The following is a 144179-nucleotide window of genomic DNA, read 5'->3' on the forward strand; positions in this document are numbered from 1 at the left end:
GACTATACTGAAGAATGGAATTGCCAGGTAACATGGTTACTCTGATTTATCATTCAAAGGCATTACCGATTGTTGATCAATGTGGTTTGCACTATTATATCCCTACCAGCAGTTTATAAATGTTCTGATTTCTTCACAACCTCACCAACACTTGCTGTTATCTGACTTTTTGATGTAGAATTATAATGGGTGTGAAGTGGTTTCTCATTGTGACTTTAGCTTCATTTGCATTTCCCTGATGGTTAATGAAATTAACATCTTTTCTTATGATTTTGACCGTTTGTATGCCTTAGTTGAAGAAATGTCTACTCAGCTTCTTTGCTCATAAGGTAATTTTATTAAAGTATTGTTGGATTGCACCAATTTGTGTTCTCAACAATACTCTGTCACTAACTCATATGCCATGAAGTAAATCTCTTAAGCTGTCTTTGTCATTACTTTTGTCATCTTTAATGTGTCAATGAGGACTTTTGCTCATTTCAAACAATTGTGAAGACTAGGTGAGAGAATATATTTGAAAGTAATTAATAAATATTAAAGAGATGAGAAATCCAGGTTATTAAAGAACTAATAAGGTAACAGATGTGTGTTATTTTATAGTTTTTCAGAAAAAAATGGAAACCTCTTTTTAAATATAATAAATTATAAAAATGAAGCATACTGAGCCTCCCTGGTGGCACAGGCAGTTGAGCGCAGCTCTGTGAAGCTGTCCACAGCCTCTGCAGTGCAGTTCAATCCTGGCAGGCTGCAGAGATACCCACATGGCACATGGCAGATCTACCCACATGGTGGGCAGAACTCTCCTGTCTGCCCTCTGCTCCCCTCAGCAGTGTATTTCAGTCAATTCTGACTGTTCTGTTCCCCACTCTGTCTCTGGTGAATCCTTTCACCCTCCCACACATCTGGCCTGTACCCCAGTTCTTGTATAAATAAATAAATCTTAAAAAAATAAAAATGAAGCATTCTATTTAAATAATAAAGTCATAGATATGGCTATAGCCTATCATTATTAGGAAGTTTGAAACATTTTTATTGTGAGGATGTTCAGACGTATAGAAGAGTGGCAAAGGTAACAGAGAGGTCCTTATCACCTTCATTAGTTACTTCTAATGTCAACAGCTGGCATAATCATAGTACAATGATCAAAACCAGGATATCTAACACTGGTACAATGCAACTAATGAAACTCCAGACTTTTTCACTAGTGTCCTTTTCTGTTCCAGGCTTTCATCCAGAATCCCATAATTGCATTTAGTCATCATGATTTCCAGTGATATCCTATAATCTATGATGGATTCTCAGTCTTTTTTTCCCTTTCATGACTCACCTTTTTTTTTAAAGATTTATTTATTTATGCATACAAGAACTAGGGTACAGACCAAAGGTGTGGGGGGTGAGAGGATCCACCAGAGAAAGAATGGGGAACAGAACAGGCAGAATGACTGAAACACACTGCTGAGGGGAGCAGCAGGCAAGCCAGGAGAGGTCTGCTGCACCATGTCGGTAACTCCCTGGTGGGGGATCGAACTTGTGCTGCAGTGGCTCAGGATAGCTTCATAGGTTGCATCTTAACCCCTTGTGCCACTAGGGAGGCCCATGACACATTTTTGAGATACTGGCCAGGCACTTTGCAGAATTTCCCTCAATTTGTGTTTATCTGATGTTTTCACATGATAAACCTAGGGTTATAAATTTTAGGCCAAATATCACGAAGGTGAAATGCTCTTCTCATCCTATCATAGCAGGGAATGCAGGACATCTATATACCTTATTACTGGTAACACTAATTCTGGTTACAGGGTGACGAGGGCGAGAAGTTTAAATGTTTAAAAATATTTATCCCACACTGTCTTATCAAGAATGTTTTATATATTATATAGTCAATAAAAATTGACAGAAATGATTTATTGTCAATTATTTTGCCCTTAGGAACTACTTATTCATCTTTTTAAACCATAGACCAAGTAAAAGAAAACAGTGTAAAATTTAATCAGGAGAAACAAACATCTATCCACATATATTTCTATTTTGTGTCCTTAACAATATAAGGTCCTAAAACACAAATCCCTATTAACTTTGTTTTATATCTACAGTGTAGTTAGGAATACAGAGTCTTCTGATATTCTTTTGTAAGTGATGGTTGAGGCATTTCTGCCCAACGTTTAAAAACACACAATAAAACTAGCAAGCTTAGCTCAGAGCCTGGCAGATTTTCTGACTAAAAGAAGATCAAAGTATTTGGATCTAAATACATTTCAGAATGGATGTTTGCCACAGTTACCAGAAATAATTTTATAAGTGAGAGGAAGGTACAAAGAACGTCCAGGAAAGTACTACCTGTCTTCTTGGATGGTGTCTAGAGGTGTTCAGAATGGTTCACACCATTTTGACATGTGGTTGTAGGCTATCCTACAACACAGCGTCTGACCAAACTAAGCTGTCCCACCTCCTGTGAAAAGAACCATGTAACTTTATACCAAGCAGGTTGGGAAGGCACCAAAATCTGTGTCCAATGTGTGTCCAAGCTGAATTTGAGGAGTTCACGCTGTGAGACCTGAATTTCTTATAAGACTGTGACTGTCGGGCCTCCCAGTGGCGCAGCGGTTGAGTGCTGGGTTGCGAAGCTGCCTGCAGCCTCTGCAGCACTGGTTCGATTCCCGGCTGCTCCCCGGCCACCGGAGGAGGATCCCACATGGCGCGCAGACCTCCCCTGCCGCCCGCTGCTCCCCTCAGCATTGTACTTCGGCCCTTCTGCCTGCTCTGCTCCCCACTCTGGCTCTGGTGAATTCTCTCACCCTCCCGCACTTCTGACTGTACCCAGTGCATGTATAAACAAAACAAACAAACAAATAAAATAAATAAATAAAACATGCCTCTATTTAAAAGAAAAAAAAAAGTTTAAAAAAAAAAAAAGACTGTGACTGTCAAAGATGAGAAAGTACAGCTGCCAGACCTATGGTAGTTCCATGTGTGCTAAAGTGTCTGTGACAGGATTGAGTGTGCTTTTCTTCTTCAGAAGCAGAAAATTGTGGTAAAAGTGTAGAAGGCACAAGGAGTCAGAAAGCTAATTAAAAATGGAAACTTATGGGGTAAAAGAGATATTGAAGAGAAAAGTACCACCTGACCTCTTTCCAGACCTGAAGCCTCAAACCACTCCAAATTCACAACCCAGATGTACAACAAATATTTATCATGTAGCAATCATTTTAGAAATTGTCCTTGTATCACGCCACTTGGAATGTTCATACTCTTAATTATTTGCCTGGCCTTCCAAGTCATACCCTCTTCCTTCAACCCAAATATAGAGAACAGGGAACCTCACAAACTATGCAAATAAAAAAGTGTTACTTAACATCAACGTGAACAATGATCATAAGAAAAAAAGTTTTTGCTACAGTCTCTGTTATTTTGAATAAATATTTTTTAAAGTGAATAAAAAAAGATTATGTCCCAAACCTTTCTTCATAAATTCACTAATAATGACTGCAGTAGTGTAGCTACTATCCTGCTACACAAAATTTAAAGAAAGATAAAATGGAAGGAGGTAGTGGGAGAAGTGGAGGGCAGGGAGCCGCAACTGGCATCTGAGCTCCCAGGAGATCCCGCCCGATTAGTGTCCTAGCCGTTGGGCCCAAGGGGGTATATAACTTGAATGAAAGGGAAGTCACACACATCAGGCGTGGCCTGGAGCAAGCTGCTCTTCTAAGATAAGGGTGGAACAGGGGGGCTCCCAGAAAGCATGACAGGTCTTTATTTTTTTTCCCTTCCAGACCTGATCGCTTTCCTCACCACGTTTATCTTTGCTCTTATCAACATGCCTCAGCTTGTTCAGCTTTAGTCACTGAAGTGTGCTTAGAGTAAGTGTTTAGTGGCATTTTTAATATTCACCAGCATCTGATAACCTCAGGCTCTTTATGCATGCTAATTATAATGCTTAACAAGAGTCCAGCAAGGTAGGCTCATTTCTTATTGTCATCCTACAAATGGGAAATCCAAGAAACCAAATGACTTCCAAACTCTAATAGTATTTGAAAAATTCCAGGACCCAAATTAAAATGCAAGTCTGCTTAACTTGGAAACTATTCTTTTTCTTTGGTTAATCGATTTCAGTGCTCTTGTATCAAATCTTTCAGGTATTACATGACATCCCATGTTAATCTTTAAAAAAAGGCAAACAACTTTATATGTATACACACATATGTATGTATATTTCTACATGTATATATATGTTTGCACATGTATAGATATAGATGTATTATACATGTATAGATATATAGCTATATACTTTTAAAAATTATGAAACAATTTTTTGTTTGCTCTTTTTAAATGAACAGCTTTGTTCTTTTTAAATAATGCATACCATATAGAACTTATAATAAAGTAAAAGTGAGCATCTATTCATTCATTCCCAATGTAACATTATTGAGGTGAGAATATTAAGTTTAGTATTTAACATTTTGGTCTCCCTGCATATTCTTGATTTGCCTTATTACTGGTGAAGTTAACCCTGGTTAACTATATCGAAAAATAAAAATACAGGCCTCCCCGGTGGCGCAGCGGTTGAGCGCTGGGTTGCGAAGCTGCCCGTAGCCTCTGCAGCACCAGTTCGAACCCCGGCTGCTCCCCGGTCACCAGAGGAGGGTCCCACATGGCGCGCAGACCTCTCCTGCTGCCCGCTGCTCCCCTCAGCAGTGTACTTCGGTCTTTCTGCCTGCTCTGCTCCCCGCTCTGGCTCTGGCGAATTATCTCAACCTCCCGCGCTTCTGACTGTACCCAGTGCTTGTATAAATAAATAAATATTAAAAAAAAAAGAAAAAGAAGTTTTTTTAAAAAAAAGAAAAAGAAAAACACTATAATAAACATAAATATGCTTTAATATGTTTCATTAATATCAATAATAGTGTAATATTCTTACTCTATTTAGATAAATAGAATGAATGTTTTTGGGTTATTATGATATTGAAATTTTGAAGTGGAGTGGATTATTACTTTTGAAAGCCAGATATTTTTAGTATAATTACCCTATAATGCATTTAACTTCATTAATGCTATATCCAAGGGACTAAGGATAAAAATAGTAAATATGATGGAGGTGACATCCTGATAATTATTCAGCAGTGTGGGAAACAAAGACAATGAACACAACCTTCAAACATAATTCTAGCAGTAATAGTAACAGAAGTAGGTATTGGACAAGAGAGTGAAAGATGTATTTGTGTGTGTGTGTGTGTGTGCACGCGCACACGCTCGTACCCATATGTTTGAGAGAGTGTGGGAAAGAGACAGAGAGAGACAGAATTAGATCAGGGTAAGTTTTAAAATGTTATCAACATTTGAGTGGGGTTCTGTACGCAATTCCATGGGGAAGGGGAGGGGTGTTTCTCACACCTACAATCAATTCTTGGGACACCAGGTGGGTGTCCTACAATTCAACTCAATTCTGGCACCATCTATGTGGAGATAACATCAGATCTTACAAGATTTTCCTCCACTTTATATACTAGTCAATACCTCCTTCACTTTGAAAAAGATTTAGTGTTTTTTTCTCAGCCATTAGGTTGGTGTACTGAGGCCTCTTTTCCACCTAGGGCCTCTGCACCTGTGTGCACATGGCCTCTCTATGAACCTGTGTGTGTGTGAAAGAATTGGATAAGGCACTCCTTCATGACTTCCTTGAGACAAGGGCCCACATCACGAGGTGGCTGGGGATGCCTAGGTAACTGTTGACTGAGTGTGTGTTCAGGGTCCAAGACATTACACATGGGAAGTACTCCCTGTATACATGGCTGACATGTCCTTCCTTACTAAATAAATAGCAAGAGAGCTGTTTAGTGAGCAACAGAGTCTTGCTTGCAGACTTGCTCCAGACTTGTCCCTCAAATATGTCCTTGGGAGTGTGCTGGTGTGTTCCTGACCTTGGCGCCTGAACAAGGACTTGAGCAGCCCAGAACAGATGCTTGAATCAAAAATCAACATCAGGGACACATTCACTGTTCCTCAAAGCCCGGGGAAGGGAATAGGACATCTGAATCAGCTACACAGTAGCCCCACAGACCTTTGAGTCTGGGAAAAATGGTAAGTGAAGTGTTCTCTCTCTTTCACTAGTCGTGTCTTTCTCTTTTCTTGTCTTTCTCTCTCTTTCCTATCCCAATTCTTAACTTCCTTTTCTATCAGTTCCATTCACTCTGCCACAAAATTAATGGTGGGCATGGGTCAACCATTTAAAGAGCCAAAAGGGCTGGTTGCTACCTTCTAGAAGACTCCCGTGACAGGATAAACTGTTACCAGGACCAATTAGGAGACTAGCCCCACCCGCTAGTCTCAAGATAAAGTCCCGTCATCTAATGAGGGACCTTGGTCTCCAAAGACAACAGCCACATACACCATCCAGAAACCCATCCAGGGGTTGCATCTATAGGCTTGACCTCCTAGCAACCTGGGCTCTATTCTCTGCACTAGGGAGGAGAATTCAATACCAAGTCACAAGTCTAAGAGTGCCAGGCCCCAGCATGACAGCTGGGGAAGTGGCTCCCCCCCTCTAAGCATTACACTAAGACTAGATACAACCAGCCCATACCACGCGGCTTGCCCTTGTTAGATTTTTATTTACGGCCTGATTTTTTATGTTCCTATTCCTATTTTTTATTCTTCTTTTCAGTAAGATAAGCTAATAATGAGTAACAATCTCCTGCTCAACTTCAACATCGTGAACAACTTAAGGCTCTCCTATCTATAGAATGTAAAATTTCTGATAAAAAGCTCACTCAATTCCTACAATTGGTTAAATCTCACTGGAACTTGTACTGCTTAGCCATCAGGGCTTTGGACATAAAATGTGCAAAACAGGCTTGGGCTGGTGATCTAGAGCCCCTACCTCTTCCACCACTCTTAGTATCCCCTAAAATTCACTGTGGCTGACTGCTGGAGGATTGCCTCTGGTCTCAGTATGCAGCTGCTTGGACCTTTTCTCCAGTACTGGGACCACTGGCATGTCTCTATTGCCTTTCCTAGTGTAGAAAAACTGGACATTCCTTTTATTCACCTTAACAAACTGTTCTGGTCCATTCTATAGGTAAAAAAAAAAAACAAAACAAAAAACAAACAAACACATTTCCCTGTGTTTTCCTAATCTTTAAATCTAGACTGTTTAAGTTAAAAAAACTGCTTGACTTTAAAATTGTGATAATCTTGAACTCTAGGCCTTTGGTAATGGTTAATATTTAACACTGTCATTGTCTATTACCTCCGGAGAGTTAATTATAAATGGCGCCTATATAATTTCTAATTAAAAAACTGAAATTTTGAGATCATGATCTACAATTCTGGTAAACAATAACTAGCTCAAAATTTAATGGTTTAATCTAAGGCATATATGCCTTAAAGTTATAATGTTAGGTATAAATACTTTTATTCTTTGTTTAAATGTGTTTACTTAAAAATTTTTTAAAAAGCTCATGATATTCAATTTCATGTCATCTCACCTTCGAAACAATTAATTCATGTGTTTATATATAAGTCATCTAAAGGGATGATCGTAAAACAGCTATTACAATGTCTTACAAGCTAAAGATTAAATAATAAGATAACAACTCTAAATACAAATTAAATATGTGTTTAAAAAATATTGTACTTTAACAACTTGCTACAAAAAATATAATATGAGGGCCTCCCCTGGTGGCGCAGCGGTTGAGCACTGGGCTGCGAAGCTGCCCGCAGCTTCTGCAGCACCGGTTCAATCCCCGGCCGCCAGTGAGGGTCCCACATGGCGTGACAGACCTCCCCTGTCACCTGCTGCTCCCCTCAGCTGTGTATTTAGTCAGTCTGCCTGCTCTGTTCCCCGCTCTGGCCCTGGTGAATTCTCTCACCCTCCCGCACTTCTGACTGTACCCAGTGCTTGTATAAATAAATAAATAAATCTTTAAAAAATATATAATAGGAATGATATAATAATAAAAATGTTTTAAAATACTTAAGACTTCTTAAAACTTAATATATTCTGATAGACAATCCTAGCACTGACCACAGTAAAACTACCAACTCCAAGCCCCTGATCCTAAAAACTGACCATATGATTACTTGCCTCCTTCAAAGACACATAAAGTAATGGTTAAGGCAGTTAACCATAAAAAACTAAGTAATGTTACTCAAAAGCCAAAGAATTCCATTATCACTTCAGGCTACATTTGCTTAGGCTATTAAAAAAAATTACACTAATCTAAACCCAAAAACTGTAAAATGACAAGTCATTCTCTCCTACTATCTTAAAATTTTAAGTATGTGACTGCCATCCCTTATAATCTGCCCCCATAAAAACACATATACCAAGCTCTATTTCTTACATTGCAAATTCCTCCAGACTAACAGCTGGCCTCACAGCGATAGAACATTTTATCCCAGCAAAATCAAGCCCTAAGTCCTTGGTCTTGTACCAACACGCTTTATAAGTACCAACCTGGCTGGGACCTGTAGAACTTGTAACCTGCGGGAGGGGTTGTATTTCTGTTTTGTCACCTACAGGACCACTCTGAGCTCCAGCAAAAACAATAAGATTGATTAGCCTTTTCGAGAATGGTGATGGCTCACCATGCCAGCAAAAACACTCACCTGGGGGCACATCAAAGTCCTAACCACTAATGCGGAAAATCTACTCTCCAAACAGGGAGAAACCTGCACCTCTGAAAATCTATTTTTGGTGCTCTTCTCTTGCATTTTAAGTTGATCCTCGGTGGGGAGTCTTCTGCTCCTCCTTTTTATTCCTACTGTCGAAGCTCAAATAAAATGGGTGCATGTTATTAACCCCTCTGTCTTTCATGTTGTTGGATGGGGGGACCCAGAACTCCCTATTAGATCTAATGACTCCCTTCACATAGGTTAGCCAGAGATTCCAGGCTCTTTAACTGCATATCCTACTCATACTCTTCCTTCCCCTTGGACAATTTCTAGTCCAGGACACACTTTATGCTTGACTTTATCCTTTAATACTTACTGTGTGTCCTTGCAATGGTACATAGTTTAGTTCAAGCTCCACCTGATGAATGTTGAATTGTTGCTATCCCTCAGCAGCGTTTTCTATGCATGGTGGGAATAGGAAAGTTCAACCCTAAATTTAATTATGACTCCATCCTAGCCCCTTTGATTCATAATTGCCATCAGCCATGGACACAGATGAAGCACGTAGACAATGAATTCCATTGGGAAGTTTGCATATCTACCTTCAGCTCAGAAACTTTTTTTTTTTAAAGATTTATTTATTTATTATACAAGCACCGGGTACAGCAGAAGCATGGGAGGGTGAGAGAATTCACCAGAGACAGAGCGGGGAGCAGAACAGGCAAACTGATGAAATACACTGCTGAGGGGAATAGCGGGCAGCAGGAGAGGTCTGTCGTGCCTTGTGGGACCGTCACCGGCTGTCGGGGATCGAACTGGCGCTGCAGAAGCAGCGAGCAGCCCAGCGCTCAACCACTGCGCTACCACAGGAGGCCCTCAGAAACTTCTTTATTTAATAAAACTTGCTCCCTACAAAATTGGGGCCGACAAGGCCTCCTGGTTATGGATAAAAACAACATGGCAGGGCAAAACCTGGAATTGGACTTTTCCCTATTTTTACCAGCACTCCCATCCTTTATGGAATCCAGACTGCTGCAACAACCATTCCATGTGCTCTCCCCTTAAGACAAAAATTTGGAGAGCCACGACTTGGTACTTGCCCTATGTCCTAGCCAAGGCCCGGCTCAGTTCACTCAGGGCAAATTTCTACGGGATTATACAGATACTTTCAGTAACACCCCAGTCTGTACCTCCTGTCTCTTTCTTGTTAACCCCTTCTCTACCACCCTTCTCTGGTGATAGTATTACTTTTCCAGCTGCCACACTTATCAACCCCTGTGTTGACAGTCAGTATCTTCACAATCATTCCATCTTCCTTATTAAACAACAGATATAAGCTTGGATTTCTGTTGTTTTTTTAAAGATTTATCTATGCATACAAGAACTGGGGTACAGGCCAGAGGTGCAGGGGGTGAGAGGATTCACCAGAGACAGAGCGGGGAACAGAACAGGCAGACTGACTGAAATACACTGCGGAGGGGAGCAGCGGGAGAGACAGGAGAGGTCTGCTGCGCCATATGTGTAGCTCCCTGGCTGGCCAGGGATTGAACTCCCCTTGCACCACCAGGGAGGCCTGCTTGGATTCCTGTTAACATCACACATCCTTAGGAAGGTAGTTCCCCTTTAGCTCAACTGGTTCATGCTCTAGACCACTGTAATAGAGTCTGTCATTTTTTAGCCTCTTTGACTACTGGAATTATTTTTCTTGTTTCTCTGGCTGCTATTTATTGCAGCCCTAACCCATCTGCTTTGGATAAATCTCTTCAAAGAGCTAGTGAAGTTCACCAATATATGACCAATACCACTGAAGATTTGTTGGCACAGGCCAATATAGATTCTTGCCTGGCTTGATGCCCTAGAGTCTCCTGTACTATGGCTTGGTGAGCATCAGCTGGCTTTGTGGACACAATCCCTCCTCCAATGTGGCACTGGTTATGATTGGTTTTGTGTGACTAATCTTACTGCTGATAATTTCACTTCTTTCTCTTGGATGTCTCAAAAACAAAACCTGCTTCAGTCATTTATTTCTCCTTTACATACTTCTGTCCAAGAACTACAAACTAAACTTCTCCAACTTCATGAGATCCAACAAAAAACATCACAATACACTATTGATGGTCTCCTGAACTCCTCTTCCTTGGCGGATCTCCGCACCTGGTAGTCTGGCCTTACTATTCATACTCTTATTCAGATTATTTTATGTCTGTTATTTTCCTTGTCTTTATAATAGGACGCAGGTGCCACCGCCATGCTTGTTTCTGCAGACAGCAATGACAGTCAATGATGATTTACCAGCTGACCCTTCATCGTCCTTCACCCCCATCCTCCCATTCTTTTTTTTTTTTTTAAGATTTATTTTATTTATCCATGCATACAAGAGCTGGGGTGTAGGCCAGAGGTGCAGGCTTGGGGCAGTGAGAAGATTCACCAGAGACAGAGTGGGGAGCAGAACAGGCAGATTGACGAGAAACAATGCTGAGGGGAGCAGCTAATGAGAGAGGAGAGGTCTGCTGCGCCATGTGGGCCAGCTCCCTGGTCAGGGATCAAACTCATGCTGCAGAGGCTGCCAACAGCTTCCCAGTGTGAGATCCAATCCCCTGCTCCACTAGGGAGGCCCACCCATCCTCCCCTTCTGCCCTATAAAACAAAAAGGGGGGATATGTGGCCTCTTTTCCACCTAGGGCCTCTGCACCTGTGTGCCCATGCCCTCTATATGCGCCTATGTGTGAGTGAAAGAATTGGATAAGGCACTCCTGCATGACTGCCTTGAGACAATGGCCCACATCATGAGGTGGCTGGGGATGCCTAGGTAACTGTTGACTGAGTGCGTGTTCAGGGTCCAAGACAGTCTGGGAGCATCTCAGAAATTACACCGGATACCTGCATGGGAAGTGCTTCCTGTATACGTGGCTGACATGTCCTTCCCTGTTCCCCATAAAATTGATTACCCTTTGATCTCTTTGAAATCCTCTTCTCAATATAATGAATACCCTTTGTTTCCCCTGGACACTGCTTCTCCTGCCATTGCCACATAATCAGTCATGCTTGTTCATTATTACTAAATAAATAGCAAGAGAGCTGTTTACTGAGAAGCATGACTCGTCCCTCAAACGTGTCTCCGGGAGCATGAGGCGTGCTCCTGACCAGCAGAATCTGCTTCAAACTGCTGTTATCAATCTTAAATGAGAATATAAACAAAGATTTATCAGTGGTAGAATATTTATTTTTGCTCTTACTTTTTTGTCCTTGATGGTATTATTTGTGTGTGTTGTAAAATAATGCCCTCTTTTTTAAATCTGCAGCCAAACTAATGAGGAGGAGATCAAAATGTCAAAAAGCTAAAAGTAACTAAGAGTTGAACTGATTCATTTTTTGTTAAAATTTAATGTTATAGGTAAATATTTTGGAAACTTTGTTACGTATGATCGTTTATCTCTTTGGAGTTAATTACACTACAAATTATCACACAAGAATTGTATACATACATGTGAGTCTTAAAATAAGTTGTTTATTCTAAAAGCTAAGTACTTTTGTTTAAAAAGGAGGCCATACAACAAAAAGAGATGTCAGTCTTTCAGTTTTTTCTTTATACAGGTGAAAAATGGTGTAGTTGAAGTGACAATGGTGTTCTCCTTTTTTGGCATGTTGCTTCAGGAATCATGTAATTCTTCATTTTCATCAAAATTTTTATGACCTAAGTCTCATGGTTGTATAAATTTCAAAATCCTCAACTTTATCCAATTCATTAAGCTTAAAGTACCAAATTTATATCAAAGCCTAAAGTTGTCATCTCATCATATGCCCTGCTGTTGTCATAAATCCTTGTATGAAAGAGATCCCGTAAGGATCCAAGAGAAAAAGATGCATTCCTTTTTTGTAATCGAATTTGTAACTAAAATGTCTACAATTTCCCCTTTGGCATTTAGCATTTCAATGATGCAGCCTTTCTCTGCCTAGTTCTGTTCAATGGACATAGGCATTTCAGTAAATTTTGTTTTCACAGAGACAAGTGGCCTTGCACTTTTCCTTGAGCAAGTCATGTTCACAACCAGCTGTTGTCTTCAAGGAATTACAGTTACTAAGGAGATCTTCATACTCACAATTATTGGCTGTTAATAAAAACACAATAGTTATGTCATTATCATTTTCTTAGTACAAAACAATCTATACATTCAAAGTGTATGAGGGGCTAGGACTGGACAAATAAGTCAGTATCATTTACACTGACATTTGCTTCTTGAGGGGAATACAAGATGTCTTAGTTGAGTTCACTGATAAATCCATCCTTTTTTGGTGATATGTTTTTAAATAAATTGACCTACTTTTCTCCTTTAGCAAAGACTAAATCACTATAAATAAATCCAAACATGCAGATTCTAAAATAGGAATCACTAGTCACATGTAGTCATTTAAATTATTCTAACTTAGATAATCTCAAAATTTCCTTACTCTTACTAGTAAGAGTACTTACTAGTAAGAATTCCCTTACTCTTACTAGTCATACTTCAAATGGTCAAAGGTCACATGTGGCTAATGGCTAGTTACAAGACACCTGCTGATAGAGAACATGTCCATCATGGACAGCAATAAATTAGTCTACAATGCTTTCTTTTTGGAGAAAATGTTATCTGTGGGCAGATAATGATGTAAACAAAGATAACATGTCTCTTCTCCTTTTGATATTTCTTCTTGTATGCTCTCCATGGGCCCCAAACTCAACAGATAAATCTAAACTCATCAGATTACCCACAAGCCTGACAATGAGTAATTATTCCATCCCTCCCAAATCTTAGTAAAAGAGTGCTCTGACTACTCAATATTTTAGGTCAGGTAGTGAATCATTCTTAACAGCTTTTCTACTTCTGACCAGCACAGGTAACAAATCCTGCCTATTCTATTGTCTTTTTACCCTGTCCATTTCTCTTCATTCATTTTGCTATAATATATTAAAAACATCCATTTTTTTAAAATCCACATTTTCAACAGTTTTCTAGTAGATTTTCATGCAACCGGTCCCTCAGGTTATTACTAGAGACTTTTCTATAAAATATGATTCTGACCTTATCACTCTTTGGTTTAAAATTTTTCAATTAACACTTTATTACCAATAAATTCCAAACTCTCTTGCAAACAGCATTCAGTAGAAGTATACTCATTCAATTTTTTTTCTTCCTTGATTTATATCCTTTTATATCATCAATATTCTGAACTATACAACTCAGTAGAAAGAATGCTAATTTATGGTGAATGCATTGAAAAGGTAAAACTCTCAATGAATGGGTCAACACTTATTACTCAATAATTTTAATAAAAGTATCATAACTATAAAAAGGCAACAAGTATTTTTACTTCTATTCCACACATCTTTAGGAATTATGTTCATGACATTTTATTTTCTCTTTTTTCAATATATAGGTTCTCTGAGTTAATATTGCATAAAGATTGGATTTTGTCCTTGAAACTGTACACAAAACAATCAAATTATAGTGCAAGTGATTATGAAGTTAAATATGATTTCAATTATACTATTGAAAAAAGTTAGACAATCAACATGATGAGCTCTCTAGATATGTTTGCCTAACTAGATTAAGCAATAATGTAGTCTCACATCCTTAGATTTATACATTTTGTTTCTTTCAAAGAACCAGTTTTGTTATAAATCTAGCCTTGGTGAAATGAGCTGTTTATCAGAAACATGTATATTTGATATTAACAGGTTCTGCATAGTCACAAAAACACTGATAGTAGGGGTTCCATTATGCTATATAGGATCCCATTCTTTCCATGACAAAGAAAGTGTAGGTTACTGGAGAATGTGAAATGTTTACTGATACATTTTTACTTACCCTCTTTGGTGTGTGAGATTACTGTCTTTCTGTCTTTTGCATAAAGACATTAGGTAAATTGGTTATTTCAGGCTATTTCTAATTTCATAAAAAGAAAAGAAATAAACTATTCTAAAAGGAAGAAAATCACTAACTTACTGCATAGTCCATCGTCACAGTTATCAGGGCAACTGGAACAAGGTGCTCCTTCTTGGTAAGGTGTATTCTTTTTGCTCAGAATATTACCACTGGAATTTAAAATATACAATGTTAAATATTTTTTACCTTATTGTTTAAAATATATACTAAGAGCAAGTTAGTCACCAAATATAGTTATAAAATTAGTTAACAAAATTGAAAAATTATAGTTCTTAATGAGTGATTCAGATAATATCCAAATTAAAAACTTCACACATTGACCAGTCTCCTTGACTATAATTCTGCAAGCTGAGAAATCAACACTTGAAATCAGACCATAGATTAGAGGCATCCAGGAGGGGAGGGCAAGAGAAAGGGAGAAGAGGAAGCGTGAAAATGAGGTGTGGTGGGCGGGGGAGCACAAAAGACTACGGTGACCACACCAAAGGGGAGAAATCCTATACTGCCAAAAAATGAACAAGGATGTAAAATAATGGTACTTCATTACATACAATACATAAATACATAAAAATATATAAAAATCAATAAATCAATAAATAAACCACATAAATAAATAAATGTTAGGACAGTTCCAGTCTCTTAATTTTCCAATGGACTAGGTCAAATTGGTGAATTGGTAAATGTGCTGACTAAGGGTATGTTTTACAGATTCCCCTAGAGAGACAGGAGAGATGTAGGTGAAGTTTGCAGTATGGAAAATAACACTGAATGTTACAATGTTGACTCATATTTGAAAGATGCTAGAAAACCATAAATGTTCTTATATGAACTAGAGAAAGCAAAGCCCCAATGTTTATATTTTTTGACATTGAGATGGTGGTAGTGATATTTTTGTAATTAATGTTGTTTTGTTTGTGGTAAGAGAGCTGGAAAATATAAGTTTCTAGAGGTGGTATGTGAGAGATTTTCAAATTTATCCAAAAAGGATTGCTATTGGAAAAAAGATGATAAATAACAATATTCAGGATATAGTCACCTCACAGTGTCTAACTTGTAACTCATGGAAGATCATTATCCTATTAGTCACTAAATTTATTTGAAAATACATGGGAGTGCAAATTTTAATTGTGTCACGAGGCCTGAGACAATGCATTTGAATCTCAATCTTGCACATAGGATATAAGTGTTTGTGTGTGAATTCTTGGAAAAATTGTGAAATACTTTCAGAAGTGTTCTATATTCCTACTTTCCCTGCTTATATATTTACTTTTATTCTTACTTTAGATGCTTGGTTCCAGATGACTCACCTTTCATAGCTAGGCAAGATAAATTGTGGATGTCTAGGATCCCTTAATTCTTTCTACTAGACCCTAATAGTTGCTTTTGGGGAAATAACTTTGGAGGTAAACCTTTTCAAACTGGAGATTCATTTACTTGGATATCTCAAAATAAATCCTGCAGGAAGGTTGGTTATAGATGACCCCTGCCTCCAATGGCAAGGAATTAAACATTAAAAGCAATTAGGACTAACATGTATTACTATTAGCTCTTTAACCTTACCATATGATTTATTGTGGATAACTTCAAACACATTTCTTGATGAAATAGCACATTTCATGCTATAAATAAAGGTCATAAGGGATGCTTCATTATGTATTTTTGGTGTGAAAAATTCTAACAAACAAAGGTTTGTTACCTGTTTCTGTACTCTGAAGTATATTAAAAAATGTTTAAAAAACTTTGAGACTCAAAAGTGAACCATTTCTAATGGTAATGAGATCAGTGGTTTTTCATATAAGCAGGAACAGGAATATCTTAACAGGAAGAGCCGAAATCAAAATATGCTATATCCCATTTGCCACTCCACTACCACTTCCTTGTTAAAAAGTTAGCAGCTGCCTGCAATATTAAATTAATGAGAAGTGATGATACCAATTCTAGAGAAACTCACATGGAATATCCTAGAGCTCTAGGTGCTGAGAAAAAAACCATTTGTTTATAAATGGTGAGGGGGATTTCAGATTTCGTATCTGGAACTGAGAACTTCTGCTCTTCTCTGAAGACATCTCATCTTAAATAAGCTTTTTATTCTGGTTTGCTTAATAAATGAGAATCCTAAAATATTAAATTGCAGATGGACTTATTGGCATTAAATTGTCAAGTGAACACTTACGCTGGACAATACTGGCAAACATAGAAGTATTTTAGATCCGCTTGATTGGGACAATAGGCAACTCCACATCCAACACGGTAAGATGAGTACCAAACAAGCTACAAGGGAATGTATGAGAGCACATAAAAGAGCAGGGAAAATAATTTTAAATGTAGCAAATGGAAAAGTGAAAAAACACTACCATTATATTTTCAGTCATATATCTTACAGAAATGTTCAGTTAATTCATTGAAATTCACAAACTTTTAAAATACTACCATTTCATGTACATCTACTACTTTATCCACTTTATAAAGTTAGAGAAGTACAGAGTGTACTTCCCTATCAAGAGTTCTGTAAGTCTTAGGAATAAATGACAGCTTTAGATTAAGTACAGAGGCCTAAGGCAATGCACTCGAGTCTTGGGCAAATGCCAGAACTATATTATACCTAATCAGGCTATTTCTCAAAATTAAACATTGGAGCTGATCATAATTTGGAGAAGCTTTTTATAGTTAGAGCATCAGTGGCAGAAGTATTTTTCTTTGTTTCCTTTGTTTCCTTACCTGAGTATAATGTCCAACAACTGCATCGGAACTCTTTGGTCCTTTACCATATATGAAATTGTTACTCTCATCATACCAGCTTTGGATTGCATCTGACCAGGGAGCAGGGTCACTTGACATATAGAGATTCTCACCACATTTTGTATCTAGGAAGGAACAGATTATTCATGACAAAAGTAATAAAGCTTGCAAAACAAAAGAAATCAATTATATGAACACAAAGATGTTGCTGTTTCCATGCCTGCCCATGCTTGATTAAAATGTAAAAATTATTAAAAAGATGCTTCTATTCCTCATCAGCTATAGAATGGAATAGAAGACAGATCTGCTTAGCACATCGAGAGTAGACACAACAGGCAAAATTTTGAGTAGGTTGAGAACTTATTCATTAAAAATTATCCTTCTATTCATTTGTCTAAGATGCATACTATTTCTTACTAAAGTCTTCCTGACTATAATGCCTCATTGCTCTTGGTTTTATATGGTAAGTTTGCAAAAGACAGTGAGCAACTTTTCTCTCTCTCCTCCTCTTTCCCATCCTTCCAGAGATACATATAGCCCTATGACTAAATGCATGTAATTTTGATTTTGCGAGAACTTTGGTTAAAAAAGTTTTATAGGCAGTCTTTAAGGAACTCCTATCAAGAGGCAACTCTGACTTCAAGAAGGATGGAAGTTTTTAAAACTTTTGGGTCTTTTCAGAGTTGATATAAACATGGTACAATAAATATCACAAGAATATAAAATATCAAATAATAAATATCACAAGAATATCACAATAAATATTAAAAGAATATCACAAGGCCTAATCCTCTTTAGAGAATTAGGCAAGAATGTTCTTGCAGAAGGTGACACCATTAAGATATTAAGTAGGAAGTCCTGGACTTCCCTTTCCCCAACATATATACTGATTCATCAACAAATCATGAACAAATTATTCTTATGTGAGAAACCAAATACATAATTGAATTAATTGTACCCCAAATAAATATGAAACCATATTCTCTGAAGCTTGCGTGAAATTGGGAGACCCTCCTATCAGAATCCCTACCCTTGGCATAGAGCCATATGATCAGGACAAAAGCTGCTGGCTCCCACGGGATATGGGTCATGTGCCCAGCAACTCAACTTTTCTAAGGGGACTCTCCAGAGGATTGATTTCTGTCTTGTTAGTCTTGGAACTTATGTTCAGGTGCAGGGTGAGAATCGAGATGGTGGCTTAGGCTAGTAGATGCCATAACTCCTACTCCTGGCTCAACACAGGAAGTAAGTGGAAGATACTGGCTTTCATCAGAGAGTTGATCATTGTGTCCAAAGCTCTAATATCTTCAGAGCTACTCAAAGAACTAGCATCTCTTGCCAGTCTGGGAGCTTTGTTAGTTTTGGCATAGTCTAGTTAGCTTGGAGAGAAGTTAGCTTGGCTTGGAGAGGAGAGAGATAGCAGTTTATACTGGCAAATACCATAGCTCCTTTCCTAAGCTCAACATAGTACAAATAAAGAGAAAAATTCCTGTTTTAAGATTTCTCCCAGGGAGGTGAGTATAATGTCCCACATCACCAGGAATGTCCCAAGAACTGGAATTTTTCTTGCCTATTTTGGAGGTTGGCTGGGTGTGGTGGAGTCTAGGCTTATAGAGGACAATAGAGATGGTAGTCTGGATTGGTAGATACCATTAACTCCTCTATCTGGTATATAATTAATATAAAACACCTGACTATAATCAAAAATTAAAAAGTAGAGATTGAAGGCAGAGCCAAGATAGCATCAGAGAAGGTTCCCCTGGAGGATGATACAGGTAACCAGTAGAGTACTGCACCCAGAGAGTCCCATGGCTTGGGGTAAAACCTCTTGGACATCAGGGAGTAAGCAGAAGGGGCATGGAGATTGATGCTTCAGTGAATAACTGGTGGGTGAAGAGAGAGGCTTGAAGGTTGTGGTTGGGAGCAGGAGACTTCCATACAAACTCCATGGAATTGCCACTTGGCCAATCACTCTGGGGAGGGGAGAGGTGGACAGTGGACGCACACAGTCTTGAATGAGAGGGGAAATATGTGCAGAGGATCTTGGATGCTCCCAGAAAGCCAGATTCCCAGTGAAAGGAACAAGGATACGATGCTGGACTTTGCTCCCTCCCCCACCCTTTGGGACATGTATTGATCTTGTAGGACTCAAGTCTGGAACTCTACAGAGGAGTGCTATCAGCAGTGTTAGAAACACGAGCCACTCCCAAGCCCCCCATTCCCAAGCATCAAACACATACTGGAAAGGTAGACATTCATATCTCTATGATCTAAAAGATGGGCAGACAAAATACACAGTAGCATGAAACCTCAAGGGAATACAACACTCAAGAAAAGAACTATACTTCAGTATCCAGCCGCAAAGATATGGAAGATTTTATCTTCTTGATAATTGGAGAATTCAAAATTGCCATGATAAAGTAGTTCAAACAGAAGAAAATGCAGATAAATAAGTCAGTGATACAAGAGAACACTGAAAAGCTAATAAAAGCAATACCACAAAATTCAGAAAAGCAAACATATTATACGATGATTAGCAAACAGAAAAATATAAATTGAAGATTTAAACAAGAAAATGAGGGAATTGTAGGATACAAAAACATCAACAGAGAAGATAAGACATTCTGAGTGTGATTGTAGAGTTAAGACAATCAGAGGTGTAAGGAGAAACAGAGCAGGGAGGAGGCGGTCCCAAGGGACCATGGCAGAGGACTGTTGTTGCGTTGGTATTGGGTGTGCTATGGTAATAAATATCTGAAGAGGTGAATCCTATGCCTGTGAACCATATACGGTATTATAAATGTAATCTCCATTTTAAAAAAAGAAATATTCCTCCTTAAAATAGATTAAATATTTTTGTAACAAAATTCAGGAACAAGTCAACATACTCAGTACATGTAATAAATACAAAATATTTCAAAACACCAAACAGCTATACAATAACACAAAAAGACAGTGAGTTAGAAATTGGACTGTTTGGTTAATTTTATAAATATACACTATTCCTTCAGATTGTGTTGTTGGGTAAGTCATTTCTCCCATGTCCTAGTTTTCAGATCTTTAAAAGTGGAAAAATGATACATTACCTTTTTACTCATAAGGGAGCTGAGAACAATTAAAACCCTACTTGAGAAAACACTTGCATGTAAATAAGAAACAAGCATGGAATTGACACCAGATTACCTCTATATACAGATACCTTGGTTTCATAAAGAAAGCAGTATAGATAATATTTATTCATAAGTCTTCTTAATACAGCATACTAGAATTGTGCTTTATATTTTATTCATTCAATATTATTTTGCCAGCAAATATTTATTAATTTACATACTGGTTTTTCGTTCCTCTGGATTACTGTGCTGTAGAGTGCACTTGTTTGCCCACTTTTGAGCATTTTTTGCTGCTTCTTTGTTCCATTCCTAAAAGTCACAAGGAAAAAAACCCACATATGAAGATTCAACTTCCATGAAGCACATGCTTTATAATCTGATTGATAGATTGATTTTAACTATTTTAAAATTTCTCCAAATGAATTTAAATGTCATTGGCATTAAAATATCTTTTTTTTTAGTGTGTATTTATTTGCCCTAGTACCAGTTTTCCCATGAAGAGAAGTCAATAGATTATCTAACAAAAGAAATACCTAATACAATATTTACTTAGGATGTCAGAGCAGGTACACCTAGGATATTTAACAATAGTGCTACTCTAAATTCTGATCCACTTGTAAAATATCCTAGTATTTACAGTAATAAGCTGGCTTACATAATTGACATTTCTATTTGCAGTCCCTGGGGCCCATACGGAAGATACCTAACTTTCTGAATTAACTTGTATGAACTGTTTTTTTTCTTAAAGATTTATTTTATGTATACAAGAACTGGGGTGTAGGCCAGAGGTGGAGGTGGGGGTGAGAGGATTCACCAGAGACAGAGTGGGGAAGAGAACAGGCAGATTGACTGAAATACACTGCTGAGGGCAGCAGTGGGTGAGTCAGGAGAGGTCTGCTGCGCCATGTGGGTCACCTCCCTGGCCGGGGATTGAACTCGTGCTGCAGTGGCTGTGGGTGGCTTCATAGTGCTGCGTCTTAACCCCTTGTGCCTCCAGGGAGGTCCTGAACTCTGGAAAGTATGCTATTGTTTGCCTGAAATGGCACTGATCCATAGGTTAAGGGGTGTTTCTTTTAGACTAAGAGTGAACTAAATGAAATAGGTTCATATTTAACTTCTGAAAATTTGATTTCTAATTCTGCCTTCTCATCTTAACAGGCCTGGAAGCCCAGCAAGTCATTAAACCATTATAAAGAAAAGAATTTCTGCCTCTCATGGTACAGCTTAAATGAAATAGTAAAATAAGGAAAGAAGTTTGTAAGCCACAAAGTTCCTAAGAGAAGCAAGTACCAGCTGCCTCTCTTAACACCGCTTGTTTACACCACTTGCCTCATATTATTGCCTCTTACCATCTTTAGCATGTTGCTGGCAGGTGGAGCTACTGATTTCCTTAGTTCATTGTGTTTATTTACAATTTCTTTTTGGATTTTCTTTTGAGAGGTTAATATATTAGTCAAATCCGGATCCTAAAGAGAAATAAAATTAGTTTTTTTTAAACATTTCTGAAAATTGGCATACGAGTAAGTTAATCAAATGAAACAAAGACTACTTCTAAAAACATTCAGTTCAAGCTAATATTAGTTGTTGGGCACTGACAATCTAAGCCAAAGCTCTGATAAATAGGAAAGAAGTGGTTGGAAGTTTTGAGATTGGGATGTAATTACTGGCATAACATATAAAAATATTTCTGATCACAAATGTCAATATTTGGTTTCAAGGGGACACAAAATGCAATTTTTCTAGACAAGAAGAATGATTTTATTCTATAACTACAAAGGTACAGAAGAGGAACAGCAGGACATATTCATTCATATTTAGTCATGCTGCAACAGGAGGAATAACGATGCTGCTGATTCCTCCTAGACTTGAAGGGGAACATTTACCTGATATGGTGTCTGTATTTAGAGAAACTTTAGTCCTAGTTAAGTGCATTCTTAGTGGACAATTTTACTTATTATGGGTAGATTTTTTACAGAGTTTCTAAGAAGATATAAAATTATTTTCCAAAATTAAAAGAATCTCTGGCAGTTTAGGGAGCAAAATCATCAAATTACTGTACTATTACTGACTTTGTTTCATTTAGTAACAGAAATGTAACTGATAAGGCTAATATTTTTGGATGATCTTTGTGTGTGTGTGTGTGTGTGTGCGCGCGCACATTATGCATGGGGATGGTCAAAACAGGTGGATTGGGTGTGTAAATTATTTGCAAAAATTTAAACAATTTGATGACCTAAATTTGCACAAGAGTATGACATTATATGACCAAGATTTTGGAGTAGAAATATAACAAGTATGGTCCTTTGTTGATTTTCCTGACACCTTGGGACGTTATTGTATCCTCCCCACAATATTGAGTTCCCTTGAAACTCTCCAAATCCTGACCACATTTTATCTCCACTCTATATTTATGCTTCTATTTCTCCCCAACTCGTATATTCCTAAGGAGAGGGACCAACAGTGAGTGAATGCCATTGTACTGCAGACTCCACACAGCTCCTGAGTCCTAGATCAGAAAGGATCTACATGTCAAATAGTAATAGCATTATATCAGAGCATAGAACAGCATCTCTGGGTATTTCCTATTGTCCCTCAAAAACTTGTTTAAAATTATTTCATTTCAAAGCATGTCAAAATTTTGTCCTTTATAAAGAAGTAAATACATTCTGACCAAAATATCATTGCATTATCTATTCAATATAAAAGTGTTTTTTTCTTTATGTGTGCACTAAACCTTTGAAATATTTTGTGTATTTTGTATCTACAGTATATTTTGCTTTGCACACTCCAAATCAAGTGTTAACTAATAACATCTGACTAGTGGCTATTGTATTGGACAGTACAGCATTAGACTTTCATTTAGATAATTGTGATATTCTCAAAGCAATTCGTACTTTATGGTGTACTAGACACTCTTCCTCTTTCCACTCTCAAAATGCCTTGCTATTATCCCATAAAGTTGCCTGTATGGTAACAAAACTTTGCAATTTAATCTTACCCCTCCTTCTGCAGGTAAAGGTGGAAGCAGCATAGCAATGAGAATCACCAGCACTGGAAGTAAAGCCATTTCTGGGAAGTGAATCAAAGAGAACAAAGATGTTCATGGAAACATATAGTATGTGAACCTCTAACCAAGAGGGAGAAACCGATGTTTCTCAAAGGAATTGTGATTCCCTAGTTGTAACATGAGAAGATTGTCATTATAGTGCCAATAGAATCATAGTGGCATCAACCTTGTTTTTGATAGGAACAATAAAAAGATAAGCTGAAGTACCTAAGTGAAATCTGGGGAGCCAGGGAACATACAACCTTCTTTCTGTCTAGTTCTATTGCTCCTAAGCCCATCAAAATGCAAATGTGTAAAAAACAGATTTCTTCATAGTTCAACAGTGTTACTGGCGTTGATTTTTCATCTCAGTTTTTTAAAGTTCATTTTTAATGTGCTATCTATTGGTTTGCTATTCTTTATGAAAAGTATTTCATTATCATTTATGAAAATTAGAGCTATATCATTTTATTTACACTTGACTCTAATCAAATATCCAGAGTTGTGATAACACAGAAATAAATGTACAAACACTTAATTAGTGACTATTTCTCCAATTGAATTAGAAATTAGTCTTACTTTATTCCTCATTCTTGTCTATATTTGAAAGTTTTCTGGTGTAGAAAAAACAAACATGGCTAATGAGTATCTAAACTGTTCAAAATTGAATTTACAATTTGGTACAAAGTTTGTTTAACATCTTCTTTACTGTATAAGAAGACGCTCAAACATTGTGTTGCCCATGTTGTCCTTTGTTATTGTGTCAAAAGAAAATCCTTTATCCTTTTTTTTTTTTAAAGATTTATTTATTTATACAAGAACCGGGGTGCAGGCCAGATGCGTGGGAGGGTGAGAGAATTCACCAGAGACAGAGTGGGGAACAGAGCAGGCAGACTGACAAAATACACTGCTGGGGGAAGCAGAGGGCCCGGCCGGGATCGAACCAGCGCTGCAGGGGCTGCCGACAGCTTCACAGCGCAGTGCTCAACCGCCTGCACCACCAGGGGAGGCCCCCCTTATCCTTTAGATGAAGAAATAAAGACCATATTTAGGAAGGACTCATTTACCCACCACTACTCATATAAATTGTTCACTATGAAAATTAAAGGAATACTATATTTCCTGTGTGTGAGATTGATGCTCCCAAATTTTTAGAGGGAAGGAATTGCTACATAATTTATTTGTGGTACTTCTTAGACCTCCCTGATGTGTAAATAGTGGACAATTGATACCTGTTCCATGCATTCCCTGTGTGCCCTCAATAGTGTGCTCATAAAAGGAATAGAATGAATATTTATTACCATGCATAGTAAATTATGATGTCCGATTTCACTCACTATCTTGTGGGTATGAAAATATTTTACAGATGAAGAAATTGAAACCTAAAATGATAATTAACCTGTGACATTGGTAAGTTACTGTCAGTAATTAGCTTTGATACAAATTTGATTTCAAAGTTAATGATGCATATTGAAAAGAGTATTTTTAAACTGGAAATGTTTTTAACTTGAAAGAAAGAATTCTAGCCTGTTTTGAACAGGATAGATATTCATTAGCCATCATTGTTTTTTTCTGTACTAGAAAATTTTCAACTATAGACAAGAATAAGGAATAAAATTAACTTGATATCATTCTCAATAAAATTTTATCTATAAAGTTTTGAATCACAAATTAAAATTATTTGGGCCTCCCTGTTGGTGCAGGTGGTGCAGCACAGTGCTGCAAAGCTGTCCGCAGCCTCTGCAACGCCGGTTCGATCCCCAAGGAACCCACATGGCCAGCAGACCTCTCCTGTCTCGCCCGCTGCTCCCCTCAGCAGTGTATTTCGTCAGTCTGCCTGTTCTGTTTCCCACTCTGTCTCTGGTGAAGCCTCTCACCCTCCCACGCATCTGGCCTGTACCCCAGCTCTTGTATAAATAATAATAAAAAAATTAAAATTATTTTATTACTAGCAAAATAAAAATTATTGACAAAATGTTCACACTAAAATGAACATTATTACTTACTATTGGTTCTCAAAGCAGGATGAGGTATCTGCTTTATCTGTAGGAAGAAATATGGAGAGAAAAATTTGCAAAGTATATATTAGACAATTTATAATAGACCACAATGTCACATTCCTTACTCACTCCTCTTCTATCCTTATCTATCCAACTAACAATCATCTTTGTTACATGTTATATGTGAGCATTTTGGCAAATACCGATTTTTATTACATGTTAATAAAAATGTTTTGAATAAAAAAAAGTTTCTCACGGTAAAACATTTTTTAAAAAGCAATGACATTTTGGTGATAGTATATTTTATGAAAAACTGATCATATTTTATTCTTTTCAACAAACATTTAAACAAATTCAGTTGAACGTTTGGTGCCATTTTTCTTTTCTGTGCTACTTACTAATGGAAAAGTGCTGCGCTTTCTTGCAGGTTGTCTTAAAACCAGGATGACATGGTTCTTTCCTAGGGTGACTATGGGAGCAGCATGATATAGGGTTTCATAGTCCTAGAAGAGGGGAAAAAGAGAATATTTAAAATAAAAACATGAATAGACAGGTAGTATCAATAATCTGCATCACAACCTTAAAACTTGATTCACTGTTTAGTATTGTTCTCCAACACTTTACTGTTTGATCTCACCATAAAGACCATAAACTTTTTTTTTTTAATTATTTTTTTTTAAAGAGGCATGTATTTATTTGTTTTGTTTATACATGCACTGGGTACAGCCAGAAGCGCGGGAGGGTGAGAGAATTCACCAGAGCCAGAGCGGGGAGCAGAGCAGGCAGAAGGAACGAAGTACACTGCTGAGGGGAGCAGTGGGCGGCAGGAGAGGTCTGCGCGCCATGTGGGACCCTCCGGTGGCCGGGGAGCAGCCGGGGATCGAACCAGCGCAGCAGAGGCCGTGGGCAGCTTTGCAACCCAGCGCTCAACCGCTGCGCCACCGGGGAGGACCAAGACCATAAACTTTTGAGATCAGTCTGTTTTCTGTAACAGGGGACTAAAGCCAAAGAATGTTACAGGTGGTACCCCCTGGGGGGGGTGCTGATGAGGATTGATAGCCCCAGCCATGGGAAAATACAAAGTATCAGTGTGGGTGGAGACTCAGATAAGAAATGTAAGGGAGGGGAGAAGCAGCCCCCAGGATTCAGCATTCAAGATATCAGCATTTTCCAATCTTCGGCCATTTCTGCTCCCACCAAGGTCATGTAAAAGCTGTTGCAGGCCTCTGAAGGACACGGAGAAGCTTCCAGCCGCCAACCTCAGAGGAAGAGTTCGGAGGCTTTGCAGGTAAGCGAGTAACTGAAATGGTTCCCAGTTTAGCTGCTGTTACAGCCTGGTAGGGATGGCGAAGACCCAGAGCTGAGCGCCTCGCTGAACCCGGTGAGTGTGACTGTTGTTTATTGGGTCGTCCGGCTGCTGCAGTTGCTGTTTTGAGCGTTGCTTGTCTGGTGCTGTGCTGGTGCATTTCGGCAGCTCTGGTGAGGATCTCCTATTGTCTTCTGGTATCTTTGTGAGTTGAAATCGGCCTATAGTCTAGGTGCTGGTGCTCCAGGTCCGTGGAAAGAGGCCATTTTGAGAGTGTGGCCTTTAGTTCAGGGGAGGAGTTCTGTGTCCTCAGGGGTAGGAAGACACTATCTTGGGAGCGTTTGTGTTTAGACTTGAAAACACTGGACACTGCTTCCAGTGAGGTAAACGGCCATTTTTGGCCTCAGGAACTCTTTGTTTTCCCTGGTTTGTTAAGTAAATTCAATTATATTTATTCTCTGAACCTGAATAGTCTTGAAATTGTGCGCGTGCTTGAGGAACTCAGTGGCCAGTAAAATATTTGGGCAGTAGCCTTGACTGGTCTTAGTGCCCCTTGCTGCCCTGTATCATTTCCATGATCTGGCATTTCCTTCAAAAACTAACAAAGAAGCAAGCTTCTTAAAGACGGTTAATAACTATTAGTTGGCTAACTCTTGGGATATTGCAGCACATGTTACATTTCTAAGACTTTACTCTCCTTATCTAGGTCTCCACAAATTTTACGCTTTTTAGAACAGGTAATTTTTTTTTAAGGAGACAAATTATTTTCACTTAAGCATTTGATCATGGCTAATTTTGTTGACATTAAATCTAAAGGTATGGTAAATTTAAGTGGAAAGAAACCAAAAAACCAGAAAGTAAATTTGGTAAAAATGGGAATAGTAGTTTTTGTGTAATTTCAAATTAAAAGGTAGAAATCAATTTAGAGAAACATAGACAAACTGCATGTCTGCAATGATTGTGCCATAGATTTGAACTCCAGATCTTGAGATTTGACAGGGTTTCTTGGGGAAAAAAAAAAAAATCACATTACCTTGTACAAATAATCAGACTGTCATGTACCATGTGGACAGTATATAACACATGCTAAATGTGTTCATATGTTATGAAATATAAAATACAGTATAAGCTGTGATTTTAATCTGATGTTTTGCACTTGTATGTTACTACAAGGCAAATTTTTGTTTTTTGTTCCAATTTCCAAGAATCTAGGAATTTTGGAAAACTTTCACATATGTACTGAAACTTAAGTTTGAACTTCTAGGAGAATGTTTACATTTGCTGCCACCAATTCTCTAACTTGGTGGTAATTTTTAGTTGTGTCTAAGAGGCTTTGGAAGAACACTAGGAGAAGGTGGGTGACTGATCTTTGCCCAGCATAATTTTATTTAGGTCTTCATCAGTTAGAAATGCTGATTTCTTTAAATGCATATTTGTACTGTTCTCATTATTTTTAAATTGTTTTCCCCCCTCTGCTTCTGAATTATGTCAAACAAAATGGAATACACACCAAAGTTATTTTCATTTCTTTTTGTAGAGCTGCTCTTGATTAATAGTAAGTTCTATTTTCCTTCCTTCCTTTTTCCTCCTTTCTCCTTCCCTTCCCTTCTTCCTTTTCTTTCCGCTTTTAAGCTTCACTTATTTTTTTTTTTTTTTTTAAGATTTATTTATTTATTTATTTATTTATTTATTTATTTATTTATTTATACAAGCACTGTGTACAGTCAGAAGCGCGGGAGGGTGAGAGAATTCACCAGAGCCAGAGCAGGGAGCAGAGCAGGCAGAAGGACCGAAGCACACTGCTGAGGGGAGCAGCGGGCGGCAGGAGAGGTCTGGGCGCCATGTGGGACCCTCCTCCGGTGGCCGAGGAGCAGCTGGGGATTGAACCGGCGCTGCAGAGGCTGCGGGCAGCTTCGCAACCCAGCGCTCAACCACTGCGCCACCAGGGAGGCCCTAAGCTTCACTTATTAATCATTTGCTTTCTTTTAACACATAATAACATAAGAATAGACAAAAATAATAAAAAAACTAAATTTTTAGTGTTTACTTAAGTTTAGTATTTGCTTTTCCATCTTTGGTTGTTCAACTATATAACATGAACAAAACAGACATCAGGAATGACGAATTTCTGTAATTTTCCCATCTCGCTGATTTAAAAGCTGTCTTCTGTAGGGGGCTGGGGAGACCTTACTTCCTCAGTTGAGTTCAGGTTGCTGGACTGATAGAGAGGATATTCTTCACTTTACTCTGGCCTGTGGCTGGGTTTAGCCAGTCCTCCAGGGTTGGTGATGCTGCTGGTACCTGTGGAAGTGACTGGGCAGCTGCCCTCTTTAGGGCTGCTTGTGGGATGAAGGTCCTGCCCCTGCACCTCTCACACCCCTGCTGGGCTGCAATTTAGCAGAGATGCTGGAGCTGGAGTCTGATGGGTCAGAAAGGGACCTTCTTCCTCTAGGAAGGAGGAGAGTCAGGGTAAGTGACCATAGGTCTGGCATCTGGGGTAAAGGCAGGGTACCCCAGATCGCCATAGGAAGGCCCCAAAGTATTCCAGGGAGGAAAAGCCCAAGGGCGTAAGGCTGCTGCCTAGGATGAGGGGTGCCAGCTATGGAATGGAAAGGAAAGTCTTAGGCAAGGAGAAAGTGGCTCTGCAGGAAAAGAGGGAGAAAGTCAAGCCAGAGATCACAGGGCAGCAGGTTGTGCCTGGACCAGGCTCCAGCATCCGGAAGAGAGCCTCTAACTAAACACCCCCATAACAACTATTGACCACATAGAATTGTGTCTTTTTCTCGAAATCGGTTAAATGGCATGAGTCCAGAAAAGTCAACAGCCATATTTCAGAGAGTTAACACACACTAATAACAAAACATTTGTAAAAGGAATGGAAATTATTAATTTGACCTCACAAAAGGCAAGATTTAGAAATGACTTCAGGCTTCTGCTATGACTCAAAGTGTAAACAGAATTGCCCTTCAAGATAGGCAGAGGTTCCAACAGGATAAACAGAAAGGCACGTTGAAAGTCTTTGGGGGAATCAATGCTAAGTGACCAAACTGAATACTGTCCTTCTGCACGATACCAGCCATGTGCCAGACAGAAGAAGCACAGAGGAGCAGAAGATCCCCCACCTCATCCCACCTCCTTGGCGTCCCAAATGCTTACCCTGGATCCGGAGCCCTGATGTTAATGCTGGGCAGGCTGCGGAGCTGGAGCGCAGCCGCGGTCCACCTTCCCACAGCCGCTGTGAAACCCCCAGCCAACCAGACCTGCGCGTGCCGGCCACGTCACAGAGCTTTATGCCCTCATCAGGCGAGGCTAAGTGAGGTCTTCCTTCACTTGCCCGTTTCCCTCCAACTTGCCCATCTCCTTCTAAAGCTTCACTGAGAAAATATGGCGCATTTTCCTCTGCTCTGTTTTACTCTCATTACCATGGCTTGAATAAGGCAAATAAATGTCTAATGGGTATATACAGCTGAAGAACAATGAGGTGGAGATGATATTAGAATTCAAAATGCTCTGGGGTTGACTGAAAAGGGGCAAATGATCTCGTGACTCAACGCAGGTTAGAATTTAAAGAGCACAATGGAGAAGTCCGTAGCTACTACATAATGCAGCCCCTGCCCTGTGGTACCAGTAGTGCCTGGAGGGATACATGGATGGCCTTGCCATGTTTCACCTTCACGCATAAGCTTTTCATGTTTTTTGCCCCTCTTCTTTCTTTCCACAACAGTTTTGTGGTCAGGAAATTCAAGAAGAGTAACAGGGTCAAGTCTTAGGAATATGCCCAGAAATCCTGACCCAAAGTGGCTGGTTTCAAGTACAGCAGGTATATTAGACTTTGGATGAAGACATGTTGCTTCTCTATACACAGAGCAGATGAGTAAGCTTGGTGTTTTCAAAATTTAAGGAAATGTATGAACTCATTACCTACAGGCTCAATTGGGACAAAAGATGTCAAACCAAGGACTAGCTTCCATCATACTGTAACTCTCCATGCTCTGTGCAGAGGTTGGAAATCTCTCATTACTTTATTTACAGTTATTTATGAATATCTTCATTTATGGGTAGCTCATTCTTTCCATGTTTCATGGTGCTGAGTGCCATTTTCCCTTGCCAGTATTAAATTTTTAAGGGAGAAGTCCTTAGACATTAGTTTAGTTCTTTATTCCTTATTTCAGTATAAGTACCAGTGAATTAAAAAATTTGAAATTTATAACTCATTCTGGACTACTTTATGGTTACTTTCAATCAACGTTAAATTTATGACAGTTTGTCTTTCTGAATATTTATGAAATCTGTGTACAGATTTGTTTCTCATTGCTACACTTGTGTTTTCCCAGTACCGTATATTATTAATTTAACATTTCAAAAATTTAAATTCACTAAATTGTTACCCATCTGTTTATAAGGAGAATTGCTTAGTCATTTGTTCTTTTACTAGTGTAAAACAGTTCATTGATATCCTATAACACCCTATAATTTACTGTGAATATCCTGTGTTTCATTCTTAAAGATTCCATATCTATTATTATCCATATCTACACCATTCTTAGAGACACTTATAATTATTACCTGTTCCCATGGATGACATAAGAATGAGACAACTTGAGTGTTGTAGTGATAGATAATGTCAGTCTGTGAACATCGGCTTTGTCTCTTCTGATTATTGTTTCATCTCCAATGCCTAGCACAATGCTAGTTACATAGGTAGCAGTAAATATTTGTTGAGAAAATTAATATTCACCTGATGTAGAGCCTTAGGGGGAACAGAAAAAAGGGCATATAATCTCTTTCTTCCAAAAATCACAATACTATGGCAAAGATACAAATATATATGAATATTGAAAGGTAGTCTAGTTCAGTACTCACTAGTAGGAACAGAAAATAAATACATCAGTTGGAAGTTCCGGGAGTAGATAATTCTGGACAGATTCTAGATGACAGCATGACATTTGAACGGCTTTGAAAAAATGTACATGATGAACAGAAAAAGAATTTGGTGTATCTGAAAGAGAAGAAACAGACAAATCAGTGTATCACAAGGCATATCTAAGTCAAGAGTGATGAGCTTTGAAAATCTGGGACAAACTTTGTATAGAAGTCTAAGAATATATGCTTCTTTATGTCAGAAAGTAATTTCATTAACATTTAGAGAGTTGGAAAATTATATGATCAAACATTTTATGGAAGTTACCTGATAGCATTGAGTGTGCATGGTGATTTGCAGAGATGTGAAATTGGTGATGGGAAAAATGTGTCATGACAATTCCCCATATTAATTATAAAGCAGCAAAAGGCAAAAGGGAGGAATGTGAATAGATAAGACAAAACAGTGTTGATAATTATTTGGTATGAATGGAGGGCAAATAAAAATAGAAGAAAGTGTGTAGATATTGATTATAAATATGTCGGTAAGCACATGAAAAGTATCTATACACCTTAATTATTGAAAGGAACAGTATAGTCTTAACTACTCATGTAAAATCAGTAGTTGGCTATTTGCTGAGCTGAGAGGCGCAGTGCTGAAGATGCTTGAGAATTAGGACAATTTCTCATTTTCTAATGAGAAATCCGTGTAATTATTATCCTGTTCCTCTACATAAGGCACTCACTCCTCTACCCCTTAACCTTCCTTGCTTATTGGATTTTGTAACATTTTTATAGATTCCTTTGTATTTTCTACAAAAGGATCCTATTAATCTGCAAATAAAGTCAGCTTCTGCCTTTCCAATCTATCTGCCTTTAATATCTATTTTTATTATTTTTAAAAAGATTTATTTATGCATACAAGAGCTAGGTGTAGGTTAGAAGTGGGGTGTGTGTGAGAGGATTCACTAGAGACAGAATGGGGAACAGAGCAGGCAGATTGACTGAAATACACTACTGAGCAGATCAGTGGGTGTGACAGGAGAGGTCCGCTGCACCTTGTGGGTTATCTCCCTGGCCAGGATCGAACTCATGTTGCAGTGGCTGGTGGCAGCTTGACAGCTCTGTGTCTTTAACCTCTGCACCACCAGGGAGGCCCCTACCTTTAATTTAAAAAATATTTATATTGACTATTAACTTAAAATATGAAATGAAGTTGTACAAACAAGCATCCTTTCCTTTCTCCTGATGTGGATTCCAAACTGAAAATGAGCACGATGGTGTTTTCACATGTAAGCTGAGGAGAAAACATTGCCATTCACTATTAAGCATAGGTTAGCTTGAGGACCTTGTAAAATGTTCCTTTTTAGGATAAGGAAGCTATTTTCTAGTCTAGTTTTCTGAAAATTGTTTTTGTTATATTACAGGTGTTGAATATTGTCAAGTGCATTTTTTTGCATCTTTCATAATGAAGATATCTTTATTATATTAATAAGTACATCATATTAATAGGTTCTGGATGTTGAAACAGCCTTTCATTCTTGGAATGATCTCACTTTGTTATATAATCTTTTTATATGTTACATCTATGGTCATGGGGAATAATAGCCTATAGTTTTCTTGTGATGTCTTTGCTGGACTTTGGCATTACAGTAATCCTAACTTGAACTGGGATAGAGTTCTCTTATTTTCTGATATTGTAAAATATGCATGGTAGACATACCACACACATACAAGCATCTATCTGTCTATCTACCTATAAAATATACAGCTATTCTCTAGTGTGATTTAATTTAATCTTTCTTTTAGTCAATAGTCTGTTAGTTGATTTCTTGCTCCTGTTCTTGTCTTTTTACAATATATGTGCCATCATACTACATTCCTGCTCAATTTACTCTAGTGACATTGCTATCTTAGTTATAATATTTCAATTCTTTACCTACCCTAGAGAGTACCATGTAACTAAATTTCTGCCTAAATCTCTGATCCCTTTTGAAAACAACATTCAACTTGCTGATTCTGCTGCAACCATTCTAGGCTTCTTACCTTCCTCAAATATGCCACATTTATTCCTACTTCAACAAGTAATACTCACTATTCTCTTTGAAAGTTTTCTCCATCAAGTTATCAGATTGGTTTTCTCACTTCTGTTGTGTTACTGATAAGTCATTACCTTAGAGAGGATTTACCTGACTATTCTATTTAAATTAACAGTTACTGGGGCCTCCCCTGTGGCAGCGGTTGAGCGCTGGGCTGCGAAGCTGCCCGCAGACGCTGCAGTGCCGGTTCGATCCCCGGCCCCCGAGGAGAACCCCACATGGCGCACAGACCTCTCCTGCCGCGCTCGCAGCTCCCTTTCAGCAGTGTATTTCGGTCCTTCTGCCTGTTCTGCTCCCCGCTCTGGCTCTGGTGAATTCTCTCACCCTCCCGCGCTTCTGACTGTACCCAGTGCTTGTATAAATAAATAAAAAATAAATAAACAAACAAACAAATAAATAAATAAATATTAAAAAAAATTAACAGTTACTTTCTTAGTCTGTTCCGTGTTTTTCCCTATTGACTATTTTAGTTTACAGCACTTATCATTTCTGAATTATAACAAGTATTTATTTGCAAAATAGTGTTCTTTCCTTTCAGAGAATTCCATGACTTGGTCTGTTTTGTTAATCACTCTATTTAAAAGTACCTAATTAAGTACCTGCAACATAATTGTTTTCAATATATATTTGCTGAATGCAGGAATGAAGTATTATACATTGTGATGATTACTGTAAAAAGAAGTATAGGGAGCTATGAAAATGAGGGAAATTCTTTAGGTTATTCACTCAGGTAGAGTTAACAGCATTTGCGAATGCTGAGGTAAATAAAATCTTGATGAACTTGGGAGAATTTAAGAACATTTTATTTGGGGTATAAGAAGTAAGAGAGTTGAAGTAAAATTAGAAAGTATAGAAAGATCAGCTTCTTGCAGATCAGTTTAAGAGAATATTTTCTAAGTACTTGAGAAGCCAATGGGAATGTTTTGAAAGTAAACTAATTAGGAAGTCTATTATTATTTTTTCTTTATTGAGGTTACATTGGTTTATAATATTGTATCTGACTTAGGGGAGAAGTCCAAAATACCTCCACTATCCAAGCACTCATATTTCTTTCCTTTTTTTAAATTATCAATGTTTTTTAAGATTTATTTATTTTTTATTTTTGCATAAAAGAATTGGGGTGTAGGTGCTGGTGGGGTGGGGGTGTGACAGGAGTCACACAGACAGAGCCAAGTACTCATAGTTCTTTACCCTAGGCCACTGGGCCTCCTTACCCCTTTGTCTTTGTTCCCACTCACCCATACCCTCCCAATCTAGTAGCCTCAATTCTGAAGTCATATTTCTAGGGTTTGTCAATTCATTTATTTCTTCTTTTCCCCTCTATATTCCACATGTTAGTGAAATAATCTGGTATAGTACTTTCTCCTTTTGGAAAATCTATTACTTTAGCTATTAAGAAATATTCTACAAAAACATCCTCTAGAAGCTGCATTGGTGATTTTGGACCTCTTCCTGTCCTTTCCCTTTGCCTCAAGACCACTCATACCTTCTCTCTCTTTTTTTAAAAAAGATTTATTTATGCTTACAGGAACTGGGGTACAGGCCAGCTGTGGGGGGAGGGGTGAGAGGATTCAACACAGACAGAGTGGGGAACAGAACAGGCAGATTGACTGACATACACTGCTGAGGGGAGCAGTGGGCGAGTCAGGAGAGGTCTGCTGCACCATGTATGTTAGCTCCCTGGTTGGGGGAGTGAACTCATGTTGCAGCGGCTGCGGATTGCTTCATAGTGCTGAGCTTTAACCCCTTGCACCACCAGAGAGGCTGTACTTCTAATTTTGATATTATTAGTGAACTTTGATACTGGGTAAGTTATGAGTCTGATTTGACAATCCAACTATTGGTGTTATCTGACAAGTAAAGAGACTAAAAATCAAAAGAGACCAAAAATCAAACATTTAACAATGGAATACAGAAGCTCAAACTTGCTTGGGGGGAGATATTATGAACAAAAAGTATGGTTAGTTATGGCGCCAAGAAAAAAAATGAGATTTTCTTATTTTTGTTTTTTTGAATGAACTTTCATTTTGGAGTGATTTTAGACTTACAGAAAGTTTAAGATAGTACAGAGAATTCCCATATACTACTCTTCACCCAGAATAAGTTTCCCTTAATGTTACCATTTCATGGTAATATTAAATCTGGTATGTTTGTCAAGATTAAGAAATCAACATTTAAAACATTTCATCCTATTCAGATTTCACCAGTTTTTCCATTAATTATCTTTTCTGGTGTAGGAGCCTACCCAGGACACCATATTGCATTTAGTTCTCATGTTTCCCTCATCTCTTCTGGTTTGTAACAATTTCACAAAATTTCCTCACAGGTCATAATTTTTGATGGATTTGACTAGTACTGGTTGGATATTTTACAGACTGTCCCTCAATATGTGTTTGTCTCATGTGTTATCTCTTGATGAGATTGGGACTACAAGTTTTTACAAATAATTCCATAAGGTGAAATTCCCTTGCAATCATATAAAAGGGGGTATGACATCATTGGTAATATAACTTTGGTAACTTGGTTTCAATGGCATTTCCCAGACTTTTCCTCTGTAAGGTTACTTTGTTCTCTTTCCATACTTTTTGGAAATGAGTCCTTAAGTTCAGACCAGACTCAAAAGTGAAGCAACTAATTTTTGCTTCTTCCTGGAGGGGGTAGTGTTTGACATATATTATTTTGAATTTTTCTTTTAAGAAAGAGTTGTCCGAGAGAATTTATACAGATGAAGAATCAAAAGTTTTCACCGATTTTGGCAAAATGAAGGTTGGGGCTACCTTAGGAAGAGTGATTTCAATTTAATTATAAAGGTGAAATCCAATGAGTGGAAAAAAGCATGAATGGGAGAGAAGGCGTTAAAGACAGCATATGGGAACAATTCTTTGAAGTGAACCTCTGAAAAGGACTATAGTCCAGAATACAAGGGACAATGATAGCACATTCTGTTCTTTTTGTTTGTTTTGTTCTGAGCACATTATTCTCAATTTCATTTCACAGTTCTTGTGACCTTAGTTGTAAGAGAATACAACTTTCAGAATCCCCAATTTAATTATGCTTATTAAAGTTTAAATCAAATCTATATTAACATCCAAATTTGTTATCACAATTTCTTTTTAACCCTTTTTATTGAAAGATTTCTGTAAAATAAAAAACAGATCCAGGAGAAAAAGATTCATTACCATACAGAATTTTATTTTTAGGTAACATATTTATGATTTCTTAGCTAGTAAATGTTAAATCTAAGTAGATGATTGGCACTGCTCAGCTTGCATTACATATTCAGTAAATGTTGTTTTGGCACTGGCACGTAGCTTTGCAAGAGTATTTGGTTATTTGGTGGTTACAGCCCACCATAGCCACCAAATCATTACAGTTAGAATAGTCATCTTGATATTTGCAACTGTTGGCTGGAATAAAAACAAACAAAAAGTAGTTACTACACAGACAATAAATTCAACTTGAATGGGGGGAGGGAATTGAACACACAAATTGACATCTTTCCATTATGATGGCTGTATCTTGTTTGCAGAAACACATCAGTTTCCTTAGTTTTAAGATCACTTCTTTTTAAATTTGAGGGTTTTTTCTGGAGGTGTTTCCACAATAATTTGACTTACTTTCTTTATTCAGAAATTAGAGTAAAATGAATTTAAATGAATCTCTCTAGACCTGCACTGCTAAAGAATTTTAAGCAACCACATGATGGCCACTGGCCAAGTGTTTATTAAAATTTGAATTTGAGTCAATTAAAATTAAATCAAATTATGTTTGCAGATTTTCAGTGATACTGGTTAATTCCAAGTGCTCAATAGCCAGAATATCTAGGGTTGATTTTGCTGTCAGTCCTTTACAGGACAGGACATAATGAATATTTTTATTATGAGGAAAAGTTACACTGGATAATGTGGCTCTGGACTCTAATGTTACTATTGCTTCAGGAGGAAGAAATTATAAGAAAATGTGGATGTAAAAATTTGAAAGAGGTGTGACTTTCACTATGACTGTTGAATATTTCTGTTTGGCTATCTTTCAATGGACACAAATGCAACAGACCTGAAATTAATTTCATCATTCTACCTCCTCTTGATTCTTCCCAACTCTTGGCTCAGAATCAGAGAAGCCAGGATGTAGGGCTCAAACTTAACTTGTTCACCTTTACTTTTCATTAGCACTTAAAAACCACAGGTAACAAATACTAGCTATTTTTTTTTCTTCTTATTATAACTGTACATCTCTTTTTAATCATTTTGTTCTAATGCAGAAAATATCTCCACTTGGTTTTGAACCTATGTTTTTCAACATTCTCCAAGATGGCTTCACTCAGCATTTAGTTGGTTCTTTATACTACTATCAGGAGCTCTTTATGAAACAAAATTCTGATATCTTCACTCTTCTGTTTGAAATCTTTTGATTGGCTATTCATTACTAATAGGATAAGTGCCAAACTCTTTAATAGTATTTAGCAGAGATGTAAGTATTCAGAATTTTTCTTCTTAGTTGATTTATGACTTTGATACCATCAATATTCTGAATTATGGCTATATTACTCATTCAGAATGAATGCTATAATACAGCCAGGTGAATGCATTTGAAAGGTAAAAGTATTAGCTTTTTAGGTAATAAGTTGGCTTAATAACATATCCCAACTAAACAAAAATACCAAATCTGTTTCTCTATTCATGACAAACACAGAATTGAGATATCACCTAACACCAATTTTACTATTTTTATGCTAAAATAGTTTAGAGGCTTCTGTGAGCTAACATTATTATGCAAACTGATTGACATTTCAAAAGTATGTAGAGGTTACTAGTAAATCGAAGTACAAGTGGTTATTAAATCAAATGATGATTCTAATGACACTATGGGGAAAATGAGGAATTCAGTATGATAATATATAATTTAGTATGATTATGTTAGAAACAACAACATTTATTATCCACAATGAGCCATACTATGTTGTTTTGTACTTTTATACCTGTACATATTTTCTATTTCTAAAGTGTGATTTTTGCTGTAGACATTAAATATGCTAAAGGAAAAATTCATACTTCACTATAATGGATTTTTTCCACAGAAACTTTTTCATATGTACCAATATGTAAGAGGTTCAGCATAGTCAGAAATGTACACTGGAAGTTAATGTTTCTATCCATAACATTATGGTATCAGGTTTTCATTGCAATAATACACTGATACTGAACTGTGTAAAATTGTTTTCTGACACACACTCTACTGAGTGATTTTATTTTTGTCTTTTCAGGAAGGCATTTCTTAAGTTCATTACATTCAGAGGATTTCCTAATCTTAAAAGGAAAGTCAGATCATTTTTTATCTTAGCAGGGTGATGACTAAACTTACTGCACAGTCCATTGTCACAGTCATTAGGGCAGCTGGCACAAGGTTTCCCTTGTTTGTAAGGGGTTTTTATTTTGCTCTTGAGATTTCCACTGAAAATTGAAATATAAAATGTTTAAACATTGTTTTCATAAAATTGCTTTTAATAAATCCAAATGGGTTTAGTTTATGCCAAAACATAACAACTGACAATACCAAATCTAGATAACTACACTAAATACACCATGAGGTAACTGAATCTTGGGAAAGACAATTGTGAGAAAAGATAAATTGTTTTCTGTACCATAAAATAAAGGTTCATAATATTATATGTAGAATTGGGAAGTTCGTCTTTTTTCTGAGAAGCTAGTTGTGTTTCAACTTTATTTCTTTTTTTTTCTAAAGACTTTTTTTAAAAAGATTTATTTATTTATACCTACAAGAACTGGGGTACAGGCTAGAGGTTCAGGGGATGAGAGGATTCACCAGAGACAGAGTGGGGAACAGAACAGGCAGACTGACGGAAAAACACTGCTGAGGGGAGTAAAAGACGAGATAGGAGAGGTCTGCTTTGCCATGTGGGCAGCTCCTTGGCAGCCCTGACATCTAACTCGTGCTTCAGAGGCTGTGGATAGCTTCATAGTGCTGTGCTTCACCCCTTGTGCCACCAGAGAGGCCTTGTGTTTCAACCTTAGAAAGTCTTTCTAAGGGTTTATTATGTACCTTTAATGACATATGGGTTTTTTAAGCTTGGTGTTTCTATTACATGATAATTTAAAAATACTAAATTTTTGATAGCATATCTGACAGCAAACACAAAAGTGTATACTCACCTAGGACAATACTGGCAAACATAGAAGTATTTCAAACTCTTTTGATTGGGACAATAGGCCATTCCACATCCAACAAGGTAAGATGAGAACCAAACAACCTATATACCCATAAGAGAATATATGAGAATATATCAGAACAGAAGGAAATATCAAAAAAAGTAGGAAATACAAGGCACAAGTAAACTTCAAGATTATATTTATATTATTGAATCAAAATAAAGAACCTTTAAAATACTACCTTTCCAGTGCTTTCACTACACTTTCCATTTACACTGTTAGAAAAACAGATTGAGTTCCCCTCGCAAAGAACCCTCAGATTTTTGACAAATGATAGCTCATAGCTCAATCTGCTAAAATACCCCCCAAATTCAAAACTCTTATTTACCCACATTGCGTCGATCTTTCCCCAAATTTAACACCGGAATCAATCAAAATTTGGAAAAGCTTTCTATGTAGGATATTTATAGTGGTTTTTCATTATTCTTACCTGGGTATAATGTCCAACAACTTCATCTGGGGATTTTGGCCCTTGACCATAAATAAAATCATGGTGCTCATCATACCAACTTTGAATTGCTTGTGACCATGGGGCAGGGTAGCTTGCCATAAAGAGATTCTCACCACAGTGGCTTGTAGCTAAAAAAAAAGATTATTCAAGGAAAAGCATACAACAGGTGATGCATCTATCTCTCTATATCAGAGTCCTTCTTCAAACATGGTACTCATGCCCATAGTTGTTAACTTAACAATTTTATGGAATTTACATTGCATTATATGTAAATTTTAGGTATGCATTATTATGAATCAGTGTCTACGTATGCTACATTAAGTTCATCACTAAAAGCCCATAAGGGTGTTCCTTATCAGCTATAATAAGCTGAATAGAAGTCAAATGTTCCTAACAAATGGAGCCTGGAATCAACATGCAAAATTTTGAGTTAAGGCCTCTGGACGCCCCTCTAGAATCATTCATTTACACATTGAATTCTTCACGAATGCATGTCTTAGGTGTGCTCAGTTTTATAAGCTTGCTGAAGTAGAGACCAACTCTTACTCTCACCAACACTCATGGATTGCTCATATATCAGAAACTGAATAAATGTTTAGGATTGTTATTTTGTGTGGACTTTGAAAAAAATATTACACTCAGTCTTTAAAAAGCCCAGGAATGAAGTAAATGACAATATTTTCAAAGTTTATGGGTTTCCTCTTAGTGAGTGAATGAAAACATCACAGGCCAAAGTGTTTTTAAGTAATTAGGAAAGAAGTAGCTTGCAGGCCAGAAATATTTCAGTATATTTTTCAAGACTTGAAATTAATATTTATATATGAGAATGCAATGACTACAATCTATGTAAAGATAAAGTAGACTTCTTCTGGGTAACCCTGTAAAGAGGGAGAGAACTAAGATTTTAACAACAGATTGGAATCTTACAGTCATTTGTCTTTATCTTCTACTGAATACAGTCATCCATATTCATTATTTCATTAAATTATCATACTAAAAATACTAATAACATGGGTAGACTTACCTTTAAAACAGATAAGCTGTTCACTCATTTAAAGTAGATTTGCCTATATCTATGTCATTTTTAAAAATTTAAGTATTTTATCTAATAGTTTATACATATGATATTTTGTCTCATTGTTTTAATGTTCTTTGATGTGGTGATCATGTCTTAGAGGTTATTTTTGAGTATAATATAGTATTGCATGCATTGTAGGCACTCAGAACATATGAATGATTTACTTTCATCAAAAATTACAGACAAAATAGTCAAAGTAATATTAGAACAAAATATTTTTGAGTATAACTTAGGAACTGTTTGACAAAATTCAATATTTTACAAATACGAAAATGAATTATTTTCAAAACAGTCTACATGAAATGAATGTAGAACTGGCTTAGAAGTTAGAAATTCTAGTGTAAAATTTCCCATATGTGACGTCAAGTGCCAATCATTTTGTTTGCATCAGAAGCAACATTTATTTACAGAGCTTCTTAATTTAGTCTCAAAAATGACCCCTTACTAGTTTATTTGCATTTATTAAACACATAGCATTAGTTTACATACAGATTTCTCTATCCATTATCACACTATGTGAAAGCGTGCACTTGTTTGCCCAATTTTGGGCATTCATTGCTGCCTCGCTGCTCCAATCCTAAAGCAAGCAGGAAAAAAAAAAAAAAAGTCACTTAATGATTCAAAGCATAAGCTGCAAAGTATGATTGGTAGCTACTTTTGTATCATTATAAAATTTTTGGACATGCATCTTATGATTAGCAACATAAACAAAGTATTATTTTTTATATGCCCTTTTAGCTTTATAAGAAACATAGTATATCTCCCCTAAGTATTTGAAAAATCTAAAATAATTAATGGTTTATTCATGATAGGAAAGTGGGTGTAAAGGTTTATTTTTTTCGTAATGGTCCCACTCTAAATATTGAAAATCAAACTGAGGTATTGAGATTATTTTTCCTAATGCTGAGCTGGCATACTTCATTCCCAATTCCTTTTCTTTTTTCCATTGAATATTTTAAACATGTTATCTTTAATACTGTGTCCAGAGAAATAGACTGTTCTTAACCTAAATGGTACTTATCCTAAAGGGAAAAGGCCATTTTGATCATAATTAGGAGATGAGCAGAAAAATATAAGGGTCTCTACTAGGATATCCAAAAATTTAGTTTTAATACTGCCTCCACAACTTACATAGTACTATAACCTGGGCAAGTTATTTAACCACTATAAGAAAAAGTTAAGTATTCTGCTCTGTCCTAGTGAAGCTTATAGGTTTTGAACCCTTCACTTGGGTATGTCCTTCCAAGGTCATAGTTGGGAATCAGAATATGTTTGCACATTTTTTCAATAAAATTTCAATAGTAAGTCATTTTTTTGTTGTCTTTTCTTTACAGAAAATTCTTTTAAGCTTTGAGTCAATAAAACTTGGATTTCTTCTAATAACAACATATCTTCTAAGAAAGACTGGGTGCCCAGAGCAAGTAGACACTAATCATTAGGCTAAGATAAGCATGACTGTCCAGAGAAAGACCAGAAAGAAGAAATACACATAAACCCAGGAAATATATGGAATTTTTTTGGGATCAAAATCAACAGAAAGACCCTGAAAAATATCTAAAAATCAATTTATTAAGGTTAGAAGGCACACGCTAACCTCTTGGGCAGGATCTTAACCAGGTTTTATGGGGGAATTTCCAGGGGCTCCTTGGAGTCCCCTGTATTGTATACTAATGGTATTTCTATAATTTTTTTTCTTTTAGGAAGAAAAATTCTTTTTTTTATTTTAAAATATAATTTTTTTTACATTGTTCATTTTGTACAATGTTTGATTTCTCCCCTCAGATTAATCCTCGTAATATTCCCACCACCACATCAACCGTGAACCATCACCATAATCTCTTCTGTTCTGCTGTCAAGTTTTGGTCCCCCTTTATCCCCCCTCCCCTGATGTATGTCTTGGATAGTTTGCCTGCTAGTTTTGTCTTTTTTTTTTTGGATCCCTAGTTTGTTTTCCCTATATTACTCCTCTATTGAAACCATCAATATTTTTCTTTTTAGGAAGAGAAATTCTATCACAAAGATTAGAAATTTAAAAATGGACATGATAGTGAATGAATTCTGATATATACTTTTCTAGAGATTAAACTATAACAATGGTGGGTGAAAACAATATATAAGCAAAAATAGTATGTGGAATAATAATAAATAATAATTATAATGATAATAATAATAAATGTTTGCTCTATTCATAACACAGATCCAATGAAATAACAACATAGAGAAAAAACTTCCTAATCCTCAAAATTCTTAAAGAGATGTTATTTACAACTGACTCAAGTCACTTTCCTTACTTCTCCCCTTACCATCTTCAGCATGTTGCTGGCAGGTGGAGAAACTGTTCTCCTTTTTTCATTGTGTTGGTCTACAATTTCTCTTTGGACATGTGTTTTGGAGGTTGACAAGTCATAAAATTCTGCATCCTAAAGGAAAGTTAAATTACAATTACTTTTAAGTTTTGAAAATTGCATATAAAGAATAAATAAGTTAATCTAAGAAAACAAAGGTTATTTTTAGAAGTGTTCAATTCAAGCCACAGTTAGTTAAGCATTGTCAATGAATCTGAGCCAAAGGTATAACTTTTAAGCAGTAACAAAAGTGTTAAATGTTGACAGTGGGGATTTAATTCATGGGTGACTATTCAGGCACCTTTGAGGCTACTGATAACAATTTGTAGTATTAAGAGACAATGTGATTTTTCTAAATATATGAGTGATAACATATCAACAATGGTACAAAATAGGAATCATTTATAATCTGCAGCAAGATTGGTAAATGTAGAGGCAGGTGATTCATTCTGAACTTGAAGGGGAACTTTGACTTAACATGTAGTATGTATTTAGGGAAATAATGTGTAGGCCCATTCTAGTAAAATGATTTTACCTACCAGCAGTAGATTTTAGAGCCTCTCTCAAAAGACAGTTTTACAACATTAAACAAATCTCCAAGGTCATTGGGAGGGAGCAACGTATCCAATTAATAGACCATTGTTGACCTGACTTTTTTAGTAACAGAAATATGACTAATAAGATACTATTATTAATATTGTTGATATTTTTGGTTTATCTCTGTGTGTGCCTATGTTGGAGGGGAAGGTTAAGAAGGTGGATTCGTGTGTATGAATTGTTCACACAAGGTCTAAGTAATTTGATAACTTAAATTTATACCAAGAGTATGATGTTAGATGAGCAAGATTTTGGAGTAGAAGTCTAAAGAGATGGGGCTCTTTGTTGATTTTTTTTCCCTGGCAATTTGGACTAAGTTATTTTCTCAACCCCACAATACTGAGTTCCCTTAAACTTCTCTCAATACTGTATAGTTAGGTCTGACTACATTTTGTCCCTACTCTCTACTTTTGCTTGTATTTCTCATGTTTGCTTTATGTTCCTAAGAACAGGGACCAAGAGTGAATGCTGTGGTGCCCACAGATTCCACACATCCCGAGCTCCTAAATCCTAAGTTAGAAAGGAGGCACATGTGAAATAATAAGAGCAGCATTACAAAAAATGATAGAGCAACATCTCTATTTTTTTCCTGTTGTCCCTCAAAAACCTGCTTAGTTTCATTTCAAAGCATGTCCAAATTTGGCCCCTAAAGAAGAAGCAATTATATCCTGCTTCTTACCCAGTCTTGCTTTGTAGTTAAATATTCTGCTGAAGAAGACATGCCTATTTTTTCGAAAATGATTTTCAATATAATTTTTGTTAGGTGACAGGAAATATGAAAAATATTGAAAATAAAATGAATCCAATGTGTAATATGTCTATATTCAGTTTATATTACATAGGCAATATGATGTAAATCATTGCAATGTGACACGAGAATTGAAATAAGTATGTTCTACCAGATTTAAAGGAAGGAAGGATCAGTTCTGCTTGATTGAGGTCAAGGAAGTTTTCACCAGTGATAATCTGGACTGGAATTGAAGGATAAATTGTGTTTTCTACTTAGATCTTCCACCTTATTGAGGAGGTATAGAAAGACATTCTTGGGCAGAGGTTATGAAGAGTACCACATTTGTGGTGCAACACAAATGATACCTCCTTTAGGAAAGAAACCGGAAAGACAGCAAGGGACTTGAATGCAAGGTTAGGTGATGAGTAAATGATGAAATCTTGAGTATATTGAAACATTGCTCATATTTCTGAATGCCAAATGAGGTTTGACCCAGAGTCAGAGCTCTCTGTACTGAGGGAGCAATTGTTGTGTCCCCAAGGCTAAAACTGGTGTGGGAACAAAGGGCAGTAACAAGAGTTTCTCACAGTGATTTTCTGATCAGGGGAGATACCTGAAGTGAATACCTGCACACAAATCAATGAAGTGGATGTTTGGTGATGTTCTTGGGATTATTAAAGTGAGACAGAATATTAGAAATAGCTAGAGTATCTTATTTTGCACTTACTAATGAGGCTTGAAAAAAATTCCAAATACTCAATATCTTCAGTTAATTTTCTGATTTTTAATTGAAAAATAGGTATTGTTATTCTCACACAGTACCTGTGAAAATTAATTGTGCTGATGTACAGGAAAAATTTGGTTATCTAAGATTTTATGAATATGTTGCTAAATTTCTGTTGGGATCACTTTGAAATGCATTAAATAAAAAGGAAATTGGAAAAGATCTTATGAAAGAATGAGTTTCATTAGCTTGTAAAAGTAGTTATAGCTCATAACTGTTGACAGAAATATAATTCAAGGGTCATAGGTAATTTTAATTTTTTGGTAGACACTTGAAGAACGCAAATGAGTAGTTTGGTATTTACAATATATTTAATTTAGCTACTATAGTTAAAATATTGTTTTTAATATACAATCAATATTAAAATTAAAATACTAATGAAATAATTTACTGCTTTTTATTTTTCACTAAGTTTTGAAGTATGCTATTATATTTTGCTATCTTAATTCAGACTATCCAGATTTCCAGTGGTCCCTACCCTCATGTGTCTAGGGGCTACCATATTGATTACCACAGTCATATAGTTATAGTTAATTGCATTAAGAACCATGAGCAACTGTTGAGTATTTGTGATGTACCAAACTTTCATTGTACTTTAGAAAATTGATCTAGTATCTCCCCAGCTTTCAAGATTGCTGGAATTGTTCTGACAAGATTTTCAAACTTTACCATACCTGTCCATTTGCAGGAATGAATTGAAGCAACACTATCGTCAATAACAGCAACACCTGGAATAATGCCATTGCTGAAAAAATGAAAGAAAGGGAGAAAGACTGGGTTTGAATTTCAATGTACAAACTTCTGAGGATCATAGGAAAACAAAACAAAACAATGCAATAATCTTGGCTATTCCAAATTGATTAGTAACATAACAAAATTTATACCCAAAACATTTCCAGTAAATATTATCATTCTGCAGGATTCCAAGATAATATTTACTGGAAATGTTTTGGGTATAAATTTTTCATCACATTTAATATTTATAAAGATAAAAATATTGTGACTAATTAAATGTTTATTAACAGGGAGATAAAATGTCTAAATAAATTAAAAAACACCAATTGGTAGAGAATATTAGACATGAAAATTGTGTTTATGGTGGCTTAATAACAAGGAAAATGCTTATGGTTCAAAGTTAAGTTTAAAAAAGCAGAACATCAAAGAGCATATGAAAGAGCCATAATCTATTATTATGGATGAATATTTGTGCCCTCTAAAAATTGATATATTAAAGCCCTTTCTTCTCAGTATGTCTGTATTTGTAATTGAATCACTAAGTAAATAAAGCGACATATCTTTGAATGGATCAAGATGTGGTATATATGCACAATGGAAAACTATTTAGCTATAAGATGTAACATTCTTTATCTATCTCTTATTGAATCTTTATAGGCATATGCCTACAGTCAAACTAAGGAGTTTTATTCTATATTTAAAAGACAAAAGAAAAAAACTGATTTAATAGACAATTTTTGTTCATTATTTTCTAAATTTCTCAAGCTCCTTCAGAAACCTACAGGCTCTGCACTCATTGCATAATGATTCATAGAAATGAATGACTATTTTTGTCAAAGAATAAAATGCTTTCACTCTTAGCTGGAGCTCCACACCCCAAAAATGTTTAGTGCAGTTTCATTGGAATTGATGTCTATTGACTCTAAAAAATTTTTGGATTCTGTCCCAGCTAAACTCTAACTAACAATGAAATTAACAAGAGGTTATTTATTACCTGCATGCTTCCTTCCTCTTGAGGGAATTATGTGAAGCAAAACAAGTCAGAAGGAGAAAGATAAATATTGGAAGATATTGAGTATATTTGCAATATAAGGAAACACAGTAGATGAATGGAAATAAACAAAAGAAAAATAAGGTAGTGGACAACAACAATGAAATTGAGGTTACCAGAAGGAAAGAGAGTGGGAATAGGTGCAAAAGTGGAGGGGGTCTAATGAATGGTGACACATGAAAAAAATTTAAAAATATAATATAAACATGCATTGCATAATAAAAAATAAAAATCAGACAAAGAACAAATGAGAATAGAAATTACAAGAGGATGACTTTATACTTTATGTGGCTAGACATTCTTTTTGCCTTTTCTATAAGTTTATATTATTGTAACTACAGTAATTAATAAAAGGACAGAACTTTAATACAAAGAGATTATTCAATCTTGGAAAAGTGTCTCTGATTTTGTTCCACCTTTATGTTGTAGCAACTTTGTGCAGCTAATAGTTTAGGCATTCTTTTTTTAAAAAAGATTTATTTATTTATGCATACAAGAACTGGGGTACAGGCCAGAGGTGCAGGGATTCTGATATCTGTGTAAAAGAGGAAAGAAGGCATGCAGGTGATAAATAACCTTGCTAATCTCATTGCTAGTTAGAGTTTAGCTGGGACAGAATCCAAAGTTTCTTTTAGAGTCAATATACGTCAATTCCCATGAAATTGTGTAAGTTTTTGGGGCGTGGGGCTCTAGCTAAAAATGTAAGCATTTTATTCTTTGACAAAAATAGCCATGCATTTCTACAAATCAGTACGCAATGGCTACAGAGTTTGTAGGTTTCTGAAAGAGTTTGAGAAAATTAGGAGAAAATTAACACAATTATCTATTCAATCTATTGATTTTTTTCTGTTGCCTTTCAAATATAGAATATAACTCCTAAGATTTGCAGTTCTCAAATAATATATTCTTTTTTAAAAAGATTTATTTATTTATGCATACAAGAACTGGGGGACAGGCCAGAGGTGTGGGGGGTGAGAGGATTTACCAGAGACAGAGTAGGGAACAGAACAGGCAGATTGACTGAAATACACTGCTGAGGGGAGCAGCGGGTGAGACAGGAGAGGTCTGTGGCGCCATATGGGTATCTCCGTGGCCAAGGATTGAACTTGTGCTGCAGTGGCTGCGAATAGTTTCATAGGTTGCTTCTTAACCCCTTGCATCACCAGGGAGGCCCACAAATAATATGTTCTTAAAATATCCTTCTTGAGAATAGGAAAACTCTTATTTATGTAACTTTGTTGAAATAACAGAGAACTTTGTTGGCATTTCCATGTAGCACTTTTGTCCATTTAAAAACTAATTGGGAAGGGAGGGAATTGAAATGGAAATTAAAAAATTGAAGGCATATGCCTATAAGGATTCTATAAAGGATTAAAAAGTATAAAAGAGCTGCTGCAATGCTTTTGAAATCTAAGCTTTTCTACTCTATTAAAATCTTACTCATAGCATTAGGGGATATTTGGTTTTGTTTATGTTACCTATTTAGGTGGAACAGAGGATGAGAAAATTATAAAAATTTAAAGACAGATAAGGAAAATATGAAAAGAATAATGAAATTATTTCTGTATAAAAACAAACACATAAATGTAATGTCAGTAAAAGACATTTTTAATTCTCAGGGATTTCCTGGCCTTATACTCAGCAACCTAAGCTTTAGTACCTAGTGCTATAATAAAAGAAGTATGTTTTTTATTGTTGTTGATGATGTTTTACCCAACTCTTTTTTAACTAGCTATATGAGATTGAAAATCTTCCTTTGTCATATTACAATGTGTGACATAATGTTGCCTCATAAGGTTCTTATGAGGTTTGAGGATATAATTAATGCTAAAGCAATTTGAAGACCACCACCAACAAAAAATCAGCATGTACATATAAGTCCTAGCATTAACATCACTATTTTGAATCATCATTTGGGATGGTCTCTCCCTCAGCTGATAGGGTTGCCTGATGAAATTTCCCAAAACCTTCAGGGATTTTCTGTTCTTAAGACAGCCATGTGGCCCAAGATTATGTTCCCTTCCCAGGTCAGCCACATCTTATCTGTCAGATGTGGGTTATAGAGGCCTGACCTCTTCTTAGCTTCAACTCTAAAATATTATCCCAGCTTAGAACTACTCAGAAGTAGCTGATTGGCTAAAGTCTAGAATGAGACTACATCACTGTTTGATTTCTACTTTTGACTAATCTTGTTTCCTGCACCTCTCTTCTTAAATAATTGATCCCAAATGTGTTTCTTAATAAACTGCCTTAGTCTCATATTTTATTACCATTACCTGAGAGAGTAGTAACTTCTAAACAAAGAGAGAAAATCCAAATCCAGGGATTTCAAGGATTTACATTGGCTTATTTCTATATAATTATAAGAAAGCAGAGCAAATTGAGTCTAAAGCACATGTAGATGACACACTTAAATTATAATATATTGTTCTTTGTTTTGGGCACAGAGCTCCTAATATATTGTTCTAATCAAATATAAAAGTTAATTGTTAAGTGCCAAGTATGTGTGTTGAATTCTATAATGTGAATAATATTATCTTAAATTTATGTTTAAGCGATTAGTTCTAGGGCCTCCCCTTGTGGTGCAGCGGTTGATCGCTGGGTTGCGAGGCTGCCCACAGCCTCTGCAGCGCTGGTTTGATCCCTGGCTGCTGGTGAGGGTCCCACATGGTGCACAGACCTCTCCTGCCGCCTGCTGCTCCCCTCAGCAGTGTACTTCGTCAGTCTGCCTGTTCTGTTCCCCGCTCTGGCTCTGGCGAATACTCTCACCCTCTCGTGCTTCTGACTGTACCCAGTGTTGTGCCCAAGATCAACAGACTTGGCAAGCATAGCCTCCAGGAACCCAAAAACAGCCGATGCAGACACAAAAGGGAGTTTATTACAGACTCGAGTCTGGGCTCAGGGCACCTACTGATGCAGCAGCAGATATTGAGAGCCCCGAACAAAGGAAGCAGGGGTTTTTTATAGGGTTAAATCATGCTGGCAGTTACTCATTGGCTACAAGGATGCGTTCTCCAACTTTGCCCAGCTATAATTCTAAGCTGACTGGCCTGGCCGAGATGCAGCTCCAGCCTGCAGCTCCAATTACGTTAAGATCGCCCTCATTGGTGACTGGAGGGCGAGGGTGGAGTGAGGGTTGAAACTGTCGAAATGATCTCTGGAATGAAATCGTCATTCCTGGGACAGCAAAACCTAAAATTCTACAATGGCAGTTACACACAAAATGACAAAGCAATGGCTAAGAATACTTATGCTTGGTTCCACACCCAGTGCTTATATAAATAAATACATAAATAAATAAATCTTAAAAAAAAAGAAACCATTACAAAAAAAGTGATTAGTTCTAAAAAGAATGTAAAATTCAAAGTACCTCAGCTAAGTAGTAGCTCAGAATTATCTGGCTTAAAATTCAGAGTTCCTTCAACCACAATGAAATGCATTTCACCATTCCAAGTTATTATTTGAATTTGCTTTTCCTGAAGATTTAGTAGGATGAAATTTTTGTTGCTGTTAGAAGAGTGATGCTTTATGAGGTAGAAATTAGCCAAGAGCACCAAGATTATTCACACTTGATGAGTGAAGGGGAAAATTCAAGTTATATCTGCTGTCCACTTCCCATTTTCAAAAATTGAGCAACCAGTCTCAAAGGAATCTCTCAAGGGAGAAGACTTAAGCCATAAAAGCATTTCAAAGCTAATTAGAAGCTACAGAAATCGGAAATTTCAGTGTATTGTATTTAAAGCAAAGAATGAATTGGCTATGTTTGCGTCTCAACCTAACTGTATTATCCAACCTAGCATTACTCATCCCTTTGTTAAATTGTCTGTTTCACTAGTATGGCCTTTATTTCACTTATGAAGTCATTTAAGAGGAAGAGAAAGAGTAATCCCTGCATTGTGGTAGCCTGGAGGGGAGCACTCATCACCACCTCAGGAAGTAGTATTATTAGTGGGTGGAGTCCACAAAGCCTGTATGGAATTAGCTTAGGACATCCTTTTCCCCCTAAGCTAATTCCATACAGGCTTTGTGGACTCCACCCCCCTAACAGTATCATCTCTACCCCTCCCTCCCATCTGCATTCCAGGGACATCTCAGTTGCATAGCATTGCAACTTCTGGCATACCAATCAGACTTCCTGAATGGGGCTGCTGGGAAAGAGGAAGTAGGTTGAATGTGGAGAAGAAATGAAGTCAGTGTTGAATGTGGAGAAGAAATGAAGTGATAAGGTGCCAGACTTGTGCACAACATAACACTGCTTAGTGGCCTAGGCCCCGCGAGGGATACAGTACACGGGCGCCTCCCCTTTTATTTTTTTTTAAGTAAAAGATACATATTTTATTTTGAGAAATAAGAGTTCTCAAGCAATCCAGAATAGAAGCCAGGAGTTTACTTGAAGCAACCAGCCACACTTGCTGCAGAAGTTCAGGTGCTGCAGAATCACTTTGGCCAGTGCTTCCTTAGATGCTCTTTCAGCTGAGGAATGGAGGGGAGCAGCTGCTGGCACTCATGACAGCGGAGGGCAACTTCAAGAGCTCGGATGTCCCATCTCGGACAGTCACTCTGCCAGTCTCTTGGACCATCTCGATAACAGCTTGTGATTCTAGGAAGTATTCTGTATTGAAAGAATTCCAGTGTTTTTTGTTTTTAAGACAAGGAGAATCAAAATCTTGGCTGATTACATGAAGGTGTACATGGCTCATGCTGGGAATGGCATGGTATCCCAGTCGGAAGCGGAATTTGCTGGACGCTGCAGAATCTGCAATCACCTTTTCCCCAACGCTGTGCATATGTTTGAGCAGTTCAAGATGTTCCCTGGTCACGGCCTTCAGACTAGAAATGGAGGCCCATGGTAAGACTAGCCAGTGGTGACGAGCCTTGGGGTAGTTATCCTTGATCACCACCACTTGCTCATCTTTGTAAACCTGCATTTTGGTGTCCTGCATGGAAATCTTCAAGCCCTGACTCCAGTGGCCCAATGATTCCTTTTTGGTAGATGTATCATCTCTGCTCTTCTTTGGGGGCACAGAGCATGGGCTAGGGTTGCTCCCGGGTTCCAGCCCCTCCCTGGGCTTGGCTTCCTGAGCAGCATCACTTTCCATAGAATCACTATTGCTTGACCTCTTTCTCTTCAGGTTTGTTCCCAGGTCAGGGCTCTTGGCCTCTTCCTCAAACTCTGCTTTACCTTGACATATCCCTTGTCACACTCTGCTTTCAAATGTACTTCGCCATGGGTCTCTCACCCACATCTGTTTCAACCAGTGCAGGACCAAAAGGCAAGCGCAGTTTCTTCACATGTCTCTCTGCTCTACCTATCTCCTCCAGGTCTCCTTCTTGCTCTCCATCCTGCTTCCTCCCTTCCTTAGTCTCTTCACCAGCTTCTTCTCTCTGCTCAGATACACCCACCTTTGGGTGGGGCATGGAACCTGGAATTTCCCCTTTTCCTGGGGACTACCCTGAGCAGCAGTACTTTTCCTTAATTCTTCACTGCAAATTGCAGGTAGACCCTTGGCATTGGAGTTTCCCTGGGTTGTGTGGTAGCGGTGAGCCGCGGCGCCCGCGCGGCCCCCTCGGGAGGGGGGTGTCTTCGGGGCCCGCGGGCCACGGGCGGAGGCGGTTGGCCCGCGTGGGCGGGAGGCTGTGGGTTCCGGCTTCCAGGGGCCCCTCGGCGTGCGCTGTGGTGCCGCGGCCACGGTCTCTGGCGCCCCTGAGGGAGTCCGAGGGCGTTGGCCCCCTCCACGCCGCAGCCGGTCTGTGGTCCCCGGGGACCGGCGCCCTCTTCTCCGCCCCCGCCTACGCCTCCCCTTTTAAAGACCTGTAGGTGACTTCACAAAAATCAAGACTTGCAGAGGCTACAAATAGTCACTTGTTCTGATCTGCACCTACTCCAGGTGTTACTCCATGGATTAACCACTCCTGAGTTAAGCCAGCCTGTCCAAAGACACCAAAGAAGTGGACAGCCTGCCCAGACCCTACATACTAACTCAGGCTTACCTTGCAGAGACCCTGACAAGACACCTGACCTTTCTACAGCCCTGCTCCAACCACAACCCAAAGCTGGTTGGTCAACCCCTGGCAGAAGCTTGAGGAACATCAGATGGATGTTCATAAACTGTTGGAGTGACCCCCAGTGTTTGTTGTTTTTCCTATTTCCTTTTGGTTTGGCCGTTCTTGTTGTATTAGCTTATTGCTTGCACTGTCCCAAAATCTGGGGGCAAGCCTCCTGTGTTTTGGGCTCCGGCAAACACCCTAACATCTCTATCTTGCACACACATTTCCAAGTCTTTTGTTCTCTGTGTGCTGCAAATGGAACTTTTTTTGTTTGCTTTACTGGCATCTTTAGATGTCTAATTCTACCTGATGTGAGTCTTTGTGTCCTTACCTTACTCATCCCTGACTTCAAACTTCTGTCAGGTGAGCAAGCTACCCAACTCTCATATACCAGCCCTGGGCATCATTCAAAATGCCTCCCTTTAGTCATCCCACTGTGTGTGGCCCTTGGTGTTTCTTAAGGGATGGGCTTGGGGGCAGCAGGCTTTGGGGTAGCACAAAGCAAGTTCACAGTCCTCTTCCTACAAGTTGACTGAGACCTAAGTAATGTGGCCCAGTCTTTAAGTGACCTCCAGGATCAAATGGACTCTTTACCAGCTGTTGTTCTCCAGAACCGGGAGGGTCCCTACCCTCTTCCTGAGTTCACTAGTCTCCATTATTTTGCTGCTTGCCCTCGGAACTTGTGTTCTTAATTTGACCTTAATTTTCTTAATTTGACCACCCGGTTTATCCAGTCCCATTTAGGAGCTATAAGCTTCAATTATTGGTTGGGCAATATGAGCCCTTAAACTCCTTTTCCTAACACCTCCTATGGGTCCTCGTATTGATACTCCCTAGCTTTTTGCACAGTTATCAGAAGGAAGGAAATGAAGCAGGAAGTTGCTAAAATCTGCTGCTTGGATTCTGTTGCTTGCTGGAGTGGAAAGTTCCTGCAGAGTGCTTGCCCATAGTAGTAGTTATGGCTACCTTGACCCCTTCCCCAAACAATAAAGCAAGTCTGTGATAGATGGGGTAACACGTTTCCACATACAGACTGTATAAAACCTTACCATCCCTGCAATTTGGGGCTCAGACTTTTGGGAGCTATCCCACTGGGCCTGACGGTGTGAGGAATAAATCTCTCTCCACCTCTCTGAGTGCTGCCTAATTTCTCTGGGAAATTGCCATAACATTATTCCTTCCAGCTTCCCAGTGTACCCTGCTCTCTACTTAACTGACCCCAGACGTTATCTTGTGTGCCAGTGGCTTCAGTTGTGGCATAAGGCTGGGAGTGGGGTTAGCCTGGGCCCCTGGGTGACAGGCAGCCAGAGCAAGAGGGGGACTTGGTGACTCAGCCCTGGACCTTGACCTGATCTCTATAGCACTCATCTCTCACCAATTAGAGATCCTACCCCCTACTTTTCTTAAACGTGTCTTTAATTCTTATTTATTTATTTAAAGATTTATTTTATTTATTTATACAAGCACTGGGTACAGTCAGAAGTGCAGAAGGACGAGAGAATTCACCAGAGCCAGAGCAGGGAGCAGAGCAGGCAGAAGAACTGAAGTGCACTGCTGAGGGGAGCAGCGGGCAGCAGGAGAGATCTGCGCGCCATGTGGGACCCTCCTCCTGTAGCCGGGGAGCAACCGGGGATCGAACCGGCGCCGCAGAGGCCGTGGGCAGCTTCGCAACCCAGCGCTCGACCGCTGCGCCCAACGTGTCTTTAATTCTTAAAACAAAATAAGCAATAAAAGAAAATTCTATCACAAAAAATATTCTTTAATTCAGTCCCTAGTTACAGCTGTTTGGGAAAAAACACAAATTTGTGAGAATCTGGTAATAGCAATATACTAAATTTTTATAGCATATGTTATAGCTATTTAAGAAACTATGTGCATAGTATTTAACATTGGGAACAATAAAAGAATAAGTAATGGCATGGCTATTGTTCAGTATCAGAGAGGAAGAAGTAATATTGTTATGATTTTCAATGATATGCTCACCTCTTCAGAGAATACACAATAATCAGTAAATTTGCAGGGTGCAATATCAACCTACATAAAATAGCATTGTCATGTATCAGCAATACTCAACTAGAAAATAAGATTGAAAAAAGAGCTACTGCTCATAATAGTAACAAAACCATATAGTATCTCTAAAATAATCAAGAATAAAAAAAATCTTTTAGAGAAAACTTTGAAACTCTAATAAAGATCATAAAGGAAGATTTGCATAAATTGAGAGATTTTTGTGCTCTTAAATGGTATGCAACAATATAATAAATATATTAATCTTAAACTGATATGAATATTCTTTATAACACAATAAGAAATCTGCCCCATGAATAGGTAAATAAATATTTTATAAGAATAATTAATTTGGGTATCTTTTCATGTTAGTTATTTTAAGACTTCAAAATAACATTGACAAAAATTTGATATTATTGTAAGAACAGGCAAGTGGACTAATTAATGGAGGCGAGTAGAAAAGAAACAGGTCAAATAAGACTGTATGAAAAAGTATCAGAGGAAGAACAGATTATCCAAAAGTGGTATTGGGAAAATTAGCTCACTATATGGGGGAAAAAAATAAAACCAGACCTTTTAAAAGTTTTACTTATAAAGTTAAATGTAAGGGGATTAAATTTATAAATAGATAAAAGGTAACTTTTATGGGCTGTACCTCTTTTCCTTAAGTGAACCACAAATAATAATGCCAATATATGGTGTTTTTGTGTTTTGTGTGAAACATTGTATCACTCTTTATGAGATCACTTAAAACTAATAAGAATCTGGACAATAAATGGTGTTACTCAATACCCCAGTTTACAGATGGGCAGTATCAGGATCAGAGATTTAATAATAAAATACCATAAATATGCAAACAGAAGGAACAGGTGGATAAGCCCAGACAGTGTGGCTTCCAAGCCCTTTCTCCTGTAAGGTCTTAGAATTGTTTAAAGTGATATTACAGACCAGAAAAGTTGGCATTAAAAGCATCAACACACAAGTGTATAATGTGTGCATTACTGATATAGACACATTTAGATCATAATCACAACAAAGAAAATTTCTGATGCAATATTTTCAAATTTTAAATATAATGTTGACACTTTGATTATTTCATCTTACCTCTTGTCTGTTAGACAGAAAGCAGCCCATAATACTGGAGCCTATGATGCTATAAAAGTTTAGAGATTTTCTAGCCTTCATTATATAGGAAATATATAAAGACATCTGAATAATAATAGTCACCCTCACACTTCCCAAAAAGCAATCTTTTTTCCTTTCTAAGTGTGAATTACTTCCCATTTCTTTAAATTTCTAAACTATATCACTAGAATTTTTAGCAGTGTCTGATTTAAACATTACTTCATAGTTCTGACACTCTTCCTTACAATATATCTCTTCCTTTTACAAATCTGAACTCATCTCAGTGGCCTCAATTGACCTTACAAAGTACAATTGACCTTACAGTAGCTCCTGAACTTGAAGTTTGTCATCAGTATAATTACCTTAGACTGTTCCAGAGCATTAATCATACAGGTAAACATTCTAGTTTTGGTGTTTAGCTAGCTGAAGAGGTGTAACACTAGATCGTTTCTGACAATAGTATAAATCCTCTCCAAGTTTCCTGGATGACATTTAGCTGTAGAGGAAAAAAGTGATAATAAAATAAGATCTTCCCTTTATGAGGTAATTCCTTTTACACTGTTGTTATTTAGGTACTTCTGTTGTCAGTCCAGGATCACTTCATATTTGTCAAGGAATATAGAGTTCTATGTGGAAATTATTTCCTTATATAAAATATATGCAAATGATATTATATACATATATAAATTACTTACATAGATGAGTAGAATGACTTCTGATTGGACAACTCTAAAGGTCTTTTGTTGATTTCAGTGAATGGGGCTGCTTATTATGTATCTTATGTTGATAATCTTTAATGGAGTATTTTTTTATCGCAAGGTGTGCTAATTTTGTTAGGATGAACTTAAAACAATTAGCAAGAGCTTCCTATATTTGAAAATTATCTTCATTATCATGTCTAAATATGTTAATATTAATAGTTATTAAAATGAAAGTGTATACAGATATAAAACATGTTCTTTAATTTTTAATATTAAAAGAAATCCTAGCATAATTACTTATAAATGTCATAGACAAGGGAATTCATTTTATTACTTATTTTACAGTGAAACTTACATCATTTAAATATTAAATTGGATTGAAGGTGTTTTGGGAATAATAGTTAATACGTTATTTTCTTGGTTTAAAAAATAGTATAATAATGGGAACATTACTGTCAATAAGAGCTATTAACAGACATTTAAAAATCATATATTCATTTCCTATATATCATTTTATCATAAATATATTGGCATAATAAAATAGTATACCTTTAAAAAAGGAGTATCACTTACCATTGGTTCTAAGAGTAGAATGAAGTTTCTGCTTTATCTGTAGGAAGAAGGAAGGTAGAGAGAGACAAGTAAGAGAGGTATATATGCAGTACATCCGTTTCCTGTTATGGCAAATCCTGGTTGTGCAAGTAAATTTAAGCCAATCAGGTCTGAAACAGGATTTGTCATACCAATAGTGTCAAATTTCATTGCTGGTTGTCTAACTGCACTTTTGACATTCTCTAGCAATTCTTCACTTGGCTTTTAAAAATAAATGGCTCTTCAAATTAAGCAATTGTACATTTATTCTTTGGCACTCATATTCTGTTAAAATTTATCCACACTTGCTAATCAATACTTTGACAATTCCTAATGAAATTATTCTTTTTACATTAGTGTTTTCCAGATTACTTCTGTAAGAGTAAAGCAAAGCTATTGCTTTTGTGAACGCTAAAGAATGCAATGTTCTCTCACAGGGATCTAACTAGTCTGTTGGGTCTCTTTGTTTTGGAAAATAATTTAGTATTTACGTTTGTAAGTAGAAGGTGATGGTGCTTTTGAGTACATAATGACAAAAGACCCCATATCTCACTGATATTTCTAAGCTCTCATTTCTCCTGATATTAATATTTATTTTCTGGTTTCATGATATTCAATGTAACATTGATCTGCTTTACATAAATATCATTTTGTTTGATCACATTGCTGTTTTTTGTGGAAGTCTTTATTTAATCATTCCAGACTTGTTTCTGTATCTCAAAAGTGAAGGGGATTGAACTGAAAATCTCAGGTTTCCTCTGCCTCAAAAATGCAATGATTTAAAATACTGAATTTTTATAAAATACAATCATTTCAAATATGAAGTTTTTAAAATTAATAAATCAAAAATAGCAGCTACATAGCAACAAGCATATCTGTGTTCTCTTCTTAGCATAGTGATTGAAAAATGTGATGCATGACAGTAATTTCTGTTCCTTTTTATGTTTGTACTATTGAGTTATGTGAAGAAAATGTACTCAAACAATGCCTGCTCAATAGATAATGATAGTCAACCAATAAGTTAAATACTTAGATATCATTCTTTATGCTCTTTATAAGAGAGTTTAGAACTCAGGTTGCATTTTACCATTAAAAAAAGTCCTTGCCACTTGGCTGCCTTGTTTCCAGGTCACCAGTTAACCCCTACAATGTATTTTATGCCATGTGTATGTGAGCTAGAAACCCTCAATGAGCTGAATCAGCCACCTGGATAAAATCACCTTGGGATTACTATCAATGAATTTTTTTTTTTAATGCAAACCTACTTTTGTGGAAGTATGCATTTCTTGGTCATAAACAGATGCAGAAACATCCAGAGTCCATCCCCCTCACTACTTAATGGTTATTGTTAATGACTCGGGATTCATGGTTTGACACACATATGTGGGTTAAATTTCTGTGGCTATATGTATTGGAAAATTATTGTTGACCCTTTAATTTTCACAGCTACAAATTATAATAGATTATTTTATTTAATTGTGTTAAAATGCAATAATATAATTAAGTTGCCTGACAAGTGGTAAGAATTTCTAAAGTGTTTGTTCCTTCCCTCTTTATGTGCTTCTTTTCCTCTCTGTGTCAGGACAGACCTGCCCTGAAATTTACATGCTATGGGGATTGCACTTGAATCTTAAGAGTGTTGGTTTGACTCACTAAGGTATAGGTAGTTCTGTGAGAAATCACTTTAAGAAGTAGATAAAAAGTGTTATAAAAGGGAACTATATTTTTGGCTCATTATTAACAATATATTTCATTTAACTTTATATTTATAGTTATGACTAAAATTGTTATTTACACCATGAGACATGTTTTGCTTGCCAAATATTAGCAACTATTTTTATAGCATAGGTTTGCTTTCATGAGTGAAAAGCGTATTTCACATATAACTCTACAAACAAGTCCTAACATATGAAACTCAGTAAATGGAATTAGTAATGTTATTCTCTTCTTCAAAGTTAGGTATTTGTTGAGTATATAAAATATTTCCACAGTGCATTTTGTTTGATTAAATCGCTAATATTGGAATATTTATGACTTTTTCTCCTTTTAAATGTCATGGGAAAGAACATTTAATCAGTTTAAATGTTCAAGGCCCAGTATTATTGGAGACCATCAGGCTGAGCTTAGTAAAATTAGTGGTCATCTCTGATCCTCTATATTTGTGCCAAGAAACTTATGGTAATAAGCTTAGGGGCATTTTAGAATTAACTTTAACATAAATAATATGTTTATAAATGAGTTGTTTTGAAGAATTATTCTTTGATATAATTTAATGACATTAATGTGCAGGAAAAAGAGTTTGTGTACCAATTGATTTATATATTTTTTTTCATTTCCTTAGCCCCTGTAGTTCATTCCCCAATGCATTCGCCCTGTAGGAATATTTCCTATTTATTATAAGTTATAGCCTTAAATAACATGTGTCATACCTCCCTCCCTCCCACACATATTTCTTGGTAGCTACCATTTTACTCTTTGATTTTATGACTTTGGCTTTTATAGTTCCCATATATAAGTGATGTCATACAGAGCTTGTGTTTCTCTGTCTGACTTATCTCATTTAGCATGACCTCAAGACCAATCCATGGTTGAATGACATACCACGAGATATATGTGTGTATACATACATAATATACCATCATATATGACAAATATATAGGATACCACCACGTTCATATCTTTTCCAATTCCTTATCACTATACACCAAACAATATGAACAAAAATCTTAATTATAATTTATGTGTTATTTCCTTCAGTGTATGACTCATTTGCCAGTATCATACATATGTACATCTATATGTCTTAGGCCAGGCTCTTTAGAAATAAAACATGAAACACATTATATTGTCTAAGATTTAATTTTTAATTAAAAAATTTAAATTTAGAACTTTTTTTTTTTACATCTTCATAAATTTTTGGAAAATAAATGATTTCTCCCCTCAGTTGACCTTTGTTCTTCCACCACCAAAGCACCCATAGTCCATCACCATAGTCCCTCATGTCCTCTCACCTCTTCTTACCCCTTCTCCCTTGCCTCCCTGATGCCTCATATCTATGGTCAGTTTTCAAGGTTAGTCTTTGACCCTTTGTTTTATTTTTCTACATTTCACCTATAATCGAACCATCCAATATTTATCTTTTTCCTTCTGACTTGTTTTGCTTAACATCAATCCTTCCAGCTCCACCCTTGTTGCTGCAAATGATTGCCTTAGATTTAAATGAGGAGGCTCCCTTCAGGAAAAAAATCTGTAAGGAAAGGTGTGAAGCAGACTGGGAAAGGCAAGGACATATGGAAAAATGTGTCCTCAGGAAAAGTCTAACCCTTCCTGACACACAGGGCCAGAGCTCCAGACAGCATTTTATAATGTATGACTCAGTTAATCATTGTCGGTGGTAAATGTTGTTACCTTATTGGCAAGATGGCTCCATAGGGGAAAGACAATGCTCTTAAGAAGAGGGACAGATATGGCACTTAGTTGTTCCTAGCCACCATAGCAGGGGGGACAGGGATATTGCCTCCAGGAGAGAGTGACTGTGTGATGACTAAATATCTACCACTTTGTGGGAGATTATTTAAATTACTTTATTATTTCCATGACTCAGCAATATCATCTGAAAAATGAAGGGAGAGAGAAAATAATTTAAAAGCTCTTACTCCTAAAATTCAGTGACTCTCTTTTAGGAAAAAAAAGAAAACAAGGTTCTGTCCTGTTTCATTCATTATATTGATGTACTTACCTGCTAAATTATGGGATTTTTGCTAGTCTTGACTTTAATCCAGTTTTCTGTATTCTTATCTATAAATAATAAGTGTGGTGTAATGTGAATGGGGATAGGAAATTATTTTTAACAGTCAACCTTGATTACAAGAGCTGATATATTTCTTTGAGAACAATTGTGAAAGGCTAAATTGTTTCCTTGGATGAGAGGAAGATACATTTTAGCCAAATGAACTTTTCAAAGTTCATTTAATTCCTTTCAGTTCTTTGACTCCATGAATTCTTTCTATTCTTAAACCACAAACCACACTCCACCCCCTAGTTTCTCAGATATATTTCTTTTACTTCATCTTCCTACAGCTTTCATCTTGAACTTTGGTTGGGAAGAATATGAGGATATTTTAATGCTGAAAGAGAACACTGATATTATCTATATATGAATGCACATACATATATGTTACCGGAACTTTTGCTTTTGAAAATAATATAATTTTGTTCTGTTAGTAGTTATGGTCATAATACTGTTATCAAGGCAGACCTCAGAAGAGAAAAAGTGACATATCATTGCTATTGTCTAGTCTTCAAGCTACTAAAATTTCTAAAAACATGATATAGTTAGGGAAATCCTATTACTATCTAATGAATAAGCACAGATTGTAAATAGAAAACAATAATATCTATTTCAAATATAATGCCTAGAAGATGCTGAGAAAGACAGATTCCCAAACCGAATACCAAGAGAGGTTTTATTTGTGTGCAGAAGGAGGAAGAGAGTGAGAAGAGGAGAAGAAAATAGTTTGTTCATACTCTATTCTCTTCACTCGCATGGGCTGACTATCACTAATTGCATACTTCTCATCACAAAAATTCATGGGTCATAATAATCACTTCATCAAGATTTTCACAATTGTACATTCCTATTTCCATAGAAAACTGCTTATATGATGAGATTTCAGGAGTACTCAGAAGCTAAGGGGATCTCTAGAGTACCTCATACATTAACTTACAGTTGCTTGAAATTTCTTATGTTTGAAATTCCCTGAATAGAGAGCAAAGCTGTTTATTATCCTATTGGGAATAGATTGATGTAACATAGGAGGCAAAGATGAATTGAGGGGTGGGTCTGTCAATTTTTGGATTTAAGTATCTGAGTTAAGTAGCTTATCTATACATATTGTTGTATTACTAACTTCACAAGTTATTGTTAGACTAGAGAAAAAAACTGTTCAAAAGGTGCTTCAAAAATACAATTTCACACAGAAACATCAATTCCAAAGAGCACCTGCACCCTTATGTTTATAACAACACTGTTTATAATAGCTAAGCTTTGGAAACAACCCAAATGCCCAAAAATAGATGACTGGATCAAGAAGATGTGGTTCATATACACCATGGAATATTACTCAGCATTCAAAAAAAGATAAACACATGCAATTTGCAGCAACATGGATGGCGTTGGAAGGGATCATGCTCAGTAAAATAAGCCAGAAAGAAATAGAAAAATACCGGATGGTCTCACTCATAGCAGAAATCTAGAAAACGTAAATAAGGGACCAGGAAAAAGAATAACTATAAGAAAGTAAAAATCAAAATCAACAGACAACTATGAACCAGAGACATTCTATGGGGGGTGCGGGGTGGGGAGGGGAGGGATTGGGGTCAAAATAAGGGGGTTGCAATTGTATGGGGAATATAAAAATAAATTTTATAATAAAAATATATAATTTCAATTCAGAATATACAGACACCCTTAAGAAATGTAATGCAACAAAAATCTTTTCTGCCAGAATAAAAATAACAGATAATATTTTTCTAAAAAGAGGGAAGCATCAAAGGTAAACTCTGTCGAGAGTAATATTCTGCTAGAGGTGTTCTTTTTATTTATAATAAGATAAAGTGGAATCTTGACATGAGAGTGTTTACTTTGACTTCTGCCTAGATGATCCCACATATTCCCATGTTACTCTTCCAGAAGCAGTTAAATCCCAGACATTCTAATTGGAATCCTATGTTAGAAGAGAGAGTTTTGGACAACAGTAAGTGAGAGTTTCCAAAAGCCTGTCTATTGTTATTTACAACTCAGACTGCTTTAGCAATTCCAGAACCTCCTCATGATTTCAGGCAAGAATACTGGATGTTCCTTTAGGCCCTTTCATTCTGATGTTTATCACTTGATTATCTTGCCTGGGAAAGTGTTGTCCCCAGTCATGTTCAGAATGTACTTTTAGGTAAATGCCATGCTGTGTGTTCTTAATGGTCCCAGTCCATTTAGTCATAGAATGTAGCAACTATTCATGCAGAGCAATGGACAGCCACATTCACTGTGGTTTTTATAACAGTAATTAAAAGGTTGGGCGAGGTAAAGAAAAGGAGAGCCAGGCTAAATATCTCAAAGGAAGGGAAAATTTATTGCGCCCCGGGTGGACCTCATGGACCCAAGGTGTGGGTCCGTGAAGCCACGCCCTGTTGTGCCCAAGATCAGCAGACTCGGAGAGCATAGCCTCCAAGAACCCAAAGACAGCCGAAGCAAACAGAAAAGGGAGTTTATTACAGACTCGATTCTGGGCTCAGGGGACCTACCAACTCAGCGGCAGATATCAAGAGACTCGAACAAAGGAAGCAGGGGTCTTTTATAGGGTTAAATCATGCTGGCAGTTACTCATTGGCTACAAGGATGCGTTCTTTAACTTTGCCTGGCTATATTTCTAGCTGACTGGCCTGGCCGAGATGCAGCTCCAATTACAGCAAGTTTGCCCTCATCGGTGACCAGAGGGCGAGCATGGAGTGAGGGTCGAAACTGTCCAAACTATCTCTGGAATGCAGTCGTCATTCCTGGGACAGCAAAACCTAAAATTCTAAAATGGCAGTTACACACAAAATGACAAAGCAATGGCTAAGAATACTTATGCCTTGTTCCACATGCCCGTTGTGAGGAGAGATGTCCCTTTTATAGGGTGAGGAGAGGTCGGGGGTGGGGGGGGGCATCTTGTCTTTTTCTATGTGGGAATCCTCCTTCCTGGCCCCTGCATGACCTTTCAGTAATTACATGACAATTGTTTCCTATAATTTCCCAAGGAAAACTTTTCTAGTCAATTTCTCTAAGTTAACTAAAAAAGGATATGCATGTGAAATTGCCCACAATTCACACATTGTCTATTAAGTGTCTTCATTTCCTAGCATTTTCTCCATTTTGTCTTGTTTCAATTATCTGATTTATCTTCCCAATCTGTAAGAATGCGAAGGACTGCAGTGACCTTGAGCTTTCTGTGTGGGATTATAGCATTTGGTTAACTTTAAGTTATTTTGCTCAGTACACACACACATACACACAACAACAGTCATATATGATTTAGTGAGCACTAATATGTGTAATTTCTGTGGCTATAAGGAAAAGCAATGGTATATAATTTACTTGGACACATTTTTAAAAATCTCTCTAATGATATAGTAAAACTCAGCAAGAGTATTAGATTATTTTAAAGCATACAGAATTTTGTATTTATTGTTTTTTTTTTCATTCTAAATAGACTGAATCAAAATAGAAGTAGAACTTGGATGTTGAAGTAGAACTTGGATGTTGGAATTTTCAATACGCTTTCCAACTCTTTTCAGAACCATACATGTGTGCAGTCTTTTGAAAAGCTTTCAAAGGTTGATTAGAATGACCATATTATTTGTTCTAATTTGAAAGTGAAAGAAGACAATATTAAAAATTGTTATTCAGGATAGCATATGTGTATTGGGAAATTCCTAGACAAACTAAGAAGTACTGTTATTTTAGTAGAAGCTGAATACTGAGATATACTTTGAATAAGAAGTCCAGGACAGACAAAGTTTGGGGATATATCCTAGAATGTAGCTTCCACATTATCCCTTCTTATATATAGTTAGAACTACAGATTATCCTTCCAAGTTACTGCTAACACCAGTTCTTGTTTTTATTTTTCCAGCATTACTGTCATATATAAACTGCTCATTACTTATCTTCTAGATTATAGTGTTTACCTTATAACTGCTTTATCTCCATTTTTGTCTTTCTTCCTTCTTCCCAACTGATGCCAGAATATTGATGCATAAATTGTCATTTTGTTATGATGCCCGAATTTTATTAATGTTTCTACATATTCAAACTATAATAATGAATCAAATAAACAATAGAATAAGAAAATATATATAACTCACCCTTGAACATCATGGGGACTAGGGATGCTCACCTCAGAACAGTCAAAAATCTGTGTATAATTTCAACTCCCCCAAAATTTAATAACTGATACCCTGTTGTGACCAAAAGCATTACTGATAATGAACAGATTAAAACATATTTTATGTGTTATATGTATGTTGTATTATAACAAGAAGTAAAGTAGGGAAAAGAAAATGTTATTAAGAAAAGAATAAGAAAGAGAAAATGCATTTTATAGTACTGTACTGTTTTTTTCAGTACCATAAATTTATATCACCTGTTTACAAGGAAAACATATAAATTCAAACTATGTTGTTCAAGAGTCAACTGTAGTAATAAAAAGAACAGAGTTCTCACTTAGCCAGTATGCAATAGTAGTTTAAAATCCTAGTTGGCAAATTATATCTACTCTTACCCTTTCATATGCTCCTAGTTCCACCCTGGCTCCTACCTTCAGGACATACATGGATATTCCCAGAACCCAGCAGCAAACAAGGCTAACCCTGCTTGACAGTGTCTTTTGGGACCCAGCTTCTGTGGAATGACTTGAAAATGTTCTAATGGGTTAGTGCCTGTGTTGTACCAGTTATTAACTATCTTAAAAAATTCGTAGTGATAATACTTTCCTTTGCATATCACACACAAGTCTTCAAAATTTAGTTCCTTCCGTATCTCACCACTTCCATGATTCAACTTCTCCCAGCCTATGCTTCATTGCTCTGAAAAATGACACCTTATGTTATCATGCTTTTGTACCTGCTTCTTGGACCACTCTTTCTCTATTTCCCTTCCTCCTAAATTCTCTTACTTATTGTTTGCATTTTGACTTAAAAAAATATATATATACAGTTTTATATATACAGTTCTATATATGGTGGTATCCCTTAATTTCTGCAAGTAGACTTGGATATTTTTCCTGTGCTGACCTTTTATTTTGTATATATCTTTAACACAGTAATTTTAAAATGTAGCTTTTAATATACATCTCTATTTCCCTTCTACACTGATTTTTTTTTAAAGATTTATTTATTTATATATGCAAGAACTGGGGTACAGGACAGAGGTGGGGGGGGGTGAGAGGATTCACCAGAGACAGTGTGGGGAACACAACAGGCACATTGACTGAAATATACTGCTGAAAGGAGCAGTGGGTGAGACAGGAGAGGTCTTCTGCGCCAAGTGAGTAGCTCCCTGGCCGGGGATCGAACTCTTGCTGCAGTGGCTGCAGTGAGCTTCATAGGTTGGGTAACCCCTTGCGCCACCAGGGAGACCCTAAACTGATATTCTTGACCTCTGCATTTTCATGTAAATTTATCCCCTGTCCTTAACACTGTTCTTTAATGTAATAAATGTTAATATACATTGGCATACGATGAATCATGAATAAAGAATGCTTATTTGAAAAAGTAAATGAGTGAAAATGAAATGTTGGTTGAAGATGCTCAGCTAGGGATTGATGAATGTGTTGCAAATTTTGAACAGAATTTGAAGGCTATAATGGAAGTGGTGGAATTCCAATCAGGGTGATTCACATGTCCAATGAGACTAGTAACAAATGATTGTATAGGTGAGTAGAAGATGGTAATTAAGTAAATGAAATAGATGGAAAATAATTATTTCAGTACAATTATATGCAGTCTGAAAAGTTTAGAGCTATGCTGCTGGAACCATAAAGCTGAAGCATTATCTTCTCACAATAGCCTTGGGTTTGTAACAATTGACGGTTCTTCCCTGGGTTTGGTTCCAACTCCGTACAATGTCACCATCTGTGTCTCAGAAAGATGCAAATGCATGTTAGGTACGAACTAATTTTCCAGTGCATGGCCTTCTCTCAAAGGCCATGCACTAATAGCTTCTTTGCCTTCTGGTTCATTGTCCCTTAAGCATGTGGTTCTTTGTCAAATGTTAATCCCATTTAAATTAAGGACCAAGGAATACAGAAGTCCATTTAGTGGTTTATCTGGATGTTGCTACAACCAGCACGGTTCCTTGCTGTTTGGCATGTGACCTTTTTATGTTTGTTTTAACAATTCATTGATGTTCAAAGGTCATCTGTTACTTAAGTTCATCCTTCTCAGTGGCTGTGAAGCTGTATATCCTGCCCACCCCCATTGAAGGAAACATGTCATTTGCCTTTAATATGATGTTTGTAGAGTAAGTGTAGTTTTCTATTACTATTTCTGACTTAAAAAGTTAATAATTATTCTAAAGTTCAGAATGAAACAATCTAGAATGAAACAATCTAGCCTTAATCAGGATAAATAAATTATAGGCTAGATTTTCTTTCTTCCAGGTTACACAAAATTGAACATAACCTATGTTCGTTTCATTGTAATCTTAAACAAATGCAAATATTTTTACGATATTGGGATTCCTTCCTGGGTATATAGAAATAGATTTCAATTATAAATTTGTGTATGTGAATAACTAGTGGTGATCACATTGTATTGTGTCAGAACAGACTATTTACTCAAGTGGTATTGTCAAATTTCTTCCTTATAAGGGGTTGAAAAAAAACAAACAACAACTTCCCTCTGTCTTCTGGAAGATTTTTTTTTTGGTATAATTTCCACAGGCTGACCTACAGTTTTCAAAATTTTCCTGTCTTGAGTTGGGTCTCCAGGTGTTCTTATTTATTAATATGTGCATTTCTACTGCTTGAAAGGTACTCCCCATATTCCAATTTAGGGAAACTTTTGCAAGTATTTTATTTCTATGCATAGTTCTCAAGATTCATTCTGAATCAGCTTTTCAATTTACTCGTTGTTCCTCTTCATTTCTGTTTCTTTAGACTTTCCATCTGTAAGCTCCAAACTAAATAGCATCTTGTTTATTTCCTGTGAAAATCTCTCTCTCTCCCTGGGGATGATCCAACACATGGGACTTTCTCATCCTTCTCAATGAAAGTTCATTTCCACTCTAGAGACTTCATGCTTTTTTACTCTTTTCTGGACGACTTTATTATGAACCCTTACCTTCATAATTGCATGGTTAACTTTCTCAGGTATTTTAAATTTTAGCTCAAATATTACTTTTTTTTTTTTTTAGAAAGAACTTCCTTAAATCCCCTAGACTGTGCTGTAGTCTAGGAGATTTTTTTTTTAAATGACTGGATATATCTGATATAACATGCTATATCTGAGGGACTGAAAAGGTACTGAAAGTATTGGAAATGCATGAATGAGATGAGAAGATCAAAAATTGATATTAAACACTGAAATTTCTTTAGCACTTTACAGTTCATAAAACAATTTCATATATATCATTTGAATTTTTGAACTATCAATAAATTTGAAAAACTATTGCTATAATCTCTACTTCTCATGGAGTCCTATAAAAGTTAAAAAATATCTCAATATCATATATCGATAGCTAATAAATGGGAGAAGTTGAAAGTGAGATTATATTAATGCTTTGTCCTCCATGACATTTGGTGTTCCCTGACTCAAATGTTAGATTTGCTAGAATAGATATTCTAGGTGAAATAACAGCAACAATAAATGCAGAACAATTATCTTAAGTTGAATACTTCTATGGATATTCACATACTTTTCCTACTGCAGAAAAACTTGTGTGTAGACCGATGTCCTGGCTCCAGCTTAGCTTCTTCCTAGTTGTAGCACCAAGTGCTAACTCTATGCTTTAGTGTCCTTGATGAGGATTATTTTATTATATAATCCGCTATAGATGAAGATTATTTTATAATATATTTCATGGAGTGGTTGTAAGAATTAAAGTAGTTTATATACATAACCTAGCTTTAGAAGATTATCCATCACAGAGTAAAGCTTAAAACTTCATACATGAAAACTGCTATTATGATTATTGTCATTATTATATAAACTATTTTACATATTTACTGTAGTCATCTCAGGAGAACATTAAAAGTATAAAACATGACTGTTTTATCTGTAACTAATTCCTTAGGACTTTCATCATTCATAGAAGAGGGTTCTTCTTCAGCTCATTGGTTGAATGCAGGTTTATCCTTTATGCTTTTCTTTTGAGGCTCCAGCCAGTCCTAACAGGAATTCCTAGAATGGAAATATCTAATGGGTCCTGGATTTCATAGGCAACTATAAGTTACAAAATAATTAAGACCATGCTACGAAATATATCAGAATTTAAGTAAAATCATATTACAATGATTAAAAGAACATTAAATATCATCTGATTTATAATCCAAGTCCTCAATATGGATAAACATATAGTCATATGTGTTCTATTACATTTGTCACAGAGAAATTAGAAATTTCCTTCACTTGGAATTATTTGATACTAGTGCAGGTTTTATAACTTCATACATTGTTTCAATGTTGATATGTTAGCTTTTCTCCATATTGCTTCAAAGTAAATCTTGCTCATGGATTTTTACTAATAATGTGAATTATATGTCTTCAGTCAAGATATTAGTGTCTCATGGCAGATGTCAACGTGTAACTCAGTAGAAAGAAATCTTGGGTTCTATTTCCATGACATAGCTCTGTTTGCAAGGGAATTGCTAGTGTTCCTAGAATGAAGGGAAGAGCAGTGATTATTTTTTCCTGAGATTTACTCTCAGAAATGTCTTCCTTACTCTCTGAACTCTACTAAAATCTTTACTAAGATTGCAGAAATAAGAAATTATGTGCCTGAAGTACGTTTTGAATCATTGTTCTGGATACAGAATGGATTCAATGGCATAGAGCTCACCAAATGGTCATAGCACAGACTAAGGAAATTCCAGGACTCATTCTTGAACAAGGTGCTCATTCTCGCTGCTGAAATATTTTGTTTGTAAAATGGGTTGACACATTCTTGTAGCACAGTCTATAGCATTAACATGTTATTAGTAATGTGCTCAGGCCAGGGGTTAAAGTAAGGTCTGAATAAATGGAATCTATTACTCATTCATGTGAAAAGGAAGAGCAGTTATATTTGGACATTTAATTAGTTCATTCAGTTAATAAAAACTTGTTGAGCGCTTATGAAGTTTAAGATCATTTTTATGTGTTGCACAACCCAAAAGGAATTAGACAGTCATCTTCAAAAAAGTATGGAAGAAATGGAAAACCAGATAAAATTAGAATAAGTATACTGCAAGATATGCAAGATATCACTTTTGTGGCTGTCTATTGAACAAAGATAGATTTTGCTATCTGATATCTGTAAATAATGAAAGTTGTGCTATACCTTTAAGGTAGAATGTAAAAGCCAAAGGGAAGACTGTATATCAAAACCTCATTAGTGATAAGTTGGCTTGTGTCATTCCTAAGGAACAAGATGAATGAAAACTTTTATCATCCTAGAGGATTTAAACACTGAGAAATTACTTACATTCAAAGAGAGTACAATTCAATGCATTTCGGAACATCCAACCCAATCATTGCCAAGGATATTGAAAGATTGTAGGCCCATAAAGGGCTTGATGCACTTTATGGGACTGGTCTGAGTTTGCTTAACATATAATTTCCTGTAAAGATTTCTTTCCAAGGAATTTTGATCTTGAGAAAATGTTCTCAATCTTAAGAGTAGTAGCACAGGTTAACATTTTCCTACTCTTTTTTCTTTTTTAAAGATTTATTCATTTATGCATACAAGAACTGGGATACAGGTCAGAGGTGTGGGGGGTGAAAGGATTCACCAGAGACAGAGTGGGGAACAGAACAGGCAGATTGACTGAAATACACTGCTGAGGGGAGCAGTGGGCGAGACAGGAGAGGTCTTCTGCACCATGTGGGTAGCTCCCTGGCTAAGATTGAACTCACACTGTAGTGACTGCCGATAGCTTCATAGGTTATGTCTTAACCCCTTGCTCCACCAGGGGAGCCACTCCTACTCTTATTAGTAATAAGTATTTACATGTTTAGTACTTTGTGTCAGGCCCTGTGGGGGTATGCACTTAAGATTGTCTCCTATGGGCCTCCCCTGGTGGTGCAGCAGTTGAGCGCTGGGCTGTGAAGCTGCCCGCAGCCTCTGCAGCACTGGTTCAATCTCTGGCTGCCGGTGAGGGTCCCACATGGTGCTCAGACCTCTCCTGCTGCGCCCGCTGCTCCCCTCAGCAGTGTATTTCGTCGGTCTGCCTGTTCTGTTCCCCGCTCTGGCTCTGATGAATTCTCTCACCCTCCTGCACTTCTGACTGTACCCAGTGTTTGTATAAATAAATAAATAAATCTTTAAAAAAAAAAGATTGTCTCCTATGGTCTTCCAACATATACACAATAAATATCTTAATGTCATTTTCATTTTATAGACAAATTAAGAATGCATTTATCTACTTTTTGGTAAAGTAGGCAAAATATTATCAACTTTTTGTGACTTACAATGGTCACTTCTCACTGGAATTATATGGGATTTAACTTTGGTTTTCTCTAGTAATTGATTGTGCTGTGTCCTGGCTGTCTTGCTTTAGCATGCTATATTAAATATAATATTCAGTTTCTTTTGACAGGAAAAAGAAACTTCCTGAATGTGCTAATGAAGTTCCTGTTATGTAGTGCCTGATATGTAGAAATTTTTACATTTCTGTTCTCATTATAAAACATGTATTTTTACCATACATCTTTGAATATCATGTACATTACACTTTCAATTTATAAAGCGCAGCAATATCAATAAAAACCTCCTATGTGCTAAATACTATGCTAGTTCCCAGAGTAGAATATTAAATAAAATCTAGTGTCTCATTTTTAAAAGTTGGGGGATATGGATATGTAACCAAAAATATTCTAGTGATGGTAAAGAGTAAAACCAAGAGCCTGCCTAAAGAATAAAATACTCCAAAGGGATGATTCATTCGTCTGTATCTGTGAATTGGACAAGGGCAAGTAAGACTTCCGGCAAGGCCTGCTCAAATTGTAGATGATTTTTCCTAATTGAAAAAATGATCAGTCTACCAATTTATTTGTATAAGAGCATACACAATGAAAGCTATGCTGCTTCTCACAAATATTTCACTATCTTCAGATACAACCACATTATAATTTCAAGCAATCAAAATCAAATAAGCAAACAAAAACCTAAATGTTCAAATATTTTCTGTACTGTTGATTTTCTCTTGTAAATATGTATGTTGGGTTCACTTTTTTATATAAATGACTCTAGTAAGGCAATGATTAACTGAATTATTTCACTATATTTTATTCTACTTATATTTCAAGTTCTTAGTTGGCTGTAGTTTAGGAAAATTTGCTCTCATACATAGGAAGTAAGAGTCAAATTTCCAAAGAAATTTCTATTTGAACAAAGTTCTGAAGTTTTTTTTTTCTCTTTCAATTTATACCTCTATATCATTTGTCTATAAACTCCCTAGCTTTTTTTCATTATTTGTCCAGAGTCTGAATATAAAATGTAGCCAATAGTCTCATCTATTAATATACCAATCAGGGTTTCAGAGTCCTATAATTTGGGAGCTAAAAGGAACCTCTCAGATAACAGGTGAATAGTACATAATTTTTCAGATAATGGAACTCAGAGAAGTGAATTTATTTGCCTTGACTAACTAGATAGTAAGAGAAATAAGTAAATAAAACAACTAAATAGTGATGCATCAGTTCCAATTCCTGCCTCCCTATAGTAGTCTTTATTCTATATCAATGGTTCTCAAATTTTTGTTGAAATGAAAACACTGGATAGCTTTTTAAAAGACAGATTGCTGGATTCCATCTCCAGAATTGGTGAGTCAACAGGTTTTGTGTATGGCTCTATCTACATTTCTAGTAAATTCGGGGTAATTCTATTACTGACTTGGGAAGGACACGTTAGAACTTTGTTCTACACCATGCACATTGAGGCCTCTAACTTGTTAGAAAGTATTTTTAATCCCACTCTTCTGAAAACTATTAGGCATTTCTCACTAGGAAAGTCTATTTGCCTTTTCTCTCCTGAAAATACACAGTCTCTTTCTGCACTTAGGGATTATTTTTGCTAGTTCTGAGACCTGAAGATTTTATGAACAATTATTTATCTGATTTAAAGCCAGTTAATATATACATGCTTCTTGATACTCTGAATAATAAACTATTTTTTATGTCACCTTCATTTTCTTTATTCATCAACATTATTCTCTGTATTAGGATCCTGTCTTTTGTGACAACAACAACAAAAAATCCCCCAGACTTAACATTTAGGAATAAACATAATTCAACTCTGATTATGAACTGCATTTTCTTTTGGGGATCAAGTGTGAATTCACTGAATTACCCCTCCTTTTTTATGATTAACCATTATTGGTTCCAACTGTATTCCTGGGAACTTGAAAAACTGATTGTGTTACATCCCTAATAAAATTCTCTGTATCCCTTTGGGGTTGATAGTGGCATCAGAAACAGCCACGGATTGCTGAAGAGGACACACTGCTGGAAAAGCTAAACATCTCATTCCAATAGCCTAGACTGCAGACCTCTTGGACTGGGAGGAGGTGGGAGTAGTGATGATTAACAGGGTTATTAAGCCAGTTACACAACTTTCAAATGGCCAGGGACCAGAGGTGGGGGCTGAGGGGGAGTAGAGAGAATTAACAGTCTTTTTTATTTAAAAAAAAAATTTATTTTATTTATTTTTGTGTAGAAGAACTGGGGGTAGGCCAGAGGTGTGGGGGGTGAGAATATTCACCAGAGACAGAGTAGGCAACAGAACAGCTGGATTTACTGAAATATGCTGCTGAAGGGAGCAGATGGCGAGACAGGTGAGGTCTGCTGCACCATGTGGGTCAGCTCCCTGGTCAGGATCAGAACTCACTCGGGCCATCTCGGTGAGACTTAATCTGTAGGCCACCAGGGAGGCTTGAGAACTTATAGTCTTTACAGCAAACCTAAACTGAGAAATCCACAAAGTGAGAAATTCTACCAAAGAGCAATATAAAAGGCAACCCCTGTCTAAGCAAGCACCTTTTGTCAATAAACTTGCTGTATCTGTGAACAGACCTTCAAATGAACATTCCACACAGTCACCATCACCATTCATGCATCCCTGTTTAACTGGTCAATACAGTACACAGTTAATCTTTAAAATTTCTAGTCTCCTTCTGACCTTTTGCTACTGCCTCTATTTTCTTCCCCTTCCCTCTTTTATTACCAGAGTTTAGGTAGGTACTGAAATACTCCAATAAGTTGCAATGATTATACTTTTTCTTTTCATTTGCTTCAGACACAGTATATATGTTGGGTTCCTTTTTATTTGTTAATCTAAATAACTCTAATAAAGCCATCTGTGGATGACTTCAGGTGAAAGGCCCCAGACTTTCTCAGCCTCAGGCAAGTCTAATTTTCCCTTTGCTCAAAGCTTGTTGATTTTCTTTCATATCAGAGTGGATTTGTTTGAAGAACAGATAATTTTAGCAAACTTTAGATATAATGCTTGCTCTGCATTTCACTTTCCCTGTTCAGTTTGCTGGAAAATACTAACAAATTGAATTGAACTTCCTTCTCCTTGAGATGGAAACCTAGTACAGATGGTGACATTTTGCCAGCCTGACTCCTTGGATGACTTCTAGACATGTCTATTTACTCATACCATCCTGGAATGTCCTATGGGAAATAGATTTCCTTGTTAAAACATTGGGCAGGTAGTTATTTGTTGTAGACTGTAGAATGTTTAATAGCACATTTGGCCACAACTATAAGATGCCTACAGCACGTTTCCCCTGTGACTAACAAATGTGTGCCCCTTTCTTTTTCTTTTCTTTTTTTTTTTAAAGATTTATTTTATTTATGCAAGAACCGGGATACAGGCCAGATGCGCGGGAGGGTGAGAGGATTCACCAGAGACTGAGTGGGGAACAGAACAGGCAGATTGACGAAATACACTGCTGAGGGGAGCAGTGGGTGAGACAGGAGAGGTCTGCTACACCATGTGGGATTCTTGCTAGCTGGCCGGGATCGAATCTGCGCTTCAGAGGCTGGGGACAGCTTCACAGTGCGGCACTCAATCACCTGCACCACCAGGGAGGCCTCCCTTTCTTTATCAAATGTCCCCTACAAGGGAAAATTGCCCCTAATTGAGAACCATTAGTCCATAGACTAAGGTAGAAACTCATACCTGTAAGAGGGATACTGCCTTAATAAAAGCCTTAAAAGAAGACATTCACTTAAGGGTTAGGTGCAGGCTGGAAGGTGATGATCGTTTTTTGCTGTGGCATTTAGTAAAACTTTGCCTGTGGTATTGTAGGAGGCAGAGTACATTCCTACAGCACCCCAAACTGCAGAGAAAGCATTTGGAAAGAGACAGAAGATTAGTAGGTTTTTGTTGTCACATTTTTTTAAATTTGATTTTATATATTTTTTACATCATTTTTAATTTTTGCACAATATATGCATTTCATCTTAGTTATATTCCCCATACAATTCCCACCCCCCTTAATTTGACTCTAAACCACCCACCCCCCCAACCATCTCTGGTTTATAGTTGCTTGTTGATTTTGATTTTTACTTTATTATAATTAGTCTTTTTCCTGGTCCACATGTTGTTGTAAGCAAGATACTACAACAAAAAAGTGATCACAGCCAGGAAATACTGAACAATCTGCTTATTGCCTGCAACCAAAGTTGGCTAATAGGCCAGAAAAGTGAGTAGTCTCTGAGATGAAAGAACTAATTGTCTCAGTTCCCTAAATAGCAAGATAAAGTCTGTCACTCAGTTTTCCTCAAACATTTCTCACTTGGACTTTTCAGCCAGGAATATGAGGACCCCACAGGCTAAAATCAGATTATGTTGTTCCTTATGTCTCTGCCTACTTTATCAGAGGATACAAGTTGACCTATCTTAAAATGAAGATAAGGAAAATGGTTTGAGCAAAGAACTCAATTAATTAAAACAAAGAGCCAGAAAATTAAGAATTATAACTAGAAGAGATTTTGGGGTGAGTTTCTTTCACATGGAAGTAAAAGAACAGAAATATTTATTCTTAAAAAGGTTGAAAATAACTAAAAAAGTTTGAAAATAACTAGTCTGAGGATTATATTGTGTGATATAAAAAGAAATCGTAGGCATTTTAAGACTCTACGAGTAACAAGCAAAACAAGTAAGCTAGGAAAGATGTTAGGTGGTTCAATTTGACCTAATTCTTCTACATATGCTTCCCCAAATGTCAAGGAGACCAGCAAATAGGGAAGATTTCCCAGATGACCACATTGGGCACCCAAAAAAGAAAGTGAATAAGAAATTTCCTCCTGAAAACAAAACAAGAGTCTAACCAAGGAAATCTTTTACAGTCAGGTCAGGGAGTTCTTGAAATTCTTATCCAACATAATTTATTTCACATTTATAATCAACCAGTGGCTCTTTCAAGTGAAGATTTTTATTTCAGAGATCATATTTTTTTTCCACAATTGTATATTGTGTGTATATGGACAGGGCTGTTAGAGGTGTGAAAAAATAAATGACTGTATTTTTTAGCTCCCTAGACTGTTGGACTCTCCACTGAATGAAATAGAAAAAATGGTGTGTCATCCTGAGATCCTTAATTTTCAGTGGGATGTAATAATTGGACAAAACATTTGATTCTATTGATACCTCTTGGAGAAGGGATTTTCTGTATGTTGGAAACAGTGCATGGATAATTGTACATGGATACTTGGGTGACTAGAATGAAAACTGGCTAAAAATTTGTATTTTTCTCCCAGTATTTACACCACCCTTTTCCTTTTAGTAACAGAATCTATTGATTTTTTCAGTTGAGTACAAAGTATCCAGCCAGAGAGAATAAACCCTCCTTTCCCTTGCAAAATAGGCCTTATAGAATGATTAATAGTCAATATAATATGTAAGAGAAATTCCTGAACTTTATGGGTCACGTATTTAAAAGAAATATGTTTCCTGTCACTAACTTCCTTTGGGGGGCTGTAAGTCAGAGCGTGGACAGATACCTAAGACACAGAGATGGAACCCGCTTATATAGAGTGAATGATTTTTCTCACTAACTTGATTCCCTAGAAGACCTCTTGGAGAAGCGCCCACTTATTTGCCCTGAAATTTTATGCAAGAGAGTGATATTCTATGACCTTATTTCAACAATCATAGTTCTGGTTTTCCTTTTCATGTATTTTTAAATCTATATATTTAATCCTCTATATAGTCTCTGAGATTGCCATATCATTATTAAATTACCATTAGAAACACACTGAAGTTTCAGGTGTATTAGATTATATTTTAAGCCCACTTATTCAGAATGTTGAATAGAAATAATTATCTGAGTTATGGGCATTAGGCCATTTTAGCTGGAATAAGGAACTTTTACTTTAAAGATGTTAATAATATTGCCCTGAGCCAACTTTTTTGTCTAGAGAGCTAAGCAAAATATTCTCAATAATTATTTTTTTCTTCTACATTTGAATTTTTTATTCTATTTTGTAATATGAAAGATTTTAATCTTTATTGTCTCTGATTTCTTATGTATTTTCTATTTTATAAGCCAGTTTCAAGATTTAGCAGTTATATTATCAATAAATTAAATAATATTTGCTTTAAAAATAAAACAATTACTTCTTTGAAACCTAGATTTAATTTGTACCTACCATTCTAATAGGCATGCGTATGTACTCTTGTACCTCCACACACAGACATAGTTCCTGCCTTGCATTTAAATTCCTTCTGTGCTTTAAGACTACTTGAGTTTGAATAATATATTTTATTTCTCTTCTAATTTCATAAGAAATTTCCTTCTAGCAGACCTTTAATGATGCTCATGTGTTCTCAAATGTAACTATTTTTCTTGGTTTATTTAGGCAATTTTATTATTTAATACTTTGCCTATTTCTATCCCACCTTTCTCTGACAACTTAGGTTTTGTCTTGTTCCCTTGTTTCAAGTAGTGAAACAATAATCTGGAGTGAAAGTATGAGAGAGATTCAGTTTATTCAATTAACCTTAATAGCCAGCATAAATGTATATCCTCCCAACGAATCATAATGGTGAAGCTCAAATGAAATCTTCGAGTAGACAAATGCATCCCAGGATAGCAGAACTGTGCTGATGTTGAGTTTCTGATGGTTCACCCATTGTTCATTGCCTGGGTCATTGTCTGGGTCTTCGTATAAGGGTAGATTATAACAACGGTGGAATAAGAATGTAAAAGTACTAAGGTGACTTATAGATTAGGGACAGAAAGCAGTAGGAAGGAACACTGTCAACTACAGGTCGCTGAGAGCCTCTACTCCTGGAAGGATTTTACCTTCCAGAAGCTCTAGACTGGCACCTCCTCCAGTGCTCACATGGCTAACTTTATCTTCAGTGTTCCATTTGGCACAGCAAGTAGCAGTGTCTCCACCTCCTATAATGGTGATACAGCCCTTGGAAGTGGCTTTTACAATTTCATCCATGAGGGATTTGGTTCCATTAGCAAAGGCGTCCCATTCAAATACCCCTACAGGTCCATTCCATACAATTAGCTTGGCCCGGGCCACAATTTCAGCGAACTTCTTGTTGGTCTCAGGACCACTGTCCAAACCCATCCAGCCAGAAGGTATGCCAGATGATACAGTGGCTTGTCCAGTATTAGCATTCTCCTCAAACTTGTCAGCTGTCACAAAGTCAACAGGAAAAGTAATGTTCACACCATTCTTATTAGCTTTGGCTATGATATCTTTGACAATCTTGGCTCCTTCTTCATCAAAAAGGGAATTACCAATCTCCATGTTGTTGAGTACCTTAAGGAAGGTATAAGCCATTCCACCACCAATAATCATCTCACTGACTTTATCTAGCATATTTTTGATGAGTTGGATCTTGTCTGCCACTTTGGCTCCACCTAGTATAGCCAGAAAGGGTTTTTCTGGATTTTCCAAGGCTTTAGCAAAATAATCGAGCTCCTTCTTCATCAAAAATCCAGAAGCCTTCTGTGGCAGATTCACTCCCACGATAGAGCTGTGGGCCCGGTGAGCAGTGCCAAAAGCATCATTCACGTAGATATCCCCTAGCTGGGAAAGTGATGTTCGGAAGGCTTCTATTTTCTCTGGCTCAGCTTTAACTTTATTTCCAGAAGAATCTAGACCCTTCCCTTCTTCTTCTATATGAAAGCGCAGGTTCTCTAACAGGATGACAGAACCTCTAGGTGGCCTGGCACAGGCCTTCTCCACTTGTTTCCCCACACAGTCACTCAGAAACAGTACCTTCCTGCCCAGTAAGGATTGCAGCTCAACAGCAACAGGCTGTAAGGAATATTTATCAGGCATGGGATTACCATCAGGACGACCTAGGTGACTCATAAGAACGACCGACCTGGCTCCATTATCGAGACAGTATTTTATGCTTGGGATGGCAGCCTTGATTCTCTGGTTGTTAGTAATTTGATTATTTTTCATGGGAACATTGAAGTCTACTCTCATGATGACACGTTTCCCTTTAACATCCAGTTTGTCCAGAGTTAACTTCTTGGAAAGAGACATTTTGACAAAAGATAGGATGACTCCGGGATGTCAACGCCGAAGCACCGCTTTATTGCTGTTGGGAGGCTGGCTGGGTGGTATATCCTAACGTCCTTCCCCTTGACCCCACCCCTTTCTTCTCGACACTTAAGGCTCACACCTAACAGCCATGATTGGACTTGGAAAGGACACCTGGGTGTGTGATTGGTTGATAATCCTGTCAATCTGGATTCGGAATTTTGCTGAGCCCACATTCAAACCGTTCAGGTTTGCTCTGGAAGCTGGAGTCACGGGGCTTGACTTAGAGTGAGATTTGGGGGTGAAAAAAACCGGAGGGAGAATGCTATTGCGGCCTAAACTTACTGCTGGTTCCTTTTCTGCACGCTTTTTGGCAAGGCAATTGCTGTTATTTGCAAAAAAAAAAAAAAAAAAAAAAAGAAAAGAAAAAGAAAAAAGTGTACCCCTCAAATTTTAATTATATTGACATGTAAAAACTTCTGTAATGACCCACAACGGGAAAATTTGAAATGATAAAACCAATAATATGTGAATTAAAAAAATCTGATTTTTCAAAATAAACAGAATGTAAAAGAAAAGGGGGAAATAGCCGCAAATTAGTAAGAGAAATATACATTTCTGAGAAAAAAATTATTTCCCATACTTTTAATTCAAGTGAGAGAATAAAATAGTTACATATACTAACAAAAATGTCAGACCATTTATCTGACAAAGGCCCTCCTTGAGTAACAAACTCCAGATAGATTTATTTCCAGAAATAATTATGATTTAAGAATATATTGATGAATTATAATAACTAAGAACTAAAATCTTAAATTCATTTTGTAAATGAGTATTGATCAATATGTTTATAAATATTAACTACTAATATCAAAACATGTAATATGACCAAACAACCACTAATATCATCTCTGTTGATAGAAATGTGTTAGTAATGTTGGAGACTATTCTTAAGGCAATGTGTGCAGATCAATCATCAACTTTCATCAGCAGAAGTGGTATTTAAGTTGACATTTATAGGCAGTTATGAGGGAGGGCTACATCCAGCTCATAACAATTCTCTCCTTCTTATCATTACCGCTTGAGCCACACAGGTGTGCCCTTAAAGTAATCTCACCTTACTTAATCTTGCTCCATAATGACTATGGATGGAAAATAAGAGTACACCTGTCCCTACTGAGGGAATCAGATGATATTTCTAGGTATGGCACCACACCCCTGGTGGAATCTTTAATATGGCATTTTAATTTTTTTTTTGAAGATTTATTTATTTATGCAAGAAGCGGGGTATAGGCCAGATGAGCGGGCAGGTGAGAGGATTCACCAGAGACAGAGTCGGGAACAGAACAGGCAGATGTACTGAAATACACTTCTGAGGGGAGCAGTGGGCGAGACAGGAGAGGTCTGCCGCTCCATGTGGGACCCTCGCTGGCCGGCTGGGATCGAACCGGCGCTGCAGAGGCTGTGGGCAGCTTCGCAGCCCAGCTCTCAACCGCTGCGCCAAAAGGGTAGGCCCAATATGGCAATTTAATTTTAATGAAAGACATAGTCTAGTAGTTAGGCTAAAAGGCTAAGTACAAGGAAGATAATTTGAATTTTGTGTGTATTCATTCTTGAAACTCCATTGTCCTTCTGCCATTATGTTCTAAAAATCCCTCCATATTGTTGAAATAAATATTCTTGTTCCATTGCTTAACAAACAGATTTGTTTCCCAAGCTAAGTAAGTAATGTTTGTTATTCCTTTTGTAATGAATAGACTGATGTACAAAGGAAGCTGGGACACAGATACATTATTATCAGCTACATGTCCATAATAGCTATTCTACAAGTAAGATTAAAGGGAGAGCCTCTTTACCTTTAGGTATCCAACAAAGACTCTTCCCACTGTCCTTCATTCTCTCAACGTGTACATTCACTTATAGGACTGTAGTATGCCTTTACACAAGTCCTTGACAACAAAAATTGGGGTTGATTTTTTAAACACTTTTATGTAAATCATTTAACTACTTTTTAGATTAATTTTGGGATTACAAAGTAGCTTAGAATTTTCAGTATTTACCATGGCATGAAAAGAAGTTTAATGATCATAGATCTATGCTGCCATCTTTTGGTTGTTTCATAGAATTGCCTTTCATGTTGATAATGTTACTCTGCCATGAGGTGAATTATGTAACTCTTCAGTTTGGCACACAGTAAGAACATGGTTGGTGGGTTTTGATTTATTCTCATAAAAGAAGCCATGATTTTGCCACAACTTCAACTAAATGGATGAAGAGATATTAAAGAAGTCATTACCTGAGGGTCTAGGATTTCCTACTGGTGGGGATATCATTGCACTCATTGGTAAGGAAGTCATTTCAAAGGTATTAGATCTGGAACATAACTACTAACTCAAAGATGATTACAAGAAGTGGATTCTGGGATTCATGATCAAGCTTCTTTCTACCCCCAACAGTTGGGAGTCCTCACCTGGGCAGCTCCACTGTCTACCTTCTGAAAGTCACTCTTAGTCCCCACTCCAGGGCAGCCCATGTATAGGGATGGTAGATGTGGGCATGGTAAATGGAAGGCCACTTCTCTCCCTCTTTGTACAACTCAGAAGGACACCCCAAACGTCAGTGGGATTAGCTAAGATCTCTGTTGAGACATAACACCTCCTCCCATCATATCATCATAATCCAAACCTGCACTCTTCCTGCCTCCACAGGAGCATGTAAATCTAGAGAGCGTTCTCAAATAAACATCCTGCATGTGAATCTCCCTCTCACAGTCTGCTCATGCCCCTGCAACTCTATTATATATAGTTTGTGCTTCAGAACTCTAAGGAAGCTTTTGGAATATGACATCTGATTAATATGCATAAAACTTCTTTTTTTTGGGTGCCACATCCCTAGTTAATAAGCTCACATGTGAGTATTCATGGATTTTGCTCCAAAGCTATAAAGCTATGAATTCTGGCTTGAACAATTGACTGTTTGCTCAGATCTTAACCCTATAAACAGACATTCTCTCCTGGCCTTTGCCGGGAAACCTCTGACTGGTTTTTGTGTCTGTAACTTTAGTCTTATTCTTATTCCTTAAATTTACAGGTGGATTTCTATCAGTTCTCTCCTATATGTGTCCAGTGTACCTTTTGTGGAACATCTCAACTTCCATATCCCTTTGAAATACTTTTCAGCTTTACAGGTACACAATCTATCATCTTTTTGTTCTCTCGTAACTTTCCAACCTAACACTTTGTTTTATAGCCCCTACTCTGCTCACACAGTTGGTTTAGAGAAGAAAGACTATTTCTCTCTCCTTTTATGAGATGCCTAATAGAATTGTCAATAGTTGTTTATCTGGCAGCACCAACTGACTTGGAACCTGAAAATGTAAAGACAGCTTTGAAATGTCTCCATAACCTGTTAAGGTTTGCTATTAATTCTGAGTCTATATCTTTGTCTTAGTCATAAGAAATTAATACCAGTGTGTGCATCCACATGTTAAGAGATTGTAAAATACAGTCGAGACCATCTACAACCCAGAAATCGTCCTATTCTTTTATTAACCCTTTATTTCGCCAGTTACTAAGAAAAAAAACAAATACTTATATGTTTTAGAATAATGTAAGTTGCTATAAGGAGAAACGTGTGTGTGTGTACAGAATAATTAAGTGGCATCTAATTCTTCCCAAACTACCAAAGAATTTTCAGCACAATGATTAAATAGGTAAGTTCCAGCATTATACCTGCTCAAATATAGAAACAGTAATTTTCATTTATTTTATATTACAGTTTCAGGGAATGGGACGAAGACATAGACATGGAATCGAGAAGAAACTGCTATAAACTCTCTTTTGTGGACATAATTTTTTTCAAAGCACACTCATTTACCATTTTCCTATCATACTGCAGGCAGGTCTGGTTTGACTCACATAAGAATCTCCTTACTACTTTCAGATTATAACTCTCCTTTCTCCTTTGGGAAAGGAAAAAAAACACACTTATGAAATTTATGACATTTAACTCTCCCAACTCTTAACCCAACATTTAATTTCTTACAATGGCTTTCCTGCCTCCCCCTTTCTTTCACAAAAATTGAGTCGCCTGAAACAAATTCCACTTGCCCATCCCAATTTCTGTTGTCAAGCTGAGAAACTTTATTTAACACCCACACAGATAAATCTAACTTCTGATGTCTCAGGTCCTGAGTGCTCCCTCTTTTAAATCTCTTCAAATCCTCTGTAGCTCCCCACTCTCATGGTCTCATTCTGAATGTTATGATCACCCCAAAATACCATATCAATAAAATCACAAGGTCAAATAAAACCATAAAATGAATCATAAAGAATTATTGTGTGAATATATTTTATCTAGTGAACCTGTAATGGCAAGGGAGGCCTCATTTAAAGAGTAAATTTAGCCACACATTATCTGATAAATAATTTTCATTGATTCTTTTTCAATTTTTTTTGTTGTATTGCCCAGAGGGAAGTCACTGGTTAAATACCATGCTTGGACCTCCTATTATGGAGGAAAGCCTTGTGAATTGAACAATTAATTACAAGTAGTTGAGGAGATATGCAGATCAGTCATCAAATTTCATCAGCAGAAGACATTTAAACTGGCATTTGTAGTTAACTCTAGGGGTATTATATCACACTCAGAACAATCCGTCTTTATGATAATCACCATTTGAACCACACTATCCTTGTCTGTAGTAGTGGGACAAACAATCTCCCTAAAAATCTTTCATCCTTTTAAGTGTATATCCACTTAAAAGACTGCATATATTGCCAATAAAAGTATGAAGGTTTTTTTTACTACTGTATTTTATGTAAATCATGTTGTTACTCTTTAGAATAATTTTAGAATATCATTCTAAAGGACTTGCATTACTTTCCTGGACAGCAAAGTTTAACTATCATGTGCATGCTGCCATCTTGTGTTCTTGTCCTAGAATTACCCTTCTTGTATTCTGAGTCATGCGATGAATTTAGAAACGCAATACCCTGACATGGAGTAAAAGTATGATTTTCACTTCTTACTTTTCATGTGAAAAGACATATTTCTGTCAAGGTTATGTGTAACTGACAACGTAGAGATGACAGAAGACTTCATGCAGACATAAGTTCCCCTTGGCTGTGGGGAAACTAATAACTCAGTACTAAAGAAATCTTGCCTGGTATGACTGGTAATCAAATGCTTAGTTCTGAAGTTTACCTGACTAACTCAAAGGGAACTCTGTTGAAGCATGCTGTAGCGCACTACCCAGGGGATGTTCTCCACTGAAGAATGGAATCGTGTCCGCAAAGAACTCACTTTAAAAATTGCCCTTATTGGGCCTCCCTGGTGGCGCAAGGGGTTAAGATCTAAATTATGAAGCAATCCACAGCCTCTGCAGCACGAATTAGATCCCTGGCCAGCCAGGGAGCTACCCACATGGCGCAGCAGACCTCTCCTGTCTTGCCCACTGCTCCCCTTAGCAGTGTACTTCTATCAGCCTGACTATGCTGTTCCCCACTCTGTCTCTGGTGAATCCTCTCACCCTCCACACCTCTGGCCTGAACCTCAGCTCTTGTATGAATAAATAAATAAATCTTTAAAAGAATTGCCTTTATTTACCCCAGCAATCTGTTCCCAGGGCAGTCCACATCCAAGAATTGTTAGATGTGGAAACTGTCAATGACAGATCATATATGTCATTTAATAGTTTCCTGTGGTGGCTATTAAAACTCTGTTATTACTAAATCATAATTCGACTTCTCCATGTGCCGGATCTTCTCTTCCTACCCTATTTGAAGGTATAAATCTGAAGCTTTTTCCCCAATAAACAACCTGCTTATAAATCTCCACCTCAGAGTCTGCTTATTAAGCAAACTACCTGCAATATTCACTGTGAGATTTGCAGTTCTATCTCTTTAAAGAGTTCCTTTAAGATATTATCTCTGATTGATATCAATATGGCACCTTTTTTGGGTGATATATCCATGATTAAGCATTGCAAGTGAGTATTTGTGTTTGCTTCTGGCTTTAACAAATGGTTCTTGTTTTTCTTGCCCTAACCCTGAACATTTTTTCCTTTATTTAAAACCTCTTCCTGGCAGCTGTGTTTTCAATCCTCTTGTTCTTTAAATTTGTGGTCGCTGCTTCTATAATTTGCAGGCATTGCAGGCATTTTCTTAGTATATCTGCAATCTTTATACAGTGTGAAAACATTCCATGTGAATAGTTTACATATGAGTGGTCTGGCAGCTAAAGATTGTACACCCAGTTCCAAAGTGGGGCCCTGGGAGTGGGTTCTTCATACCCCTGCAGGTCTTGACACCACTGAGGATCCTGCAATCCAACTTTATCCTGACACTCTCTGCCTGGAGAAGTTTCACGTTTCACAGGGTAAGAGGGCTCAGTCCTACAGGACTGCCAGCCACCACCCCTTCAGAATCAGTCGTAAACCCAGTTTGTTACCTGCACTTATAGAGATTGTAAGTTGTAAGGACCTCCTCTTTGGGTTTGATTAATTTGCTAGAGCAACTCACAGGACTCAGAGGACTTTTACTTACTAGTAAAAAGCTTATTATAAAAGACTATAACTAAGAAGAGCCAAATGGAAGCAATATACAGGTATGGGGACCTCTCTGCGAGTGCCACTCTCCCCAAGTCTCCATGTGCTCACGAACCCAGAAGCTCTTTGAATCCAATCCTACTGGGTTTTTATTGAGCCTTCATTCTATAGTTGTGATTGACAGATTCAACTTCCAGCTCCTCTCACCATCTCAGACCTGGGCTGTAGCATTCCAAATGAAAGGTGTGCAAATACATTTGGCAGGTAAGGGTTCAGCACCCAAGTCCAGTGTGAGGCAGCAGAGATAGTGGGGATGGGGTGTCCTCAGGTCATGGGGTGGGACTGAAAGTTCCAATCCTCTAAGTAAATGGTTGGGTCCCCCACTCCATCCTTTGGTGTTGTCCTAAGGTTGCCTCATTAACATAAAAAAATCTCTGGAAATTCCAGGAGCTATAGGAGCTCTGTTCCAGGAAGGGAAAAAGAGCAATATTGTAATATACAAAATACAGTATGTATGTTTATTGTAACTCACATTATCACAACACAATGTCTTCTTTGTAATTTGGAGTAAATATCTCAATATATTCTGTTTAAACTGAACACAATCCTATTTATGAAATGATTGGAGTGAATAAGAAAGGAATTAAAAAATCTATATTTCCTGTCTATTTTCTATAAAATAGATTCTATAAAAGAATCTTTTATAACTTTTATTAACTTGTGACAGACAGCTCCATCTAGTGGTAAGCTATTTTATTCCATTTGAGATTTGGAAGCTCTCCTTACTGCAGGCGCTCTCTATGTGGTCCTTGCTGTGTGACTATGAGGAAGTTATGGGTATTTTTGTAACCTCAGTGTCCTCATATATAAAATTATATAATGAATCCTACCTCAGAAGACTGTTGAAGAGTTTGAGTGACACATCAATAGCACAACGTTTGCTATGTATTCTGCAAAATTGTAAATACCTCAAGCAAGTAACTATTGAGTTATGATTTTTATGATCCCTAACTTTAGGCCAGAAACCTAAAAGCAGTTGAGATTTACCACAATGAAATCATTTTCATGACTCTCAGAGATAATCAGTCTTTGTTTAAAGAACATACAAGGTTTTTAAAAAATATTTATTTTTGTGTAGAAGAACTGGGGTATACGCCAGAGGCTTGTGTGGGGGTGAGAGTATTCACAAGAGACAGAGTGGAGAGCAGAACAGGTGTATTTAATGAAATTACTGCTAAGAGGAGTAGCGGGTGAGACAGGAGAGGTCTGCTGTGCCATATGGTTTAGCTCCTTGGCTGGGGATAGAACTTAGGTTGTCATGGTGGTAATGCTGAGCCTTAACCCTAGGCCACCTGGGAATCCCCCTAAAGAACACACAGCTTTGAGTAATTCTTCATTCCGTTTGTACATGAAGCCATTGGCTTCACATTAGTGAAATTTCTGTGCTGTTTCACTTGACTCCTTCCCATAAAAAGATCTAAGGGAATTAGGGGAGATACAACATTCTCCTATCACTCAGTGGTCAGGGTGTTTGATTCCAGAACTTCCCTGGGATCTCTGTACCTTTAATAGTGAACATGGAGGAATCCTCCATGCCAGAGAAAGCAAAACTGTGACAGTGCTTACATGCTGAGCTCATTCTGAAATTCACCTTGAGCTCTAATGTGGGCCAGTTGTCAGACTGCACCTCTTGGACAATTCTATTATTTATCTCTCTTATAATTCTACAGAAACCCTAGTTTTGGTTGTAGAGCTCTCATAATTGAGAATCAAAGGTGTGTTACCTCCACTCATGGTATCAAGTTCAAGTCATTCAGTTTAACTTCTTCCTTTAATTTTCCCTGAAATGTAGATCTATTTTTGTGCCCATATTCTTTCCCTATGAATCTGACAAACTAGTCAGGTTTTTGTCCTCAGTGATACTCAGTACTACCTTTGCTTCACAGGTCTTCTGGATGTCCATTAATGTATGTACACACTCTCTCTCTCTCTCTCTCTCTCTCTCTCTCTCCAACTCTTTTTTTGTGGAAGAGTACATCAGTGCATTCAGGCTCCCGAGTAAAATCATAAACTCCTCCTGACAGTGATCTTGGACCATACCATGAGATTTCATTCTATGAATAAATACCCTATGGCATTTACAAACAATGTTTACAAAGCTATGTTCCCAGGGCATTCAAAATATTTCACTATAATTTGTGTCATATTTTCTTGGGGACATTTTAGCATATTTCATCCTCAAGGTGAAATTGGTTTCTCTTGCCCCTTTCTTAGACCTGATCTGACAATGATGGCCATTGAGGGAATTTCTTTTATATAGTCTTTCAGAAAGAAAGCGTCTTTATGAAAAATTAACTTGAAACTGAAAACTGTGTTTCCATACACTGCCCCAGTTTCCTTTTGATGTTCATTCATATTCACAAATATTGACATATTCATTTGAGATGAGGAAGACAATACCTCTACATGTGAATTACACCTTGTTTGTAATTGGGACTGAATATGTATTTTGTTAAATAAGGACACGTGTATAATAGGTATGCCAATGAAGCAATGAGACTTTCAAATCACTTTCAATTAAGTTATGTTTACCTTGCAAGTAATGAGACTGTACTCTTTGTTTTGTTTTAATGATTGATTATAAAATAAAATGAAAAAGGGAAGAATTACTAGTGCACGTTAGTTGTGCAGGATAGAGAAACATCAGGGTGACTGGAGATGTGACAAAGCAGGGAAAGTTAAACAGATAGTTAAAGGTAGTTAAACTATCCCCAGCAATAAAAAATTATATATGCTCTACACTATGCAAAATAATGTATGCTATATAGTATTAATTGCAGTGCTATTTGTAATAGCAAGGATATGGAGGCAGCCCTAGATGGTCAATAGATGATTGGATCAAAATGTGTGAAAATGCAGCTCTCTTGCCTGCCTGTGACTATGCAGGTGTTTCTTTTCACAAACCTTTTCCTTTTGCAAAACCGTGAAGGCAGCTCTCCTGCTCACCTGTGACTACGCAGGTGCTTCTTTCTTTCTTTCTTTCTTTCTTTCTTTCTTTCTTTCTTTCTTTCTTTCTTTCTTTCTTTCTTCTTTTTTCTTTCTTCTTTCTTTCTTTCTTTCTTTCTTTCTTTCTTTCTTTCTTTCTTTCTTTCTTTCTTTCTTTCTTTCTTTCTTTCTTTCTTTCTTTCTTTCTTTCTTTCTTTCTCTCTCTCTCTCTCTCTCTCTCTCTCTCTCTCTCTCTCTCTCTCTCTCTCTTTCTTTCCTTCTTTCCTTCTTTCCTTCTTTCTTTCTTTCTTTCTCCTTTTCCCAATAAACCTGTCCTTTAAAAATATAAAAAAAAAAAATCATGGTATGCTGTGGAATACTATTCAGTTATAAGAAAAGATAAAATGTAGCCATTTGCAGCAGTATAGAGGGAACTCAAGGGAAATCTGTGTAGTACAGTACGTCATAATGACAAATACCGGACACTTAGATAGTTGACCATCTGACAAAGTAAAATAACTACAAAAACTAGTGGATGTTAATAATTGAGGTGAGAGCTTTGAGACTAAAAGAAAAGGAGGCGGGGATATAAAAGATGGTGGTAGTGGGGGGGATATTTTAAAACAATGTTGCTTCAGCATGTATCTGGACAACAGTGTGTGGTGTTGATGTAGATATCTGATGCTATATGATTAGTAACTGTTAGGATCCCAAGCATAAATAAAATAAAATTTAACAGACCATCTGAAGCAAAACAAGGTAAATAATTAAATCCAATGGAAAATTATAAACAGCAAAGTTTATTTTATCCCTGTGTCACACTGACAGGTAGCTTTGCAGAGTTGTTGAACTGATGGGTGCTTGCATCCCTGAAGTCGTTTTTTTGCTTTACAGTTCCTTTGTTCATCATAGTAGGGGCAGGGATTAGCTGAAAGAAAAAAGCATGGTCATATAATACTGCCTCAGAAGTCAGTCACTGAGAAGAGAGATCATCACCTTAAAAACATAAATTTTATTAACAACGGCTAACTAATTGTGAATGGAAAGCAAGTAATGAGCTAAATTATTACAGAAGATTAAATCAGGTATGATATTAAGCAGGTTTCTTGAATCTTGAGTCTCTTTTTTGATAGGAATATATCTAAGCATATTGGAGATTCATCATTACGAACTATAACATTATTTTGAAATCATCAGTTTCATAAACTACATGTAATAAAAAACTAAATTATACTATAATAATATAATAAAATGTAATAATTTAGTAATATAATAATTTATATTATGTAATATGTATTATGTCATATATAGGTAATAATATGAAAATGATGTAATATAAAATATAACTCATTCATTTATTATAGTTAACGTATTTAATGATTTATAATTTAATAAGTCATTGCTTGAATTATTAATAGTTACATACAACATATATGTGAAGGTTTATTTCTGAGTTTTCTATTCCATAGGTACTTATCTGTCTTATTAAATAATATTATTTGTATGTTTTCTTACAGAAAGTTTTTTAAAAAATGAGTTTTTTTTAATTGAGATCCCACTGGTATGCAACACTATGTGTGATCAGAGGTACAGGCTCACACCTCTTCAAATACATGTTACCTTACTACACATACCAACAAGGCACACACAATCATCCACCACAGTCCATCTGTCAGTTTTTCCCTCAGTGTCATACTATTTTGATTACTGTAGTTTCGTGGTAAGTTTTGAAATCAGGAAGTATGAGTCTTCTAGCTTTATTTTTTTGAATGAAGAAAATTAATACAAAGGCAATGTAAAAATTAGGTAAAAATCCACATTTATAGTAGCAAATAAAGTCTCAGTCTCCTTACCAAGACATCTCAAATAATGGTTCACACATTTTTCTCACTTGGTTCTACACTATGAACATGCACACATACACATAAATATGTGTCTTCTGTTATGCAGTATTTTGGAGGAATATGAATGTGATACACTTTTTTTTTAATTAGGGAAATGTTTACAACATTGTATTGGTTTCTGGTACACAGGAATAAATATATAATTGGAACGCATTTGGTTAATATTACATTTTAGGTAAGACTTACTTAGGAAATAAAAAGACATGTTGTAAGGGACAGTGTGTTCATCAACTAATATCTTCTACTGTGTCAGGAAATGTGGAAGAACAAGGATCACTTAGTAAAACAGTTCATGTTAACCTAAGTGATCAGGCAGGTAAGGGAGTTAACTAGTAAACTGGACAGTGTTTCTAATTGGAGGGCAATGTGTCTAATAGGAATTCCAGAAACTTCTCACAGAGAAGTTTATATAACTTATATAACTTCTTATATAAGTTCTTATATAAGAACTTATATTTACATTAACATTTTATCTAGGTTCTCTTTTTAGGAACTGTAAGCTTTAGGGTAGGAGCTTGAGTTTTTAGATTTAAAAATTCTAATTTTCATTCCAATATATTTAATCAATGGTCTTTTTGTTTACTCTGGAAATGGGGGAGGATTAATCAGAAATAACGTAGGGAGATTTCTTGTAGGATGATTGAATAAAAACTTGTAGAAAGTACAATAATGTTAAAAGTTTGATTTAAAGGACACAAGACTTCTAAATCACCAGTCAACATTAAGCAAATTGAGATGTAAAACTTACTACAAAGTTTATCTTCACAGTCTTTAGGACAGTCTCCACATGGGGGTCCATTATTGTAAGGTACGTTCATTTTGTCAGGATCATTGCCCCTTAAAAAAGAAATGAGGAAAAATAGATGATCTCATTAAATTTGTTTTGAAGGTGCATATATAATTTTACTTATTATTTACATTCAAATTTGAAAACAAATTTTAAAAATCAAATATAAAAACAAGTTTTAAAATACATATAAAACCATGATAATCTCTAGGCAATTTAATATTCTTAGACTTACAGTGGTAGTATCTTATCGAGTATACAACAGACAACTCTGGGGTCTTAAGAACACTTTCAGGCAAGTTGTACGTTTTTGTGTTTTAAAGTCCTAATAGAAGTGGGACCTTTGGACTGTCAAGTTCTAATAGGAAGGCTTTAGAGCCAATTGCAATAGCACATTTGTATTTATTTATAACAATAAAGACTCAGCAAAGAGCCATGTAAAAAGGCATGTTTCTTAACAATGTGAAGAAAGAAATGAATCAAATTGAAAAATGTCCTGTTTCCATCTTGTACTAAGTCATGAGAACTTGATAGATGTTAGTGTCTTTTTATATACATGGAGTGTATAAAAACTGAAAAGGGTCAGTGTGCCTAAACCTAAAGTGTGAGAGTTGGGAGAGAGGGAAAGTCTTACCTGCAAATGACTAAGAAAACAATGTAGATTAAGCTGATATTTAATATTATTTAAAAATAAAGTAAATGTTCTGGTTGAAAAAAATTTCTTTGCTATTTTTCTTTGATAACTCAATTGCTTAATTTTCTTTTCTTTTTTAAAAAGATTTATTTATTTATTTATACAAACACTGGGTACAGTCAAGCATGGGAGAGTGAAAGAATTAACCAGAGCCAGATCAGGGAACAGAACAGGCAGACTGACGAAATACACTGCTGAGTGGAGCAGCGGGTGGCAGGAGAGGCCTGTCACGCCATGTGGGACCCTCACTGGCAGCCGGGGATCAAAATGGCACTGCAGAGGCTGTGGGCAGCTTCGCAGCCCAGCACTCAACCGCTGTGCCACCAGGGGAGGCCCCAATTGCTTAATTTTCATTAAAAATATCAACTAATTCAGGAATGCTTTTTGCTAAGCACTTGGTCTCATCATGTGACTGAGAAAATTCTCGTATGACAGTTCCATGTGATCTACTTTTTTCTTTAGAACAGTCAGAAATTCACCACAATCTACTAGTCCATGCAAATATTTAGTAAAACTGATATGCTATACATTCCATGAGCACTTACTATCTTTAGAGCTAATTTCTAAAATAAAATCATGACAAATATTAATTACTGAAACCAAGATATGATAAAAGCAGAAAATAATACACAATAAGCTACTACATGAACATATCTATTAAGTCTATAGTGATAGTAGAGGCTTTATTTAATGTGTAAATATGATAGTATATTATCAGATAAATAATTTTTATTGAGTCATAGCAAACATCATTATTGTGTTACCCACATAGGAGACACCGGTTAAACACCATGCATGGAGCTCATATTAAGGAACAAAATCTCATGTAATATACAAGTAAATACATGTAGCTGAACTAGTAATATGCAGACTGGTCATCAACTTTCCTTAGCCGGGTAATATTTAAACTAACATTTGCAGTCAGCATTTTGGGGGGCTTTATCCACTCAGAGCAATCCTTAATTCTGATAATCATAACTGAAGCCACACAAGTTGGTCTTGTGGTCCCTTGCAGTTTCCCTTGTCTGAAGCTGATTCTTACTCTATAAGCAATTAATGGGATAAAATAGTACACCTGCCCATCATTGACGAAACAGATTTCTTCTCTTCTAGGAATTCTTATTCACCCTTTTGATCATATGTATATCTAATTTATAAAGAGAAGTCATATACCAACTTTTCTCAACTAAAAAGCTAAATACAAGAATATTTGACTTTTTCCGTGTTCATTCTTTTTTTTTTTTAAAGATTTATTTATTTATGCATATAAGAACTGTGGTACAGGCCAGAGGTGTGGGGGTGAGAGGATTCACCAGAGACAGAACAGGGAACAGAACAGGCAGAGTGACTGAAATACACTGCTGAGGGGAGCACCACACGAGTCAGGAGAGGTTTACTGTGCCTTGTGGGCTGCTCCCTGGCTGGCCGGGAATCAAAATCATGCTGCAGAGGCTGCGGATTGCTTCATAGTGCGGTGCTTAACCCATTGCCCCACCAGGGAGGCCCCTTCTGTGTTCATTCTTGATACTCAACTTCATTTCTGCCTTGAATTCTAGAAATACGCTTGAATCATTGAAGTAAAGTTCTGGTTTGTTTCCTTTCACTAATACCCACTTCAAGAGTTAACAGGACTTAGCAACTGACAATTTTACTGAATTTGAACTTTCCATTAATGAGCTATATATAGTTTATAAAAAATCTGATCTAAAGGAAAAGATGTGTATGTAAAATGTTTTAATTATTGGGTAAATGACGTTATATCCCTAAAGTTCTTCTTAACTGAGATGAAATATTTAAATTTTCTTTTGTAATGTTTAAAACAAAAGACTATGTGGGGGAAACATTTCTAAAATTCAGGTGACATCAGTGATGTAACACATACTCATGACAATAATGGCAAACATAGAAGTATCGAGTGGATTTTCTTTCATGGCATGATGCTATGCCACAGCCAATGAGGTACGAAGTGGCCCAAACAATCTGTAAAGACAAACAGGTCATTTTATTAATTATTTTATATTTTGCTAGGTGATTAACATATGAATATTATTGTCCATGTTTGAGAATAAACACACTGGTTTTTAAGGTGCTTTTAGCATGGACTGTCAGTCTTAGAAACAGAATGATTACCATTTGTCTAGATAACACTAGACAGAAGATAAAATTCTGTTGTTTAATGTGCCCAGCCTCTGGTATTTTGTTTTGGCAGTCCAAGCCAAACAGAATGGTGTGGATGAGAATGTACTTAAAGAAGGTGGAAATTTTGTGCATTGCTTCTGGGAAAATAAAATGGCACAGTGTAGTGGAAAACAATATACCAATTCTGCAAATAATTAAATATAGAATTACCACTTGATCCAGAAATTCCACTCTGGTTTTATGCCAAGTAATTGAAAACAGGGGATGAACAAATTTTTTTCACCAGCCCTCACAGCATCATTATTCTTTTTTATTTTTTTAAAGATTTATTTATTTAGGGCCTCCCCGGTGGCGCAGCGGTTGAGCGCTGGGTTGCGAAGCTACCCAAAGCCTCCGCGGCGCCGGTTTGATCCCCGGCTGCTCCCCGGCCACCGGAGGAGGGTCCCGCATGGCGCGCAGACCTCTCCTGCCGCCCGCTGCTCCCCTCAGCAGTGTACTTCGGTCCTTCTGCCTGCTCTGCTCCCCGCTCTGGCTCTGATGAATTCTCTCACCCTCCCACGCTTCTGACTGTACCAGTGCTTATATAAATAAATAAATAAATCTTTAAAAAAAAGAGTTGGGCCTCCCCTGGTGGCGCAGCGGTTGAGCACTGGCTTGCAAGGCTGCTCGCAGCCTCTGCAGCGCTGGTTCGTTGCCCGGCCGCCGGTGAGGGTCCCACGAAAAAAAAAAATTGTAGAATGATTTTTCCATGGTTCTTAATCACCTATTTCTCATACATGCTTATAATCATACTACTAATATATATATAAAATTAGTATATTATATTAACAATAGTATATTAATAATATCAATAGTATATTAATAATATTAGTATAATATATACTAATCAGTGTGTGTGTATATATATGTGTGTGTATCTGTATGTGTGTGTGTATATATATGTATATATATGTGTGTGTGTGTGTGTGTGTGTATGTGTATAGGCCAGGGTGCAGTTTACCTGAGTGTAATGGTCAATAGTTTCGTCACCACCAACTGATGACCAGTCACCATAATTGAAATATTTAGACTCATTGTACCAGATTCCAATTACATTTGACCAGGAGTAAAGATGAGATGTCAAATAAATATTTTCTCCACAAAATGTATCTGAAAGGAGGAAAAAGAGTTAGTTCAAACTCTAATAAAAGCTGATAATATTTTACAAGGATTCTTCTTCATAACTATTGTATAAATGTTTCAATGGTCAGTGTCTTATGAGAGTAGGTAATCTGCTGGTAATCTTTCTCACTGATGAATGAACTTGGGATGTTCAGGTTTGGTGGCAGCTACCAATAGGAGATGATGTGCAAGTTTTGATATATCAACCAGCTTTTCAGTTGGTGCCAATTCCAAGCTAGTGGAGAGGAGTGAAACCAATCAGGATAGCCTATGAGCTTGCAACAGAAATTGTTACTTGAAAATAGTTGCACAGAGGAGTTCATCATGCAAGGGTCTTGGAATAAGTATTTGTTACTTAGTGATCCACTTATGATATGGTCTCTTGGTTAAACAGTACTCAGGAGTTATCTGCCTTTCTAGTACAGGGAAAAATCACTTTGCTAATTCATCACTCAGTAGTAGTGGGTAAAAATGCCCCCAAATCTGTAAATATGGAAGTTTCATTAGTATTTTAAACATACTTTATAATACACAAGTATCTCATAAATATTATTAACATCTACTTGTATGGAAAATACTAATGGCTTTTCTGGAACCTAACAGTGATCAACCTAATTTAAATACCATAAAATGTTCATATGCACTTAAATTGTTCCTATTGGAAGCTCAGTAAATATAATTCATTTCTCAACTGTGTTAGTGTTTCATAGCTAAAGAAATCCCTATAATGATATTGTGGGTAGCTGTAGTAATTATATAAAATGGAAACCTTCTAGCAATCTACCTATCCATCCAGTTATCATTGTACTGCTCAATTATTCTCTAATATTGAGAGCTTTGATTCTTTTCCTCTAATGGTCAGAATCTGGAATTTGAATATTTGAATACACAAATTAAAAATTCATAGTAATGAAGGGTGTACTGGGCCACAATGCATTGCCTTTTATGGGGCATTTATGGGTCAAATGAAAATAGAGACAATATGACTTAACTTATCCTGAAGACTTTTGAGCATAACATAAAAAATGATCATATAGGTTTATACCTACTTGTAATTCGCCTCTTAAGTGCATTGCTCTTTCTTAATTCACAATTATTTGACCAAATTCTGGCATTTTGTGCAGCTTTTTCACTCCAATTCTACAATAGACACATAAAATACAAACAGGTGATCATACTAACAATTCCATGATAACATTCTAATTGTTTTTAAAAATACAAAGTTCAAAATATCATCAGTTATATAAGCTATCAATTTTAAATAATAATACTCAAATATTGTCATTGGAAGAGGAAGTACACACTTTCAATTTATTGTATTAGACCTTGAATTTACACAATAAAATTTTGATTATAATGTTCAGATGTAGCTCTCTCTCAGAAGTGTTAGAGTTTAAGTAAATGTTTCCAGTAGAGTAACCTGAGTACAAATCCTTCCATCCTTTGTTAGTAGTTTTATGTCAGACACATTATTTAATGCCTTTGCATCTCAGTTTCTTTTTTTTGTTAAGATTTATTTATAAAATGTTGCATGCTCAACAAATAGATGCTAACTGTGATAGGAAGCAAGTACAGGAACACACACCTCCATTAAAATTATTATTTTTATTTTTTATTTATTTATACAAGAACTGGGCTACAGGCCAGATGCATGGAAGGGTGAGAGGATTCACCAGAGACAGAGTAGGGAACAGAACAGGCAGACTGACTGAAATACACTGCTGAGGGGACCAGAGGGCAAGAAAGGAGAGGTCTGCTATCTCCACAGCCGGCTGGGATTGAACCGGGCACTTCAGAGGCTGTGGACAGATTCACAGTGCTGCACTCAACCACGTGCACCACCAGGGAGGCCCCTCCATTAAAATTATTAATCAGAAAAGGGAATAATAACTAATGTTACATGTCAGGATTTGTTTCGAACTCTGCATTTATAGTCTTTCATTTCTACTCCTAACAACTCTACGAGGGAAATACTATCATCACTTATAATTGAAGAAACTGAGGCACAGAGACATTTCATAATTTTTCAGTATAACACAAGCAACAGTGCCAAAAAGAAAATGGGAATCTAGATTAGCCTTAATCTCTTAATGTGTGCTAAGTCTATTATATGAAGGGTTTTGACAGATCTATCTCCGAAGAAGGTGAAAAGCAAAAAGCCTATTATCACTAGCTGTAGACTTTTCCCAAAATTTCTCCCTAACTCTTTCACCCTCACATTCTACACATCTACTTAGAAGCTTGTCCTAATATCTGCACGTAAAACATTGTCAACAAAGGTGATGGTGTTTGTTTTTACCAAAGACTTTAACATAAATCTTTCAGCTATTCTTAGAATAATTTGATGACAACTAACTTAGATTTTCAGTATTTTTCCTGGTCTCAAAGAAGATCTCTCTCTCTATACACACACATACACACACACAAACACACATGCATATGTATGTATATATGCTGCAGTCTTTGTAACTTTCATGGAACTACCCCCCAGGTTTATGAATTTTCTAAACCATTAGACGTATTCAGTGACTCATTAGCCTATATTCAAAGGGAAACAGTTTTGGAGGGTTTGATTACACTAACTGGCTGAGAATCTGAATACCTCAATTCTCAGATTATCTATTCCCCTGACTACTGTCCATTGAAGACAACTATGTAATGTTAAACAAAGTTTGCTATCCCAGGATGTTGGGGCCACTTCATCTCACCCATGCCAAATCAGGATCAGAGAGTGGGGCCCAAGATTCTGTGCTCTACCACATTCTTCAGATGATTGTTAAGTATATACACATTTGAGAGGCACTGATCTGGGCACATTAAGAAGGGAGCTGGAACTATTGCTTTGTCACTTGCTAACACTGTGCTTTGATGAAGTTACCTCCTCTGAGTCTGATTCTTCTGCTATTTCATTGGTTGGTTTGTGAGTACCAAACTTTTAGTATATTGAATATGAATAGAATATAACAAAATCTCAGAAAACACCATGGCTATTGTTGTTATTATTGTTGTTGCTGTTTCATTAATCTTACCATCTTCAGCATGTTACTGGCTGGTGGAACTACATTTCTCCTAAGGGTGTTATGCATAGCAACAATTTCATTTTGGACAGCTTCCAGTTCAGTGAGTAGTGTATGATATTGAACTCCAGGTGGTGTTGCCTGTTACCAGAAAATTATTAGTTTTACTTCTTTCAAGTAGAATTTGTCATGTATAATATATTTTCAAACCTATGGAAATAAGAATTTATAGTTTATTTGAATAAACAATGATCTATATAGCCTTTTATAATGTATGATACATTAGTTTATTAATTTCCATTTCTCTAATGATAGTTTTAAGGATTTCTGAATGGCAGTGTAATAATATACAAGTCATATTTTCACTTAAATATTTTTTTTTAAGATTTATTTATTTTCATACAAGAACCGGGGTATAGGCCAGATGCACGGGAGGGTGAGAAGACTTACTGGAGACCACTTAAAATTTTTAACTCTTAGTTTCCAGAGAAAACTATAAAATTATGTGCAAATTTTCCCATAATTACCTGTCTGTAGAATGCATATATGATATTTTTATCAATACCTTCAGCCCTTTCATATTTTCCCTTTTTACTCTTGGTCAGTTTGTGGATATCAGGCCTTTGTTCCCTTGATTGGTAGGGATTCTACTATCTTCTTTTTGATTTGGACTGTTAACTGGTAACTGATTCATTCTTTCACATGGCAATTGAGTTAGTTTACCTCCCAGAACTTGGGTTAAGTGGCCTAGACCAGGTTACTACTAACTAGATCCTAAAGGCAAATGTAAATTTCTCAGTTGGTCTTTCTCCTTTTACTCTAGAATAGTGACTGTACTTCAACTTAGCTTTTGTTATTGTGAAATGTGTAGATTCCACTATGGGGTAGGAATCAGAGGGAAGGAGACAACTTTAAAATAACATCTTGCAGCTTACTGGAAGATTATTAGGTTATGGGCTAGAACTCAACCTGTTTCTCTTAGGCACAAGGTGTGAGTGATAAGATCCAAACACCAAATCAGTCCCTCTGTGGTCTTGATGCACATGGATTTCTTTCATTTACAATATTGTCTTGTACTTTTGACTTCTATTAGCATGTGAAAATGTAAGAATTACTCATTTTCTACACCAAAGCTATTAGGTCATCATGAAGATATTTTAAATTAAAATAATATATTAAAATAATATAATAATTAAAATAATATAATATTAATTAAATTAAATAATATAATATTTTCTTTTATCATTGAGGTTATATAGAGTTAGATATAATTGGGTCATCATAAACTGTTAGGGACTTACTCCTTGTACCATTGATTGTTTTGTGAGTATTGAATTTTTTTGTTTTTAAGAAGTAGTCAAATTCAGATCTCTTACTGATTCTATTGCTAACAGTTTCTCTCATTTCTCTTTTTTGCCTTGTACTTTTCATTTTATATTTAATTTTGATATATTAAAATCTCACTGTGCTCACAAATCAGATAACTCTATTGACATATTGATGAAATACCTTTTCTGGTTAAAAAAAATAAAAGAAAAACAACAACAGTAATTTTCCCATTTAGCCACGGAAAATGTATGGATAGATTGTAAGAAAGCAGTTGTCATCCTACACTCTCAGCTTTTTTGAATTATTCGGTGGGGCTATAATGAAAAAGGAACCAAACCATTTGGGTTTACTTCTGGCTCTGCCACTGCCTCTTATCTTACCTTAGCCATGTGATCTAATGCCCCTGTGCTTTAGTTAATTTCTCTGTAATATGGGAATAAGAATAGTACTTGTCAAAAAAGTCAGTTCTATTGCAAAGTCAGTTCTATTATAGGTTTAGGACTTATTCTTATCTGCAAAGTCATTATGAAGCATGCAATCATTACATACACTTAAAATCAAAAGAGGCAGGAACCCAGCCATCACAGTCAAAGATAAGATGTATTTCATTGTCATCCCTGAAAAAAAAAACAAACATAAATTTAGATTATTTTCAACTTGTGGAAAGTTTTATAATAAGCTTTTTTTTTTCTTCTTTTTTTGGACCAGTTTTACAGTCTATACATTTTCTGCAGAAGATCTGTAAGGAAAAAAAACAAGTTTTAATACAATTATCTTTGGAACCAAGAGAGGAAGAGCGAATTGTAATTAGAAGAATAATAGATTTAATATCTTAATCCGTGCAATTTTTGAATATGTTACCTTTTGTGGCAAAGGAAAATTAAAGTAGCAGATGAAATTCAAATTGCTTAACAGTAGACTTTAAAATAGAGAGATTATCCTGGTGAGCTCAATGTAATGGCAAGGGTACTTACATGTGAAAGCGGATGGCATTTTTGTGGATGATGAGAAAGGTACCATGAGCCAAAGAATATGGACAACTTCTGGAAATAGGACAAATAAACAGGTTCTCCACTGGAGTCTCCTTATTGACATCTCGATTTTAACCCATTGAGATCCACCTGAATGTCGAATCTCCAGAATTTTAAGATAATATATTTGTATTGTTTTAAGACACTAAGTTTATAATAATTTATTTAGGTAATAATTGGAAATTAATACAAGATACAATAGATTAGATTTAAATTAACTGTACCTTTCAGAGCACAAGTGTGATCCTGGTACTAATCTGCAAATATGATTTAGAGATATTCTGTAATTATCTGGTTACTCTGCTGAGAATGGCTGTCATTATCAGCAAGCCAAATTAGATCTAATAAAGCCACCCTTTATTTCTATTTGATATGTTTACTAATTCTAGAGCATTATAAGTAAAGGTTATTAAGTTTGGTTGGCACCTTCTTTTCGTCACCTGCCAAGTTTATTTCTGAATCCATCTTACTGAATGGGAAGCAGACAAAGCTGTATGATTCTCATTTTACAAAACTGAAACTTTCTCAGATCAGGTTAACCACTCTGTGTAGAATAATATACAAGATGTGGTTTGTCATTTTTCTCAAGCTTCCCCCACCCACTGCCAAGCAAGTTTAATGTGAGAGGAATTCTGTATATCACTACTTTTAGAGAAAACATGCCAAAAAATGTCTTTTACCACTTTTTTCATCTTTCTTTCCCTTCTTCTCTCTCCCTCTAAATGTCACATATCCTCGAGTCCTAACATTTACCGTAATATAGTATGATAAAATATAGATGATAACATATAGATAAATATAGATGATAAATATAAATGATAAATACAGATGATATAGATAAATATAGATGATAACATAGATGATAAAATATGCATCTCATTCTCTTACCATGTCTTCAAAAAATCCAGTAATCCTTAAAAAAATCCATGAATTAATTGAAGAAAATATAAAATAAAAAAGGAGCTTCTGAAATGTAATAGACTTATGTATTCATACACATTGACATTTATACCTCCACTATATATAAATATACACATACGTACACACACATGCATACATGTAAAATATGCAAATATAAAAATTTATGTTAGGTAGGCATATATATGCATATATGTGTAATAATAAACCAAGTGTTATTATTCAAGCACGTCCCCATTATGAGGCTGTCTATAAATTCTGTGTTGCATTTTCTGAGGGAAAACTTTTTTGGGTGATACTTGTCTTGATTGTTGAAATGTTTCCATGGATATACACTAAGTACTTCAGGTATACCATAAAAACTATTAAAAATAAATTTTAAAATATAGGTATATCCAACTTAGCTGATATACTAACTAGTTGGCATTGACAAACTGACAAAATTTAAATTACATTTTCAATTTTATATACAAATTCAGTACTTAAATTTGCATGTGAAAACATAATTTATATAAAATATTATCTCTTATTTTCTCTAGTATTTGTATTGTTATTTTATATTCATTATGGACATTATTCTGGTAATTTTCTTTAGATTTTTGGCAAAGTTTGATTTTAAGCTCTTTTTCTCTATAAGTAATTTTATTATTAATATTTTACTATAAATATCCAATTTTAGGACTTTTAAAATGAATTAACATAGTTATTTATCTTCAGAATTAAAAAGTGATTCAAATATTTGAACTTTTTTCATTAATAATTATATAAATCTAATTTTACTTATAAGTGTACCTGATACCCAGTAGGTATATAAAAATACTCAATAGATGAATTTATTTTTATAAAGCTGAAATAATTGTCTATTTCATAAATGGTATTTCAGATATACATATAACATTCTATTTTAACTCAATATGGTATGATATAAGATTCATACTAGTCCTAGAGATAAAATATTAATGTTTTTTCCTAGTTTCTACTATTACCTACAATACTGATAAATCCTCCAGTTCTCTGAGCCTCAAGTTCCTTTATATAGAATAAAATGCAATGTTAAAGATACAGATGGCACTCAAGTTCCTAGGACTGCATGACACAACCAACTCTTGTCTTATTCTTTTCAGAATTCCCCTCCTGCTTACTGGACTTCATAACCCAAAGTGAAAGTATATCATATTTTGCAAATAGATGGTAATTAATTCTGATAGAAGACTTTGGAAAATGTATACTATCTCTCATGTTATTGAAATATATAAATACAACTTGGAATTTTACTTATAAATAAAATATCTTCTATCATAAATGGGGAAAAATCATAAGATACATATAAAGTATTTGATAGAATACTGCGAATAGCTAGGTGTAATGTATACACACAACCTAAAACTTCAAAGGATTGAGGCTGTCAAGAAAACAGAATAACCTTTGCTCAAGGTCCAAATATCCATACAATTATGTCAAAACCTGAAAGTAAAGATTGATAATTGGACAATAGCAGTATATTAACCATTTCAGAATGTGGATTAAATGAGGATTAAATTTAGGTAATTATCAAAGTATCCCTGTTGAAATATCATAAAAGTATATTATGAAAGTATAGATTTCTGAACCTTCATACTCCTCATAGTTAGAATCAGTGGGTGAGGTTGAAGGAGTGGAAAATGACAGACAGTAGGCGGAGATTTTTGTAAACAGTGAATCCAGCAGAAGTGACAAAGGTGCAGACATAGAGATTAGAATTAAAGAGCATAACTCAGGGTTTGAATAGAAGTTGGAAAAGTAAGTGGGCCCATGTAAAGACACTCTCATACCAGGCTGAGGCTTGTGTACTGAAGAATGAAGACAGGATTAGTCCCAGGGTGTGAAACAGGGGCAAGCCTCCAGAATGGTCTGAATGATTCTTCATTGCCTGAAGAATTCTAGATATTTGCAATAAATCTAGAACCAAGTAGGCCATTTTAACCAGGGAATTACACTTGCTTGCATATATTCTTGCAGATATATATACTTGAATGTATATATCCTTGGGTAAAGGGAGGTCTTCTGAATAGAAACATTACAGAAGCAGTAAGAGTCACCTCATTGACATTGGCATCAGTCTCCGATTATCATAATTATTTTATACACAACAGGTAACCTTAAGTCAATGCTCTTAAAATATTTTCATATAATAATACTATAAACTTGACACTAGTTAAATTTATATTCCTTACATTACTGCTCCAGTTTATATTTCCCATTAATACATAAACAGAACATGAATATTTGAAAGTTAACATTTATTAAGAAAAAAGATCAAGAATGAGGGAGAAGACTTAGGACAACTGAATACTGCCCTCTGGCATGTTCTCTTATATTAAACTGTTAGACCACAACCTTCTCAGACAGCACGTACTTAGAGAACAGTTTCTTCCTTGTCTTGGTCAAAGATTCGTAAGAATAGACTGTACAAGGAATATATATTCAATCTTTTTTTATATTCTTTTCCTCAGTGAATTTGTTAATTTTAAAAAAATTTACTGCAGTATGGCTTACATTTAGTAAAGTACATGAATCTTAAGGATACGGATTGATAAATTTGTATGCATATGGATATCTTTATAACCGCTATCAAAAACAATGTAAAGATACAGTTCTAGCACCCAAGAAGATCCCTGGTCCCCCTTTCAGTTAGTAACCTCCAGTGTAAAAGCTATTCTGATTTCTATAACCACAATTAGTTCTTACCAGAAATAATATAAGTAAATATTTATTTTGCATCTACCTCTTTTACTTAATATGTCTATAGAATTCATCCATGTTGCACATGGAAAAGTTTATTTTTCTTACTAGTTGTGTAGTATTCTAGCATAAGGAGACAGTATACTTTACTTACTCTATTATTTTTTTTAAAGATTTATTTATTTATGCATACAAGAACTGGGGTACAGGCCAGAGATGCGGGGGGTGAGAGGATTCACCAGAGACAGAGTGGGGAACAAAACAGGCAGACTGACCTAAGTACACTGCTGAGAGAAGCAGCGGGCAAGACAGGAGAGGTCTGCCTTGCCATGTGGGTAGCTCCCTGTCCGGCCAGGGATTGAACTTGTGCTGCAGAGGCTGCAGATTTCTTCATAGTGCAGTGCTTAACCCCTTTGGCCACCAGGGAGGCCCCTATTTACTCTATTATGAATGAACACGTGGCTTATTTTTAGTTTAAAATTGTTATTAATAAAACTTCTATGAACATTTGATTCATATTTTATTAACTGTTTTTATATATACCCAAGAATGGAATCATTGGGTGATATGATACATAGATTGACTTTTTTTCCCGTCAAATATTTTTTCTATAAGAGTTATAGCAATTTGTACCTTCATACTTTGACCAGTTTCATATTCTTACCCATACTTGACATTCTCAGTATTTTCAAAATTTTATCCATTTTGTGCATGTACATAGATGTGTGTGTGTGCATGTGTGCGTGTGTGTTTGTGTTTATCCTAAATTTAAGAATTTTCAATTATCTCAAAGCCATTGGTCATGAGGTAATTTTCTTCTAAAAGCTTGATTCAACAATGATGAGATTTTGAAAAACGAAACAGGAAGAATTATATTACCAGATACCAAGACTTACTATAGTGCTGTACTAATTAAGACAGACTACTAATGGTACAAGTGTATATAAATAGACCAATGTAGTATAATGGAATATAGGCATAGAGTCACATACATAGTTACCTGACTTAGGACAAAAGCTAGTATTCATTTGAGTAGAGAAAGCATGAACAGTTTTGTAAAAGATATGAGGTCAAGTAGTATCCAGCAGAGGAAAATAAAACTTTTGATCACTGTATCCCACATAAGCAAAATTTATTTTGATATAAGCCATAGACCAAAATGTGATTACTACCTCATTTGTGACAAATCTTAATATAAAAATCTGAATGTGAAAATTGTGTTCTATTTGTAAGACATGACTTTCATACTGTTTTATGATTCTCTACCACTGTTTGAAGTACAAACAGGATTTTCCTATTGATTTTCTTTCATTGGAAATGTCATCTTCTCCTCTGCATTATAAATAGAAGGTCTCTGCAAAGGAGAAGAAGGTGACTATTGGTAGTCTTGCTATGTATTATTGAAAGTGAGCATTTTCAAAAGCAGAGTGTGGAATGTGCATAGATAGGAAGCATTTGGAGAATGGATATGTGAAATGGAAAAGCAGTGAGGGAGAAGGAAAGGTCCAGAGGGAACAGCTGATCAGGAAGTTTGGGATTGGGTGGGACTCAAGAGTGTGGGATTTGTGATATCTGAGTGACAGCATTAAGACCTTGGGGACTTAAAGCAGTCTTGGAGATAAACAGAGGAAAGGAATGCAGAAAGGAGTTTATAATCTCAAAATGAGCCCTTCACAGTTCCTCCTCTTACTACCTTGACTCTGACATAGTCTCTGTGACAGTTGTTGCAAAGTAAAATATCTCATCCCCCAAAATTTCATTGCTGGGCATTTCCCCAAGCTAAAATTAAAACTAGTTTGCCTTCAGTTATAAAAATGATAGTCTCTAAATAAGGGATCAGGAAAAAGAGTAATTATAACAAAGTGAAAATCAAAATCAACAGGCAGCTGTAAACCAGAGACACAGTACGGGGGGGGGAAAGGGAGTAGGATCAAAACAAGGATCGTGGGAATTTTACAGGCATGACAACCAAGATGAAAATGCATACATTGTACAAAAATGAAAAATGATGTAAAAATATATAAAATAAAATAAAAAATTAAAATAAAGAAATAGTCTCTGTTTAAGTTTGGTAAAAGTTTCACATAGTTCATGAAATAAAAGATGTCACCTTGACACTTTACTACATGAGAGCTAACTGTGCATAAAGAATAGCTTTTTTAAGTCCTGCTAGAAGAAGTTAATGAAAATGATCCAAATAAATAATACCACTTTCTATTTGTACAGAAGGTTTGTTCATTAATTTCTTTATTAGAAGCATGGAAATAACATTTATTTTTATGTTATAATGAATGGGTGCTAAAATAAGATACTTTTATTTAATATTATAATTCTATCAAATAGTCTTTTATCATTTATCTGACCTTTCAAATAAGTAAACTGGTACTTAAAGATGTTGTAGAACTTATCCAAGTTCACACAGTTTGTAAGACTCATGTTCTGATGAGAACCAGATCTTTGGCTAAATAGTATTCTCTTACCTTTAAAAAATACGTAGAGGTGAAATGGTGAAGGAAATTTTATGGGGACTACACCTGAGTGGGGGGACAGGAAAGCAAGCATTGTTTAAAAATGAACAATGATGTAAAATGCATACATATAAATAAAAATTATATATATATAATAAAACTGCAGTCAAAATGTCATAAAAAAATAAAAAATACTCACCAAGAGAAGGTTTGCTCTTGCAGGAAGTCAGCACAAGAAAAATGCTTACAAGGGAACCAGGAATTTATAGCAGACAAATGGAATGTATGCATAATAATGAGTACAAACCAAGAGACTGTGAAGTTTGCAAATTGCGTATTAGAATGCATTCTAGATTATAATCAAGTTTACATCAATACTGAACCTTACCAGTTTTAAATTTCCACATGTGGAACAAGTGGCAAAGATTAGCTGCATTATTTACTGTGAGCCATGCATGGTGAAATAGCAAGAACACTGAAAGGAAAAGCGGCTCTTTTATCTCCTCTAGACATGGGGAATACAAAGAATAACTAAACATACATACTATACCATCTTACCACATTTGTGAGCTGGTGCCTGTCATACAGTATCTGTAGTGCATGTACAGCAAGGGCACTATAAGTGCTATATGCTTTGAGATATTCTGGGAATGAAGAGACAATAATTTTTCCAAGAAACTTCGTATTTAATAGGAAAACTATTAGCAATATGGAAGCATTCTAATAGAAATTTGTCCAGAAGTAATGTGGAAACAACTGTCTTGAAAATTCTGGAAACACTAAATCATATTATATTAAGTAATAAATAGTAAAATGGAAAATACTCCAGATGTCCTTTGAGATAGATAATAAATAAGATGTTTAAAGCAAAGAAAAATAGAAGTAAAAAATGAGAGTTGAAAAGTCACCAATTAGGTGATAAATTTATTATTCTGAAAACTTGGGAATAGTTTTATATATATATATATATATATATATATATATATATGAGTGTGTGGCTATTAATATTGAAATTTCTATCTATGTAACTTTCAGGTGTCTTTTCTTTTTCTTTTTACTACTGTGGATTATGCCTTGTTCTTTGGAAGAAAGAAGATATTATTTAAAAAATTATGTCCACAGATAGGTCATAAGAAAAGTTAATATAATTTAGTCTTCAACAACAACAAAAAAATAAGATAAAATGTGTGTGTAGTCAAGAGTTCTTTTCTGTTATGTGTTTTGATTGGGGGTACGAAATAAAAAAGGTTAGAGGTTCTTGAGACACAAATTTCTGACCCTGCCAAAAAATTCATAATGACTTCCTGGAAGCTACACTGTGGCAAAGGAGGACTAAATGTCAAACATGGTTCACCTTTAGAATCATATTGTGTGTGTGTGTTTGTGTGTGTGGGGGGGTGGTGTTAAGCTGGAATTCTGCCAAAACTTTATCTGCAAATTCTTTTAACGTTTTGCAGACAAAGAATTTCCCATGGTTTCTGAAATAAACTCACAAATGACAGAACAATTTTTTTCTCCCACATACTCAAAAGAAAGCTGGGAAAGAATTCTGTTACTTCATCAAACCAGCATGGTTTATATATTGGAAATGTATGATTTGTCATTTATGTCTTGCTACACTGCTGTTTATAAAGAAGTGTGTTGATTCAACACCAAGTCAAGTGTTTATGGAAACTTAATTGCTTTGGTTTTATCTGTTGGTCCTGTCAATTCCTTGGCATTGCTTTACCCAACACAATGCTGTCCGTATTTATATCACTGATGTCTTCATATAGAGTTGCAATCCAGCTTCAAATATGGTTTTAAAAGAATTTGGGAAGTGTTAGAAAGCAAAGAATAACTTGATTTGCATGTGAGCTCCAAGCATGGATGCCAGTTGGCTGCTTCTGTTCACATCTCTCCTATTTTCATACATTGTTCTTTTTCTGTTTAAGCTTTTTAGCATAGTAGGAAATGATCTGCAATGACTTTCTTTCTAAAACAAAAAATCAAGACACATTGGTCTAACATATGATATAACAACATGATAGAATATTTTTAATTGGAACTATCCCAGAAAACCCTTGGGAGATAGATGACGACTAATGTGTTTATAAGCACATCTTGGTTGTTAAAATATATGCATTAAAAAAACCTTAAAAAAATCAATCATTTACTTAAGAGTTTGGCTACCAAATTTCTTAGAAAACACAAACATATAAACACAGTGAATGTAGAAACCAGCATGCATGTGTTAAACATGATTCAAACATGATACTTGAGTAAGAACAGTTACCTACTTCTGGCTGTCATATCCTTAGTGCAAGGTGCAACCTAGTAATATCTCCCATGAGGCTTTCAGGTTGCTTGATATGCTTATATATAAGAAGCATATTTTTTTATATACTTTCCTTCCACCATGGCTGAACTCTTAACAGCCATTTCAGGCTGATTGCTTCTTTACACCATTCAATAAAATTGCACTTAAGCCTCAAAGTCCCCTCTTCCGCAAGGCCTCAACAATTCTAGACTTGCCTGAAAACTTGACCCACTCACCTGAAATTCTCTAGACCCTATGAAATTCCAATATCTATCACACACAGAATAAAATCAAAGGAATTTTTTAAAATTTGAATTTTAAAAAAACCTCTGCATAATAGCGGTTTATGCCTGGATGACACACATTTTGAACTGCCCCCCCCAATAATTTATGTTTTATTTATTTACATATATTCTCTAATCTATAACTTCATAATCCAGAATGGAAACCTGTACACACTCATTCTCCTTTTCAACTTTGTTTAGTTTTCTACTTGTTGTAATAAATTACTCTAAAGCTTAGTGGCTTAAAATAATAGGACTTTTGCCGGTTTTGGGGGATCAGAATTTGGGGATGGATTGACTGGACAGTTTTGGCTTACAGTTTCTCATTGATCGTAATGGGATGTCACCTGGGGCCACGGGCATCTGTTTCTCTGACAGCTGAACTGTTTGTTCCTCATTGACTCACTTTTATGACATGTAAGCTGGTTCTTATGGTGTGAAACTTTGTTCTCCTGATTAGCCTCCTCGCAGGCATGCACATCTCACAGGACAAGCCATTAGATCCAAGAGTATAACAAGGGAAAATGGTAATACCTTTCATGACAGATTGAGAATCACATGCTGCAATAGTCTATCTAATCAGAAACTAACCTTGATTCAATTAAGAGATCACAGAATTTACAGTCATGTGTACATATATAAAAAACATAGCACCATATTGTATACATAGCATTGTATCATGATTCTATTTCCAATGAAGACTATAATATGAACATTTTGCTTATTTTATTAAATATTCTTGGAAAATAAAAAAAAAAGAAGAGATCACAGAATGGATAAAAGGCAGAAGACAAGGCTTAATGGAAACATCTTTGAGGTTACTATCATAAACCCCCTACCTGGTTCTTTACTTAATTCTATATACAGCTTTTCCTATCTTCCACTTAAAGAAAGTCTTGTCATTTATCTCCAGTTTTCTAGAAAACGTCAGTAGGAATTTGGTTGTATAAAATGAATGTCCCTTCTTTCTCAGAAGTAAAATTACTTTGAAAACATCATGGATAAATGAAAAGCATTCATAACCCTCCCTGCCTGCCCTACTCCCCACAAAGTTCCTGAGCAATGTCATGTGCCACAATCTAAAATATTATGTTTTAGGGGTGATTTAAGGTTTTAGATATGCCTAATTTGGAGTTTGTAACAGTGGCCAAAAGGAAATTCATGACATTCTCAAATTTCTCATACATATTTGGTTTCATCTATAGTTCCTGGGTCATGACTACCAAAGGCTTTGGCATTTCCTGCATGTTAAGAATGATAAAAATGGCTCTCACTGTGTTAATGAAGTAACTTTTTAGAAAACACCTGAGGATGGAGTGGGGGCTGTTTGTTAAGGAATAGACACGATGAGAAGTGGTACCCTCATTTCTGCAACCCTTCTGTATCCCATTTCCTGGATTGGAAGAGGGGCTGGAGGTTGAGTTCAATGGAAGAGTCTATAGATATTTGTAGAGAATGGCATGCCCAGAGAAGGTTTAGGAGCTCTGTCTCCTTTCCCCATGCCTTGCTCTATGCATGACTCCCATCTATTCCTGAGTTACATCCTTTCTAGTACACTGATGATCTAGTGATCACCATTTCTATTAACTCTATCAAGTTAATAGAACCTGGAGAACCTGACTTATATTCAGTCAGTCAGAAGTACAGTGGGCTCATGACTGTCACTTAAAACCTGAAAAAATAGTTGGAGGGATCTCTAATCTGTAGTAGGTTGGTAACAAGCTGAACCTGTGAGGGCAGTTTGGGGAAAGACTGAACTATTATCTGTCCAATCCGTTGCATCTCCCAGTAGATGGTGTCAGAATTGAGTTGCATTCAGGGGATCTGATAATTGTTTGTTGGTATGGGGAAGCTTGCACCCACTCATGTTGGAATTGGTATAAGGAACATAACGTACTTTGGGTTATGAAAGAAATTATTATCTGCTTCAAGTCAATTCCCAAATTTTGCTAAAGTCAGCTTGTGTAAACTTTAGTTTGTATTGCCAACAACATATGTCTTACTAAACCATATGCCAACGACCATTCTTTGCTATGATTTCAACCTCTGTAAAGCTTTATCTTTTACTAAAGTAGAACACAGACCAAAAGAGAATATAGGTTATAGGTTTTTAGCTGAGTTTTTGAGGGAAGTTGTAAAGCTTACCAAGTGTGACAGAAATCAGTAAAGTTATGTTAGGGTATATGTAAAGGGTCAGTAAAGTTATGTGAGGGTCTTGCTCTGTCAAGAGTAAATGTTGGGAAAAAGAAGAATTAAGGATATTAGCTCAGTATGAAATTACAAAATTGTCATAAGGAGGTATAGAAGCTAAAGTCCACAGAGTAGCTAAGAGAATAAATTATGGAGTCAGAATGCTTGGATCCAAATCTTGAGACTGTTGCTCACTAAGATAATTGTCACTTGGCATCTTTGCTCCAATTTCAGAATTTTCATAATGAGGTAAATCATAATGCTCAACTCTCAGGGTTGCCCTGGTGATTAATTTTTAATGAATTTGAAGTACCTATATGAATTCCAAGCAATAGTATTAGTTATTTTCATTGTCATCATTACTGTAAGTTCCTACAGAGGAAAGATGACATCAAAATACAGGAAATTTTAGTATGAAGCAAGGATCTAATGCTTCAAGTGAGGAAACATGACATATGTTATTATTTTTTTTTTTAGAAAAGTATTTGATATCTTTATTACAACATGGTGTACTCCTTTAGTTAACCAACACACACTGAGTGACTCCTCTGTGCCAAGTGGCATACAAGACAAAAAATGATTTTGAACAAAGCACTTGTCTTCCTTAAATGGAAGTTATCCTACAAAAACTGTATGACTTAAAGAAATGGACGTAGTAATGGGAACAAGCAATGGGATACTTACGGCAAAGAGAGTGATTAAAACAGGGTGATAATCCATGTTGAGGGGCATGGAATTAGATTACCAGATGGGAATCTCTTTTCCACTAGTTGAGAGATGATGGAGAATCTAGTTTTTTAATCATTTTCATTTTTTGGGTCTATTTGCAAGCCAAAATAAATGAATAATCTCATGCTTTCTAGGAAAGAATATGAGATTTTATGTTTTCGTACTTATAATCTATGACAGAAGTTCTAGAACTGAAGTTAAGCTCTATTGCAAAAAGCCTTGACTTTGATTGTATGAGAATGAAATGTTTTCCCTATCTCTATAAATTATTAATAAATGATTATAAAAGGGATGTGTATGACTGTAGAAAGTTGTGCTACATTAAAGACAAATGGATAGGACAATTATGGAGACAGTTTTATGTAGGCTATTGAAATAGGAATTTATGAATGAAGAACATCTCAAAGGAAAAAAAAGTTTTATAGAGTCAGATAAAGGAGTCACACACTAATGTATGAGCATCACCACGAGGAAGTAGGCAGAAGTGTCTCTAAAATGTGAGAACAGAAAGGGCCTTTGTGATTAGTCTGTGCTCAGATGGGGGACTTCTTTGCTTGTTGCTGCCTTCCAGGCGTAGGAGCTCTGATAAAACTCAGCCTTGCCAGTTACATTATTCAGTAATCTCAAAATGTTTGTGTATGACAGTTTCATTCATCCACCTTCCATGTTTTTCTCTGTACAATAGAAGTTACGTTACTTTCATTAATAGATGTAATTAATATTGCTGATGATGTTTACTTGAGGAGCAATAGTGATGGAGAAATAAATATAGATCTTTATGTTTCTTTTCTTGTCAAGGGGAAATAGAACAATTTTATCTTAAAGAATCGGCTTGTATGGAATATGAAGGCATATATAGCAATTAATGCACAGAGACAGGCAAGTCCATTCTATCATGGCTAAGTCACAAAATAAACCTTGTCTTATACTAACATTTTTATAAAGTTTTGTTCTTTTCTTATAGACTTACTCCCTTGTTTTATTGACTAATGTTTTCCTCCATGATGTGAAAGATTTTCTTTACCTTCTAATGTACTTAGATAGCAAAGATAAACTGTATTTCCAGAATCCTTTTTTGTTAAAGGAGATAGCACATCCTTCTTTCTATTTCTTTTTTCTTTTAAAGATTTATTTATTTATACCAGAGCTGGGGTACAGGCCAGAGGCACGGGAGGGTGAGAGAATTCACCAGAGACAGAGCTGGGAGCAGAACAGGCAGATGGACCGAAAACACTGCTGAGGGGAGCAGCGGGCGCGACAGGAGAGGTCTGCCTCGCCATGTGGGAATCTCCCTGGCTGGTCGGGAATTGAACCAGCGCTGCAGAGGCTGCGGACAGCTTACAGCATGGCGCTCAACCCACTGCACCACCGGGGAGGCACCCTTCTCCCTATTTCTATGGAAGATAGGAGCCTAATTGTGGTGAGGTACCATACTCCAAATTGAAAATTAACTCCTGTCATAAAAATGAGTTCATTTTTCCCTTTGGATAAACCAATTAACAAATATAGATGGTATGTGGCCTCCTGTCAAACTTTGGTACTTTTCTTCTAGCTCAGCTCAACCATTAAACCCCCCCCAGCCTTCTCCTTCAGCATAATTGAGCTCAGACTTAGCCCTGGTCTCTCTCTATTGTCATACCACCTTTGTCTCAATTGCAATAATCTGTTTAAGTAAAAGTCTGTGCTTACTAAGTCATTATTTGTGTTTTATTTGACATAATTATATTTGACATAATTATATTTGTACATCATTATATTTGTACAAGGACCATGATCTTCTCTATTCAAAAAAATATTCTTCAAATATCCCTAATGCCAAAGTGTGAAGGGTCCCCCTGACCCAGGAAAATAATAATCCTCTAATTTAAAAAGTAAGGGATAGTGATAGAATTGACTGCTTGTATTCTGAGAGCAAAAGGAAGATTAGAATTAGAAATTTTATTAAGCATATAGAGATTATCATGTAGTCTTTTTATCTTTCTAAAAATTTATTCTTACCTGTACTTCATTTTGCAACCCTGAATCCAGCATTCTTATTTAAATTTTCAATCTATAAACCTCCCATTTTTTTGAAGGGGGGAAGTTGTCTGCCTAAAGAGGTAAAGGAAGGCACTGGAGAGGGTTTGGGGGATTTAAGTCTTCTAAATAAAGACTTTCAGGCAATTTTCTGTGTCTTACAATTCAATCATTTATATGAATCTATAGTTTCCAAACTGGGTTATAAACCCTTGGGTTTTTAAAAAAATTTATATTTCTCTCTGTCGTTAGCAGAATGCTTTCTTCTTATTTATTTGTTGATCAAATTTATGTTTATTGTCACCATATTTGTTTATGCATATAAATTTCAAAAATCCCTTTTTGTTCTTTTAATTTATATATAGTCAAATACATTTAAAATTTTATTTTATTTTCATTACATTTTTAAAGCAGAGACATCATTTGAACACCAAGCATCATTATAATTACATATGTGAAGTTTTGTACTTCTGTTGGCAAACACATCTGAGTTCTCCCAAATTAAAAAAAAGATCATTAATAGCATGAAATTTTTAAGGGTGAGAAGAAAGAGATTTTAAAGTGAACCTTACAGATGATCCACAAGGGCTTCCCTAATTGTGAAAGGAGAAATGGCTCAGGAATTCCTCTGTTTAGGAGCAGGGTGAAATGTGTTGTAATTTGGGTAGTGTCCAGGAATAGTACAGATGGGATGCAGAGATAGCCAGGCAGATGGTGCCAAAGCAAGAACAGCAGCTTCTGGAAAGTGAGAGCTGAGCAGATGGTTCCATGGCATAGGTCATGGCAGCCATCAGCCGTGAGAAGTATAAGTTCACATGAGAAGATTCTGGAACAGCTGTCCTGAACCTAGTGCAATATGAAGTCATTAATTTCAATGATCATTTGTTAGTGCGCCCTGATGCTGAGTGTTAGGTAAAGACAACCAATGATTATTGATTGGAACAATGCTTCTATAAGAATATGGCCATTGATTTCACATTTTTAGTAATCTGATTTAGTAAAGTGTTTTCATTATAGATATACTTGCAAGGGTAATAAAGAGAACTAGTATTTATACAAGGCATTATTATACAAAGCATTATTATTGGTGTTTTTTCAAGCATTAATGAAACATAATTTCTTAATCCTTACAACCAGAAGTCTTTGAAGGTATGAAAACCTGCAGATGTACAAGCAACACATGGGGTTTTGGCTCCAAACGTGCAAATTCCTGAGTTTTTTCCAAAACACTTAAATCACAAATTCTAAGAATCCTACATTGGTTACTAAAATCACAAATTCTAAGGCCATACATTGGTTACTAAAACACTGATTCCAGGGATTCTCATGTGCATTAAATTTAGAGGTTGTAAGTTAAGGAATTTGGAGAAAAATTAGAAAAATAAAAATCTGTGTGAATAATTATAGTTAGAAAGGCTATGAACTATATATATGTCATCTTTTATGGAAATTCAAATGAGACTATTTGTTGTTTCATATACAGCTAGTTTGAGGTGCTCAGTATCTCCTTACCTTTCTTTGTTGTACTGTCCTTGCTGGGCTTTTTCTAAAAAGGAGGAAGAATTACCTTCAAACAACTTTTATCATGAAAATAACTCTGTTCTAAATTGGGTTATATTGCCATCCTGGAAAAGAATCATCCCAGGTCTGCTATGGGAAATTTTATCATAATCTGGCAAGTGTAATGACTGATGGTGAATATGGATCATGTGAGAAATTTCACATAGCTTTATTTAACACTAGGGTGAAAAGGAGGTGGACCTTAAAAATCAACAGAAAACAGGTCAAAATGTTCATAGGCTTAAAATTTTAAATTATTGAGGAAATTAAAAACTGAAAGATTTAATCAGGTAATTGGCAGATTTAGATAATCATTTTAGAAAGATCACTTTTGTCATCCCTCTTACTTTAGGTACAAATATTTTTCTAAGACTACCTGAAATCTTAATAATGGTATCTTAACAACAGGGACTCTCCTCACACTTCCATTTTCCAGGCTCAAATATATGAAAAATGTTAAAAAAAAACCCAAATATTTTCTAAATAATTTATGAGTGAGAATTTATGTTCTGCAATGCCTTATTTTTAGGATGAGTAGTCAGTGTATTGTCCACATTAAATAAAAAAAAAATGAACCAAAGAAAAATGTTATTGATATAAGGAGTTTATATGTTTGTGTGAAATTCTGACAAACTTGATAGTACCTGCTTCTCTGCAATGGGGGGGGGGAGAGAGAAAGAGAGAGAGAGAGAGAGAGAGAGAGAGAGAGAGAGAGAGAGAGAGCGTGTGGGCATGCATGCATTGGCGGGGTGGGGGGTGGATCTGGCTTCTTTTTCTCATTAGGAATCAGGTTTTAGGTATGTGATAATTCATAAATAGCACAATCACACCAGAAATTTACCTTTTCTTTCTAGAGGGTCTAAATAAAGATAACAAAGCAGTCACTTTTTATTTATAATATTAGTTACAAACATTCTCATGGTCATGCAAAAATAATTGTTCCTCTTGCTTATTTATTTTGTAATTCTTAGTTCTTATGATTTCAAGGCCACATTATGAAATCATGGCTAGTATTTACATATATTCAATTAACACAATTAAAAATTATTTTTCCCACAAATATTCTTGTTTCGTCACCTTCTTTCAGTACATAATAACAATAACTAAGGAAATGATTTCCATTCCAAAAATTCCTGTAGGGATAACATTTTCTTCTGGCACTGTTTATGAATACTTCCACATATTCCAAAAATAAATGACAGAGTGCTGTTTGTCAGAATATTTGCCCCCAAAGGGGTTACAGTCAGATTCTAGCAGATGTGAGGTGATGACAGAGTGTCAGGTCATATTCCCAACTGGACTTGGCAGTCCTTTGAGTACTAGAAGCCAACGCATATTAACCTTGACTCAGGCTAGAATATCTCCCTAAAATTTATTTTTCATCCTAACACATAAGCAGTTGAGGCCTTAAGCCAATGAGCATATCTAATCATACAGGTAAATAACCAAAGGTGTGGCCTAGATGTAATACCTGTGTAACATATAAACTGCCTCTTCAAAGGGGATTTGATGAAGCTAAAGTTTATTCTAGACAGAATGATATTAAACTTGTAATTTTATATAGTTGATTTATACCGAGAAGAAGACCTGTGTTATTATATCATGACCACTTAACCTAGAACATGTTTCTAATTATTATCTGTTTATACACACCAACTCATGATTATAAGAAATCCACTTTAGAGGAACAAATTATGAAATAACTTTCCCTAGAATATGGGATTTTTCTATGTATGCAAATGATTTTAATTAACCATCTAAAAATATCCATTAATTAGTTCTTTATAGATACTCATTTCTTAAAAATAGTAAAAAGTTTGAAACTCATTTATTCATACTGAATGAGTAGACAGGCATCAAAATGATATTAAGACTTACATTTCAGAGTGAGGAAAAAAATTATGCCTTTGTTCTTTTTATAATCAAAGAAATTTTCACATTTTTCAGAGGTATCTTATTAGTTACCAACTCACTATCATGCTTTTTACTCTTCATTATAGGTATCTAAAAAATATGTTTACCATGTCTGAATTGAGATGGTAAGATTGACGCTTACTATTTTCCATTTAATGTTAAGAATCTGTCTTTATGAGTATATCTACAGTGTAAAGACTTTTCAGTCTTAAATATGTGAGAACTCTGCAAATTTTTTTGTGATCAAAGAACATCTTTGGAGTCTCTCAGTGTCAGAATTTTGATTGATGGGACAATGTTAGAGTAATTTTTATCATTATGAGCAAGGAGTAATCTATTATCTTGTATTTTTTTTTCCTGACAGATACTCAACTAGCCACTTTATCTTGAACTCCAACAACATACTTGCAGTGTCTTTACAGAAGGCAAAAAGTTTGCATACTTACCCCAGGTCATATAGCTATGGAATTCTTAAATTAGGATTCTAATCTCTTCTCATTATATTCCACTACATAACTGTGATCTTTCCTTATGGATATTTTTCTCAATATTAAACTTTTTCAGGCTAAATCCCAACATTTTGTTAATAAATTATGAATTGTCATAAAAGCTAAAATACAATGGAGATGGATAGTTAATTGTTCTTTGTAAGCCTGTTGAATTTCTTCCATTTAATGAGTATTTTTGTACTCCAAATCAAGTTTTTATAAAGCATCTTATTTCTTAAAATGTTTATATCTAAATAGTGACATTGGCTATTAAGAATGTTCACATGATTATGTGAGTACTAACTTGTCACATCTTTTTGTACATGTAATTTTACTGAAATCCTTATTATTTTTTGAATTGGGTTTTTACTATTAGAGTATGCAGTAAGTCACAGTATTTCCCAATAGATTGTTTGAAATTTGGTCACTGTAGTGACACAGTTGCATTCAATATGGCAACTAAAAGGGAAGGAAACTGCAAGGTGATGAATTAGTGTGCATTAGGAATAGAAAATATTTATTTTTAGTGTTCTTTGAGAAAGATGAATTATTATAAAGAGTTGTAATCTTATAGCACATTTGAAATGAATTCCATTTGTCTTTTGAATATTCCTCTTTCTCCTTTGAAACATCTCCTTAAATGCTATTGTTAACTCAGTGGTCTTTTATTAGTTACCATTCAACTTTATCCCTCAATTTAGGGTGGGAACCAGCCTTAATGATATATGAAAGTTTGGGAGAATGAAATCAAGGAGTTTGAATTGAATGTGGATATGTAAATGTTGGTATTTTATAGAATAAGGAAGGACTTTTCTGAAAGATATGGTTGGAAATCGCAACACAAATCCTGTTTATAATGTGTGTTTCATTTTTAAATAAACAATGGAAAAGATGAAATAGGAACTAGGAGAAATTTTGACAAATGAAATCTCTGCGACTTTTGTCAAACAATTTTGTAAGGACATTGACTTACTCATATGTAAAGATGGTGGATTCTATGTAATCCAAAACAAAAATAAAAGCAAATTGCCTATATTTAGGTTACCTACACATTCCAAAGGCATTATTAAGGGCAGAACACAGGAACCTAATGGGAGAGGTGAGACTCCCCCTTTCCTCCCAAATGGATATTTCAGAATAATATTCCCTTCAGTATAACAAATATTCATTGGATGCAAAATAAATTATCACCACTGGCATTATATATATACATATATATGTATATATATAATGATATATACATATATATGTATATATATAATGTCAGTGTGTGTACAGGGGTGTGTGTATGTATATAATATATACATACACACACATACACAGAAACAATTTGTTTCTTATGAAATCTATTTGGTGGAAAATTATTTTTTAATTGTCAGATATAATGTAAGAATTTTAAGACTTACTTGCTTAAAATTAGATTCTTTTTGTCATGTTCTTAAATTCTTATTCTTTCTCATCTCATTGAAATTATATTAGAATGACATTTAAAACATAGCAATGCTCTATACAAATTAGTTGTCCCAAATATTATTAAATAAATAATTGTATGCTCAAATTTATTTTTACACCTAATGCCACTTTCTCAATGGAAAAATAACATGGAATATCCTGAAACCTCAGTCAAAATGAAAATTTGATTCCTGTTAGTAGTATTAGCATAAGATCAAAATAAGTACTGGAAAGAAATGAATTTCATTTCCTATAAAGGAAACAATTTTTTCTATCTATTTCTAAATAGTAGGTCTTCTTCCTCATTAAGTTTTCATTTTAAATATTCTGTATCAGCAAGAATTTTATTCATGCTATATTGATTATTCTAAGTATTCATATTATCAACTTGCACTTATGTTTGTACTAAAGCATAAAGGAATTTAATGTGATACTAGCTTTTAAAAATTCAATGTTTTCTGTCAAATGCTAGTTGAATGATGCTTTGAAATAATTTTATACTATAAGATAATCCATGAAGTAAGCTATTTTGTAGACTGTTTTGCAAGATAAATTCAATTGTACTTTATTGACAACATTTAGAACTAATCTCTAGTTGAAGAACTTTACACCTGAGTATCACATATTCGAAACTCAGAATCTCTTAAATTATTTTCATTGCATCTACTACTGAATGGTTGATTGATAAATTGACAGATATATAAATAGTTACCAATAGGTGTCTTTGCCCTTTGGCATTTAAACTTTTCTATTCATGGTTTAAATATTAAAAATTTAAAATATTCTGTATAACAAGCCGAAACATCATCTTCTAGGTATCTCGTATCTCAAGCTCTCATACTCACAAAAATGTCCTAACGTATCTGTATTACTCCTGACCTTTAAGATTTGTAACAAACAAGCTATTATGAAACTGTCCAAGTTTAAATAAATAGATTGTTTAAAAAAATGCTTTCGGGAGGTCTCCCAAGTATGTTTGAGATAGTACACACTGAATTTTCATGCCCCAAACACACATTATGACAAACAAGATATTAGTATATTTTTAAAAAGATATAATCATGCTGTAAAGCAGATTAATTTTATTTGAGGAGCAAAGGTGAAATAACAACAAAAGAAATAGCAATCTGAAAAACCAAACCTACTAGGCTTCCCTACTGGACATGGTGGTTATCTCGCTGTGTTCAATCAACTTCCAGGAGATGCAGCGCTAGCGAGCGGTCTTTCACCCACTGTGCGGGTATGAGCCCTCGGTGGAGAAAGTCTTTTTGCAAATGGAGACCTGAAATAGCTTTGACTCTGTCTGGTATCTGTAGCCCATAACGAGCAATTTCCCCACTATTTCCCTTGCGTAGCAATGAAGAGCATTGACAATACCGCAACCAAGAACCAAGTGAGACACTAGGAATTAATTGGTTTTATTTTCTTAAACCAAAAACAATACAGAATCAGAAATAAAAGAGCTGCTTTTTATCTGAGAGTCCATTGTCCTAGAAAAGCAATGAGAACAATCAAAAATAAAGAAGTGAACTAGGAAAGAAAATGACCAACCAGTCAAGAAATTCCTTCCCCAAATATGGCTGCTATAAAAAATTAATTTAATGGAAAGATCCCAATAAGAAACCACTCCTGAGGTTAAAGGGATAAAATAGTAATATAAAAAGGAATTAAAATCAAACTGAATAAGCTTTTCAAAAAATGTGACTAGCATTCAGAGAATAAACAGAAGGCAATGAAACAAAAACAGTTGGATATGTATCAAGAAGTGTTGAATGTGGAAAAGAAACACATTAGTAAACTCAGAAACAAGATACAGTCATTCACTGTATTACCTTTCACTTGCAGAAGGAATCTTTTGGCTCCTTCAAGACTGAATGGATGGAGGCAATTTTGTTATTAGAGTCTAGGATTTCACAGGGTTATTTTCTCCTAAACAATCCCAGATTTATTTAATTCCCTAGGAGAAATTGTATATTTTTTTTCCAGCCTTAGACATTCATTCTCAAATCAGTAGCCATCACAGTAAAGTCTAATAGTAATCAGGATTAAAATATGGGTATTTGTTTTCATCTCTTAATTGAACATTGTTTTACAATTTCTAGCTTCTTCAATGACATATGGACCATAAATAACAGGTATGATTCTCATACCCATAAAAACCTTGAATCTACTTAGCAAAAGAAAAAAAAAAAAGCATTGAGATATCAAGGTTTCCAGAATCAATGAACTGTCTTCCCTTTCATCTAGGCTAATAGCCTTTGAAAAGTCGACTATCAATCTTTTGGAAAGTCTACCTTGGTATAAGCTATATTCTGAAGAACAGAGCAAGGAGGGGGTAAGAGCAGAATGTCTCAAACATGTATTTTAAAACTTAGTGAACTGGCTATGTATCTAGATATCCAGTACCTAAGAACCCAACAGTCAGCTACTTGAAGTAGTCACTAATCTCAACCTTCTGCCTAATTCTGATCATCTATCATTACCTGCAGAGCCTCCCCGCTTACCAGGCCACTACTGTTTCATTCTAGTAGACCACATTTCCAGGACAGAAAAGTCATCTGTCAGATGACCATTGGAATGCTATTTTTACATCAAAGATTGTATTTATTGCAGTAGCTTAAATGATTACAGAACATTTGTTAAATCATTTTATGCATACATGACTCCACTTAATGCTAAATCAGAAGAAAAACGTAGGTGCAGCCCATTTAGGCCCTCAGGGTCTGGAGTGTGTGGTATGTTGGAAATGTTCACAGAGCCAAGAAGCTGTCAGCACCACACTTGCTGGTGCCAAGAGAGGCCTGAGCAGACTGCTTGGTGTTGGCACTCTTCTTTCCTTGACAGTGATACTGATGAGAAGGACACCACTGCTGTTGTTCTGGTCCTTGTCAGACTAAGAAATCACATGAAATAGGCTTTAGTACCTTCTAGGAACCAAATACAAAACATTCTTAGTTGGTGTGAGATAGTGGGTGATCAGAGGTGGGCTGAAGGCTATAGCTGAGATGGGAGATGCAAAGTTTTATCTTCACAGCTGTATTTCTTTCTAATAGTGCATAAGGTTAATGGAAATTTGAAAATAGTCACCATTCTACATAATTCTCTAAATAATAATTCCAATTCTACCCCTATGTTATTTCTGTCTTACACAGAACAAATAAGAGGTCAGATAACTTTAGAGTTTATGTAAGTATTCAGTGCTGATAGCCAGTGGAAGAAAAACTACAACTAAAAATAATGGAGGCTTTCTTCAAATCCAACCCAATCTGCTATAGTAGAAGTCTCAAGATTCTGTCAAATACAGGCATTCAACAATAAAAATGTTATAAATAATTGTCCTATAATCAATCATATATAAAAGTATTGAATATAACTAATGTTCTTCATTTTAATACGTTATTGTTTGTATAGCATTATGAGGATACATTTTGCAGTTTGGTTTCCTTATTATTATTACAGATTAAATAATAGTATTTATTACTGTTTGCTTGCATGTTAACAACACACTCTATTACAGGGAATCTAAATCATGATTTTATTAAAATTCTGAAATGTTTTAACATCAAAGCAATATAATACTTGTGTGAATTTCTAATATGACCTAAGCAGACTAAAAAATATGTATTACAGCATATAATGTTTTATATATTGGTTTTAAATATGATATTTTTATATTGCATACATTTTATACAGCTTACACACAAGGTGACAGCTCTTCCTTCTATAAAAATACAAATTCATGCATGGGCCAGTCCTCTAGGTAAATGAGGGAAGAATTTAGCATACTGAGAGAAATAGCTGGCAATATGGCATGCCCACAGTGCAGTTTGTTTTTCTGGATGAAATATTTTTAATCCTCTTCCATTCTAATGAGTTAGATCACTTTAATAAAGACTTGATGAAAACTTAACAATGTTCTAAAGGATCTTTGAAAAACATAAAACTAAGTATCTTCATTCCTAAGGATTTTACCATCTAAAGTTGGTCAACAGATTTTTCATGGAAATACACAAGTGGTTCTGATTTTATTATTTTGCTCTTGAAATCCATGGTTTTTTTTTAAGATTTATTTATTTAATTATACAAGAACCCCGGGGTACAGGCCAGATGTGCGGGAGGGCAAGAGGATTCACTAGAGACAGAGTGGGGAACAGAACAGGCAGATTGAGGAAATACACTGCTGAGGGGAGTAGCGGGCGCCACAGGAGAGGTCTGCTCGCCAGGTGGGACCCTCGCCTACAGAGGCTGCGGACAGCTTCAGAGCGCTGTGCTCAACCGCCCGCGCCACCAGGGGAGGCCCTTGAAATCCATGATTTTTTACAGCCTCACCCTGCCTCTGCTCCCCTCCCCGCCATATATTTTTTCAGTAACTGCCTGTGCCAAATTCAACTCAATTCATTTCTGACATGAAGATTTTTTTGATACATATATATATACACACACACACACATACATATTACAACATTGTTCATTTTGTACAATGTTTGATTTCTCCTCTCAGGTGTAGTCCCCATGGAATTCCCACTGCCAGTTTACCCATGCACGGTCACCATAGACCCTTGTGTTCTTCCCACCCCATTTTGATTCCTCTTCCTCCTACCCCTCCAGAATGTCTCTGATTTGTAGTTTCCTGCTAGTTTTGTTTATTTATTTATTTATTATTATTATTTTGGACATACAGGTTTTAAGCAAACTATTGATAGCTTCTCCAGAGAACTCTCAGCATATTCTAAATACCTGTTCACACACAGACTACTCAGTATTGCATTATTTATACATATTTTTAGTTTCTACTTCATTGATTCTTAAAGTTAATATATACATAAACACACACATATAGTCAGTGCTTGATTTCTAAAAATGCAGATTTGCACCTATTCTGGACACCTTTGTATTTGTAGCTGGTTGCAGAGCCCAGCCACAAATGCAGAACTCACCTGACATTGTCAAGTAACTAACAAGGGCTCAAAGATTTATTATAACACATAAAACAAGGGGCTTGGAATCTGACTATTATGATTCTTATCCTGGTTGGCCGCTGGTAAGATCTTTAGCCTCTTTTCAGTTTCTTCATCTGTAACTGGGGTTGTTTGTTTCATTTATAGATTGCTGTGATGCTTGATAAGAAAATACACATAAAATCTTCAGGACAATTTCTAATGCATGAGTGCTCAATATTTGTCATGTATTTTTTTGTATATCCATTTCATATCTATAGTATAGGAGATAACTAAAGTTTTGTTACCTCTTTTTTTGTTATTTTGTTAATGAAATAAAGTTATTAATATAAATTAATTTAACTTTTTTATGATTAAGTGAATGTCTTTGATGCCTATATGCCTTTTCTAAAATTATTAAATTATTTAGGTGTAATTGGACATAATGGTTGAAGTTTTTGAATGGATGTGAGGAATAAATATCATTGGGACCCCAAAGGTAATTGCAACAATTAGGAATTAAATTTTCAACCCTAATACATATACGTTAAGGAATGAAGAAAAAAAACATAGACCTATATGAGAAATGTTAGTGGATTCTGATATCATGTAATTGTTTACTGCACTGATATATAATTTAGAATAAGAAGAGTGATTAATTCCTAACAAGGCAAGATATTCTGCATAGAATAAATCCCAAAGAAAATTACTTGCTACAATTTGAATTTTTTTCAGTTTGAAAATTTAAAAATATCTAGCTTTAACTTTATGTGCCTTTTTGTGACTTCAGTAAAGACAACATTAAGATGAATAATCATCATGTTCATCTTTATACAGCTATGATGGTTACTTGTTGATATTATTTAAGAACGTATAAAATAATAGGGGAAGTAGTCAAAATGAAGCAGAAAAGAGATGTACTATGCCCACATATGCTCAGGAGCATACTCCCAAAGGTAGTACATGAAGCAATATAAGGAAGAGGTGCTGATTCTGGAGGAAGCCTCACATACATGGTTGTCATGTACAATCACTGGCCTCAAGCTCTAGAATATTGATGCTCAAAAGTGATCTAGAGATGAGAAGCATTCACATTACCTGATGCAGAAGCTCAGCCCATTTAGATGCTCTACATTTAAATTGTTGAGATAATTATTTTTTCCAATATTGGGGAAAAGTCAGTTTATAAATATTCTTTGTGTCCTGTACTTCTGGGCACAACAACTGGTTTGTTAGAATAAAGACTTCAGCAAGTAAACACCATATTGTTCTTTTGGTTATTGAGATACTGTATGAAGCACTGATATTTCAAATGTTATCATTTTTTATACTATAAGAGTAAAACTCAAAAGTCATTGTTTTTATAGAACTTATCAATGAAGTTGGTATTTAAATGACCATAAACCTGTAAAGGATGGCAGAAAGTGAAAGGAAGGGGGATGAAGTGGTTTATTAAAATACTTGAGAACTTGTATATATATATATATTTATTTAATTTTAAACAATTTGACTGAAGAATCTATACTTGATACTTGTATCTTATGTAGATGAAACATATGACAGAGTCAAGAGTGTTTCAATCTAGGGAGACATTGAATGATACATCAGGAATGATAGGTCAAACTTTATCCTGATCTTGGCAAAAAGAGACTGAGAAGAAAATGATTAAGAAAGTTTTTTAGAGTTTTTAAAGTGAAAGAAACAATCTAAGTATGAGAATTTCCATTTAAACTATGACCAGAATCTGGCAGTACCTCCCACTTCATTAAAATAGAAACCAGTCACTCACACTGTTTTCTGATGGTCTTGAAGTATTGTGCAGTGAGTGTGTGACTGGGTGAGTGTGTGTGTGTACATAGCACACAGAACATTATCAGAAATAATGCCATTGAAAATCAGAATTCCCTGGGCTTCCCCGGTGGCACAGTGTATTGAGTGCAGCACTGTGAAGCTGTCTGCAGCCTCTGAAGCGCAGGTTCGATTCCCGGCTGGCCAGGAGATTCCGACTTGGCGTGGCAGACCTCTCGTGTCACGCCCGCTGCTCCCCTCAGCAGTGCATTTCGGTCCGTCTGCCTGTTCTGCTCCCTGCTCTGGCTCTGGTGAATCCTCTCTCTCTCCCACTCTCTGGCCTGTGCCCCAGCTCTTGTATAAAAATAAGATTTATAAATAAATAAATAAATCTTAAAAAAAAAGATAAAAACCTCTTATTAAAAAAAAAGAAAATCAGAATTCCTTGATCACTGACATCTGACATTTGATCATATTTTCTTATTCAGGACTTTTTTTTAAAGTAATGTGTAATTTTTAAGGTAAGACTAATCAAAACATGATGAATTATATCATAATTCAAAGAAACAGGTCTTTAGATTTGCCGTTTATTATTTACTTAATCTTTCATCTTTTTAAAATTTAATTTCCCCATTTATAAAATGATGTAATCTTCTCTTCCTGAAATCCTGGTATGATCTGTACTCTCTGACTTCAGTTGATATAACTCATTTCTACAATCAATATGTATATCATATGTAAGAATCATTGAGCTATTCCTTAAGAAAAGGTTAATCTCAACTAATGCACAAATGATAGGGATAAGTTCATTGCACAACTTTCAAATACCCACTTTTTTGTGATATTTTGTTGTAAGTCTCGACAAGGTTTAAGATTTTTAATTAAGAATACTTAAAAGGAGATTAAGAAGCACAGAACCAACTGACTTAAAATGTAGACATAATAAATTGTTTGGGAGTGCAGAGGAAATGGAAATTACTTTAATAAATAATAGTTTGGGAACTAGAGAAAAATCAGAATCTAACTTTTGGTGTAGGTTTAAAGAAGTAGGACAATTTCAGCAAGTAGAAAATTTGGGGAGTTTTTTAGTGCAGTGAGAATTCTTACATATAATATAATTTGTAAAACTTGGGACATTTTAGAGAGAAAGTTCAGTTATTCTGGAATGTCAAGTTTGTAAGGTTAGTATTTTGAATGTTAAGGTAACTGAAAAACTTTTTCTTTATTTGAAAGGAGTTGTCATTTTAAGTTTTCATTTTAGAGGAATCAGTGCTGATTCTCAGAATAAGTGTTTTTCCTAACACAGGTGAAAATCTCAAGTGTATGAAATTATTATTTTTTACACTAAATAATGGGAAAATTTACCTCTTTCATATAATAGATTTTATCTAGATTTTCTTTGTGATGTTCTTTGTCTGTTGGGTAGAGGATATTCAGACTTGAAAATTGTGTTGAAGCAATTGCTCTCAATATAGAATACATCAGGACATATAAACCATTATGAAAATAATAGCCATGGAATAAAGTGAGCAGCCATTTTCATCTGGGCATTAAATTGTTACTAATGGTTAGTGCAAAGAAAACCATTTCTATTTTATGGTTCGTAGTTGGATTACATAGGATTTCTACAAATTATGGTATATGTGACCACATTTGTATCTTTAATTCAATCTTTTTTATGAAAAAGATGATTTACTTTACCCTTTTTTTTTACTCTCTCTCTTTTTTTTTATCATATTGATGTTTTAAATTGTCTCTCAAAGCTCGCCTTTTGGAAAATTTCCATATTGCCTCTTTGGGGATTTCATAATTTATCACCTTTGCATCATTACACAAATTAACCACAATACAATCTCTTTCAAGGATTACCTTTGTAGTGGCATAATTGCTTTAGTGGCTTGCACAAGTCATTAGTCAGGGAAATTTCAATTAAATGTAAAGTAACAATTGACTTTCATAAGCAAATTTAGCGTGTAGGACATTAACTGAAGAAAAAGAGCATTGGCTTTGTTCATTTGGTTTGGTGGTATTGAAATCTTAAGTTATTGCTCATATCTGGACAGCAGGTGGAAAGTGTAGAAAAAGGTAGTACATGCTGTGACACATCTTTTCTTTTAAAATCACACACCTAAACAGCATTATTAGGAAAGAATGTGCTTCTCTTCTTAGTATGATCTTTGTGTTAGTGAAAGGTGACGAACTGACAACTTTCGAGTAAAGAGTCTTCCATGCTGACACCGAGTGCCAGATTGACAGAGACAAAACTAAGTTTCCCCTCTCACCTCCACCAGCTCTTCTCAGCCAAATCAGAAGGAACTAGCAGCTTCTGAAATGCGGCTCACGTTTCACATCTTGTGACCTGTCCAACTCCTATTCTATCTGCAGACTACCAGCAGGGGAGCTAATTATTGCCAGTCTGTAATGTGGACTCTTCCCTAACCACTCTCAGAAGTAGCTGAACTGAGGTCACTTCTTGCACAGTTATCCCATGCCATGGCTGAGAACAATTATTATCCCAGGAGCACTTGTTCCTAGTAATGGTCAGATGGGATATGCATTGGACACCTAGAAGGAAAGGCTCCATAATGAATCCCTGGTCACCACTAGTCTTGCTACACTTCTAAAGTGAGATTTTTTTTTTTTAAATCCTTGCTAATGCTTTTTTTCCTTTACCAGCTGTATATTTTTACTCACTGTCTGGTCTCCATTTCTCTCTGCATAAGCAGTTTTAGGCTTTATTTAAGTGTTGCATTTCCAAGTGTTCATGACTTTGTGCTGGGCTCACCACACATCACTCATGCCTTATTTTACAGGGTGAGCGGGTAATTAGCATCTTTCACAATTAGGCAGGATTTGCTCTGCTAATTTCATTCTCTGATGAAGGTGCTAACTTGGCGCGAAACTGTAATATGTTGGGTGATTTATTAAGTCTCCACTGATGGGTGGAAATCACATGTCGTGCCTTTACTGTTGAGAAAGTTAACAGCATCCATTTGTAAGAGATGGTATTTGAAAAGTGATGCTGGTGTGATTGAATGTGTGAATGTATAATGAAGTTAACCCAGATCGCCCCTTTCTGATTAAATTGTATTAAAATTATGTGGCAGTTCTTTGAAAAGAGGCTCTTAAGAAAGAAATATGTGCTCATCTTTTAAGAGTAGCTGTCACAGTGTCTGTCACTGGGGGCTATGTAGGAAAAAGTCATACCTGCTTTTTAAGCAACAAATCGAAAACACCATATTGATAGGGAGGAAACTTGCCTAAGCAGGGACACATAACTTTTACCATTACAAAGAAAATTCTTTAATAAATCCCCTAATTAAGCAATTTGCACATATATGTTAGATTTGTTGTAATGATTTTCCTTTTCTTATTTCCATTCAAAGTGTGTCTTTAATATTCGGCATGAGAATTGATAATCTCATCAAGAAATACCAATCATACTGAAAGCTAGGTTTCTGGTTTCCAGAAACCCTGAAGTATACCTGTTGCTTTTCCTCATTTATTCAGTTTCTGAAAAATGTTAATTTTAAAAATAATTTCTTTATCTAGGGGAACTCCAGAGCATACCACCTTAGCCAAGTGATTAAAGTTAACATCATCAATTATGGAGAAATCTGATATTATGTGTTTCTTCATGAGATGTTCTACAAAGCACGTTGTATACAGTATTGTTGCTCAAAGTTAAATAATCAAATGTCAGACACTCATTTTGGAAGAAACAATATAAAGCAAGGAACACACAATCAAATAATGTTTCCCAAACAAAATAAAATGTTCTTTAAAAAGGTCAGTGTCAAAAAAGACAAAGAAGAGCTTAAGATAGGCATCATGTTAAAGAAAATCAAAGAGATATTTGAATATGAATTTTATATTAGATAGTAGCATTGCATCAATTTTAATTTATTTAATTTTGTATTGTTTTCCTTCTATAAGGACATATATTCAATAGTCAATAAATAGGTAAAGAATACATATGTTATATGTGTATAGATATATTATGTATATGTCATCTATTAAGATAAGCAAAAGAAAGGAAAAGTATAGGTAGCAAAGACTTAATAATAATTTCATCTAGATGAAAGATGCCAGGAATTCAATATACTCTTCATGAAATTTTATATAGTTAATCTTGTTTTTCAAAATAAGAATAAATAAATATGTGAAGTAATATCAGATAACATACTTACTGATATTCAGCCAAAATGGAATATTTTCCTTTGGTCTCAATTTTTCAAAGTCCTCAAAACTCAGTTTGGTTTAGCTTTTAAGACTAGAAAAATATCATCAGTGATTATATAATTCATTATTCTCATGTATTAAAAAATCATAGCTCTTTTCACCTATATTAAATTATAAAGGAATATAATAGAGTTTGAAGGAGTATTGGAAAAGAGCAAAAAGTTTTCTATTGAGACTTCTATACTATTCAAGCTTTTAAGTCCAGGTTGATGTTAGATAAAAAATATTTGTCATCATATACTTTCTTTTTTAAAAAAAATATTTATTTTTTATTTATTTATGCATACAAGAGATGGGGTGTAGGTCAGAGTGGTGGGGGGTAAGAGTATTCACCAGAGACAGAGTGGGGAACAGAACAGGAGGATCTACTGAAACACACTGCTGAGGGAAACAGTGGGCGAGACAGGAGAGGTCTGCTGCACCATGTGGGTTAACTCCCTGGCCAGGGATCGAACTAGTGCTGCAGTGGCTGCAAAAAGCTTATAGTGCTAAGACTTAACGCCTTGTGCCACCAGGGAGGCCCATGTAGTTTCAAAACATATTTGTCATTCACTCTTTCAGGAAGGGCATAACCCATTCTTAAAACAAAATAATAAACAAACAATGAAAAACAATGAATCAAGACCAATAACCAAGGCATGCAAAAGAAAGGGGAGGTGACGGAATTCCCAATAGTATATTTATGTATTTATGTATTTATTTATTTATTTAAATTTTCTAGAGGCGTGTTTTATTTATTTGTTTGTTTGTTTGTTTGTTTTGTTTATACATGCACTGGGTATAGTCAGAAGCGCGGGAGGGTGAGAGAACTCACCAGAGCCAGAGCGGGGAGCAGAACAGGCAGAAGGGCCGGAGTACACTGCTGAGGGAAGCAGCAGGCGGCAGGAGAGGTCTGCGCGCCATGTGGGACCCTCCTCCGGTGGCCGGGGAGCAGCCGGGGATCGAACCGGCGGCACAGAGGCCGCGGGCAGCTTTGCAACCCAGCGCTCAACTGCTGCGCCACCCGGGAGGCCCCCCAATAGTATATTTAAAGGAAACCCTAGGACTTTTGGTGTGTAGCAACATAGGAATGGTGAATTAGAATAAGATTACCCAAGAAAAATGCCTCAAGAAAAATAAATTGAACTGATATAGTTCATGTATAAGCAATTTGAGTTTTTACAGTTTTGTCTGCGTTTTTTTTTAAGTTTTTTTTTTTTTAAGATTTATTTTATTTTTATACAAGAACCAGGGTACAGGCCAGATGCGCGGGAGGGTGAGAGGATTCATCAGAGACAGAGCAGAACAGGCAGACTGACTGAAATACACTGCTGAGGGGAGCAAGTGGGCGAGACAGGAGAGGTCTGCTGCGCCTTGTGGAATTCTTGCCGGCTGGCGGGTATTGAACCCGCCCTGCAGAGGCTGCGGACAGCTTCAGAGTGCAGCGCTCAACTGCCTGCGCCACTGGGGAGGCCCTTGTCTGAGTTTTTATAAGGAAGAAATTTCTAAGCAAATATCAGTGATTATTATTAAAAGTTAAAGTAAAATAGTAGATATAGAGTCACAGAATGCTAATTCAATTCATTCCTCTTTCATTTCTGTGATGATGTAACTAGTACAGTTGCTCAGAGTCTATTCCAATGAGAGGGATAAGTGAAGTCCGCTTAGTGGTATCCTGGTTATTATTAAAGTCAGTAATATCTGGAAAGGGTCTAGAATAAAAAGTGTATTAATAACTCATTTCCACTAATGTGTGGAAGAGGAAAACTCAGTAAAAGTGTCCAAAATGTCAGTATCAGGACGGGAACCAGGTGACAGTAGCACCAAGAAAGGAAGTGAAAAGTTAAGCATGTGATTCCTTATTTGGGTAAAATTTAAAGATGCTTTATCTTGATGAGAAAGACAGATAAGAGTTAAAAGGAAAAAAAGATTAAGGGAGACTTTTTAGAAAGTAGGAATAACTTAAATGGGTTTGTAAGTTAAAGGAAAAAAAATTGAAAATGAATCTTTAGTGTTAGAGGAGAATTAATTTTTCTTAGAGGTAATTCAATTATTATTTTATATGATTGCTGAGAGAATAATTATAATATTCTTTTAAAAATATTTATTTATTTATGCATACAAGAACTGGGGTACAGGCCAGAGGTGCTGGGGGTAGTTTGTGAGAGGATTCACCAGAGACAGAGTGGGGAACAGAACAGGTGGACTGATGGAAATACACTGCTGAGGGGAGCAGTGGGCAAGTCAGGAGAGGTCTGCTGCACCATGTGGCTTAGCTCCTTGGTTGGGGAATTGAACTCATGCTGCAGTGGCAGCGGTTAGCTTCATAGTACTGAGACTTAACCCCTTGCACCACCAAGGAAGCCAATTGTTTATAATATTCTTCAGCTAATATTAACTTATTTTCTACCCTTGAGTTATCTTTTTAAATTATGCTTAGGGAATTTCAGTCTTATACTTTACCTTTTTTCCAGTCTTCCCAAAGACTGGATTCTGTCCATATTTACAGTCCTATGACATACTTAACTTGTATGACTGACATTCTAAACTTTTTGATGTATCCCAAATGAGTTTGTAGGTAAATAATATGTCTGTCCTTTACCTTATAGGTATCAATTGGGAGACATGACTCTACAGTAATAATCCTGAAGGCAATCAGAGTATTATAGCACACCTGACTTGTCATTCTTCAGATATTTTAGATAATTATTTTGAAAATATAACCTGTCTTTTATATACAACTTTTCTGATTTTCTTTTTTTTCTAAAGATTTTATTTATTTATGCAAGAACTGGGGTACAGGTCCGAAGCGTGGGAGGTTGAGAGGATTCACCAGAGACAGAGTGGGGAGCATAACAGGCAGATGCACCGAAGACGATGCTGAGGGGAGCAGCGGGCGAGGCAGGAGAGGTCTGCCATGCCATGTGGGTTTTTCCCTGACTGGCTGGGAATCGAACTCGCGCTGCAGAGGCTGCAGACAGCTTCACAGCGCAGCACTCAACCCGCTGTGCCACCAGGGAGGCCCAAAAATTTTTAAATTTTCTTAAAATCAATATTTAATTATTTTTTCTGCCTTTTTGAGCTTATTTCACCTTTATTACTTCTTTATAATACTTTGAACTTAATAATACTTCATTATTTCAACATCAGTTCATTACTGGAATGAGTTTTGAAGAATTTTGCTTAAACCTAAAGGTGCATATGTGAATTTTATCTCAGTGGAAGAATCAAATTTAGAAATCAGTCTTCTATTGAAGATAGAAGATAATTTGGAAGATAATTTGTGAAAAGTAGTCTATGGCTTCAAATATTTTATAAATTATTCCATCAGAATAGCTAAAATAATTTTAATTTAATAAATGCATGAATGAAATCCTTTATTGATTATTATGAAAGTCTGATTTTTAATTGGGGGTATGAGTATTTAAGTTACTAAGAATAAAAAGCTATTTATGTGCAGGCAAACAATAACAGTGCTTACAATAACAAACCAATCCCCATAATAAGGATAGACTCTTAAGCGAAAAAATTAAGAACGTTCAAATTTTTCATTTAAATTTTACTGATCTATTTCTCACATATTTGGTAAAAATGAACAGATTTTATAAAAATGAAGTATAATAAATCAACAAATTCTATTAGGAATAATAAATCAACAAATCCTATTAGGAATGAGTATTTATTGTCAGAGAGACCAGATCAATGAGTAGGGCCTATAGATATGCCTGTTCGACTTTAAGGCTTTCAAATACAATATGAAGATTGTATAAATATAAGGTTTTGACAAACCATCTAAAGCAACTAAAGACATTAAAGATTACTAAACAAACAAACAAAAAATTAGCTCTTGTGGTAGCTTGTTTACTAATTTAAAGAACTGAGACTTCACTGTCACTGCGGATAGTATGAAAAAATAATACCACTGCATAACAATGCCGTTATGTAACTCCTATGACTTACTTGACTAGTGCTCATACCTTCTTAATCTGCTTAGACAAGACTGACTTGAGCTGTAAGAAATGCTTAAGATAATGACTTCTGCAGAGTGCAATTGAGCATTAGCTTGGTGGTTGCCATATCAATCTGCAGTGCTGTGACTTTTCCAGGACAGATGAAGTTAGGGGGATAGTACACTACCTCCGAAGTATGTGACAGTATTTGACAGAATCCACATATATCCAGTTGCTCAAATCACTGTTGAAAACCAGATTTTTCTGAGCCTCCCTTTATTTGTTTATTTCTCGTGGCCATAATTGAGATGAGAGAGAAGTCAAAGGCAAGGGAAAACTCAGTTTACTTTTCCTTATATTATATCTTCTTCTCTAGGGAACAGCATTTTTCTAGAGTCAAAGTCACATGCAGCACATGGGCCCCTAGTTTTCTTAGAATTACACAGTATAGACAGGAAGACTATCTAAAGTCATTTGGTTTAACTGTTTCACAGATGGGAAGACAGAGAACCAGAATGGCTGTCTTCCCCTTGCCTATGGTTACCCACATGGTTTGTGGGAGAGAATGTCTCAAAGTCAGGTCCTGACCTGAGTTTATTTTGTCTTTCTTTGCTGTTTGATTTCTCTGTAGAAGAGTTGACAAATCACATAAAACTGCCTTAGCGGGACCTCACGGCATTTGCTACCTTTTCTCTTACAAATGTATGAATCTACACAATTGACATAAAAACTTTTTTAGTTCTCCCCTTTATCCTTCCTGTGACTTCTTGCACCAGATATGTTTTTATTTTTATGAAACTGTATTTTAATCTGATTTTTTTCAGAGCTAGGCAAATATGATATTGGTAGGGATAGAGAATAATGCACCGGGAAATTTACAAAGGTAACTTTCACAGAGGTTGCATTCCTAAATTATGCTGGTATAGAATAAAAAAATGCAAAACTTAAAATTGCTAAAAAATTTATGATCTAATGTATTCTGTAGAATAAAGTGATGTATAAGCGCAGTTAAGCCTCTGATGTAGATTGGGGATGACTCTCCAAACACACTCATTCCAGCTCTTTACCAAGTCCCCCCAAGGGAAGTGATTTGCCCTCCAGCCTTTCCTGGAGTAAATCAGTTATAGATACAAACCCCCTCTGCTCCATGGCAGTTTCACTTCATTCTGTTTTGAGCAATATTTATAGCTATCAACAATTCAGAAAGAAATTAAAAGGCTGGGAAGTGATAAGGAAAGTAAATTCAAACTGGTAAAGAAAGATACCCCCAAAATATAAACTTGCCAAAGTAATCATTAAGAAGAGAGGATTTACATTACTGGAAGGCAGAAACACTTTGAACTGCTTAGAATATTGCAACTGGCAGTTAGTAGTGGGCAACAAGGATCACAAACAGAACAATGGGACATTAGAAAGCTTGCAAAGTTTGTATATGTATGTATAATGTATGTACATATGCATGGTATGTGTATATATGCAATGTTTATGACAATACCAGGGGAATCAATCACAACATACAGATGAGCAGAATTTATTTCTGAAATGGATATGGTTTTGAGACAGGATTACCAGTTTGCCTTAACATTGTGTTCTGTGTGTCTCTCTGGAAGAAAAGGAAGAAAGAAAATATTGGCTTTGCTAACTTGGAAAAAAATGACTTTACCGCAAATTGGATTGCATGAGTAAACAATAAGTTCAAACAGGGAATATGTTTTGCCATTAGTCAAGTACTACCAGGAATCTTGCATTTGGTTCTAGGAAAGAAAATGGAATATAATGGAAATGTTGGAGCAATATCGAGACAGCAGTGCCAGGATGATATGAGGATATGAAAGCACATTATTTGAGAAAAATAAAGGAAATGTTTACTGGAGGAAACACAAAATACAAAATGACACTATCAAAATTTCTTCAGCTGTGTGAAAATTAGACTTGGGGAGGTAATTAAACTTGCTAAATACAATCTCAAAGTACAGAAAAAAGAGGAATGTATAGATTGACACTGATCATGGTGAAGATGATTAGATCTTCTAGATTAGCTATTTAAAAATTAAATTAGTTGCTCTGAGAAGTTGTAAATGTTTTGTTATTGGGGTTATTCAAGAAGAAGTTCGGTGACCACTTGGTGAGAACATATTAAAAATAAAATCAGGCCTAAGATGGAGGATGTGCTGAAACACTTTATGTTATCATTTAATCTTAATGTTTGCAAAATGAATGAGCATGAAGTCTGGGCCATTAATCTCACAAAAAAGAACAGTTTGTGCTTAGTCTATGTGCCAAAGCCAAAAGAACATGAAAGGTTTTGTAGAGTCATTGAACTAAGCATATTGGAACACTTGGATCTCTGAAATGAATTGTGTAGTTAATAGTAGGGTCATTCACTATGAACAAATTTGAATACTATTTGATGCTTCTTTCTGAGAGTGTGTGTGTGTGTGTGTGTGTGTGCTGTGTGTAGTACTAATTCAAGTTTCTCATAGGATCCAGAAGTATGTGGCAAAAAGCTTAATTTTTCAGTCCCAGAGCCATCTAGAGTTTCTTAGTCTCTACTTTGTATTAGTTTGGAAATAAAATGAAAATATTGCTTCAATAATCAATGCTTATTTTCAACAGGAAGTTTCACCCATGGTTTAATTTTATTTACTAAGATGTTGAAAATGCACATGAACTAGGATCAGAACAGTGTCAAAGGAGCCAAACATAATAGCAAGCTAATCATTTTTCTTCTACTTTCACAATACGTATGTTGATTTACAGACATGGTTGCACTCTGGATGTAGGGCAGAATTACCAGGAGGCAAGACAGTGGTATTCATATCTTCCTTAGATATCTCATTCTGTTCCAATCTTGGCTAAGAAACAACCTTGTCCTTTGCTTATTGCAACTGGCTGAAAAACAAGAGTTGTCATTGTTAGTGACTTTGAACCTGAGGATTTATCTGCTTTTTGTGGTTTAGAATAAATGTTACACTTATATCTCCTTCTATACATTTTTTTATGCATACAAGAACTGTGTTGTAAGCCAGAGGTGCAGTGGGTGAGAAGATTCACCAAAGACAGAGTGGGGAGCAAAACAGGCAGATCTGAAATATACTGCTGAGGGGAGGGAGCAGTGGTCACGACAGGAGAGTTGTGCTGCGCCATGTGGCCTTAGATCCTGGCCTGGATCGAACTCATGCCTCATTGGCTGGCAATAGCTTTATAGTGCTGAGACTTAACCCCTGCACCACAAGGAAGGCCCTCCTTCTATACATTTTTGTCTCTCTCTATATTTTTCTCTTTTTGAATTGAAGTAACACTGGTATATAACATTACATTGGCTTCAGGTTTATAATCTACATCATTATAGATTAGCACCTGTATATACTACCGTATTTGTCACCAAAAGTATATTTCCATCCTTTTTCCTAAAAATTGACCCTTTTTCCATGACTTCCCCACCCCTGTTCTCCCTTCCTTTCGGATAACTGCTATTTTGTTCTTAGGGGTTAACAATTTTTTTTTTAAGATTTATTTATGCATAAAGAACTGGGGTACATGTCAGAGGTATGGGGGTGGGGTGGGGTGAGAGGATTCACCAGAGACAGGTGGGGAGCAGAACAGGTAGATATACTGAAATACACTGATGAGGGGAGCAGTGAAGAAGACAGGTGAGTTCTGCTGCACCATGTGGGTTAGCTCCCTGTCAGTGGATCAAACTCATGCTATAGTGGTGACAGCACCGAGACTCAACTCATAGACCACCGACTGGCCCCTAACATTACTTTTTGATGCCTAATTTTAGTTTTACATTTTTGCTGAAATCAGAATGCAGTTAAATGGAAATTGTTAAAAAGTGAAAGAATTAGGTTTATATGCGTAGTCTCCAGAATTTATTAAAATTAAGTAATTATTGAATCAGTATTCGTATTGAAGAGCCTTAGATAAATGTTGGCTCCTCCTCCCTTTAAATGTGGTGAATAATTTTCATATATTTCAATCCTTTCAAGTGCTAAGAAAAGTAGCACCCTTCTTTGATCTATAAGTTTCCTGTTTTCTCAACTTCTGACTTACCAGTAAGCGCAGCCTTTGAATAATTAAAGAATTTGTCAAATTGGAGGCTTGACAAGATCAGTGAATCTTGAGCATCCTTCATTTATTTATTTTATGCCCACAATTGCTGATGAATGAGATTCTGTGTGACATAACAGCAATTTTGGCCCTTTTCCCCTCTTCTGAGAATGATTGAATGTCTCCCAAAGTAGCTTAAGGATTCCTGAGATCCCCTGATAAGAGGATAAAATCTCAAAAACTTTTCACTGGAGATTCAGATTTATTAAATATTAATTTCCACTAAAGAACATTTCCACTAAAGAACAATAAATCAGGCACCCAGGAAATGAAATTTCACTTGGGTAGAAAGAGATGGAACCATCCAACCAAAGCAGAAGCACTGCCTGTTACAGCGCTTACATTGTAGTTGGCAGAGATATTGTGTCAGCAGCTGCCACAGGGCTAACGTAGATGATCTCTTTATCAGGTGTCAGAATAACCACCATGGCAACAGATTTCTTTTTTTTTTTTTCTGATTTGATTGGTATTTTTTATTTATTTATTTTTTTATAATAAATTTTATTTTTATATTCCCCCATACAATTGCAAACGCCCCATTCTGACCCCAATCCTTCCCCTCCGCCCCCACCCCAAAAAGTGTCTCTGGTTCATAGTTTTTTGTTGATTTTGATTTTCACTTTCGTATATTCATTTTCCTGGTCCCTTATTTAAGTTTTCTAGATTCCTGCTATGAGTGAGACCATCCGGTATTTTTCTTTTTCTTTTTCTTTTTGGCTTATTTCGCTGAGCATGATCCCTTCCAGCGCCATCCATGTTGCTGCAAATTGCATGTGTTTATCTTTTTTGAATGCTGAGTAATATTCCATGGTATATATGTACCACATCTTCTTGATCCAGTCATCTATTTTTGGGCATTTGGGTTGTTTCCAAAGCTTAGCTATTGTAAACAGTGCTGCTATAAACATAGGGGTGCAGGTGTTCTTTGGAATTGATGTTTCTGTGTCCTTTGGGTAAATACCTAGGAGTGGAATTGCTGGATCATATGGAAGCTCTATGTTTAGTAGGTCCAGAAATCTCCACACAGCTCTCCACAGTGGTTGGACCAGTTTGCACTCCCACCAACAGTGCAGGAGAGTTCCTTTTTCTCCACACCCTCACCAACATTTGTTGTTGCTAGTTTTTTTAATATGTGCCATTCTCACTGGTGTAAGATGGTATCTCATGGTAGTTTTGATTTGCATTTCCCTGATGACAAGTGATGTTGAACATTTTTTCATATGCCTGTTGGCCATTTGCATTTCCTCTTCAGAGAAGTTTCTTTTTAGCTCTTCTGCCCATTTTTTGACTGGATTATTTTTCTTTGTTGTTGTTGAGTCTCATCAGCTCTTTGCAGATTTTTGTGATCAGTCCTTTATCATTAGTGTTGGGTGCAAAAATGTTCTCCCAGTTGGTGGGGTTTCTTTTGTTTTTGTTATTGTCTCTTTTGCTGTGCAGAAGCTCTTTAATTTGATGTAGTCCCAGCTGTTTATCTTTGCCTTCACTATCACTGCTTTGGGTGATGTGTCTGTAAAGATGTCTTTGATGTGCAAATCCCGTAGTGTTTCGCCTATATTTCCTTCTATGTATTTTATGGTTTCAGGTCTTATGCCTAGTTCTTTAATCCATTTTGAGTTGATTTTTGTGTATGGTGTGAGGTAGTGGTCAAGCTTCATTCTTTTGCATGTAGCGACCCAGTTTTCCCAGCACCATTTATTGAACAAACTTTCTTTGCTCCAATGCATAGTCTTTGCTCCTTTGTCAAAGATTAGTTGACCATAAATCTTTGGGTTTATTTCTGGATTTTCTATTCGATTCCATTGGTCTGTATGTCTGTTCTTGTTCCAATACCATGCAGTTTTGATGATTATGGCTTTGTAGTATAGTTTGAAGTCTGGGAGTGTGATGCCTCCATTTCCTTCTTTTTTTTTCAGTAGAGCTTTGGCTATTCGGGGTTTTTAGTGATTCCATATGAATTTCATCAATAATTGTTCTATTTCTTTGAAGAATGACATTGAAATTTTGATTGGAATAGCATTGAATCTGTATATTGCTTTTGGTAGGATGGCCATTTTAATAATGTTTATTCTTCCAATCCATGAGCAGGGGATGTCTTTCCATTTCTTTGTGTCTTCTTCTATTTCTTTTAACAGTGTTTTATAGTTTTCTTTGTATAGGTCCTTTACCTCTTTTGTTAGATTTATTCCCAAATATTTGATTATTTTTGTTTCGATAATAAAGGGATGGTTTTTTGATTTCTTCTTCTTCAGATTTGTTGTTTGTGTATAGGAAGGCTACTGACTTTTGCGTGTTGATTTTGTATCCTGCCACTTTACTGAATTGATTGATGAGTTGAATTAGTTTTTCTGTGGAGATTTTGGGGTTCTCTATGTATATTATCATATCATCTGCAAATAGTGATAGTTTGACTTCTTCTTTACCTATTTGGATTCCTTGGATGTCTTTCTCTTGTCTTATTGCTCTGGCTAGGACTTCCAGTATTATATTGAAAAGCAGTGGTGAGAGTGGAGATCCTTGTCTTGTTCCAGATCTTAATGGAATTGCTTTCAGCTTTTCACCATTGAGAATGATACTGGCTGTTGGCTTGTCATAGATGGCCTTTATGATGTTGAGGTATGTTCCTTGTATCCCAAGAATTTCAAGGGCTTTTATCATGAATGGGTGTTGCACTTTGTCGAAAGCTTTCTCAGCATCTATTGATATTATCATATGGTTTTTATATTTCTTTTGTTGATGTGTTGGATAACGTTGATTGATTTTCGGATGTTAAACCATCCTTGTGTCCCTGGAATGAATCCAACTTGGTCGTGGTGAATTATCTTATGGATACATTGTTGGATTCTGATAGCTAAAATTTTATTGAGGATTTTTGCATCAGTGTTCATTAGGGAGATTGGCCTGTAGTTTTCCTTTTTTGTGTTGTCCTTATTCGGTTTTGGTATTAGTATAATATTGGCTTCATAGAACGTGTTTGGTATTGTCCCTTCCTTCTCAATTTTTTGGAAGAGTTTGTGAAGGATAGGCACTAATTCGTCTCTGAATGTTTGGTAGAATTCATTTGTAAATCCATCAGGTCCTGGGCTTTTGTTTTTGGGGAGGTTTTTGATTACCATTTCAATTTCGCTGCTTGTAATTGGTCTGTTTAGGTGTTCTATTTCTTCTTTATCTAGCTTTGGGTGATTGTAGAGTTGTAGGAATTTGTCCATCTCCTCTAGATTGTTGAACTTGTTTCCATATAACTGTTCATAGTAGTTACTGATTATTCTTTTGATTTCTGCTGTGTCCGTTGTGATTTCTCCTCTTTCATTTATGATCTTGTGTATTTGTGCTTTCTCCCTTTTTTCCTTTGTGAGCCTGGCTAGGGGTTTGTCTATTTTATTTATTTTTTCAAAGAACCAGCTCTTGGTTTCATTGATCTTTTGGATTGTTTTTTTTTAGTTTCAATTTCATTTATTTCTGCTTTGGTTTTTATTATTTCTTTTCTTCTACTGGTTTTTGGTTTTTTTTTGTTGTTCTTTTTCTAGATCTTTGAGCTTCGAGATTAGGTTGTTTCTTTGAGTTCTTTCTTGTTTTTTGATGTGAGCTTCTATTGCTATATATTTTCCTCTTATTACTGCTTTTGCTGCATCCCATACATTTAGGATATTGGTGTCCTCCTTGTCATTCAATTCAAAGAATTTTTTAATTTCTTCTTTGATCTCCTCGTTAGTCCAGTGGTCTTCCAGTAGTGTGGTTTTTAATCTCCATGAGGTAGGATAGTTCCTTGCATGGCAACAGATTTCTGGCTCCACACAAAGTGGCCAGCTCCCCAGTTAAGTCATGGCTTCAGTGATGTTTGTGCTTTTTTCCAGCCTCATAGTAATAATGTGCTTGTGTTCTAAAGTCAGAGTTGGAATAGAGCAAGTCTGACTGACTAAACGGTTGAAGGACTATAGTGGGTATTGCTTACTTAATATTGCAGATTAGACAAGCAACTTTTTTTTTTTTTTTACTCTTTTATGTGCCCCAGTAACTGTGGTATTGTTTGTGGACATTTTATAAAAGTATCTATGCCAATGTTATTCAATATTTTGCACAAATCTAGTGGAAATCTGATTGGAAGTGGTTGGTGAT

The 144179-nt window shown here is 35.9% G+C and overlaps 5 protein-coding genes across 6 annotated transcripts; all 5 read right to left on the reverse strand.

Moving 5' to 3' along the window:
- Nucleotides 1-12065: 12065 nt before the first annotated feature.
- Nucleotides 12066-29998, reverse strand: LOC119252551 (cysteine-rich secretory protein 2-like). 2 transcript variants are annotated; one of them, XM_037519855.2, is made up of 10 exons: nt 29892-29998; nt 25828-25932; nt 25436-25472; nt 23382-23452; nt 21733-21849; nt 20605-20692; nt 17253-17398; nt 16708-16805; nt 14595-14683; nt 12066-12719 (listed from the first exon to the last, which is right to left on the reverse strand). In XM_037519855.2, exons 4-10 carry the CDS (start codon nt 23448-23450, stop codon nt 12592-12594), a joined length of 735 nt encoding a protein of 244 aa, XP_037375752.1. In that variant the 5' UTR covers nt 23451-23452; nt 25436-25472; nt 25828-25932; nt 29892-29998; the 3' UTR covers nt 12066-12591. The 2 variants fall into 2 exon arrangements, with proteins under 2 accessions (XP_037375752.1, XP_054554832.1); XM_054698857.1 differs by lacking the exon at nt 29892-29998 and having other exon boundaries at nt 25436-25486; nt 25828-25921.
- Nucleotides 29999-36925: 6927 nt separating this feature from the next.
- On the reverse strand, nt 36926-58155 carry LOC119253331 (cysteine-rich secretory protein 3-like). Its single transcript, XM_037520903.1, has 8 exons — nt 58147-58155; nt 46581-46651; nt 43754-43870; nt 41940-42027; nt 40352-40500; nt 39865-39962; nt 39056-39144; nt 36926-37101 (listed from the first exon to the last, which is right to left on the reverse strand). Exons 2-8 carry the CDS (start codon nt 46647-46649, stop codon nt 36974-36976), a joined length of 738 nt encoding a protein of 245 aa, XP_037376800.1. The 5' UTR covers nt 46650-46651; nt 58147-58155; the 3' UTR covers nt 36926-36973.
- LOC119253332 (aprataxin-like) lies at nt 52048-52937 on the reverse strand. Its single transcript, XM_037520904.2, has one exon. The coding sequence runs from the start codon at nt 52789-52791 to the stop codon at nt 52162-52164; it is 630 nt and encodes a 209-aa protein (XP_037376801.1). The 5' UTR covers nt 52792-52937; the 3' UTR covers nt 52048-52161.
- Nucleotides 58156-78560: 20405 nt separating the features above from the next.
- PGK2 (phosphoglycerate kinase 2) lies at nt 78561-80548 on the reverse strand. The gene has a single exon (XM_037519856.2). The coding sequence runs from the start codon at nt 80425-80427 to the stop codon at nt 79174-79176; it is 1254 nt and encodes a 417-aa protein (XP_037375753.1). The 5' UTR covers nt 80428-80548; the 3' UTR covers nt 78561-79173.
- A 10208-nt stretch (nt 80549-90756) lies between these two features.
- CRISP1 (cysteine rich secretory protein 1) lies at nt 90757-102022 on the reverse strand. Its single transcript, XM_037520905.1, has 8 exons — nt 101962-102022; nt 101537-101604; nt 99671-99799; nt 97691-97781; nt 96481-96629; nt 95224-95321; nt 92609-92697; nt 90757-90884 (listed from the first exon to the last, which is right to left on the reverse strand). Exons 1-8 carry the CDS (start codon nt 102005-102007, stop codon nt 90757-90759), a joined length of 798 nt encoding a protein of 265 aa, XP_037376802.1. The 5' UTR covers nt 102008-102022.
- Nucleotides 102023-144179: the final 42157 nt, after the last annotated feature.

This window comes from Talpa occidentalis, unplaced genomic scaffold (assembly GCF_014898055.3).
Source record: "Talpa occidentalis isolate TD23 unplaced genomic scaffold, MPIMG_talOcc4v2.1 talOcc4.2, whole genome shotgun sequence".
Taxonomy (NCBI): domain Eukaryota; kingdom Metazoa; phylum Chordata; class Mammalia; order Eulipotyphla; family Talpidae; genus Talpa; species Talpa occidentalis.

Excerpts from the sequence above, each read along its gene's own strand:
- LOC119253332 (XM_037520904.2), bottom strand. The coding sequence starts at position 52,791 with ATGGAAAGTGATGCTGCTCAGGAAGCCAAGCCCAGGGAGGGGCTGGAA.
- CRISP1 (XM_037520905.1), bottom strand. The coding sequence starts at position 102,007 with ATGGTACCTTTCTCATCATCCACAAAAATGCCATCCGCTTTCACAT. Across the intron at positions 101,605-101,961 it reads AATGCCATCCGCTTTCACAT|GGATGACAATGAAATACATC; the intron begins GTAAGTACCCTT and ends TTTTTTTTTCAG. Across the intron at positions 96,630-97,690 it reads ACTTAAGAGGCGAATTACAA|ATACATTTTGTGGAGAAAAT; the intron begins GTAGGTATAAAC and ends TCCTCCTTTCAG.
- LOC119252551 (XM_037519855.2), bottom strand. The coding sequence starts at position 23,450 with ATGGCTTTACTTCCAGTGCTGGTGATTCTCATTGCTATGCTGCTTCCA. Across the intron at positions 20,693-21,732 it reads CCAGCAACATGCTAAAGATG|GAATGGAACAAAGAAGCAGC; the intron begins GTAAGAGGCAAT and ends TGTGACTTTTAG. Across the intron at positions 12,720-14,594 it reads CTGTGACGATGGACTATGCA|CCAATAATTGTGAGTATGAA; the intron begins GTAAGTTAGTGA and ends TTTTATTAACAG.
- PGK2 (XM_037519856.2), bottom strand. The coding sequence starts at position 80,427 with ATGTCTCTTTCCAAGAAGTTAACTCTGGACAAACTGGATGTTAAAGGG.
- LOC119253331 (XM_037520903.1), bottom strand. The coding sequence starts at position 46,649 with ATGGCATTATTCCAGGTGTTGCTGTTATTGACGATAGTGTTGCTTCAA. Across the intron at positions 43,871-46,580 it reads TCATTCCTGCAAATGGACAG|GATGCAGAATTTTATGACTT; the intron begins GTATGGTAAAGT and ends ACTTTCCTTTAG. Across the intron at positions 40,501-41,939 it reads GATAATGGATAGAGAAATCT|CTACAAGCCACTGTGGTGAG; the intron begins GTATGTAAACTA and ends CTTTTTTTTTAG.